The sequence below is a fragment of the Sus scrofa genome, chromosome 9 (assembly GCF_000003025.6).
Source record: "Sus scrofa isolate TJ Tabasco breed Duroc chromosome 9, Sscrofa11.1, whole genome shotgun sequence".
Classification (NCBI taxonomy): Eukaryota; Metazoa; Chordata; class Mammalia; order Artiodactyla; family Suidae; genus Sus; species Sus scrofa.
In genome coordinates, this window is record NC_010451.4 from 91,592,290 (window position 1) to 91,725,249 (window position 132,960).

General features: G+C 42.6%; 3 long non-coding RNA genes across 9 annotated transcripts; 2 read left to right on the plus strand and 1 right to left on the minus strand.

Annotated features, from left to right (window-relative positions):
- LOC102161634 lies at positions 5,592 to 8,476 on the plus strand. The gene is made up of 2 exons (XR_001304151.2): positions 5,592 to 7,864; positions 8,176 to 8,476. It is a non-coding gene; the product is annotated as an uncharacterized LOC102161634 (long non-coding RNA).
- LOC102161750 lies at positions 17,034 to 52,577 on the plus strand. The gene is made up of 3 exons (XR_002335856.1): positions 17,034 to 17,699; positions 17,958 to 18,148; positions 49,818 to 52,577. It is a non-coding gene; the product is annotated as an uncharacterized LOC102161750 (long non-coding RNA).
- Positions 55,496 to 110,363, minus strand: LOC106507850. Of its 7 annotated transcripts, XR_002335862.1 has the most exons (8): positions 109,958 to 110,363; positions 90,070 to 90,232; positions 88,020 to 88,265; positions 87,613 to 87,794; positions 83,219 to 83,308; positions 78,063 to 78,358; positions 58,254 to 58,393; positions 55,496 to 57,753 (listed from the first exon to the last, which is right to left on the minus strand). It is a non-coding gene; the product is annotated as an uncharacterized LOC106507850 (long non-coding RNA). The 7 variants fall into 7 exon arrangements; XR_002335860.1 differs by lacking the exons at positions 55,496 to 57,753; positions 58,254 to 58,393 and having other exon boundaries at positions 77,191 to 78,358; positions 88,020 to 88,313; XR_002335857.1 differs by lacking the exons at positions 55,496 to 57,753; positions 58,254 to 58,393 and having other exon boundaries at positions 77,191 to 78,358; positions 109,958 to 110,362.

Consider the following 132,960-nt stretch of genomic DNA (forward strand, 5'->3'; position numbering starts at 1 on the left):
AACCCAGGAAGTTGAATTTTTTTTAATGCCCACACCTGTGGCATATGGAAGTTCCCAGGGTAGGGGTCAAATTGGAGCTGCAGCTGCCGGCCTACGGCACAGCCACAGCAACATCAGATCTGAGCCATATCTTGCGGCAATGCCAGAACCTTAACCCACTGAGAGAGGCTAGGGATCGAACCTGCATCTTCACAAAGACTACATCAGGTATTTAACCTGCTGAGCCACAACGGGAACTCCTAGAGTCCATGTTTTTAATTGACATAGATTGGTATAGATATGGGTATGGATTTGGGTTTGGCCATGGAGATGGAGAGGAAGATACAAGCAGAGATATAGAAGCGGGCAGGAGACTTCCAAGTAAATCATCTTGAAAGGTACCTAAAATTTCAGTAGAGGAAGCTAGATGAGAGAGAGATGGATAGATAGATACATGCTATAAAGAAAGCATTGTGCGGAGTTCCCGTCGTGGCTCAGTAGTTAATGAATCCGACTAGGAACCATGAGGTTGTGGATTCGATCCCTGGCCTCGCTCAGTGGGTTAAGGATCTGGCGTTGCTGTGAGCCGGTGGCTACAGCTCCGATTAGACCCCTAGCCTGGGAACCTCCACATGCCGCGGGAGCGGCCCTAGAAAAGGCAAAAAAAAAAAAAAGGCAGTGTGAAAGAAAGAGAAGAAATGTGTGTGTTGGGGGGTGTTGGTTTGGGTAGGGTGGCCAGGGCCAGTGACTTTGGACTTGACTAGAGCAGAATCCCAAGGCCTGCTCAAGCCATAAGCAAGTGTGATCATGAGTGACCAGGTCCCAGGTGTTCAGCAGGACCCAGAGCTGGAAACAGTCCCATCACAACATTGACTGATCCCAAGGGCAGCACCCACAGCAGCAAAGACCAGCTGGAAAGCAAAAGATTCATCTGGGTCTGTCTTCCTCCCTTCTGGGACCATAAGCGCCTCCCCACATTTGCCATGGGGAGGAGAAGAGAAGGGGAGCAGAAATCAGAGAGATGGGGCCTTTTCACAAAAACACACTCAGTGTTCATCCCAAAAGCTTGTTCAAATTATTGAATCTGAGTAAATTTACTTGACTAAAATGTAAAACTCCTTAAGCACATCCAGCACTCTTTAGCAGAACACGGGCTCTTAAGGGAATGCAGATCAGCAATGGAACTGACTAGCTCTGCTCTCAATACAGCATTTGTGATGCTGCTTACCCCCATTCAAAGGCTACTTTGGCAAGGAGAGGGGACACAGGATGGATAGCAAGAGAGGCTAAACAGGTCTATTGCTTTCCTTTAAGGCAGAATGGTCGTGATTGCACAGATGTTTAGTCCAGGAAGGGGTAGGAAGGAAACACATACTTAAATATATGCTGGAGAGAACAAAAGGATTAAGCACTGTTTCACTGTAATTTTTCTAAAGCTTAAAGCATGATTTAGGAGAAGCCATTTGTGGCATTGCTTCTTTCAATTACCCAGCACAGATTTGGATGGGCCTGTCGGCAATTTCCAGGCTTCCAAATGTGGGTCACAAATAGTGTTAATCAGGAAGGACACTGCAATCAAGTGGCTTCACACATTTATCATCATTTCTACAAAAGGCATTTATTAGCAACCACCTGCATGAGGTTCATGCAGCCTGGGCTTCGTATGTAAAAAGGTAAGAAATTACAAATCCTACCCTCTTGAAATTTAAACTTTGCAGTGGTGATTTGAACAATCATATAAATACACAGCAGAACAAAGCTGATCTGCAATTATTTTCTTTCCCAGGTCTCCAGTGAGATTCAGCCACAGAGAAGCTAGAAGCCCTTTCCACTTAGCAATTCTGTACACAATGTTCACACTACTTGAAACTACAGGGTAGTTTCACTGCCCTGAAAATCCTCTGTGCTCCACCTACTCATCCTCCATCCCCACAAACCTCTGGCGACCACTGATCTTTCTATTGCTTCTATGGCTTGGCCTTTTCCAAAACGCCATATAGTTGGAATCATACAGCAGATGAACTTTTCAGATTGGCTTCTTTCACTGTAGTATGTATTAAGTTTCCTCCACATCATTTCATAGTTTGGTGGCTTATTTCTTTTTAACATGGAATAATATTTCATTGTCTGAATATACCACAATTTACTTATCTATTCACCTATTGAAGCTTGGTTCTTTCCAAGCTTTGGCAAGTATGAGCATGTAAAATTGCAGTAAACATCCCTGTGCAAGTTTTTGTGTGGACTTAAGTTTTCAGCTAATTTGGGCAAATATCAAGAAGCATGATTGCTGGATTTTGTGGAAAGAGCATGTTTGGTTAGGAACTGCCAAACTGTCTTCCATTTTGCATTCCCACCAGCAAAAAATGAAAATTCCTGTCATTCTATATCCTCACTAGCATTTGGTGGTGTTGGGGTTTTGGAATTTAGCTATTCTAGTAGATATGTAATGGTATCTCGCTGTTGTTTTAGTTTGCAATTCCCTAGTGACATATGACAAGGAGCATCTTTCCTGGTGCAATCTCATCACTATTACTGTATTCTAGTCACTGGAAGAAATTCACCAGGTCCAGCCCACACTCGGAGAGAGGAAATGACACAAAGGAAGGAAAAGCAGGAGATGGGACCATTGAAGACCATCTCGGAGGCTGCCCAAAATAATCAAATTCAGAACAGAATGAAGGAGAGGAACTGGCAATGCTTTTGAGGAGTCTTGCTATAAAGAGAAAAAGAAATGAGGGGTTAGTTGCAGAAGAATGAGGAGTTAATGGATATTTTATTTGTTTTACAGCAAACTAAGTCATGCTTATCAATAAAGGTGATATATTTGGTATATTGAATATAAATATGGAACAGAAATCTATTTTGTACCTTTATTCCTATATTTCCTAGAGGTTTTGTGAACAATAACATTCAGGTTTGTAAGCAAAAAACCTGAGAGAGGATTTTTTTTTTTAATAGCCTGTTTTGTACCCACTTGTGAGTCAGAAACAAGTACACCTGTATCTCAGGACTTCTAGGATGCTTACCGGTACACCCTCTAATTACTGAGATCCACCATGTTTCAGCAATCATCAGCTTCTGTTTAGGCAGGTGAAACCAATAGGCCTCAGTAAGCACAGACATTCTCTCTTGGCTTGAAAACAAGCCTACAGCTGCTTGGAAAAAGCAGCCTGCTGGGCAGAACCTGCCTGTGGCAAATGGCCCAATGATGACAATTAAAATATTACCCAACTGAAGTGATCACTTAAATCATAAGTAATGCCTGCAGTTGCTTTATCTCCTGACTCTGTACTACAACAACACAATGAAATGTGCACTAGACACAGAGACAAAAGAAGATGAATGGGCCAATTAATTTGCAAAAGCAAATGTCCCAGATCTGCGTCTGATGTTAGTCCATTGAGAACAAATGAGTCTTGGCATCTCCTGGAAATAAGGATCAGACAACTGCAGGGCTTGGGGAGGGTAATAAATAATGTACTTTCTTCCCACCTTCAGAACTCCAAATAAGACACAGAATGAAAATTAAAGTGTTAGCTTTACTACTGACAAGACCATGTCTTCAGAGCTGAGTCTGTTCTACTTTCCGCACCAGTCTAGACTTTGGGTGCCCATTACTTTATATTGATCCTGGGCAGCAGCAGGGGAAGAAAAAGAACATGAATCTTCACAGCTAACAGCCTTCTAATGGATTTGCTCTTCTTTGAGAAAGATGAGCCATTGGACATCACCTGCCATAACAGACATGCAGGCCAAAAATTTAAAATGAGTAAAACACAGAAGCATATTATTGCAAGGTTAGTGAGAAATGCTATTTTTTATTCAGTTTGGACTATTGTAAAAGCACAAAGGTTAAGGGAGTGACACTTATAATGTACCCAACTGAATGTACACACCAAACCAAGAAAACCCTTAATGGCTTCAAATGGTCAGTCCTTACCCCCTGTTTTCCCTTCTCATCAGAGAAAATAATAATCTGAAAACAAGGAACAGGTGGAGGATGGACACCAACAAGCCTACACGGGTTTGCAGGCTCTCAAAATACATGTTAGAACAGGATGTTATTGAAATTCCTTCCTCTTATGAAAGGGAATGAATAAAGGGTGGACAGAAGCTCAGGGCATTGTTCTGCAGAAGTTCCTCCACAAAGAAACATGGTATGGGGAGGAGAGGTGGGGAATGGGGAATGGGGGGGAGGTTCCCTTCCAGCAGCAGCAAAACTACCCAGGGAAGAGTGCCTGACACCTCCCAGGGGCTGTGGATGCTTGCTCTACAAGTAGTTCATCACATGTGTGAAAGGCAGACCAAACACACACCAAGAAAGGAAATCCAAGAGATACCCTGTGACTCAGTGGGTTAAAGATCTGATGTTGCCACTGCTGTGGCTTGGGTCACTGCTGTGGTGCAGGTTCAGTCATTAGTCTGGGAACTTTTGCATGCCATGGGCATGGCCAAAAAATTGAAATTAAATTTTAAAAGAAAGGAAATGCAGCAGGTTTTACCAAGCTTTATAAATCCAGCAGGTTTTATTGCACCAAGTTTTAGACCATGTACTATGAATGCAGGGATAAATTCCTATTCAAGATGACCCAGGAAATCTACAGTCTGGAATAAGACCCCACCACAATGATCCTTGAAGAGTTTTATAGTATGAAAACTCAACTGTGGGAGATAAATGTCAAATCTGTTTTCCTGGAGTCATTTCCCACTTACCCAGTATGCTCCAGGCACTAAGCTGAATTCGAAGGATCCAGTAAAGCAGGAAACCTAGTCTTCATAGACCTTATATGACATCATCACGGCAAGACTGCTTTTCCAGAACACACCAACGGTGGCTCTACTCCACCACAAATTCTATATGATCTATAATGCCCCTCTACTCGATGATTCTTCTCTCTTGGCCTCTCATATATATGATGTGCAGCCAGCCTCCTGATAATAATGCTAGACTCAGTCTAGGTACCCCTTCCTCCAGGAAGCCTTCCCTGATCCATTAGCAGGTTGGGCTTGGTGGCTTTGTGCTATGCCTTTGGCACACTGTCCGGGCTTTTAGGGGCTAGTCAACCTCACTCTATGTTCTCTGAAGGCAGAGGCAGTTTCTCATTCAACTTCACAGGGCTCAGTAGTGCCTGAGGGTGGGCTCTCTGACATATTTGTAGCACGAAACAGTCCCTCCAAGCCAAAATGATCTCCAGTGCTCCAGTACCTAGGAAGCCTCAAATCTCAAAATTCCAGGGACAGGTTAAAGATGAAATCAAAGGTAAGAGCAAGGCTGGGGACTGTGAGTGCTGCTGTCTAGCAGTGCTTCTGGGGGCTTGTAGGCCACCCTGGGGGAAAGCATGGGATACTTGAAGTGGGGAGAGGAGAGATGGGAAGAAATACCTAACATCATTGGAGTGCCAGGAGCTTTGCAGAAACCGCAGAGAGGTGAACACCACACTTGGGGAGATGGGGGAGGCCTGAGCCGCCGCCCGCCCCGCGTGCTCCTAGGCCGCCGGCAGGGGACGTGCGAGGGCCTCCAGGGCGCCGCTGGCGGGGCGGGTTCTGGGCCGGGCGGGGCGCTGGGGCAACTTTTTGGTTGGCCGCCTCCGGGTGCTGACCGCCCAGGCCCGTTTTAAACTGGATCTCTCCCCACCCCTCCCTTTTCGGCCGCGGCGTGCGACTCGGTAAGTAGCTTCCCATAGTTTCAATACCCGGGCCCTCCACGTGCCCTGGGATCTCTCCAGTGGCACTTACCTGGGGGCGCCCCTCCTTATCCCCGAACCCACCCTATCTCGGCCGCTGGACTTGGGTTCCGCCTCAGCTCGGCGCCCCCTTGGGAGAGGCCTCCCACCCTCTAGGGGAGTCAGTGCGAGGACCCCTCGTGGTGTCGGGGACCCTTCCCTTCAGGGAATGACCCCACTTGGCTCTGAGAGCTCCCCTTTTCCACCAGGGGCCGAGGCGCCCGGCACCTTCTGTGCCTTCGAACCACCCCCTCCCCGCCCAAGGGTCCGGGCCACATGAAGCTTCAAGCTCCTTTTGCAATGAAAGAAACATTCCTAGAATGGAACTGACGTGAGGCACAGCCCCGGACAATGTCCGGATGTTCGGCGCACGCGGGGCCCCAGCCTGCCCCGTGGCTCTGACAACCCGACCCGGACGCGGCCAGTTTAGGAAGCGGATGAGATCACTGGCCTGAAACAATTTAAATTCTGGTGTTAGCAAGAAACGGGGGTAATTTCGGCCACACAGACCCCCGCCCCCGGCCCAGTCGCAAACTCCTTTCACTTGCCGCTTCGCGCAGCCCTGAGCTTTTTTAAAAAGGGTCTGGAGTGAGCCTTAAGGCGAGAGCCTACAATTTCCTCCCCCAGATTTCGCCATTTCAGGACTGACAGTGCGCTAGGCACCATAGGACCCTTTTCCAGCGTTTTCAGGGTGAGCCCCGTCATGGTTTTCTGTCCTGGGCAAAAGTCGGAACCATTGGGGTTCTGATTTGTGTCGCCAAGATAGAGAAACATGCAAGTCTGCCCTAGAGAGAGTTGTCTCAAGGAAGTGTTTCTAAGTTTCCCTGAGGCTCTTTTAAGCGTTGTATTGGTATACATTAGTATAGAGAGGGTTGTTACTGAATTTAATGAAGTTTGTAAAGATCTAATCGTTAGAGCTATTATTGCTACCACTTATTAATCCTCCCTTGAAATATGCTTGTGGGGTGTTTTCCATTTGCCTCACTTGTGAAAGACCCTTTCAATGATGAGAAAGTATCTAATTTTTCTGAATGGGAAATCAATTTTTATCCTGCATTTAAAGAGAAAATAAAGTGTAGTAGCATTGCACATTTCATGCATCCTGGGCATCCTCATTTCAGCCATGTATAGGGTTGGAGCACAGGCACAGGAAGATTTTCCCTGCCCTGACTACCTCCATCTCTAGTGAATGGCACTACAATATACGATGGTCAGGCTTTGTTATTTATTTATTTTTTAACACTTTTATTTATTTATTTTTGTCTTGAGGGCCAAACCCATGGCATATGGAGGTTCCCAGGCTAGGGGTTGAATCGGAGCTATAGCTGCTGGCCTACACCACAGCCACAGCAACTTGGGATCCATGCTGTGTCTTTGACCTACCACAGCTCACAGCAACGCCAGATCTTTAACCCATTGAGCGAGGCCAGGGTTCGAACCCTTAACCTCATGGTTCCTAGTCAGATTCACTTCCGTTGCACCACAATGGGAACTCCAGGCTTTGTTGTTTTACCTTTGGTTTAGATGTTGGGGATTCCTGTAGAGCCAAACATTAAAAACAATTCCCTCTAGGAGGAGAAGCAAGGGCTAAGAGCCAGGCAGCCTGAGCCAGTGTCTATTTAAGGACTGTTCTCTACTCACTGGGTTCTGCCTCTGGGTAAACAAGTTTCATACTTAATTTGGTTTTCTGTAAATGTCGAAAGTTTGTTTCCAGGAGTTTCCTTCATGGTTCAGTGGTAGCAAACCCAACTAGCATCCATGAGGATGCTGGTTCGATCCCTGACTCCACTCAGTGGGTTAAGGATCCGGTGTTGTCATGATCTGTGGTGTAGGTCGCAGACACAGCTTGGATTGGATCTGGTGTGGCTGTGGCATGGGCTGCCAGTTGCAGCTCTGATTGGACCCCTAGCCTGGGAACCTTCCATATGACACAGGTGCAGCCCTAAAAAAAAAAAAATTCCTTTTTTCAGGTAGATACTGTTGCCAGTAATGTTATTTTTTCTAAATTGATATTCTTCCATGCTAGTATAAAAAGGAAATAAAAGTTGGAAAGATGGTAAACACACACACACAACCATGAAAAGTTACCATAAGATATTAACAGTTTTTCTTACTTCCATATCAGGCTTGGACCAGTTTAAGATGCTGACAAAATTCAGGTATGGATTAAACGGAGAGAATTTGGCTTGAGTTATTTTCTTAAATGAATTGTTGGCCAAAGATGAGAACTCGAATCTGAATGGATATCCTTCTGCTCTGATGGGTTAAAGGATTTACCTGAGGCCATCCTAATGGGAATTTAGTAAAAAGTATGTTTTAAAGAAAATGGAGGGGGGGAAGCTGCCAATAAACAGGTAATTTATTATGCCAAGAAAATGGTTTTTTGTAAAAAATGGATAAATGATTGGCATAATAGTCTTTCAAAATGTAATTGCTGTTCTAATTATCCACTGTGATACTTCTTTTCCAGGGCTGGTGCTTAGAAGAAGCTTTTCAAGGAGGTATGGTATATTTGAACATGTGAAATATATGGAACAGAGGTTTTTGCTTTCTCTATCCCTTTCATGGTGGTGGTGATTAACTTTGATCTCTTTGACAGAAAATGGATCAATAGATTGCTAAGGATCAGGGAATAGTTTGTTGCATAAGTTTCAAGGGGTGTGTTCATGAGGAACTATTTCTACATTTTGATTTAAGGTTGGTTTCTGCATTTGTCAAATTTCAGTGTTTTACTGAATGTAAATTCTTCAATAAACATGATTTAAAACTTACCCTATGTGGCATCTTAATGACATTTCCTGTGAAACTGAAAGATGATAAAAGTGCTAAAAACAATATCACTTTGGGGTCAAGTAAGTGACTCATGCATGCAACAAATACCCAAGAAACAGAATAAAAAGGTATGTGTTCACTAAGCTATCAAGGATATACATTATGGATATTTCAGGTAACAGCATACCCTCACTGTCTTAACAGCTGCATTTTAAATTTCATCTGGTATAGTGAGTGGTATGGCGCTTTTCCCTCAGTCTCATGTGTGCTAGTGGCCACACAGTAGCAGGAAACAAGTGAACGTTATTACCCAGCAAAATTTAGAGCAACTTTGACTAAGCCAGAAAGTTAAGGAATAAGTGAGGTTCTAGGTGCTGAGTAATTAATTGGGTTTGAGTTAGTCTCAGATGTAGAAAACCACACGGATTACTCCTGGAAAACTCTGGGAATATTCAAGGGTGCTTTTGAAAGGAGGATTGGGCAAAGTGTTGGTTGTGTTCTTTCCTGTGGGTAATAGGTCTGGCCACAGTGCCCCCCCCCCAATGACCATAGATGCTGGCAACTGTGTTGTACTGTCTTCCTTGTAGGAGCAAAGCCTTCGGATGCCAACTTGGGCTTCCAGGTTTGGTAGATAACATGCTCCCTTTCCCCCCAGCCTCCTTCCTTGTGCCATGGCAGTGCAGTATCTTGGTTGAGTGAAATTTAAGATCACCCAAGGAAATGAGTTGTAGACAGTACCCTGTTCCTGCAGTCAACTTTTTTTGGCATAGCACATTGCTACATGTTGAGCAGACCTAGAGTAAAAATATACCATCATGACTACTGTTAAACAGGCCATTCTTTTGTGTGTAAGTGCTCAGAGACGTGGAGCAAACCTGGAGCTGAAGTGTTTCCAGAGGATTTTTTAAGGGCTGCACCCTCAGCATATGGAAGTTCCCAGGCTAGGGGTTGAATCAGCTGGAGCTGCTGACCTGTGCCATAGCCACAGCAAAGCCAGATCCAAGCCACACCTGCAACCAACACCACACAGCTCTGAACCCACCGAGCAAGGCCAGGGATCGAACCTGCATCATGGGTACTAGTTAGATAGGTTACCCTGAGCCAGGGTGGGAACTCCTAACTCAGATTTTAACCATGAAGCTTAGTTACTTCTTTGGTTGGCTTTTAACGTGCATAGAGATAAACCTTTTCCCTTGTTCACTTTCTTTTGGCTGTCTGGGAGTGACTCTGGATCACAGGGGCTATACTTTTGTCTTTTTTTTTTTTTTTTTTTGTCTTTTGTCTTTTGTCCTTTTTAGGGCCACACCTGTGGCATATGGAGGTTCCCCCAGGCTAGGGGTCTAATCAGAGCTGCAGCTGCTGGCTTAAGCCAGAGCCACAGCAACGCCAGATCCGAGCCGAGTCTGCAGCCTACACCACAGATCATGGCAACACTGGATCCTTAACCCACTGAGCGAAGCCAGGGGTAGAACTCGCAACCTCATGGTTCCCAGTCGGATTCGTTTCCACTGTGCCACAATGGGAACTCCTTTTTGTGTTCCTTAGTGACATCTTTTTGTCCATGGTTAAGCTATAAAAAGAATTACTGGTTTTGAGTCACACTTGGAATACATATACTTTTTGAGATTGCCTGGGAATAAATAAAAGGTTCAATACTGCCAGGAGAATTATTGGTTGTCCTGGCCAAATACCTGATAAATGATAAATGCAAGGACTTTTTAAAAAGGTTCCCACCCTAAAACATATATTATTGAAACTTGTCAATTTCAAAAACTCCTGACTAAATGACAGCTTGTCCTTAGAGACACAGCTCGGAGGTCACTTTTGCCATGAAGCCCTTCTTGATCCCCACTCCCTCCTGCAGACTGCAGCCCTCACCTGGGACCCTTAGTGCTGTGGTCACATTCTCATTACCTCCCTAGCCCCTGAGCTCTGAGGGGCCCGATGCAGAAGGGGGCTCACAAAAATGTGAAGATGAAACATCAAAGAGATGAAAGAAAACACAGGCCGTGTGTCTGTCAAGCTCATTTTTTCTGTCCCTCTAGGAGCAGGGCTCCAGCATCAACAGGAGCCTGACTGACCTGCTGTCACCCTCATGCTCATTTAGACATTATCAGTCTGGATTTTTTTTTTTTTTTTTATTTTCAAAAAATTTTTTTAACTTGAAGTCTGTGTCGTGATGGTGCCTCTGAGTAATAAGAAACGTAGTCACTTCAAGAGTGGGATCCACCTGTTGGATCTGAGCTGATACTGGACAAGATGGAAACATAAGAGGTGGAAAAGGAGAAGCTCAGGGGCTGGGCCTCAAGCTTCAAGAAGACAGAGATGAAGAGAAAGGAGGCAGGTGGGGCTGCCAGGGCCTGGGTCAAGTCCAGGGGGGCTCCCAGTGTCACATCCTGTCAGTTTCTGCTGTACCTGCCTGGACACGCAAGACTGTTTCCCATGCTGCATCACATCTGCAGGCCGTCACATGGCTGGGTCCTCCACCAGGAACCCCTCCACTTAGCTGGCAAAGCTCCTCACCCTCCAAGACCCTGCTTTTTTGTAGGACTTGTCCTTGACCCTGCTAGAGCACCCATCCCATTCATGACTCACCGGCTCTGTACCTGGCTCTCCTGGTTGCAATTGCCTGACCACTGAATGTTTCCCTGGGACATGATCTGCCCTTCAGGACCAGCTTAAGAGACCAGCAGACCTAGGTTATAAACTAAGTGTGTGACCTTGAGCAAGTCCCCTATCCCTTTAGAGGGTCCATTTCTCACTGTAAAGGGATCTGGCAGTGGCCACCCCACAGCAACACTGAGCTAATTGAGCTGTCAGAGGTAGAGGTGGGGCTGGGGCTGAGGCCCTGCTGCTGTTGCCCTCACTGCTGATCCTGGGACCATGACTGCTGGCGTGGCCAGGGTTTGCTGAATGCCTGGATGCAGTGATGCATGAGGGAGTGAGAAGGGTGAGGGTGCAGCTTTGGAGCCAAAAGACATAGCATTGCAGGGGGCGTTTTCCAGAGCCCCTGGTCCCGGGCCTCTCCCACTCCCACCCCTTCCTGGCTGCCTGCAGAGGGCACATGAGGAGCCTCTGTTTTGGCGGCTGCACTCCGAGCCCATTTATTCCACCCACCCAGGGGTTGGGGGAGATGGTGTCAGAACAGGCTCCATACTGCTGTGGTCCCATGTTCCTTGTGAAGCAGTGAAGCTCCATCGGGCTAGAGGAAGGACTGCACCCAGATGTCTCCAGGGGCCAGGCAAGGAGAGGCGGGGGGGAGAGCCTGGGCCCAGGGGAAGCTTAGGGAGTGGTGGGGACTGCGCAGAACTGGGGACACAATCTCCACCCAGAGTAGGTTCCCACTCAGTCCCAGAAGAGCTTTGCCCTGGGGGAACACCACCCAGAAGGCTGAAACTTCTCATTTCATATCAAAACAAACACAGCTAGAACCCTGAATTTAGTTGGAAATCTAGTCTTTCAATGTTAGAATTAAAAAAATCTGAATTTGTCCTTGGGCCTGGTTTGAGGCCCTTGTTTAAGATTCTTGGAGTTCCTGTCATGGTGCAGTGGTTAATGAATCTGACTAGGAACCATGAGGTTGAAGGTTCGATCCCTGCCCTTGCTCAATGGTATAAGGATCCAGCGTTGCCGTGTGCTGTGGTGTAGGTTGCAGACAAGGCTCGGATCCCGTGTTGCCATGCTATGGCTCTGGCATAGGCCAGGCCTCTACAGCTCCGATTAGACCCCTAGCCTGGCAACCTCCATATGCCGCAGGAGCGGCCCAAGAAATGGCAAAAAAGACAAAAAAAAAAAAAAAAAAGAAGATTCTTGAGCGAGGGTGAGCCAGGTGGCCTCCCCGAGGCAGGGTCCAAACAGGATGTTCTGTCACTACACAGCTCCCCCGCCCCCGCCCCTGTGCCCATGACCCCACTCGGTGCCTCCTTGTGGACAGTCAGAGAACCTCTTTTTCCCCCGGGAATCATCCCCTGGTCAGGGTATGGAGGGGACAGGGCTCTTCCAGGCCTGCCCTCTCCTTGATCGGATCTGCAGCCTGGGGAGCTTTGAGACCACCCACCCTTCCTCCTTCCCCACCCACAACCCAGAGCCCTGATCCAGCCCTCTGCATACCAGATGAGCCTTGCTCTGTACTCTGAAGTGCTGGAGTCGGCCTCCTCCAGATAATAACCCCGTGCAGGAGAGTGAGTGTGCCTCCCCTGCAGCCTGAAAGCTGTATTGAGCACCTGCTGTGTCCTTAGTCCCAGGTTGGGAGCTCTGGGGACTGCAAGGGCCTGGGTATCTAACCACAAGAGACCAAATAAAGCAGATGAGAAGGCTGTGATGTCGAGGGCTTTCAAGAGGACAGGAGGATCCATCTGATGGGGAGGAGGGCAGATGACTGGGGTAGCCTCGGCGCATGACCATGATGTGATCCAGTGGGGACAGGGGACAGGAGTGCTCAGTAGAGCAGCATGTACAATGGCTTGGAAGGCGTGGGGGGAGTGGACGGTATGTGACCCTGTCCCTGTAGCAGGCCTCCATCCCCTTCCTCTGTCATGTTGGGGCTGCTGATGAGAACAGCTCTCAGTGAGCCCTCTGGGGCCTTGTCCCTGGTTCTCTGTTACAGATGAGGACACTGAGGCAAGGAAGTCCTGCCAGCACTCAGGCCCCATGCAGATTGTAAAGGGAGGACTGGCTCTATGCTGCCAGCAGGGGTGCAGGCCTGGGATGGATGTTGAAAGCAGCCTTGATGTGCCCAGAGCAAAGCACGTGTGCCACACATCCCCACAGCTGATCCTTGACAAGCAGCTCAAGTGCCATCCAGCAGCACCTTCTGTTCCTGTCTAAGGCCTTTCCCTCCTCTGTGAGAGTGGCTTGGAGCAGGTCTCAGCATCCCAGGAAGTCTGAACAGAGTTTTCATGGCTTGGGGGAAGTCCCTGTTCCGCACAACTTGGATTCCAGGTTGTCCCAACAAGGAACAAAAGCACCTGCTCAGTGTTTTAGCAACAAGGTCCTCCCTTTACAAACCGCCCATCACTGGGAAGTGGGAGATGTGAACTCCAGAGCACGTGACCCTCTGACCGATGACTTCAGGGAACTCATGCCCACCTTCCTCCACCCTCCTCAGAGCCAGCCTTAGAAGGGGGATTAAGGATCCATGGTCACGTACAGCTTTATCAGAACACTGCCCCACCCACTACTGGAAACACATGTGTGAGAGGCAAATCTCAAGGGCCTGGACCCCCATCTTTCATAAAGCAAAAGTCAGGGCAACAAATAAGGGAGAAATTACTTTCAGATCATATATCTGGTAAGTGGTAAATACCCCAAACAAATAAAGAACATCTACTACGCAACAGCCAAAAAAAAAAAAAACAAAACAAAACAACAACAACACAACAACAGGTATATGAAGAGAGGCTCAACATCACTCATCATCCTCACACCTGTCAGGAGGGCTGTTATCAAAAAGACAAGAGAGGAGTTCCCATCGTGGCGCAGTGGTTAACGAATCCGACTAGGAACCATGAGGTCTCGGGTTTGATCCCTGCCCTTGCTCAGTGGGTTAACGATCCGGCGTTGCCGAGAGCTGTGGTGTAGGTTGCAGATGCGGCTCGGATCCTGCGTTGCTGTGGCTCTGGCGCAGGCTGGCAGCTACAGCTCCGATTTGACGCCTAGCCTGGGAACCTCCATATGCCGCGGGAGCGGCCCAAGAAATAGCAACAACAACAAAAGACAAAAGACAAAAAAAAAAAAAAAAAAAAAAAAGACAAGAGAGGAGTTCCCGTCGTGGCTCAGTGGTGAACGAATCTGACTAGAAACCATGAGATCAAACCATGAGATTTTGGGTTCGATCCCTGGCCTCGCTCAGTGGGTTAACGATCCGGCGTTGCCATGAGCTGTGGTGTAGATTGTAGACACGGCTCGGATCCCACGTTGCTGTGGCTCTGGCATAGGCTGGCGGCTACAGCTCTGATTGACCCCTAGCCTGGGAACTCCATATGCTGTGGATGTGGCCGTAGAAAATACAAAAAAAAAAAAAAAAAAAGACAAGAGATAACAAGTGTTGGCAAGGATGTGGGGAAAAGGGAGGCTCCCAACTGGTTCGGGGGTTGAGGATCTGATGTTGTCACTGCTGTAGCAAGGGTTACAGGTGTGGCTTGGATTCAATCCCTGGCCCTGGGAACTTCTGCATGCCTTAGGTGCAGCCATAAAAAAAAAAAAATAAAATAAAAAAGGGAAACTCAGGCCTTGTTGGTGGGAATGTAAACTGGTGCAGACCCTATGGAAAAACAGTATGGCGGTTCCTTGCAAAATTAAAAATAGAGCTGCCGTAAGATCCAGCATTCTATTCCTGAGAATATATGCAAAAGAAGTAGAATCACTATGTTGAAGAGACATCTGCACCTCAATGTACACTGTGGCATTATTTACAATAACCAACATTATTTACAATAACCAACCTAAGCGGCAATCAACAGATGAATGGATTTAAAAATGTGGTATATATGAAAAATGGACTCATATTCAGCCACAAAATAAGAGGGAAATCTTGCTATTTGCAACAACATGGAGGGACCTTGAGGGTATTACGCTTTTTTTCCACTGACGATACTAGCAAAGAAAAATCTAGGAGTTCTCTTGTGGCATAGCAGGTGAAAGATCTGGTGTTGTCACTGCAGTGGCTTGGGTCACTGCTGTGATGCAGGTTTGCAGGTTTGATCCCTGACCCAGGAATTTCCACACGTTGCAGGCATAGCCTCAAAAGTAAAGAAAGCGAAGAAAAATCAGTACAGCATAACTTTCTTCTAGGTGCTGGATACCTGCAAAATCATTAATATCCATTTGTGCTTTAAGATTTAATAGCTCCAAAGGAGCCGTTGCAATGTGTGGTAGGCAAGCATTTAAAAATAATTTGCAAGATGCATCAACAGTAATGGTTTCACACTATCAAAATAGAGCTTATATTGGCGTTCCCGTGGTGGCGCAGTGGTTAACGAATCCGACTAGGAACCATGAGGTTGCAGGTTCGATCCCTGCCCTTGCTCAGTGGGTTAAGGATCTGGTGTTGCCGTGAGCTGTGGTGTAGGTTGCAGACGCGGCTCAGATCCCGCGTTGCTGTGGCTCTGGCATAGGCTGGCAGCTACAGCTTTGATTAGACCCCTAGCCTGGGACCCTCCATATGCCGCGGGAGCAGCCCAAGAAATGACAAAAAGACAAAAACAAAACAAACAAAAAAAACCCAAAATAGAGCTTATATAATATTTTTTGTAATGCCATGAAAAAGTTTTATATCTTGGTAAAGGTATATATAATTTTTCAAGCCCTTCTGAAGTATAATTTTATTGAAGCAAAGAACACTATGCCAAAGAATAAGTAGAAAGTTCTCCAAACCTTCCAGTGCCAACGGCCTTCCATCTCACTGTGAGGTCACATCCCACTCACCCCCATTACATTTCTGCCTTCAACTTCTGCTTCTGCTTCTCTGCCCTTCCTCACTCTCTGGCCTCTTTGCACACCTCAGTGATACCCAGAGTATTTCAGAATTAAAACATTTGCATGCCTTCAGTCTAGCGTCCACAGACGACTACACGCCTTGCCGGATAACTATCTTATTTACTCAAAGATCACTTTTTAAGGGCTTTTATGGTTTCCTGTGTGTTTAGAATGCAGTCCCTGTAGACAACAGCCTATTTTTCCTTTCCCCGATTGAATTTTTCTCCTCACCATTATCACTTGCTAAATACACATACTATTTTAATTTTGCATGTTAGTTCTTTTCTTTCCCTAGTAGAATATAAGAACTTGAACCAAAGTGATTTTATTTTATTTTGTCTTTTCTAGGGCCAAACCCGATGCATATGGAGGTTCCTAGGCCAGGGGTCTAATCGGAGCTGTAGACGATTAACCACTGAGCCGTAATGGGAACTACAAACCAAAGTGATTTTAAGAAGTTCTTAGATCGAGTGTTTGCATTCTATTTACTTTTATTAATTCATTCTTCTATTCAACTAATATTTTGAAGTCCTACTATGTGCCGATTACCATTCTAAGCAGGGTGCATACTTAGAATCCCTGCTTTCTTTCCTTCAAATGAGGGAAGACAGACAATAAAATAACTTACAGGAAGTCCTGTGTGGCTCAGCAGTAATGAGTGGGGCTAGTATCCATGAGGATGCGGATTTGATCCCCTGCCTCGCTCACTGGGTTGAGGATCCGGCATTGTCATGAGCTGTGCTGTAGGTCAGATCTAGCCTTGCTGTGGCTGTGGTGTAGGTCAGCAGCTGCAGCTCTGATTCAACCCCTAGCCTGGGAACTTCCATATGCCACAGGTGCTGCCCTGAAAAAAAAAAACCCAAAAAACTTACAGGTGCAAAGCCCCCCAGGTAGGCAGAGAGCAACGAGCTGGGGGTGGGACTTGACGGAGGGAAGGCTGGCGCTGGAGCTCAGATTTGTTGGGGAAGGAGCAGCAGGAGATGTCAGAAAAGACGGTTCTAGGCTCAGGAAAGAGCTAGTTCAAGTCTCCAAGGAGGGACCCCTCCCTCCCACCTGTTTGAGGAACCCAAGGAGGTGAGGGTGGCCAGAGCCCAAGGAGCAAGAGGGAGATAAGAGGGCGGGAAGGAGGCGCTGGACCAAGGAGGGCCCTCGGCTATTTTAGGAATTAAAAAAAGAGACCCAGCGATCCCTAGAGAATTTTGAGCTGATAAATGTCAGAATCTGACTTGTAGTTGAAAAGGCTCAGGGCTGGCTGCTTTTTGACGGTGCAACTGAGGGTCCAAAAGCGGAAAGAGGGGCCTGGTTAGGAGGTTACTGAGCAGTGCAGGAGAGGGTCTCCAAAGGCTTCGCTTCGACCCAGCAGTGGTGGGGGCTGGGGTGCAGGGGTGCGAAGACGCATTGGAGGCAGAGCAGATAGAAGTCACTCTGCACAGGCTGCAAGCAGAGGAGGAAGAAACAGAACAGTTAAGGTCAACTTCAAGGCCTTCGCCTTGAGAACTGGAGGAAGTTAACATTTCCTGGAATAGAAAGATCCCAAGAAGGCAAGTTTTAGGTCATCTCTTTTAATCTAATGCTCTGCCTCTCTCTGTGTGTGTGTCTCCACTTGTAATTTATCACTTACCTGTTGAAAAACTAGTTTGTACGATCTACTTCCTTTTCCATAGCATGGATTTTGCTAAGTCCGGGAGGTGTTGGAACAAATGGCCCTCACACTCAGGGCTGCAGATCATTGGAGCATCAGACCAGGTACCAGACTGTTTTTGTTTTCAGGAGGTATCTTGTGATTTGTTTTTAATAAAAATATTACTCTTCTACTTTGTGTATATAAGCAAAACTTAGAAGTGAAAAATGGGTAGGTAGGAGTTTCTTTAAAAATTACTATCTTAACTCAGTTCTACAACAGTACAGGGGAAAAAACTGATGAAAAGTGTAACTCATTTTCTGACAAGTGAAGATTCATTTGAATACTAATGACCCACTGTCCTGGCATTTTTCTCTTCACAGAGGACAAAGGATGGACCATAGCATAGCATCTCATGATTTGCAGATACAGCCTACGGCAGTGGGCTGCAACCCAGAGAAATATTCATTTCCAGAGACTCCATGGACCAGATAGGCATCATCACCAACAGCTCCGAGTATTTGAGCTGTATGTCTCCTACTAATGCAAGATGTGAGGCTGTTGAACACCCCAGGTAGGCTGAGAATGGAGTGTTACTTTTCATTACGATCTCAGCTAGTGGATGGAATGACTGAAACAATCCTTCAGGTGTGGCTTATTACCCGAACGAGCCAGTCTTCAAAGTGCAGGCGGCCGTGAAAGTAAAATAAAACCACCTGCTTTGTTTTCTGGGAAAGAAAGCTAAGAACGTACGATTTTTTTTTTAAATTCCATTGTTTTTATAGGTTTTTCAATTTTCTATGGATATATATTTCTGTGTGAGTGCTTGTCATGTTTAGTAATCAGTAGTTGCTATGGGTGAAAGTTTATCAGAGCTCCTTGTAAACTTTCAAGCAATTTCCTTCAGTTCTTCAGTTGACTTTAAATAGGAAAGAATTCCAGCGGCTGTCTGCAGTAGATAGTATATAGAACAGGATAGAATTTAGAACTCTTTGTTGTCTGTCATTGTTTAACGGTATCTTTTGGTCTCAAGAAGTCCTCCCTAAATTTTTTTTTTTTTCATGATGATTTACTTTTAGCAGTGCTTGAGGATGTGTGTGTGTATGTGGTGTGTGTGTGTTAGGGGTGTAGAAAATAGAACGTTTACAAAGGGTATATTGGAAATATCTTCACTGTAAGACCCACACACTCTGATGTTCTTGGCAATAAAGTCACGTAGTCAAAGAAAATGAAATCTCTCCATCGATAGCATATCATAGTGGAAATAAAGCATGTGTTTTGAGTCAGAGAATCATTCACACTTTGTAGCCTTGCTGATCCTTGGGTATGTTATTTTGTGTGTGTGTGTGTTTGGGGAGCTCATTGAACTTCTCTGCCTCAGTTGCCAGTGTCTTTTTCAGTCCAATAAGGATTCTAGTGCCTATTTTGGGGTGACTGGTAGAATTTAATGAGGAAATATACCATGTCCTTATTATAGGACTTGATGAGCTTTAGAACTTTGTAAATAGCAAATAGCATATTGATTATTTTTAATATTAAGCTACTTTTTAAAAATTATTTTTAAGGAGGTATTGTTGATTTACAATGCTGTGTTAGTTTCAGGTGCACAGCAAAGTGATTCAGTTAAACATACAACTAGCCATTCTTTTTCAGATTCCTGTTTAGGTTAGGAATCTGTTTACAGTCCTATTTACAGATGATTGCGTAGTGTTCCCTGTGGTGTATGGTAGGTCCTTTGTTGATTATCTATTTTAATGTATAATATTGTGTATGTGTTAATCCCAATCTCCTAATTTATCCCTTGACTAACCAACTGAAGTAAAACGATATATGTAACTACCTGTTCCTTCAGCTAAAATAAATTGGCATTAGTAGTATTTTAAAAACCCTTTTCATAGACTAAATATTGTAAAGCAAATTACAGTCTCCCCTTCTGAGTCATTTTTTGCATCCCAATTTCTATTTTCCAGGCTAATTAGTAGAATAGCTGAAGCAAGGGAAAAGAGTGGTTGATACAGCAAGTTTCCTGTATTACTATATTCTGTATATATCCCAGTGAGAAAAAGAAAAAAAAAACCCAACATGATTTAATAGAAATCTTTAATGGGCTGTTTTAAGGAGCTAATGTTTGCTGTAATTGTTTTTTTTCCCCTCCCTCCTGGTAACATTCAACTTTAAATATCCATTTACTTGACCTTAACTAAGGCTGAATTATATTGGAACTTAGGTAGGAGTATGTGTGACATCTGTTTGAATACAAAGTATACTCATTAGCATCATAGCAATTAAAGTAAATATCAGATGAGTTTGCAATAGCTATACACGTAAAATGTTATTCTTTATTTAAGAACCTTACCCTCAGAAAGTTCATTTGGGGCTCTATGTTTTCTAGTGATACTCTGTATTTATATGGACCTCATTTCTATTTTGAGAAATATTTGGGAGTACCGTACTATTAGCTAATATATGTAGAATTACTTATTTATGATTTCTCACAACTTTTACAAAAGGATAGTAATATAAGACCTGCAATATTATCTCTTTTTACTACTGCAATTCTTTTTTTAAAGAATCCATTTTAAAGTAATGCCTAGAGTTCCCGTTGTGACTCAGTGGTAATGAACCTGACTAGGATCCATGAGGATGGAGGTTTGATCCCTGACCCTGCTCAGTAGGTTAAGGATCCAGCATTGCCATGAGCAGTGGTCTAGGTCGCAGATGTAGCTCGGATCCAGAGTGACTGTGGCTGTGGCGTAGGCTGGCAGCTGAACTCTGATTCAACCCCTAGCCTGGGAACTTCTGCTGTGGGTGCAGTCCTAAAAAAATAAAATAAAATAAATAATGCCTTTGCCATTTTTTGTGGTCATATCTGTTCTTGCAATATAAGTATTAATTCAGTTGTCCTTAATCAGTTTTATAAAAGACATAGAAACAAGGCAAATGCATGTATTCTATTTCATACCAATTCAAAAACCAAATTAATTCTATCCAGACAGAAAAAAAAACATTAATAGCTATCCCAAACCACAAGGATGTCAACAAGTTTTATATTTATATCCCTAGGACTGCGCTTACATTGTTATATGAACTTAATGAAAGGCAGAAATCTTTTATTTTTATTGATTGATTTATTTTTATTAAAATATAGTTGATTTACAATGTTGTGCCAATTTCTGCTGTATAGCAAAGTGACCCAGTCATACGCATATATACACATTCTTTTTCTCCTACTATCTTCCATCATATTCTCTCCCAAGAGATTGGATATAATTCCTTGTGCTATAGAGTAGGACCTTGTTGTTTATCCATTCTAAATGTAACTGTTTGCATCTACTAACCCCAAACTTCCAGCCATTCCAGTCCCTCCCCCTCCCCCTCAGCAACCACAGTCTGTTCTCTATATCTGTGAGTTTCTGTTTTGTAGATAGTTTCATTTTGCCATATTTTAGATTTCACATATAAGTGATATCATATGGTATTTGTCTTTCTCTTTGATTTACTTCACTTAGTATGAGAATCTCTAGCTGCATCCATGTGGCTGCAAATGGCATCATTTCATTCTTTTTTTATGGCTGAGTAGTATTCCATTGTGTATATGTACCACATCTTCTTAACTCAGTGGACATTTAGGTTGTTTCCATGTCTTGGCTATTGTGAATAGTGCTGCAGGGAACATAGGGATGCATGTATCTTTTTCAGTGAAAGTTTTGTCTGAATATATGCCCAGGAATGGGGTTACTGGATCATATAGTGATTCTATATTTAGTTGTCTGAGGAACCTCCATACTGTTTTCCATACTGGTCGTACCAATTAGCATTCCTACCAACAGCATAGGAGGGTTCCCTTTCCTCCACACCCTCTCCAGCATTTGTTATTTGTAGATTTATTAATGATGGCCATTCTGACTAGTGTAAGGTGCTACCTCATTGTAGTTTTGATTTGGATTTCTCTAATAATTGGTAATGTTGAACATTTTTTCGTGTGCCTACTGGCCATCCATATGTCTTCTTTGGAGAAATGTCTCTTTAGGTCTTCTGCCCAGTTTTTGATTGGGTTGTTTGTTTTTTTGTTGTTATTCAGTTGTATGAGTTGTTTGTATATTTTGGAGATTAAGCCTTTGTTGGCTGCATCTTTTGCAACTATTTTCTCCCATTCCGTGGGTTGTCATTTCATCTTTTTTATGGTTTCCTTTGCTGTGCAAAAGTGTATAAGTTTGATTAGTTCACATTTGTTTCTTTTTGTTTTTATTCCTGTTGTGAAAGTCAGAAATCCTTTAAACAATGAAATCTACTTTTGAAATAAATAAATACCTTAAGAACTTGAATTTGGGAGTTCCCAACGTGGTGAACCAAAAACAAATCTGACTAGGAACTATGAGGTTGCGGGTTCAATCCCTGGCCTTGCTTAGTGGGTTAAGGATCCGGTGTTGCCATGAGCTGTGGTGTAGGACGCAGACGTGGTTTGAATCTGGCGTTGCTGTGGATCTGGCATAGGCTGGAGGCTATGGCTCCATTTCGACCCCTAGCCTGGGAACCTCCATATGCCGTGGTTGTGGTCCTAAAAAGACAGAAAAACAAAACAAAACAAAAAAAGAACTTGAATTTGATAAATTAGACACCAGGAGAAAATTTCCCTTAGATCCCTTAGATCCTAAGTCATGTCTTAGTCAGCAATCCTAATGCTTTCAAGCAGCAAAAATATTTCTCTAGGAGTTCCTGTCATGGCTCAGCAGAAATGAATCTGACTAGCATCCATGAGGATGTAGGTTTGATCCCTGACCTTGATCAGTGGGTTGAGGATCCAGAGTTGCAGTGAGCTGAGGTATAGGTCATAGACATAGTTCAGATCTGGCGTTGCTGTGGCTGTGGTGTAGGCCAGCAGCTGCAGCTCTGATTTGACCCCTAGCCTGGGAACCTCCATATGCCACAGGTGAGTCCCTAAAAAGAAAAAAATAAAATAAAATGCATATATGTGGGAGTTCCCCTTGTGGCGCAGTGGTTAACAAATCTGACTAGGAACCATGGGTTGCAGGTTCGATCCCTGGCCTTGCTTAGTGGGTTAAGGACCTGGCTTTGCCGTGAGCTGTGGTGTGGGTTGCAGACATGGCTTGGATCCTGCATTGCTGGTGGCTACATCTCCGATTAGACTCCCAGCCTGGGACCCTCCATATGCCATGGGAGCAGCCCAAGAAATGGCCAGAAGACAAAAAAAAAAAAAAAAAAAAAAAAAAAAGAGCATATATGTGTAACTTAGTTTCACTGTTGTTATGTATTTTACAAAATGTTATACTTTCTTTTTTTATTTTGGTCTTTTTGCCTTTTCTTGAGCTGCTCCCATGGCATATGGAGGTTCCCAGGCTAGGGGTCCAATCAGAGCTACAGCCACTGGCCTACACCAGAGCCACAGCAATGCAGGATCTAAGCCATGTCTGCAACCCACACCATAGCTCACGGCAATGCCAGATCCTTAACCCACTGAGCAAGGCCAGGGATTGAACCTGCAACCTCAAGGTTCCTAGTCAGATTCATTAACCACTGAGCCATGACGGGAACTCCTGTTTTGTTTCTTTAAATTTCTTAATGTAGTCTTGTTCTTATAAATCATAGTTTTATTGCTTATTTCATTGAAAGAAGGAATATAAATTATCCATCCTTTTGGGTAGTTTACAATAGGTTTTGTATCTATTGAAAAGGAGTTGTGTTCACAATTTTTGCCTGCAAAGTAAGCTGTGTAAAATTTAATATACCTTAATGATATTAAATTGTGATTTAGTGGCATCCAAAAGACAAGAAAACATGACCCATGACCCTGGCATTGTAACTTATAACTTACTTTTAGAAAAAATTCTAAACTTTGGTGAAGCTATCAAGAAAGTAAACTTTGCAAGTTTGTGATGTGCATGACAAGAAACTATAGATAAAACATTCCTCAACAGCAACTAAAGATTGGCATTTTCAGTAAATGAGATCTATTGTGTCTAGTCTGTATATTAATCCAAAGATTAATCATTTAATTATTTTGTTCAATAGTTGTACTGAAATTGGAGGATCTAGTTAAATGGGACAAATAAAGAAGATAGTAATAACTACAAGGTAAAATGAGAAAAATAAACCTCGTAATATTTGACACCGAGGCAACTAGCATCTTCATAGAGGACACTGTAGTTAAAGATGAGATAAATCAGGGAGTTCCCGTTGTGGCTCAGTGGGTTAAGAATCCAACTAGTATCCATATAGATGCAGGTTTGATCCCTGGCCTTGCTCAGTGGGTTAAGGATCTGGTGTTGCTGTGAGCTGAGGCATAGGCCACAGACTCATGTCGGATCTGGTGTTTTTTTGTTTTTTTGTTTCTTGTTTTTGTCTTTTTGCCATTTCTTGGGCAACTCCCACGGCATATGGAGGTTCCCAGGCTAGGGGTCGAACCGGAGTTGTAGCTGCCAGCCTATGCCAGAGCCACAGCAATGCAGGATCCGAGCCACGTCTGCAACCTACACCACAGCTCACGGCAACGCCGGATCGTTAACTCACTGGGCAAAGCCAGGGATCGAACCCGCAACCCCATGGTTCCTAGTCAGATTCGTTAACCACTGCGCCACGACGGGAACTCTGGATCTGGTGTTCTTACACAAATGTTTGTTGTTTTGTGTGTATCAGGAATTGTGAAATATGATGTACAGGTTGAGATGTGAAGAATTTATATGAGTTAACTAAGAAAAAAATGGAGGAGTTCCCTGGTGGTGAAGAGGGTTCTGGATCTGGCATTGTCATTGCTGTGGCTCTGCTTACTGTTGTGGCATGGATTTGATCCCTGGCCTGGGAACTTCCACATGCCTGGGTGTGGCCCCCCCCCCCAAAAAAAAGAAGATTAAAAAATGGCAAGGAAACTTCTAGGTTTGAGATATTAGAATGTATAATATTCTGAGATGCAGGTCAAAGAACACAGTGTTTTTAAGGAAACGAGAGACATCAAGGTGGCTGCAGCAGAGAACTAGAAGGTGAGAGGGAGAGGGAGAGAAAAACAGACTCAGGAGATCAGGCCAGAGTCTCTGTGTGATGTTACAGGTTTCACTCGCAGGGTGTGGGGAATTGTTGCACGAAGGGAATTCTGGCTGTGATGTGGAGGGAGAAGAGAATCTAGGAAGGGCGGAGTTTGTATGAAGAGACCATCTGGGATAGTGTCACAGGAGCCCAGATGAGACTGGATGACTGGGAGGTTCACTGGGAATTAAAAGCAAAGTTTTAAGTTTATTTATTTATTTACTTGTTTTTATTTATTTACTTATTTATATTTATTTATTGTCTTTTTGCCTTTTCTAGGGCCATACCTGCGGCATATGGAGGTTCCCAGGCTAGGGGTCTAATGGGAGCTGTAGCCACTGGCCTATGCCACAGCCATAGCAACTTGGGATCTGAGCCGCATCTGAGACCTATACCTCAGCTCACAGCAACACTGGATTCCCCAACCCACTGAGCGAGGCCAGGGATTGAACCCACAACCTCATGGTTCCTAGTCGGATTCACTAACCACTTATTTATAAGGGAACTCCCTTATTTATATATTTATTTATTTATTTTTGTTTGTTTGTTTGTTTTATGTTTAGATAGCATAAACAGGACCTATGATTGCTTGTATGTGGAGTAACTTGAGGAGAGGGGAAGTACAATCTTTGCATGTATCCAAGGGTAAGGATAAAACGAATGACTATAAACAATTGTAAAGTCTTCATAAGATGACTCAAAGAGGTCATGGGAGGAGAAAAAAAAAAAAAACAGAAGAAAGAAAACGCTATTTTGAAAAACATGATTTAAGGGAAAGATACTGCTACCTAAAGGGACTCAAAAGTAATCATCAGGAGTTCCCGTCATTGCTCAGTGGTTAACAAATCTGACTAGGAACCATGAGGTTGCGGGTTCCACCCCTAGCCTCGCTCAGTGGGGTAAGGATCCGGTGTTGCTGTGAGCTGTGGTGTAGGTCGCAGATGTGGCTCAGATCTGACATTGCTGTGGCTGTGGTGTAGGACGGTGGCTACAGCTCCCATTGGACCACTAGCCTGGGAACCTCCATGTGCTGTGGGTGCGGTCCTAAAAAAAAAAGACAAAAGACGGAAAAAAAGAAAAAAGTAATCATTAGAGGAGTTCCTGTCGTGGCTCAGTGGAAACGAATCTGACTGGCATCCATGAGGACACAGGTTCGATTCCTGGTCTTGCTCGATGAATTAAGGATCCTGAGTTGCTGTGGTGTAGGTTGCAAATGCGGTTTGGATCCCTGTGTTGCTGTGGCTATGGCTTAGGCCGGCAGCTACAGCTCCGTTTCGACCCCTAACGTGAGAACCTCTACATGCCATGGGTGCGGCCCTAAAAAGACAAAAATAAAAAATAAAAACCAACAACAACAGTAATGATCAGAGCCTTAGGAATAGAGTCAGATTAGAAACTGGCTTACAATGGCTAGGAAGCTAAGGAAATGAATACTTAACAATCAGCAAGTAAGAAAATAAATAAAATCAGGAAAACTAAGATGTGTTCAGTGGGGAGACGTGGAAGGAAGCCAGCCCCTGGCTTTGGCTGTTGGAAGAGGCCACTGGAGTTTGTGTCTCTGGGGTCTGGTGGTTGAAGCCACTGAAGAATGAATGGGAAAAGGAAATAGCAAGTGAAGTTTTTCAAAAAGTTCTCTGTTAAATAAATGTTAAGTACAGGAAGAGATGCTTAATTGGAAGGCAGAGCCAAAGCAAGGGTTTAGAATTTAAAAAAAAATATTTTTAAGGATGAGAGCTGCATCTCCACTTGATCCAAATAAGAACACTCTATCCATAACCTCAGAAAAGCTTCCAGATAGTGCTATCACGCTAGCAATGTTATTTTGTAATTTCTTTGTTGTTTACTCGTAATCAAATCCCATTGCCTTGCAAAGTAAAGGTAACGTTGATGTTCAGAGAAATAAATTTAATGTAGTATTTCTATCGAATCGCATATGGATGAAATAATGGATGATTTTTGTTTCCAAGGCTGTATGTTTTCTAAGATGTTATTTTCCCACCAGTGTGTGACCAGACTTCTCTACAATACTAAGTCGCCCAAATGGCATCTGGATTCTCTTACCCTGTTGTGTTTGTTTACTGTTTACCAAAACCGGTGACTGGTAGTTTTTCTGAGAGTGAATAATGTTGTGGAGTGTTAGTTGGCTGGGAATGTCACAGCCACTTGGACCTTCACCCCATATCTTAAATTGTCTTAAGGAAAATGATGACTCTTTTTTTACCTTTTGGTATTGGATCTGGCATTCAGGGCTATATATATTGTTACCTATATAGCTGGATAAACAATACTTACACATAATTATCTCTACATTAGACTATGATATAAATGGAGGGGAAATGGCATTATATTAAGCGTTTATCAGGGGCATTTACATATATTGGCTGATTCATTTCACTCCCACTACTTTGTAAGTTATGTAACCCTCCATCCAATTTATAACTGAGGAAACCTAACTTCATAGGGGTTAACTCACCAAAAGAAAAATGGTAAATATGGTGCTGAGTGTCCAAACCGAGATTAAAATCTAGGCTTATGTCCTGCTAGAACTCACTTATTTTCTACCAAAATGTTTTGAAAATGGAAGGAAGGGACAGAAGGAAGAAAGGTAGGGGACAGGGAGAGATGGGGAGGAGAGAGAAGGAAAAAAAAAATGAAATAGGGCCCCTGATAAGCTAATTGATTATGAAAATTTTAATTTGTTCTAAACTACAGAAATAACAAGTGCTTTCAACATAAAGATGAAGGCTGAAGCATTTTTGTTAAGCAGTAGGCCCCAAGAGACATTTATAAGAGCTGCAAAACCTACATTTTGAAATCCTACCTCCCGCCCCCCTTTTTTGGCATCCAAAGTGTGTTTAATGGGATGGTTTCCATTCATCTTGACTCAGGGTGCTTTTAGTGCTGCCTCCGTGAAGGAGCATCCCCCTGTGGGCTGGCAGAAGACAGCACAGCAGCCACACCACAGTTGTGTGGCTAAAGACAGTGGTGACTTTATAGCGTCTCAGACATTTCACACCCATGAAATAGGAATTGGGGGCTCTGCACCAGGTGCCTTCTTCTTGTGTGTGTTCTATTCTTCTGGAAAGGGAGGAAGGAGATCCTCTGTGAGAGGCACATTTTTATTTATTTATTTATTTATTTTAGGGCTGCATCTATGACACATGGAAGTTCCCGGGCTAGGGGTCGAATTGGAGCTGTAGCTGCAGGCCTACACCACAGCCACAGCATCGTGGGATCCGAGCCGAGTCTGCAGTCTACATCACACCTTATGGCAACACTGAATCCTTAACCCACTGAGCGAGGCCAGAGATCGAACCCGAATTCTCACAGATATGACTCGGGTTCATAACCCATTGAGCTATAGTGGGAACTCCTATAGGCACATTCTTGTGCAAGGTCATCACCACCGAAAAGGGTGTGTTCCTACCCTTTTTTCCCCCAGTATCCCGCATTTGGACCTGACAAGTATAATAAAAAATATGGTTTAGATGACAATTAGTTTGGACCATACTGAAAACATTTTATGTAAATGAAATAAAAACAAGGCTCATTCTGTAGAACACTTGACTTTCATGCTTTTAATATCAAGGTATTTCAAATAGGACAGGTGAATTGTATATTGAAATAGAAAAATGTTGCAAAAGGTTATCCACTTTTTTCAGACATAAGATAGGAAAACAAATTGACTTTTTTTATCTTTTCAGAAGAAACTCATATCTCTAACGCTAACACATGACATGCCCAATGTTGTGTGTTATTAATTTGCTGTTGACAAATTCTCAGAGACTCTGTTAGAAGGAGAAAGAAAGAGTTGGCCCCATCTGCCAGTGGGTGGACAGTGGCTGGGGAGTGGGCCCTAGGACAATGACAGTGACAGAAAAGTCAACCAGCATAAATGTAGAGATTTATTCTCTTGGGGTAGGTAATTGTTTTCTTTTTCTTCTCTTTCTTTTTTCTTTCTTTTTAGCACTGCATCCATGGCATATGGAAGTTCCCAGGCTAGGGGTCGAATCGAAGCTGTAGCTGCCGGCCTATGCCACAGCCGCAGCAATGCTGGATCCGAGCCGTGTCTGAGACCTGCACTGCAGCTCACAGAAATGCCAGGTCTTTAACCCACTGAGAGAGGCCAGGGATTTAATCCATGTCCTCATGGATACTAGTCAGGCTTGTTACCACTGAGCCACAGCGGGAACTCTGGGAATTGTTTTCTTCCTTTCTCCCTCCCTCCCTTTCTCTTTCTCTTTGTCTTTTTCTCTTTCTCTCTTTCTCTCTTTCTTGCACCTGCAGCACGCACAAGTTCTCCCACCAGGGATTGAACCTGTGTTGCTGCAGCAGCAACCAGAACCACTGCAGTGACAACACAGGATCCATAATCTGCTGCACCACAAGGGAACTCCAGGAATTGTTTTCTATCAAAAGAATCAGATAACCCTCAGTTTGGTCATATAATTGGGAGGGTGAGAGGACAAGGGGAGCTGGTTACGTATTGGGTAACAAGAGTGAGGAGACTGAGTGTGAGGGGTGCTGGGGAGGATACAAGGGTAAGGCCAGAGAGAGCAAAAGAAAATAACTGGAAAAAACAGCCCACTCTGCAGTTCTGTCCAGCTAGGCTGTGGATTTTATTTAGTATCTCATAATTTTTTTAAAAGCACATTAATCTAGTTAGCCCACATGTCACGATCAATTAATCTTTCTTCTTAGAAAGCAGCTTTGTAAAGGTCTCTAGAAACCCTGTTAATGTGAGTGTTTTATGGAGAAGAATTGATCATGCACTGTTTTTCTCTTTTCAGTGTCACAACTGAGTCAGTAAAGTCAAGGAGAGATTGCATGTGTTTACAGTCCAAGTCAAGGGGAGACCATTATTCCATCTTCAGCGAAAGATCCATTCAAAAAGAAAGAACATACTTTCTAAAATGTTGCTTTTCTGGAGTTCCTCTTGTGGCTCAGCAGTAATGAACTTGACTAGTATCCATGAGGACAGGGTTCAACCCCTGGCCTTGCTCAGTGGGTTAAGGATCCCGCGCTGCCTCGAGCTGTGATGTAGGTGGCAGACCTGGCTCAGATCCTGTGTTGCTGTGGCTGTGGTGTAGGCTGGCAGCTGCAGCTCTGATTTGACCCCTAGCCTGGGAACTTCCATATATTATATATATAAAAAAATTGCTTTTCTATTTCTAGCTAAGAACATCATATTTATAACTTTGTTATTTTTTATTTTTTATTTTTTGCTTTTTAGGGCCTCATGTGCATCATATCTGCATCCTCATGGATACTAGTTGGGTTAGTAACCTGCTGAGCCACAACGGGAACTCCCTATAACTGTATTTCTTATGACTAAGAAAACTAGAGCTGTTCCTCCTTGGAAACATCAGGAGAAAAATACAATATTTCAGGTTCATTCTCCAAACCACCTTCTCAGAGTTAAGATGCCTTCTCCAAGAGATCCTAAACCTTTGTAGGGCCTTCATTGTCCTTAGAGGGAGAGGAGGAAGGAAAGGAGCCCAAGGCAAGTGCAGCCCCCAGGGCTGGGGAGGGAGGCAGGAGGAAAGGCTGCGAGTTTGTATTAGAGCTGATGGCCACTAGAGGGCGTCGGAACACCGGCGGAGCCCACCTGCCTCTGCCAAGCGCGACCTCCAGGCCCAGAGTTGGGGGTGGAGAGGGTTTGGCAGAACCCCAAAGAGGTGCCCAGAGAGAGGGGTTGGTTTCTCCACACCTCCGACTCTGCGGTCAAAATTGCCTCGCTTCAGAGAGAGGACAGGTCTGCCTTCAGCATCTGGTGGGGCACTTGCAGCCTGGCTGGGTGGCACAGTGGCAGGACAGCCCTCAGGAGATCTGGCCCCTCCCTTTCCCTAACTGGCATCCAACTTCACAGTCACTAAATCCTATTTGTTTTCTGTCCTTAGTATATTCAATCTAATCCACTTCTCACCATCATCTCTGCCTCCACCACAGTTGGTTAAACATAGGGAAATTATTCCAGGCCTAGGGATGAAGAGTTGACAGACATGAAATGATGTAGCAGCTCCAGGACAAGAGTGAAGAAATAGAGGCACCTAGGATGCAGATTTTAAGGAGACATCACTCTCAGGACCAGGTAGATGTTGGGTCAGCTCAGATGAGTGCCTTGCTGAGTTTGCGCCCTAGTTACTTCTTTGTCTTACTCTAATCCTAGCCCCATGATTTTAAAAAAATTTTAGTATAAATTGTTGCCAAAGTCTATTAATGCTCATCCAGATGTTACTTACATTTCTCCACATACCCCAGTTACTCACCAGTGGCTCAAATACTGCCACTTGGTGCCTGCATACTTGGAGGATCTCCCCCTTGCCTGGGGAGGATAAAATGTTTGCTTTTGTTTCTTGAGTTGCCGTTTTTCTTTATGGATGTTTTCCCCTCTGCTCTTTGTATTATCTGATTTCATTTTCTAGTTTTACATCAAGACACCTGTTGGGCGAGTCAGCTTTTATTTAGATGATGCTGATGTTGGGGGCCAGAAAAATTTGAGAAGTTCCAGGATAATGACAACTTGGTGGCAAAACAGAGGTTTCTCTTCTCCACCTGCCACTGACAATGCTGTAGCATTCAGGCACCTTCTTTGTTGCAGGTAGAAGTTTTTACAATGCATGGAGACATATACAGAACTGCTTCTGGCAGAAATTTTATTATAACCACTTCAGCATATCTCTCTGCAGCTGGCCACTCATGAAAGTAGCAATGGCTTTGTTACATGGACCACAGCTTTAACACAGAATTCGAAGGGTGTTTACCTCAGCCTCAGAGATGGAATTGTCTGAAAAACACAGAAGACCTTTCTTCTTCTTTTTTTTTTTTTCTTTCTTGTCTTTTTAGGGCTGCACCCTGGCATATGGAGGTTCCCAGGCTCAGGGTTGAATCAGAGCTGTAGCTGCCAGCCTATGCCACAGCTACAGGAACACGGGATCCGAGCTGCATCTGCAACCTACACCACAGCTCATGGCAACGCCGGCTGCTTAACCCACTGAGCGAGGCCAGGGATCAAACCTGCGTCCTCATGGATGCTAGTCAGATTCGTTTCTGCTGCAACCAAAACTCCCAGAAGACCTTTCTTAGTGAATTACAATATTCCACCCTTAGTCTAGCTGCCTGGTACCATCGTGGATCAGCAGTGGCTGGGCTTTCTGGCTGGACAGCAATCTCAAGTTCCTCTTTGTACAGGGACACCAGAGGACATGGGGGAGAGGGAGATGGAAGACTACAGAAATGGCCTCAGCCAGATCAATAAGTAGTTTTTGTTTTTTTGTTTTGTTTTTTTTTTTTTTTGTCTTTTTGCTATTTTTTTGGGCCGCTCCCTTGGCATATGGAGGTTCCCAGGCTAGGGGTCAAATCGGAGCTGTAGCCACTGGCCTACGCCAGAGCCACAGCAACGCAGGATCCAAGCTGCGTCTGCAACCTACACCACAGCTCACGGCAACACAGGATCTTTAACCCTCTGAGCAAGGGCAGGGATCAAACCCGCAACCTCATGGTTCCTAGTCGGATTCGTTAACCACTGCGCCACGACGGGAACTCCCAATAAGTAGTTTTTAAGACTAATGTCTTCTCTAGCACTGCTTTTATCAGTAGGGTGTGTAAGATGCTGCTCTTCCCCCTTAGGCCATGTCTCTCTCCGAGTTAATTACAACTCCTATGGGATGCATTCACTTTCAATCCACCCATCCACCTCTCTTCTCTTCCAGTAGCTGGAGATTCCACTACCTCCAACAGGGACCCCAGGAACAGTTGTTCCCTGTGCTGCATCCACCCTTACCTACCCATTGAGTCCCCGAAGGCCTTAGTGGCTGTGGGGGAGATTTGCCAAGACTAGGACAGGTAGGCGATTGCCCATCTCTGTGCATTCCTGTAGTCCCTGGCTGACTTGGGTAGAGGAATGGAAATGAAGCCCTGCTGAGGCTCAGGAGGGGGCAGACGAAAGCCTTGCCCCAAAGGTGTTACCCTCTCCATACCTAGAGAAACTGAGTCCATGCCAAGTTCACACTGGGCACCCCTCCAAAAAAAATCCTTTCTCAGCTTTCTTCTCTTAGGTAGCTGGCAGGACCACTGGATAGTAATTTTGGTTTCTCTTTTATAAAGTTTCAGTATTCGCCTTGCTGCACAGTTTGGTCCATGGACCAGCAGCGTGAAGTCACCTAGAGGCTTAGAATGTCAAGCCCCACTTGCGAATCTGAAGTCAGAATCTGCTCTGTAACAAGATTCTGCTTTGTGTGCGCTTTGGAGTTTGAGAAGCACTGGTTTGTTGGGCACTATTCTGTCTGATCCTAACATTAATTCTTCTCTAGTGGGTGGTGTTTAACAGAAGAGGAAAACAGTACACGAGGGGAGGGAAACTGTGCCCTGTCCCACAGCCAGAGGCAGGATTTAAACCAAGATCTGGCTCATTCCATAGCTCATAGTCTGGTAATTATGGGGTTTCACTGACCTCCAAAAGCTCTTGGTAACTTTAGGGGTCCCTGTCGAGGTTCAGCAGAAACAAATCTGACTAGTATCCATGAGGACGAAGTTTTGATCCCTGGCCTCACTCACTGGGTGGGGATCCGGCATTGCTGTGAGCCGTGGTGTAGGTCACAGACACAGCTCAGATCTGGCTTTGCTGTGGCTGTGGTGTAGGCCGGCAGCTACAGCTCCGATTCAACCCCTAGCCTGGGAACCTCCATATGCCGCGGGTGCAGCCCTAAAAAAACAGACCAAAAAAAAAAAATAATTGAAAGGTAAGTAGGGCAGGTAATCCAATAAAAGCTATTGGTAACTTTAGCAGAGGGTGTGTGTGCCCATGCCAGCGTGTGTGTGTGTATAGAAAACAATTTTTTTTTGTCTTTTTGCCTTTTCTGGGGCTGCTCCTGCGGCATGGGAGGTTCCCAGGCTTGGGGTCGAATTGGAGCTGTAGCCGCCGGCCTACGCCAGAGCCACAGCAACGCAGGATTCGAGCCGCATCTGCAACCTACACCACAGCTCATGGCAATGCCGAATCCTTAACCCACTGAGCAAGGCCAGGGATTGAACCTGCAACCTCATGGTTCCTAGTTAGATTTGTTAACCACTGTGCCACAACAGGAACTCCTAGAAAAAAAATTTTGAAATCAGATTGGTATAATATTTATTTTTACTTGGTGGTAAACATCGACCTTTCCCACCAAGAGAATTCTCTGTAAGAAATGATTTACATAAATTACATTAAGCTGAATTTCTTCTCCCTTTCCAGTATTTCCAGATTGAGGTGAAGTTGTTCACATGTTTGATCAATGTGGAGGTAGAACCAGTGTAAATATACATATGGGTAAGTCTCAGTTGAGAGCCTGGTATAATTGTAAAGCAGGCCTAGTTAGTAATGAGCAGTAGCTAATTGACCTGTTAAACAAAGAAAAGAAAGAAATGACTCTGTCCTCCACTTTCAGAGAGATTTCATGGGCTAGCTTGGTTTCCGTTCACTCTTAGTCTCATAACTGGTTAGAACCGTATTGAAAACCTGGTACCCAGGCACCAAAGGAAGTGACACAACCTAGTGACCAGAAGGTGCAAAGAAGGAGTTCCCATCGTGGCGCAGTGGTTAACAAACCCGACTAGGAACCATGAGGTTGCGGGTTCGGTCCCTGCCCTTGCTCAGTGGGTTAATGATCCGGCGTTACCATGAGCTGTGGTGTACGTTGCAGACGCGGCTCGGATCCCACGTTGCTGTGGCTCTGGCGTAGGCTGGTGGCTACTACAGCTCCGATTCAACCCCTAGCCTGGGAACCTCCATATGCCAAGGGAGCGGCCCAAAGAAATAGCAAAAAGACAAAAAAAAAAAAAAGAAGGTGCAGAGAAACCAGCAGGACAGGCCATAGGGACTTTTCCAAAAGTGTCCTTCCCACTAACGAGTCTCTGAATTCACCTTGGTCATCACCAGTAAGTGAAATAGGGGTGAGGCCATTTGGGGATGAATGAACAGATGCAGTGAAATCAGACAGCTCTAAACATGAACACAAGGCTCCTGACCACACTTCCCTCTTTTTTTTTTTTTTTTTTTGTCTTTTTAGGGCTGCTCCCATGGCATATGGAGATTCCCAGGCTAGGGGTCAAATCAGAGCTGTAACTGCTGGCCTACACCAGAGCCACAGCAGCGACACTTCCCCCTTAGGTGTTTGGAACAGAGGACACTAATAGCATTTTAAATTCCCTTGCTGAAGTGATACTTAGCCCTAACCTTGAGATATCATCTGTGAAGACAACTTGAATCTCAGCTCTGATTTCTTCAGGCCCCAGTGCAGCCAGGATACTTAGAGAAGGTCATGTCATATGGAAATTGCCACCAAGGAGGGAAAGGATGAAGAGATTGCACCTGCACTGTCAGAAACTCCCCCTGGGAGTCCCCAAGACACCGATAGAGTGATTCTGTCCCTTCTTTTTGTCACATACACAGTTTATTGAGGGGACTGTCCTTTCCCTGGTGTATGTCCTTGGCCGCTTTGTTAGAACTGATCACACATGTGCGGGTTTTCCCTGGCCTCTCTCTCCTCCTCTGGTCTGTGTGCCCCTCTTTGTGTCATTTCTACACTGTTTGGTTCCCAGAGCTTTGCAATGTGGTTTCAAGTCAGTGAGTGAGTTTTACTCCAGTTGCTGTCCTCCTTTCTCAGGGTCCGCGTGGCTCTTTGGGGCCCTTTGAACAAATGTCAGGATTGTTCAGTTTCTATAAAAAATGCCATTGGAATTTTGGTAGGAAGTACATTGGATGTACATACGGTTTTGGGTAGAATAGACATTTTAGCACTCCTACTGCTTTCCATCCAAGAGCACAGGATATTGTTCTATTTGTTTGCGTCTTTAGTTTCTTCATTGATGCCTTGAAGTTTTCAGTGGGCGGCTCTCTCACATCCATGACTGTCATCTCAATTAGCACAATAACTTCAAGGTTCATCCATGTTGTAGCATGTGTCAGAAGTGCCTTAGTTTTCAAGGCTAAATAATATTCCCTTGTGAATATACCACATTCTATTTATCCATTTATCCACCAGTGGACACTTGGGTTGCTTCCACCTTTTGTTACTGTGAATAATGCTCTTGTGAATAACGCTCTTATGACTATGAGTATGCAAATATCTGCTCCAGTTCCTGCTTTCAGATATTTTGAGTAAATACACTGTGGAATTTGTGGGTCATATGTTAACTCTGTGTTTAACTTTTTGAGAAGCTGCCATATTGTTTTCATGGTAGCTGTACCATTTTACTCCATCCATTCACATGGCAGAATAATAAGACAGTCCATGGATGTGCTGCATTTTGTTTATCCATTTACCTGTTAAGGAACATTTTGTTTCTACCTTTTGGCTGTTATGAACAATGCTGCTATGAATATTCGTGTACAACTTGCTGCGGTTTGGGGTTGTGTTTTTGGCCACGCCTGAGGTATGTGGAAGTTCCCAAGCCAGGGATCGAGCCTCAGGCACAGCAGTAAAAATGCTAAACCTTTAACTGGTTGGCCACCAGAAACCTCCCTACAATTTTTGTTTGAACACTTGTTTTCAGTTCTTTGGTGTCAATCACTAGGAGTGGAGTTGTTGAACCCTATCATACTATACATTTATGTTTTTGAGGAAATGTCAAAAATATTGTACACCTAGGCTGCACTATTTTATATTTCCACAAGCAATGTTTAAAAGTTCTGTTTGCTCTACATTGTTACCAATATTTGTTATTTTTTCTTTTTCTTCTTTCTTTTTTTTTAGGGCCACACCTGTGGCATATAGACGTTCCTGGGCTAGGGGCTGAATCAGAGCTGCAGCTGCTGGCCTACACCACAGTCACAGCAACACCAGATCCTTAACCCACTCAACTAGGCCAGGGATTGAACCTGCATCCTTATGTCCTCATGCATACTAGTTGGGTTCCTTAGTATGAGCCACAATGGGAATTCCTGTTTTTCTTGATTTTAACAATTCTAGTGTGTTTGAGGGGATATTGCATCACGGTTCAAATTTTCGTTTCTATCATGACTACTGATATTTGACATCTTTGCCTGTCCTTGTATGTCTTTTTTTTTTTTTTTTTTTTTTTTGGTCTTTTTAGGGCCACACTCACGGCATATGGAGGGTCCCAGGCTAGGGGTTGAATTGGAGCTGTAGCCCCCAGCCTATGCCAGAGCCATAGCATCTGCGACCTACACCACAGCTCACAGCAATGCCGAATCCTTAACCCACTGAGCAAGGCCAGAGATCGAACCCGCAACCTCATGGTTCTTAGTTGGATTCATTTCTGCTGCGCCACAACGTGAACTCCTATATATCTTTTCTAGAGAAGAGCCTGGTCAAGTCCTTTGTGTACTTGGAAAATTGAAATCTTTGTAATTTGGTTGATGAGTTTCCTGATATATTATGGATAACAGACTCTTACTAGATATATGATGTGCCAATATTTTCTTCCATTCTGTAGGCTGTCTTTTCACTTTGTGGATAGCAGTTTTGGTGCAATAAAGTTTTTAACTTTACAGAAATCCAATGTATCTATTTTTTTTTCTTTCATTGCTTGTGCTGTGATGTCAGATCTAAGAAACTATTGCTAAATTCAAGGTCATGAAGATTTGTTCCCTTTGTTTATTTGAGAAATTATAGTCATCCCAGGGTATCCACTTTGCCTAGGGTTAAGGTCTGTGGTCAGAGTCCGTGTCAGGGCTTAGGGGTCAGGGTTTAGGGTTATGGTTGGGGGTAGATAGTCAAGGTAGAGGGTGATAGTTAAAGGCTCAGGGTCAGAGATTAGAACTGAGGTGTCAGGGGAGTTCCCATCGTGGCTCAGTGGAAACAAATCTGACTAGTATCCATGAGGAAGCAGGTTCAATCCCTGGCCTTGCTCAGTGGCTTAAGAATCTGGGGTTGCCAAGAGCTGTGGTAAAGCCTGCCGATGTGGCTTGGATCTGGCATTGCTGTGGCTGTGGTGTAGGCCGGCAGCTGCAGCTCTGATCTGACCCCTAGCCTGAGAACTTTCATATGCTGTGGGTGCGACCCTAAAAAGAAAAAAAAAAAAAAAACTGCGGTGTCAGGATCAGAGTCTAGGGTCCGAGGGTAGGATTGTTAGGTTGGGGGTTAGGGTTATAGGTTAGAATATTAGGGTCAAGGTTAGAGTTAGGTTAACCTGCCCTAAGCCCCCTTGTCCCTTTCCATCTCTCTGAGGCCTCCAGGAAGGACAGGGCTAGTCTAGGATCACACAGACCCTTGCGCTGGACCATTGTTTCTTTGCCACTCTTAGTCCTGGGCATAGTTTTATGTAATATCTGTGTTACCTTCTTTGACCAGGTGTTTATTCAGAGCCTTCTTTGTTTCTAATAGGGTTGTTTGTGTTAGAGTTCTTTGTATATTTTGAAACAAATCCTTTGTAGAGTTCCCCTGTGGCTCAGCGGGTTGAGGATCTGGCATTGTCACTGCAGCAGCTCATGTTGCTGCTATGTGCTATGGCATGGGTTTGATCCCTGGCCCAACAACTTCTACATGCCATGGGTGTGACAAAAAAAAAAATCCTATGTTAGATATATCTGCAAATATTTTTCTCTCAGTTTGTGACTTTTGATTTTTTTTGATTAAGGCCATTCACAGACTAGAAATCTTTAATTTTACAAAGTCCATGATATTCCTTGTTTTTCTTTGTGGATTGCCTTTTTGTGTTGTGTGTTAAAACTCAGAACTCATGACCTACCTGACCAAACCCAAGCGCCTGTCAATTTTCTTCTATATCTTCTGCTATAATTTTGAATAATTTTGCATTTAAAATTTGTCTGAATAATTTTGAGTGAATTTGGTGTAAGTTGTAGAGTTTGCATCTGCATTCATTTCATTCCATATGATTTCCAAATAATTGTTTCTTAACTATTTTTGGATAATTTATGGGATAAAGTCTCCATTTAGGTTTGAATTTCCACCGTTGAACAGATTCCGCAGTTCTGTCTCCAGTGAACTAGGAGGTAGGCACGGCCTGCACTCCCCGCACTGACCACAGGGGGAGCCGAGACCGGCTCTCTGACCCACAGCGCACGCGCATTCCACACAGTCATTGGCTCTGCCCATAGCTCAGAAGAGTTCTGGCTCCTCAGGCCCTGCCAGGGCTTCACCTTCCATGTCTCTGCTGGCAGGGAGTTCAGTCGCCTTAGGACTCTGGGGTTTCTGCTTAAGGGAACACAGGACTGCAGTCAAGACCTAGGTTTCCTGACAAGCCAGGTGATGTGGGGAGAACCTTCCTGTGTGACTGACTGGCTAGCAGGGTCCATCCTCACTGGACCCAGGAAGGGTTTGATATGGAAAACTGTGGGTTTTTTTGTTTGTTTGTTTGTTTGTTTTTTGTCTTTTCTAGGGCTGCTCTCGCAGCCTATGGAGGTTCCAAGGCTAGGGGTCTAATCGGAGCTGTAGCCACCGGGCCTACACCAGAGACACAGCAATGCCAGATCCGAGCGGCATCTGCGACCTACACCACAGCTCACGGCAACGCCGGATCCTTAACCCGCTGAGCAAGGCCAGGGATCAAACCCGAAACCTCATGGTTCCTAGTTAGATTCGTTAACCACTGCGCCACGACGGGAACTCCTTAGTCAGTCTTGAATGCAGTGTAGATGGTGTCTAGTGTCACTATGTGGTATGTGGTGTCCAGTTTTCCCAGCACTGTTTAGTGGGGACTATCCTTTCCCATGGTGTGTTCTTGGCCCCTTAGTATATATTAACTGCCCCCATCCAGGTGAGTTTAATTCTGGGCTCTCTGTCCTGTTCCACTGGCCACTGTGCCTGTTTTTGTACCACTACCACACCGTTTTGGTGACTGTAGCTTCATAATGTAGTGCGAAGTCAGGGAGCCAGATACCTCCAGCCTCCTCTCCTTTTTCAGGATCTATTGGCTGTTTGGAGTGTCCCACACATATTAAGATGATTTGCTCTATTTCTGTGAAAAATACCATTGGAAGTTTGGTAGAGATTGCATTCTGGGTGGAATGGATGTTTTAACAATATTAATTCTTCCATGAGAACAGGATGGCATTCCATTTATTTGTATCTTTTTTGATTTCTTCTCCAATATCTTAAAGTTTTTTGTATGTAGGTCTTTTATATTCTTGGTCAAATTTATTTTGTTTTTTTTTTTTGGTGCAGTTGTAATTTTTCCCCCTCTTTCTGATGGTTATTAGTGTTTAGAAATGCAGTTGATTTCTGTGTATTGATTCTGTAACTTTACTGAATTCATCTTTATTTCTAATAATTTTTTTGGTGGAATGATGTGGAAAATTGGAATTCAAAAGCCCCACTGTTTCTATCACATCTGGGTCATCCACAACACAGAAGAAAATGGGCCTAATATCATCCCACAGTGGCTCTAAATTACATGTGGATGTTGGGTGAAATGTATCTGGGTAAGGCTTGGCTTATATATGGAAGTTTGATGTTTTCTCTGCTTTCCTGGTATGGTATTGACATGATGTTTTGAAAAGTAATTTGTTTTCCAGTAATTTCTAATGTATAGGCAACTTTACATACATAAAAATGTCTTGTATCTTGATTAAATATATTCCTAAATATTAAGGTTTACATTAAAGTTGAATTGTTCTCATGAATTCTTTTTCATTTTCACATCATTTATTGCTATTGTATATGTACAATATAGATTTTCTTGGTATTTTTCCATAATTTTGCTTAATTAGTTGACTAGCTAAAATAACTGTTAATAGGAAGTTCTATATATAAGATGATGTGATCTGTGTTCTGTGACTAGACACCATTTTAATTTTTCCATTCATACGTGGATGCCTTTTATTTCATTCCTCAAAACTCTAGGTAGAACTTTGGAATTCCCATTGTGGCTCAGCAGGTTAAGAACCAGACTAGTCTCCATGAGGATGCAGGTTGGATCCCTGACCTTGATCAGAGAGATAAGGATCTGGTGTTGCCATAAGCTGCAATGTAGGTTGCAGATGTGGCTTGGATACTGTATTGGTGTGGCTGTGGTGTAGGCCGGCAGCTGCAGCTCCAATTTGGTCCCTAGCCTGGAAACTTCCATATGCCTCAGGTGCATATCATTAAAAGGACCAAGAAAGAAAAAAAAAAAAGATTCTAGGTAGAACTTCCAGTACACTGTTGAGAAACAGTGGTGACAGCCAGCTTCCTGGCCCTCTTCTTGATTTTAGGAGCACATCTTCCAGTCTTTAAATTGAGCATGATGTTTGCTGTAGCTTTGTATACCACCCTTTTCAATATTGAACAAATTTCCATTTATTCCTACTTTCTCGATGTTTGTATTATGAAATAGCACTGGATTTTGATGATAGCTTTTTCTGCAGTTATTGATATGATCATGTGTTTTTACTTCATCCCTTTATTGTGGTTTAATACATTGCTTAGATTTAATATGTTGAACAACATGAAATTTCTGGTGTAGAGACACTTGATTATGGCATCATCTGTTTACTATTTTGTTGCTTTCATGTTGATCTTATTTTGTGGAGGATTCTTACATTCCCGTTCATAATGTATACTGATGTAGTTTTCTTTTTTAATGATGTATTTGTGTGATTTTTATTAAATTTGGCTTGGTGTTAGTGATTTGGAGGGTTAGCATTAGAGTTGGGACTGGGGGCTACAGCTTGGGCTGGGTTATGATTTATGGTTACTGATAATGGTTTAAGTTTTATGGTTATGGCTTACAGTTATGGCTTATTGATGCATATGTTAATGAATACATTTTATGGCTTATGACTAGGGTTTTGGTCATGGTTTTGGCTTTGTTAATTGGTTAAGGTTTATGGTTTTGGTCTCTGTTAGGGTGTTAGGGTCCTGCATTAAAGTGGGTGTTAGGGTATGGGCTAGAATTAGAGTACAGGTAGGATACAGATATGAGTATGGGTTAGGGTAAGGTACAGGTTTAGGATATGGGCTAGGGCTAAGGTTAGGTCAGGGTTTAGGGTCAGGGTCAGAGTTTAGGGTTAGCATCAGTATCAGGATTAGGGTCAGGGTTGAGCTAGGCCATTTTTTCCCTACTCCTCCAGTCCTGGGCTCTGATAGAAGATGAATGAAATGTCTGCTTTGGTCACTTCCTGTCTCAAATTGAACTCAACCTCATTCAGGTGTTCTTAGGGTCTCAGGGGTCATGCAAGGCTTCCCTCCACCCTCCTGCCTGGGAAAGGTGACACAGGCCCTGCTCTACCCTGTCAGCCCTGACATGCAGGGTACTCTGTAGATGTGTGTAGACTGGGTGTATCAAGATGCTGCCTTCTTGAGGGCCGATGGGGCCCTCCAAGGACTGGTTGCATCCTTTGTTCCATCTGCATGGGTGTAGGAACAGGTCTCAGAACAGCTCTTGGCCTCTGAACATCCAGGTAAGCAGCCATGGTCCTCCAGCTCAGCCTTGTCCCTGAAGCCCCCATGGCCAGTTACTGAGGTCATTGTGCTGCTGGGTAATTGAACAGCTACCTGGGCAGCCTAGATAGTTCCTTGGAATATTTCAGTTTCTAATATCCATATCATTGAGACAGATACATCCTCCATCACAGCCTCTGAGTCTGCCAAGAGAGGGAATAACCCTCCAATGTTGAATGCCCTGGTCACGACAGCCATACAGACTCTGGACTTGTAATCCTTTAACATTCTGGTTGTAACAAAGATTCATATTCACACTGATTGAGAATCAAAGATATGGAAGCATCTGGACCTCCTAGTGGATACTTTCATGTTGAGGCCATATGGCCTTGGGGAGATATGTATATCCCTGGCCCATAGCCTGTGGTCTCTGGAAAGCTGCCAGCTGTGTTACCGTGGTGTAGAATAATCTTTGAGACTCTCGCTATTTCTTTAAGAATTTCCTTACCACTCTGATATTTTGCTTCACTTTTAGTAGAGAGAAGAGACTAGAAGATGAGCAAACACGTCTTCATGGGTAGGTGATTAATGTGGCAGGGGGCAGGCATGACTCCTGGGCTCCCACCTCCCAGGGTGAAGAGTGAGGTCTTTGTGCCTTCTCAGGGCACACAGGTTATTCTTGGCCAGTCTCTGATGCTGCCCCAGGCAGGAGGCTGAGTTTATCATCAACACCACAGCTGCTTATTCAGCAAGTGGAAGAGGTTCTTGCCCTCCTGGGAGGACAGCAGGCGCACTGCATGGGTGGCCACAGCCCCTGACCCTTCTTTGGGCTTCAGATACACAGCCATGCAGTGGGCTGTCAGGGCTGTGCAACGTGCTGCTTTCCCTAACCCAGCATCTGTTCTCAGCATCTCAGCTTTTGGGAATTACACCTCACCTGCTTCCGGTCCACCCATTTGCAGAGGATTGATCCCATGTTCTGTGGAGTTCCCATTGTAGCTCAATGGTTAACAAACCTGACTAGTATCCATGAGTATATGGGTTCAGTCCCTGACCTTGCTCAGTGGGTAAAGGATCCTGCATTGCTGTGGCTGTGGTATAGGCTGGCTGCTACAGCTCCAATTCAACCCCTAGCCTGGAAACCTCCTTATGACATGGGTGCAGCCCTACAAAGACAAAAAAAAAAAAAAAAAAAAAAAAGGAAATGATCCCATGTTTCACCTGCCTGGACCCACAGATAGCCAATCTCATGTTCCATCCTCTTGGTGCTCTGGTGGGTTCAACAAACCAGAGCAAAAGTATTTATGTCATGACTTTTTGTGGAACCTAAAGGAGAGGCCCTTCACAACAGAACAGACATGAGTGCATCGCTCAGTTGCTGGAGGCCCCTGATGCAGAGAGACTGTGCCTGTGGAAGAGGCCACCACAAAATCACTTAGTAGGACAGAGGGACAGGTTACAGCGTGAGAGTGTAAGCCCCTGTCCCACCAGGCCCCAAACCACTCCTATAAATGCCTCTTGCAAGTGTTATTTTATTTCTATCATTACATATTATTTTACATCAGTAAGTGTCTAGTCCTTTGGAATCCAGAAAGTCCTAGCCGACACATCAGAATCAGTAACCCCTGAGACTCCCTCTGGAGGGTATCTTCATTTAGGGGTTTAGGGTGGGCAGCGGTGAAGACACCGGGTGGGGTTGGATCTTAGGGGAGCTGCCTGACATCTCTGTTCCTGTTCCTGTCCAGGAGGGGAAAGCCCCAGAGTAATGAGAGAAACAACAGTAGGGTAAAGATGTCCCTGGGTAGCCAATCTGTTTGTATCTTCCTTAATTTATTTTTTAAAGATTTTTTACTTTTTCCATTACCATTAATTTATAGTGTTCTGTCAAATTCCACTGCAAAATGACACAGTCGTACATATACTTATTATTTTTTAATTTTTTTTTGTCTTTTTTTGAAGGCTGCACCCATGATATATGGAGGTTCCCAGGCTGGGGGTTGAATCAGAGCTGTAGCTGCAGGCAAGTCAGGATCCTTAACCCACTGAGCAAGGCCAGGGATCCTCATGGATGCTAGTCAGATTCACTTCCACGGAGCCACAGTGGGAACCTCTTTTTTCATATATTTCTGAATGAGTTTCTGTTAAACTCTGTAATGTATCCTGTGTTATTCTCATATCCTAAATAACTAAAATTGAATATGATTTGTTGGGCTGTAAACATTGATGGGTTTAGACAAATGCATGGTGGCAGGTGTCATCATTAAAGTATCCTATGTAATATTTCAACCACCCACCTATAACCTATTTACTATCTCTGTTTTACCTGTTCCAGAATGGCGTTAAGTGGGGTCATACAGTTTGTAGCACTTCAGACTGGATTCTTCCACTTAACTATATATGTAAGATTCATCCATGTTTTTTTGTATGGGTTGATGGTTCATTCTTTCTATTTCTGAATGCTGTTGCACTGCATGTGTATCGGAGGAAAATCATTTTCTCTTTACCCTTCTTTTTTTCGTTGAGTTTCCCTTTGTAATGAAAATGAAAGGCAGATGAACTGGAGAAAAACAATCAGAAGTGTAAGAACAGGTGTACCTGTTATATGCAAGGGAGATATTCAGAAAAACTGAGTATTGCCTTGAAATTGCCCAAGCCATTATTTTCTATACTCACCTTTATCCCAAGACAAAAGAAAGGAAGGGTGTGGTTGTTGTGCAGATTTAAGTTTTAGCTTTCTCCACTGGTAAAGAGTTTCTTGAGATTTAGCCATCCTTCCATTCCTGTTAGGGAGCAGGATATAACCTTTCAAACGGAGATTTTGAGTGTAAATTTCCCTCACAAAAGGGCAATCTTGATTTAGTTTTCAGAGATTCTCATGTGTCTTTAAAAAAAAAAAAAAAAAAACAATAAACTCAAATTAATCCTTATGCCAGCAAGTATATTTTAGGGTGGCATATTCTCTGCTTGAAATGGATATACCCCAATTTGCTCACATACTCTTCTACTGAAAGACATCCTAGTTTAAGTTTATAGCCATTATGAATAGGGGTGCTATTCTTAATTACATCGTTTGAGTTTGCAAATAGTTTTTTTTTTTTTTTTTTTTCTCTCTTCAGGGCCGAACCTGTGGCATATGGAAGTTCCCAGGCTAGGGGTTAAATCAGAGTTGTAGCTGCAGGCCTACCCCACAGCCACTGCATTGCAAGATCAGAACTGTCTCTGTGACCTACACCACAGCTCACAGCAACGTGGAATCCTTAACCCAATGAGCAAGGCCAGGGATCAAATCTGCATCCTCGTGGATACTAGTCAGGTTCATAACCCACTGAGCCAGATAGGAACTCCCTGGACATAGTTCTTAAAAGCAGCTGTTTAAATACTAGAGGCATGATATTGGTAAGCCTTATTTTAGCTTTGGAAAAAACTTCTAAAATATCTTTTAAAGCAGCTGTATATGCATTTCACCAGCAGTAAAGGTGAGTTCTGTTTTTCTTCACCCTCCATAATGACTGATTAGTGTCATTTTTTGAGTTTGATAGGTATGTAGTGCTATCTCATTGTTTTGATTTGTAATTCCCTAATGTTATATGATATTTAGCATTTTCTTGTATGCTTATTTACTATTTGTATCTCTTCTTTGGCCAGGTATCTGTTTCAGTCTTTATTTGTTTTTAGGGGGTTCATTCTAGAGTTCTTGGAATAATCTGAACACAAATTTTTTATCAGATATTTTGCAAATACTTTTGAGTTTGTGGCTTGTCTTTTGTTGTTTTGTTTTTGTTTTTGGCTGTACCTGCAGGATGCAGAAGTTCCTGGGCCAGGGTTTGAACCCACACCACAGCTGTAACCAGAGCTATAGCAGTGACAGTGCTGGATCCTTAACCCATTGTGTGAATAAGATATTTCATAGAGTTTAAAGGAGTTTCCATATGGCTCAGTGAGTTAAGAACTGAACTAGTATCCATGAGGACGTGGGTTTAATCCCTGGCCTCACTCAGTGGGTTAAGGATCCAGTATTGCCGCAAGCTGCAGCGTAGGTCGTGGATTCTGCTTGGATCTGGTGTTGCTGTGGTTGTGGTTTAGGTTGGCTGCTGTGGCTCCAATTTGACCCCTAGCCTGGGAATTCCATATGCTGCAAGTGCGGCCCTAAGACTACAAAAATCTTTTTAAAAAAGATATTTCGTAAAGTTTAAAGTTTCTTTAATTTTATTGGAGTATAGTTGACTTACAATGGTGTATCAGTTTCAGGTTATGCACAGTAAATCGGTCATACATATAAGTATATCCATTCTGTTTCCCATATAGATTATTATAAACTATTGGGTAGATTTTCCTGTGCTATATATACAGGAGGTTCTCGTTAATCATCTATTTTATACAGTAGTTTGTGTAGTATGTTATTCCCACCCTCCCAATACTCCCCTCCCCCGCCAATGGTTTCACCTAAGGTAAATAATCACAAGATTGGTTTGAAATCTGTGATTGAAATCTGTGAGTTTATTTTATAAGTAAGTTCTTTTGTGTCATTCTTATAAGATTCCACATATAAGTGATATCGTATTAGCCTCTCTCTGTCTGACTTACTTCACTCAGTATGATAATCTCTAGGTTCATCCATGTTGCTGCAAATGGCATTAACCTTGCTCTTTTTTATGGCCAAGTAGTATCTCATTATATATATGTACCACGTTTTATTTATCCATTCATCTGTTGATGGACATTTAGGTTGTTTCCATATCTTGGCTGTTGTGAACACTGGGGTTTGTATACTTTTTTTTTTTTTTCTTTTTTGGTTGCCCCATGGCATATGGAGTTCCTAGGCCAGTGATCAGATCCAAGCCGTAGTTGTGACCTAAGCTGCAGCTGTGGCAATGCCAGATCTATCCCACTATCTGGGCCAGGGACCTAACTTGCATCCCAGTGCTCCCAAGACGTTACTGATCCCATTGTGCCATAGTGGGAACTCCTGTATATATCTTTTTGAATTATAGTCTTGTCTGGATATTTGCCCAGGAGTGGGATTGCTGGATCATATAGTAGTTCTATGTTCAGTTTTTTTAAGGAACCTTTATGCTGTCCTCCATAGTGGTTGCCCCAAAAAGTTTTATTTTTATTTTTTTTGGTAATAAAAAATAACTTTCTTATTAATGGTTTTCTGCTGTGAATTGTATGTGTGAATATGTATCATGCCCCTTTTAAAAATGTTTTAATTTTTATTACTCAATGAATTTATTACATTTATAGTTGTACAATGATCATCACAATCCAATTTTATAGGATTTCCAGCCCACAACCCCAGCACATCCCCCACTCCCCCCGAACTGCCTCCTCTGGAAATCGTAAGTTTTTCAGTCTGTGAGTCAGCATCTGTTCTGCAAAGAAGTTCATTCTGTCCTTTTTTCAGATTCCATGTGGCAGTGAAAGCATTTGACGTTGGTGTCTCATTCTATGGCTGACTTCACTTAGCATGATAATTTCTAGGTCCATCCATGTTGCTTAAAATGCTAGTATTTCGTTCCTTTTAATGGCTGAGTAATAGTCCATTGTGTTTATGTACCACATCTTCTTGATCCACTCCTCTGTCGATGGACATTTAGGTTGTTTCCATGTCTTGGCTACTGAAAATAGTGCTGCGGAGTTCCCGTCGTGGCGCAGTGGTTAACGAATCCAACTAGGAAGCATGAGGTTGCGGGTTCAGTCCCTGCCCTTGCTCAGTGGGTTAACCATCCGGCCTTGCCATGAGCTATGGTGTAGGTTGCAGATGCGGCTCGGATCCCACGTTGCTGTGGCTCTGGCGTAGGCCGGTGGCTACAGCTACGATTCGGCCCCTAGCCTGGGAACCTCCATGTGCCACAGGAGCGGCCCAAGAAATAGCAAAAAGACAAAAAAATAAGTAAATAAATGAAAATAGTGCTGCAATGAACATTGGAGTACATGTGTCTTTGCGAGTCATGGTTTTCTCTGGAGAGATGCCCAGGAGTGGGATTGCTGGATCAAATGGTAGTTCTATGTTTAGTTTTCTGAGGCATCTCCATACTGCTTTCCACAGTTGTTACACCACTTTACAATCCCACCACCAGTGTAATAGGGCTCCTTTTTCTCCACACCCTCTCTAGTACTTATTGTTTATAGACTTTTGGATGATGGCCATTCTGGCTGGTGTAAGGTGGTACCTCATAGTGGTTTTGATTTGCATTTCTCTAATGATGAGTGACGCTGAACATCTTTTCATGTGTTTTTTGGCTATCTGTATGTCTTCTTTGGAGAATTGTCTGTTTAGATCTTCTGCCCATTTTTTGATGGGGTTTTTTGTTTTTTTGGTATGGAGCTGCAGAAGTTGTTTATAAATTTTGGAGATTAATCCCTTGTCAGTCGTTTCACTTGCAAAGGTTTTCTCCCACTCTATGGGTTGTCTTTTTGTGTTGTTTAGGGTTTCCTTTGCTGTGCAGAAACTTTAAAGTTGGAGTAGGTCCCATTTGTTTATTTTTCTTTTTATTGTCAATACTCTAAGAGGTGGATCTGAGAAGATGTTGCTGTGAAATCAAAGATGACACAAATAGATGGAAAGATATACCATGCTCGTGGATTGGAAGAGTTAATATTATCAAAATGACTATACTACCCAAGGCAATCTACAGATTCAATGCAATCCCTATCAAATTACCAAGGACATTTTTCACAGAACTTAAACAAAATATTTTAAAGTTTGTTTGGAAGCACAAAAGATCCAGAATAGCCAAAGACATCCTGAAAAAGAAAAATGGAGCGGGAGGAATCAGGCTCCCTGACTTCAGATTATGCTACAAAGCAACAGTCGTCAAAACTGTACGGTACTGGCACAAAGACAGACATATAGATCAGTGGAACAGGATAGAAAGCCCAGAATTAAACCCATGCACTTACAGCCAACTAATCTATGACAAAGGAAGCAAGACTATACAATGGAGAAAGGACAGCTTGTTCAATAAGTGGTGCTGGGAAAACTGGACATCCATATGGAAAAGAATGAAATTAGAACACTCCCTAACACATACACAAAAATAAACTCAAAATGGATTAAAGACCTAGATATAAGACCAGACACTATCAAACTCCTAGAGGAAAACATAGGCCAAACACTCTCTGACATAAACGACGGCAACATCTTCTCAGATCCACCTCTCAAGAGTTTAAAATTTTTTAAATCCATGTTCAGATTTTTTTTTTTGTGGATAGGGTTTTGAGGTTTTGTGTTAAAATTCATCAAATACATGTATATTTCCTTCTATGTTTTCATCTACAATTGTTATAGTTTTACATTTTAAATTTGTGGGCAATTTTGAAGGAATTTGTAGTTTGTCTGTAGTCTTTTGCTTGCATGTGGTTTCCAAATAATTATTCAATAACTATTTTTGAGATTCATGGAATATTTGGCTCCATTTCAGTTTGAATTTCCAAATTTAGTGGTTCCTACAGGCTTGTTAGCTGGGAGCATGAGCTCCACTGATCTGAGGTTGTGGCCTGCACTTCCCAACTGGCCAGCAGGTGGCATCAAGACTGTCTCTTTGGGAGTTCCCGTCGTGGCGCAGTGGTTAACGAATCCGACTAGGAACTATGAGGTTGTGGGTTCGGTCCCTGCTCTTGCTCAGTGGGTTAACGATCCGGCGTTGCCGTGAGCTGTGGTGTAGGTTGCAGACGTGGCTCGGATCCTGCATTGCTGTGGCTCTGGCGTAGGCCGGTGGCTACAGCTCTGATTCAACCCCTAGCCTGGGAACCTCCATATGCCGCGCGGGAGCGACTCAAGAAATAGCAACAACAACAACAAAAGACAAAAAGACAAAAGACCAAAAAAAAAAAAAAAAAAGACTATCTCTTTGACCTTTGAGGTGCATATGTATTCAACAGGTGGACATGGTTCGACTGAAGGAACTTGGCTCCTCCCACCGCTGATAGAAAGTGGGTCTCTTCAAGATCTGCCATGGTTTCAGCTTTGGGACAACACTTGGCTCAGTCTACAAAGGCAGGAACCAGATGTCTTCATGAACTGCCAGGAGGTACCATCACGGGAGTAAAAGATGAGGAAAAAGCAAGGAGAAGCTTCCTGTGTATGGCTTGCTACCAAGAGAGGTCCATTTGCAGAGTACCCAGCAGAGGAAAGGCTCGATGTGGAAAATTGTGGATTTTAAATAGTTTTATGTGTGGTGTTGATGGTGTCCAGTTTTCTTGGCACTATTTATAGAGGGGACTGTCCTTTCTCCATTTTGTGTTCTTGGCACCTTTGTTGTGAATTAACTGACAACATACAGATGGGTTTGCTTCTGTGCTCTCTATTCTGTTTCTCTTGCCCATGTACCTGGTTTTGTGCCAGTGCCACACAGTTTCGGTTACTGTAGCTTCATACTGTAGTGTGAAGTTACAGAGGAAGATGCTGCCAGCTGTGTTCTTCCTCAGGTAGCTTAGGCTATTCAGGCTATTATTATGTAACTATTTTTGGAGATGTCATGGAATATTTGGCTCCATTTCAGTTTGAATTTCCAAATTTAGTGGTTCCTGCAGGCTTGTCAGCTGGGAGCGTGGGCTCTACCCATCTGAGGTTGTGGCCTGCACTTCCCAACTGGCCAGCAGGTGGCGTCAGGCTTCTTTGCTATTCTATACATGTGGTAGGACTGTTCTGTTTCTGTGAACTATGCCGTTAGAATATTGAAGGGATTACATTGAATGCATATACTGCTTTTGTTGCTGAATTAAGTTGTATGTACCCGCCCTTGGGGGTCCTGTAACAAATTTGGGTGAGCCAGCCAGGAGGGCAGTCTTAGATCCACCATTCTGCCCAGTAATTCAGCTAGGACTCTTGCTTGCTGACCTAGGGCTGACAAAACAAGCTAAATAGCTGGGTAGTTTGCCTCAATCCTTGACCTATGAGGTCAATGAGGGCTACTGAATTCAGTTGGAGATCAGAAAGCAGCCAAGGGTTAGGTGGAGTGCTCTCCGCATCCTGGCATATCTACAACAAGGAAGCTTATTACAGATTGGGGTAGTGTCCAGGGGATGATTGGCATAGGGGGAACTGACCCCAATTTGGCTCATCTGGCTGAGGTTGGTTGTAGAGGTTGGCTGGTTAAGGGCAAGGATCCTGGCCTGGTTGGACTCTGGTCTAGAGGACTGAACTGGGTGACTTGTCTAAATATAGCTGATCCTCTGCTAGTGGATGTGACTGAATAATAACAATTGGTTGTCTGGTTGGACCAGTTCCTGGCAAGGGGACTAGGCTGGATGAGAAGCCCTTGGAAGGTCACCAAGTGGTATGAACATATCTTTGTTTTCCATGTATGTTGTAAGTTCTAGCTTCTGTTCCTTTTTTTTTGGCCACCCCATGGTATATAGAGTTCCTTGGCCAGGGACCAGATCTGAGCCACAGTTGTGACCTAAGCTGAAGCTGCAGGAACAGTGGATTCTTAACACACTGCACCAGGCCAGTAATCTAACCTGTGTCCCAGCCAGCAGAGGGACCAGAGTGGGAACTCTCCTGTTCTTGGTATGATTGAAGCTTCAATCTCTGTTCTATGTGGTCTTGTCTGTCCTATTGCTCTTCGAAGTCTTTGCTGCACATGTGGGTGCAAGTCAAGCACCTAAAAGCCACTAGGACACTGGAAGACTGCCACGAAAGGAGAAGTCAGTCACAGACCAGGGTATGTGAGCACTAGGCACCCTGCCGACTGGAAGGAAGTGTCTGTGTAAGGAAGCACACTGTGAAATGCTCACAGCTCCCCAAACCCCTGCTGCAGTCTCACCTTTAGGATACAGTCAAAAAAATCCAAGAGCACATCCTTTGTGTTGTTCTGTGTTACCTCCATTTGCCATTCCAGGGCAGGGTATGTGTCTCTCTTGGGTAGGGCTCTCCCAACTCCCCTCCATTGCAGATCCCTGAAAGATTCCCTCCTTAGATATGAAACCTTTAAAGATACTGTTTTTTGCCAGATTTCAGGAACATTACTTTGATTGGTGGGGAAAGAAGAGAACACCCAAATCAGCCAGAGTCCTTGGGTCCCTGTAGCTGAGTGTATAGATAACTGGATACATGCCAAATGGGCATTTGGCTTCTCTGCCTGATTACCTACAACCATATGGGACAAGCCCTGTTTAAACAAGTCTCGACTGCCACAGACGCTCTCCCGGCATTTGTTTGGCCAGAGAACCCTGTTTCCCACCCCCTCCTTCACCCTACCTCCAGGGACTGCACCCCCTTATACTAGGTATCTCCAAAGCCCCACAGTGGGTCTGGGAACATCTAATCAGTGACTTAAGAGGGGACCTTATAACTCGGACCCTCTTAGCATTTCCCCTCACAGCCCCCATAAAGATTGGTTCATGTTTCAGTGAGGGTGCCTAGACCACTTGGTGTGTCCTAGATCTTATGGGATCTGCATCACAACCAACCCTAGGAGGAGGCCATTGGGAAGCTGGAAACAAACTAAAAATACCCCATAGGGGTAACCAAGCCTCTGTCCCAGGATGCATCCTCCATAACTGGAAATAACGACTCACTAACAAACAGCTTCTTCTCTTTTACAGCACCCCTATGAACAGTTATATGGCAACAAATTTGACAACCTAGAAGAAGAGGACAACTTTCTAGAGATGTACAGCCCACAAAAACTGAATCAAGAAGAAATAGATCAACTGAACAGACCAAACACTAGAAATGAAATTGAGTATGTAATAAAAACACTCCCAGGACCAGATGGCTTCACAGGTGAATTCTACCAAACATACAAAGAAGAGCTTAGACCCATCCTCCTTAAACTTCCAAAAGGTGAAAGAATACTCCCAAAGACATTCTATGACACTACAATCACCCTAATACTAAAACCAGACAAAGATACTACCAAAAAAGAAAACTATAGGCCATTATTTTTGATGAATACAGACACAAAAATTCTCAACAAAATTTTAGCCAACTCAATCCAACAACATATAAAGGCAGTAGAGGTCCATTTTTCAGCTGGACCTCTACTGCCAGCCTTTGAAGAAAATGGGTTGAGATCCCCTATGTCCAATTATTCATGAAAGCATGAGGCTTTTTGCAATTTCTCTCTCCTGGATTGGAACCTCAGCCTGAAGAGCCCCATGACTTCCTCCCTCTGCCATGAGGAGCTGCTCCCTTTTGGCAGTTCACCGGAGACTCCTACCTCATTTACCCCCAACCTTCCCTAGTTCCCTGATACTTTTTCCTCCCTCCAGTTCACCCCCACCCTACCTGGTACCCTGGTCCCTTCCCTGACTTTCCTCCCTTCATCTCTCAGCGTGCCTCCCTCAGGGAGTAGTCCAAAGCAAACCTCAAGTGGCACTTAGTACCAGCCCCCTGGAATCGACATGCTCTTCCCTTTTTGGGAGATCCCCAATGGAGAGGGCAGACTGACCCCCACTGTATGAACCCTTCTCCTCCCAAACCTATACAACTGTAAGGATGGATCTAAGGGTTTGAGGGAAATCCTCCAGGAAGTCCTTAATTTACTCCAGCGAATAGTCCACACTCCTTTCCCCACTTGGGCAGAAACCTTCCTGAACATCCTATCCTCAGGGGAAGAAAAGGCACTGGTTCTGACTGTTGCCAGGGAGGAAGCTGATAAGGCCAATCAAAATAATGCAGGACATGCTCTATGCCAGCCTTGAATCTGGGCTGTTCCTGACCTGGACCCTGGGTTGGGACCGTTGAGAGGAACATGGTCAGCAGCATCTCACACATTTCAGGGATGTGATCCTTAATGGCATGCAGTGGGCTGGGAAGAAACCCATAAATTGGAGTAGGGTTTAGGGAGTCACCAAGGGTCTGCAGGAAACCCCTTGGCTTTCCTAGAATGCCTAAGGGAGTGCCTTTGTGTGTACACGAACAAGAGCCACCTGGAGCCAGTGGAAGGGCAGACCATTCTTAAGTCCCATTTCACTTCCCAGAGCACCCCAGACATTGGGAGAAAATTATAGAAGTTGGAGATAAAACCCACCACACCTACTTCCCAGGGGTGGAGTTAGTGTTTCCAGTATTCAACAACTGGGATCTGGAGGTGGATGCCAAGGAAGATGGACAAGCGGCCTTATCTGCCAGTATTCTGGTCTCAGTGATTCAGGGTCATTCAACCCCCACCACCTAACGTGAACAGAAGGGCTCAAAGCCAATCAGCATGCAGCTGCCCTAAGGAGGGCCACTGGAAGGGGAATACCCCCAATGTCTCAAAGGAATCTAAGGGAACCACTGGGTCCTGGCCCATTCTTGATGGTTGCACACATGAAAGAAGAAGATTAAAGGGGCCTTGGCTGACCTTGACTGTGGGGGGTAAGGAGGTTGACTTTCCAGTTGACACAGGGACCACCTACTCAGTCTCTCTTTTTTTGGTTTTGGTTTTGCTTTTTAGAGCTGCACCTGTAGCACATGCAGGAGTCCAATAAAGAGCTGCAGCTGCTGGCCTATGCAAGATCCGAGCTGCATCTGCAACCTTACACCACTGCTCATAGCAACACTGGATCCTTAATCCACTGAGTGAGGGCAGAGATCGAATTTGGGTCCTCATGGATACTAGTTGGATTCATTACCACTGAGCCACGATGGAAACTCCACACTTACTCAGTCTTCAATGAATACCTCACAAGGCAAAATGACCAAAGATAAATGTTAAGACAATGGGAGTGGAAGGGAAACTACAGGAATGCAATTTTATAGAGTTCTGGGAATGGGTTTGGAAGGGAGAATGTTATCTCACTCTTAAATATACTGGAATGCCCAATTCCCCTAATGGGAAAAGACTTACTATACAAATTGGGAGCTACAATTTATCTCAGAGACAAAAACCTTACCACTGAAATACCTAAGACTCCCTTCCATTCTTTAGTCCTAGGGCTACTGCCCTCTGCCAAGAGTAATGGCCCGGTTAGTATTGAGGAGTTAATCCCTCAGTATGGTTCCCATGTCACCATGGGCAGAGCCAGGAGGATACCACTGGTTGGTTGTATTTAAGCTGCAGCCCGGCCACAATCACCCAAATAAAAATACCCCTTAAGCAAAGAAGCCCTAGTGGCACAAAGCCTAGGCAAACAAGGGCTTCTTAGACCCTACCAGTCCCCTTGCAAACACTCCTATTCTGCCTGTAAAGGAGTCAAATGGGATACCCACAGCTACTTCAGGACCTCTGGGCCAGAAATGAAGCTACAAAAGAGTCACCCTGTGGTGCCAAATGTACACATTACTCTCTGCCCTGATCTCTGAGAAGATGTGGGCTTCAGTGTTAGGCATAAAAGACACCTTCTTTTGTGTGCCCCTAACCCCAAAATCTCAAGACATTTGTGCATTTGAATGTGCTTGAACCTGGACAACTTGAGAAGATAAAAGTTGTGCTGGATGGTCTTGCCCCAGGGCCTTAAAACCCCCCTACCCTTTTAGAAAGATTTGAGCTGAGGACCTTGGTGACCTTGAGTTAGAACAGACAGCTATTCTCCAACAAGTACATGACATCTTAATTGCCAGCCCCACCAAAAAGCTTTCTCTCATGATATGGCTAGTGTCTTAAATCACTATAAAGTTTCAAAGGAAAAAGCCCAGATCTCCCTCCAGTGGGAAGAATACTTAGGGTTTGTTACAGAAAAGGGGCATGGGGCACTAGTTAGGGAGAAGAAGGAGTTGATTTACCAGATGGCAGCCCCCCAAGAGTACAAGAAAGCAGCCCCAGGGTTTTCTGGGGATGGGAGGGTTCTTCTGCATATGGATCCCAAACTTTGGTTTAATTGCTAAGCCCTTTATGAACAATTAAAAGGGAAGGACCCTTTCTAGTGGATCCCTGACTTTGTCCAGGCTTTCCTTGAAATAAAAAATCATCTCATGAAAGCTCCCATGTTAGATTTACCTGACCAGTCCCCTCCATCTATATGGACACAACTACAGCCCCCTCTCAAGCAAGCATAGTTATGTTAACATCAGAAAAATAGACTTTAAGGCAAAAAACATTACTAGAGTTAAAGGAGACACTTAAAAAGATATAAGGTACATTCAACAGAAAGTCTTAATTTCTAAACATGTATGCATCTAATTACATAACCTCAAAACACTAAGGCAAGGGCCAAGAGAACTACATGGGGAATGGACACATATTTGATTCTAGTGGGAAGTTTTAACTGCCTGGGAGTGCTTACACAAAAATGGGACCTCTGACTCCGGGTTAGCTTTTTTTTTTTTTTTTTTTTTTCTTTAAGAATTGGACCAAACAGCTGAGGCTTTGCCTTCTGTCTGTTCTCCCTATAAAGGTGAGTTATCTACCCTAGTCAGAGCACTAGAACCTGGGAAAGGCAAAGTTGTCACCATTTAAACTGACTCTAAATATGCCTGTTGAATCCAACATACCCATGGGGTCAGCTAGATGGGGAAAGGAATGCTGACCTCAGAATAAAAAGATTAATAATGGGGGGGGGGTGGATTATGCAGCTGCTGGAGGGTATACTCCTGCCAAAGGAGTAGCAGTTATTCACTGCAGAGGCCATCAAAAGGGAGAAGGAGGAATTATAAGAGGGAATAACAGAGCAGATATGGCAGTTACACAAGCAGCAAAGGGTGCAGACAGACTTCAAATGCCACTCCTACCATCTCCCCCACTCCCTAACTCCAACACTCCCATATACACCCCAGAAATAAGGGAAAAGGCTTTGAGATGGGGCTGTTTTTGTTTTGGCCATGCCCACAGCATGCAGAATTTCCTAGACCAAGGATCAAATCTGAGCCACAGCAGTGACAATGCCAAATCCTAAACCACTAGGCCACCAGGAAACTCAAAGGTGGGGTTGTTTTAAAAGGCATAATACCCAGGTAGCTGGTTAATGGTCATGGGCAGCTATTCTCCCATCAGCCATTGCTCTCTGGGAAACTCACTAGAGCATACTTTATGGGCAGGAGGCCCTGTATCAACAGCTTATCCAATCCATGACTACTCCCAATTTCTGCAGTCTACTTAAACAGGTGGTAAAAGCTGCCCTATCTGCCTCTGGAATAAGCCCAACACACCTCCCCCGACCCAAGGCCAAGGGAGTGACCCCCACCCAGTATAAAGGCACATATGCAGGTTAAGACTGGCAATCTGATTTCACAGTAATGCCCTGGGGCAATTAAATTTTAGATATATCCTGGTTTTGTTTTGTTTTTTGGCCACATTCATGGTACACAGAGGTTCCCAGGCTGGGAAATGAACTCGAACCATAGCAGTGACAATGCCTAATCCTTAACCATGAGGCTACCAGGGAACTCCTATGCTGGTTTTGACACCTTCTCCAACTAATGGAGCATTCCCCACTCAAACAGAGACTGCTTGGAGGTCTAAGGCCTTGCTCAAGGAAGTAATCTTCAGCTCAGGCTCCTTATATCCATCCAGAGTCACAACGGGCCCATGTTATTTTCCCAAATTACTAAGAGAAACTCTAGAGCTCTACGAATCAAATGGGGTTCACACGCTACTTGGAGGCCACAATCCTCAGGAAAAGTAGAACAAACCAAACCCTCAGCAAAAATTTAGGAATTCTCCTGTGGTTCATTCATCAGCCTAGATCTCCCTTCTCCCCACAGCACTTTTGAGAATGCAAATGGCCCCCAAAGGAAACTCAGGTTGAGTCCATATGAGCTCATGTACAGGAAGCCTATCCTGAAGAACCCAGCTCCAAGACCAAGCCTAGGGCTATGGACTGGTGAAAACAGACCTTACAGAGAGGGGGCAGAATCAAAGCTTTACACACCTCAGGAATCCAGAACTGCCTCTCTCTTCTGATATGGATTCACATCTTTTGTCCCCTAGGATTGGGTTTATTTGGAAGCCTGGAAATCCATAAGAGCAGTTAGACCCCAAGTGGACAGGACCGTATTTAGTAATCTTGACCACTCCTTCTTCTTTTTTTTGTTTTTTTGTTTTGCCTTTTCTAGGGGTGCACCAGTGGCATATGGAGGTTCCCAGGCTAGGGGTCTAATCAGAGCTGTAGCCACTGGCCTATGTCAGAGCCACAGCAACTCAGGATCCAAGTTGCACCTGCAACCTACACCACAGCTCACGGCAACGCTGAATACTTAACCCACTGAGCGAGGCCAGGGATTGAACCTGCAATCTTGTGGTTCACTAGTCAGATTCATTAACCACCGAGCCACGACGGAACTCCTTGACCACTCCTTCTGCCTTGCAATGCCAGAACGAAAGTCCGTGGCCCACCATACCTGAGTGAAGACGGCACCTATGCCTGAGGAAGAAGTTACTGAGCCACCCACTCAATACACCTGTGAACCTGTCACAGACCTTAAGTTACTTTTCAAAAGGAAGAACTTACCAATAAAGTAATGTGGTAGACAGACAGGCTTAGTAGTTGGCTTTTTCTTTGCCATTGCCGTACTTGACTTCTGTTGTTCTGCCAAAACTCCTCCCTCTGTCAACACTTCTGTCCATGCTAGATGTAGGGGAATCTTCATACTGGAAGCAGGATGAGTGGCCATTATTGTCTATTCTTTCTGATCTCCTCTGTTCCATCTCTTCTGTCCACAGGGAATAGGAATTCAATGCAATAGTAAATTTCTTAGGGATTATAGCCCATGAGCAAAATCTATCCCGGTGCTGGTCTGTCACTTCCACCCACAAAGTGATCCCTAAGGATTAAAGATACTACATTTCATCCCTAAGAATGACAACCTCACTCTCACCTTGGCTAACAGGTCTGTTAACCCTACCCCTTTTGAAGTTCATATCCAGTCGCTAATGCATCTTCACAGCTTGGATCTCGCCCCTTGAATTAACATCTCTAAAGAATACAAAGTCCTCACTCTGAAGTGCCTCACTGCCCCTACCAAAGGGAGGAACTTGCAGTAACACCTGGGGCTTCTCTGGACCCTGGTCAATGCCTCTTCCATTACTCACAGTTTAAGGGCCCTTGGGACTGAATCCTATGGAAATCTCACCCACTGGTGCCTTCTGCACTGACTCAATGAACACACACAGGGACAAGACAGGAGATGTACTTGCTGGGAAGGAAGACGTCGGTTGTCTGGTGTTAGCATTAGTATGTAGCCCTCCTGACGCCTGTGGAAAAGCCACTAGCCAAGAATTGCCCGTGTGGGCCTCTCTCACACTGCAAAGGTGCCTTCTCTCGGGCTAGCTACTGATGGAGGTGGTTCAGTTCCTCAGAAGTGTGTCAGGCATGCACTCCCCCTGGGTACTTCTTCCTTTGTGTCCTAAGAGTAAACAAACTGCTCCATCAGAACAACCCTAATGCCTTCCCTTCTCCAAGATGGGCCATAGCCAACCCTTGCTTAGATAACGTCAAATCTGTGCACAATGCATGCTGGGCCGGCTGAGTTCTAGGAACCTAAGTATCACCATTCATAACATCACCCAGACCTGAGATAAAAGGGCAACAGAACTCATTCTGGCAGGAGTAGGGATTGCTTTTGGACTGGTGGCCCCCTGGGGAGGTTTTGCATACCATGAAATCACTCTAGAAAACCTCACATGGCCCCTTGATGACTTGTTGAAAATTATGGAGGATGCCTTACAAGGACTCCATACTTTTTTGGACTCACTAGCAAATGCTGCTCTTGACAGTAGGCTAGCTCTTGACTATTTCCTGGCTGAGTGAGCGAGCTTCTCCACAGTTATTAATCAAACTTGCTGCAAGTAGGTCAGTAACTCTGGTCAGATTGAGGGAAATATAAAAGAGATACACGAGCAAGCTCAAAGGTTACATAAATATAACACACAGCGTCCGGATCCAAGATCCATCTGGATTATGGTTAAACGGCCTCCCCAGTTTGACCTGTTATTTTCCATTTCTTGGCCCACTAACTGCTGTTATCCTCCTGCTTATGTTCAGGCCTTGCTTCCTTAACTGCCTTGTCAAATTCATTAGTAAACAGCTTGAAGCCATCAAACTTCAGATGATATTACCACAAGGGTATAAGCAACTGGGACTACAGCCTGGCGACCATCAGACCTATTTTAGGCTAATCAGGGAACAGTTCTGCTTCTTTAATCTAGGGGAACACTATGCCCATGTTCAGTAGGAAGCAGCTTCAGAAGGCAGAGCTTTGCCCTTCAGCACCCCTCAAGAGTGAGGAGCAGGAACAAGGAAGAGAGGATTTTGTTGCCAGAGTTGTGCCAAATCTTTGCTCCAAACCTATCAACCCCTGCTTGAAATGGAAATACCATGTACCTTTATGTCACAGGATCCAGAGATGAAAGGAGGAAGCTAAAGCAAGAGACAAAAACCAGAGAGAACTTGCTGAAACCAAGGAGGCAGGGAATCTGACCTCTGCCCCTCAGTCTCATTCTATGCTGATCTTACTATGTTAGCTACTAGATGACACACGTTGGCCATGTGGCCACGACTGGAAGATGCAGACCGAAAAAGGATACAAAGGGGGTAGCACCCCATGTCCAGGAAAGCCCTGCCCCTTCCTGGGGAGATTAATGCATATGCCTTCACATCATTAGCCTCACTCCTCCCTGTCTTTAAAATCTAATCCCTCTCACCATGTGGGCAAGAAGTTGCCAAGTTCCTGCTTCTCCATTCTTTGGCCATGGAATAAAACTTGGGCTGCATCCATCTCAGCTTCGGTTTTGTTTTTTTGGCTACACAAACCCAAACTAGCATCTATTCTATACTTTCTTTTCATTCTTGTCCTTCTACTAATAACAAGCATTACTGAAAATAACGTCTTAAAAAGAAGCCTTTGCAGTATATTTATGACCCTGGTTTTATAAATCAGAAAAGCAGAAGAATATATCTAAGACTCAAGGAAGAAGCTCCAGCTCCACCTTCAGCTCCCAAAGCTGAACTTCTACTTCAACTATTTCCCTGAACAATTTACTTTTGGGGCATTAACACCATCTTTAAGCACTAGGTGTTAAAAATGACATAAAAACTGACATTACTCTGTATTTTGTGCATTACATGCCCCTCCACAGGTGTAAGGAAAATACATATGCTTCACTACATAATCATGCATTAATTATCTACCCTATATAAGCATGCACTTCAGCCTATTAATATTACGGGACACAGTAAACAGTTCAATCCGTATTTGATTTGAGTCCTTATAGAATATTCACAGGAGTAACTGAAGTGGTTGATATCATGCAAGACATGTTTATTGATTGTACACACCACATTATGTCCAAATATTTCCAGTTATCACACTTATCATAACTAATAACCAGAGCTTAATCAGAAAGCCTTAATAAATCACCAAGCTGCCCACAAAATCCCTCTCTCCTCATTTTGGGCCCAAGAACCATGGGGATTTCTGTAAGTGAATTTTATCTAGTATCTAGTTTTTACTGCAGAGCCATCTCACTTAAAATTGCCCACTCCGTCCTCTTAAAAAAGACATCTTGATGGACTATCACATTAGGTTATGCTCATACATAACTCGTTCCATGCACTGGGTATTTTTTAATTCTAGGGGATGCTGTGACTCCCCATCAGAGGCCTTAACACAGTCAAACAACTTGTAGCTGAGCTTAAATTGAGTATTATTTACCAACATAGTCAACTATAACGTGTCATTGAGTCAATGATCACAGGACATAGAGCAGTTACACATGTACATACACACACACGTGTGTGTCAAGTAAATAGCTTCCTTAATCAAACCCTCCTATTTCCCACTAAATCTCATACTTTGTATGCGATTATTGCCTTGCCAACCCCCATCCCACAAACAAGGCAGAGCATATGAGTCAACTTAACTCATCATCTAACATATTGTCCTTACTTTACCAATCCAAAGTTAGTATAACTACAAACTAGCCTCCCTAATACCACCAATCACCTATAGAAGTCTCGTAGGAAGACACCCCCCCTAGAGCTGCCATTTATCTCAAACAAAAAATAAAGTATATTTTAATAATCTCAAAAAATGTTAAATATTTCAATACCAATTTCTTTGGCCACACCTGTGGCATGTGGACGTTCCCAGGCCAGGGATCAAACCCTCACCACGGCAGCGACCCAAGCTTCTAGAGTGACACAGCCAGATCCTTAATCCACTGTGCCACAAGAAAACTCCTTAATACTAAGTTTAACACAACACACATTACTACACTGAACATCAATATATCACATAAATACCTAAATCTTACATGTACAAAGTCCTGCTCAACCTGTAGATGTAGCTTAATAATTAAAGTGAGGCACTGTTAACACCTAGATGAATTTACTAACTCTATAAACACGTAGACGTGGCCCCAGCCTATTAATTTCTAATAAAATTACACGCACAAGTCTCTGCGTCCCATTGAGAATGCCCTCTAGATCACAAAAAGTTAAGAGGAGCAGGCATCAAGCATACTAAAAAGTAGTTCACTATGCTTTGCTTAACTTCACCCCATAGGAAATGGCAGTGATAAAAATTAAGCTGTAAAAAAAAGTCTGAGTAAGTTATATTAGCTAATTAGGGTTGGTAAATTTCATAATCCACCACCTTGGCCACAAGATTATCCATATTAATAGAAATCTAGCACAAAGCATGTTAAAGATGACCCTAAAATAAAGTCCTATCCTAACTAAGCTATAAAAATCTACAGCTAAAATAAAAATAAGCTATGAAAGTGACTTTAACATTTCTGAGGACATGACAGCTAAAATCCAACTGGGATTAGATGGCCCACTATGTTTAGCTAAAATCAAAATAATTATAACAATAAAATTATTCAGCAGAATACTACTAGCATCTGCCCAAAAGTCAAAGAACTTGGTGGTGCTTTACACTTTTCTAGAGGAGCCTGTTCTAAAATTGATCAATTCTTATAAGCCTCCCCAGCCCTACATAATGCCATGCTCCGGAAACTAGTAAAGAACAACAGTAAGCATAAATATCAGACATAAAAATGTTAGGTATAACTTGTGGGAGCAGAAGAGGTGGGCTACATTTTCTAGCTTGAGAATTTAATTTATATGAAAGTTTTCATAAAATACTATTAAAGGAGGATTTAGTAGTATATTAAGTATAGAGTGCTTAATTGAATCAAGCTATGAAGCACACATACATTGCTTGTCATACTCCTCAAATATAACTTTTCATAACCTATTAACAAGTACCAAACGTAAAAGAGGAGGTAAGTTGTAAGAAGGTGAGCGTGCTAGAAAGTGTACTTGGATGAATCAAAGTATAGCTTAAAGAAAAGCACCCAGGAGTTCCCTGGTGGCTCAGCAGGTTAGGGATCTAGCATGGTCACTGCTGTGGCTGTGGTGACAGCTGGGGTGTGGGTTTGATCCCTGGCCTGGGAACTTCCACATGAACACTTTGTACTAAAACTAGCCCAAACTTCCCACCAAATTCAACTACAGAAAGTAGATTAAATAGGAGTTCCTGTTGTGGCTCAGCAGAAATGAATCTGACTAGTATCCATGAGGACGCAGGTTTGATCCCTGACCTCACTCGGTGGGTTAAAGGATTCAGTGCTGCCATTAGCCATGGTGTGGGTTGCAGATGTGGCTCGGATCTGGCATTGCTGTGGCTGCAGTGTAGGCTGGCAGCTGCAGCTCCAATTCAACCCCTGGGCTGGGAACATCCATATGCTGTTCATGCAGCCATAAAAAGACAAAAAAGAAAGTAGATTAAATAAAACATTCATTCAACATTTAAAATCATAAATTAGAATATTAAATAGAATATTAAATCTGATAGAATTTTTATTCTGGTGCTATAGATAAAGTGCCATAAGGGAATGATGAAAGAAGATTTACAAGTACCAAAAACTGGAGTTCCTGTCGTGGCTCAGTGGTTAATGAATCTGAGGTTGTGGGCTCGATCCCTGGCCTTCCTCAGTGGGCTGGGGATCCGGCGTTGCCGTGAGCTGTGGTGTAGATTGCAGATGTGGCTCAGATCCCGTGTTGCTGTGGCTCTGGCTTAGGCCGGCAGCTACAGCTGATTAGACCCCTAGCCTGGGAACCTCAGTATGCCATGGGTGCGGCCCTAAACAGACAAAAGACAAAAAAAAAAAAAAAAAAAAAAAGATGAAATGGAGGAAAGTCCTAATTTTGTGACAAGGTAGATGGTAGATACTGTTAGATTAAGGATTTTTGTAATTCATTGTGTTCACTGACCTGAGTATATTAGATTAATGATAATAGCCATTATAAGTAATATTGATGTGGTAGATTATTTTATAAAATATTTGTTGGATGCTCTTATAGTTTATGGGTTAATGTTTTTATTAGAATAGATATAACATTAGCCAGTATGAACTTGTTACTGCAATTACGGTTCCTAATATTGCTAATCACAATATCTACACTGTTACTACCCTTACCATCCATTCTCTCAGTGCTGGACTAGGAATTCAGCTTAGTTTAGGCCAAGAGCTTTCAAAACCCTAAACAAGTTAAAACTTACTTAATTCCTACAAATAAGGATTTCAAGACTCTATCTTACATCAATTCAATGCAAATAAAACATTTTAATTAAGTTAAATCCTGACTAGATTGATGGGATTCTACCCCAGGAAATTTTAGTTAACAATCTAATGACTTCAATCTACTGTCAAGAAAAAAAAAAGCAGGAAAAGTATGGGCAGAATTGAAGCTGGTTCTTTGTTTTGTTTTTTTTTGGGGGGTTTTTTTTTTTTTTTTGGTCTTTTTTTCTTTTCTAGGGCTGCTCCCATGGCATATGGAGCTTCCCAGGCTAGGGGTCAAATCAGAGTTGTAGCGTAGCTACCAGCCTACACCACAGCCCACGGCCACAGCAATGCCAGATCCGAGCCGCATCTGTGACCTACACCACAGCTCACCGCAATGCCAGATCCATAACCCACCGAGCAAGGCCAGGGATCGAACCTGCAACCTCATGGTTCCTAGTCAGATTCGTTAACTACGGTGCCGCAAAGGGAACTCCTGAAGCTGCTTCTTTGAATCTGCAATTCAGTTTGTTGATTCAACACAGTGTTTGGCCAAAAGAAGGCTCAATCTCTTTCTTTATAGTCTAATGCTAGCTCAGTCATTTTATCTGTTTCAATAAACCGCTGATTATTTTTAATAATCACAAATTACAAATTTGTGAATCACAAATCACAAAGATGGCACTTTATATTGGTGTTTGAACTGGAAGAGGAGGCAATACCTTAAGTCCATTAATCCATGCTGGGCTATGCTAGCTTGGATCACTACTTGGAGATGACCAAACCTATAACATAATCATGACAGCCCTTACATTTAGCATGATTTTATTTGTCGTTGTGCCAATTGTGACTGGAAAGTTCAGCAACCACCTTGCCCACTAATAACTGGGTCACGTGGTACAGCATTTTCTCAAATAAATACTATAACCTTTTGGCTCCATTCCCCATCATTACTCCTGCTTGTATCATCCATAGTAGCAGCTGGTTTTGGTACTCGTGAAGGCGTGAATCCACCTCTAGCTGGCAGTCTGGCCTACACAGGAGCCTCTACCAACCTAACCACGTTCCCCTTACATTTAGCAGATGTTTCCTCAAGTTTTGATGCTATTACTTTATGACCACAATCTTTAATGGAAAACCAGCAGACATATCCCAATACCAAACATCATTATTTGTTTGATCTACTCCGATTCCAGCCATATTACTATAATTACCACTCTCAGATAGAATCCAGAATTTCCATACTGTTAACAGATAGAAATCTAAACACTACTTTCTAGGGTTCCCATTGTGGCTCAGTGGGTTAAGGACCTGACGTGGTCTCTGGAGGGATGTGGCTTGGATCCCTGGCCTCACTCAGTGGGTGAAGGATCTGGCGCTGCTCCAAGCTGTGGTGCAGGTCATAGAAGCAGCTTGGATACAGTGTTGCTATGGCTGTGGGGTAAGGCCATCGGCTGCAGCTCAAATTCAACCCCTAGCCTGGGAATATATGCCACAGGTGCACCCTTAAAAAAAAATAATAAAATAAACACTACTTTCTTTGACCCTGCAGAAGGAGACCCAATCCTATATCAACACCTATTTTGATTCTTTGGTCACCTGGAAGTCTGTATTTGTAGTTTACGAGGGTTTGGAATACTCTCACGTACCATGACATACTATTTAGGATTTAAAAAGAAAGGCTTTCAGATATATGAGAATAGTGTGAGTCATGTCCATTGCCTTTTTAGGATTTATCTTGTGGGCCCATCGAATGTTTACTAAAGGGATAGATGTCAATCCATGAACATATTTATATCAGCTACCATAACTATTTCTAACACTACAGAAGTAAAAGTAGTTAGCCGATGAGCAACTCTTTGTGGAGGTAACATTACGTCATGTCCTACTATATTATCGGCTTTAGGCTTTATTTTTCTTTTTAGAGTACATAGTTTGACAGCAATCATCTTAGCCAGTTCATTCCCAGCCACTGTCCTCCAGGATACATCCTCTGCAATCACACACTTTCCTTGTGTAATATCAATGGGAACAGTCTTCACCATTACAGGAAGCCTCGTACGCTGATGTCCACTATTCTCAGTCTATATGCTTAATATACGAGCAAAAATTCACTTCACAATTATGTTTGTAGTAGTAAATATGACTTTCTTCCCACAGCACTTTCTTGGCCTTTGGGGGATGTCATTACCCTGATACACACAACACAAAGTATTTCATCTAGAGTCTCATTCCTCTCATTAACAGCAGTAATTATGATAACTGTCATAATCTGAGAAGCATTTACCTTCAAATGAGAAGTCTCAGTAGCAGAAACTACTACTACTAACCTAGAATGGTTACACAGATGCCCTCCACCATATCCCACGTTTGAAGATCCAACCTGTGTGAATTTAACGTGAGGAAGGAAGGAGTTCCCTGGTGGCTCAGTAGGTTAAGGATCAGACATTGACATTGCTATGGCACAGGTCACTGCTGTGGCATGGGTTCAATCCCTGGCCCAGGAACTTCCACATGCCATGGGTGCAGCAAAAATAAATAAATAAAATAAAATAAGGAAGGAAGGAATCAAACCTTGTCAACCAGAGTCAAGCCAACACCGCAATGACTTTCTAAGTGAGGTGATAGTAAAAATTACATAAATTTGTTAAAGTTAAATCATAGACAGAAATCCTGAATATCACTAAGGGATATCCATTTCATCCAGGCTCTCAAGACGCAGTATCACCCATTGCGGAAAAACCTTTACCTTTTCATGATCACATATTAACAATCATTTTTTGGATAAGTTTTCTAGTCCTCTATACTATTTCACTAATATTGACAACTAAATGGACTCACCCACATACACGAGATGCACAAGTAGAGATAATTTGAACAATTTACCAGTCATCATTGTAATTTTTTTTTTTTTTTTAGGGCTGCAGCATCTGCAGCATATGGAGGTTCCCAGGCTTGGGGTTGAATCGGAGCTGTAGCCACAGCCACAGCAACACCAGAGCTGAGCTGCGTCTGCGACCTACACCACAGTTTATGGCAAGCCCAATTCTTAACCCACTGAGAAAGGCCAGGGATGGAACCCACATCCTTGTGGATACTAGTCAGGTTCATTAACCATCACAACGGGAACTCCCATCATTCTAATCTTAATTATCCTATCGTCGATATGAATCTACATGATACATAAAATAAGTAGTCCTTCCCTAACTTCAAAAACCACAGGTCATCAATGATACTGAAGCTATCAACACAGAGATGATGAAGATTTAAATTTTGGCACGTCTATAATTCCCAACTCAGGGAACTTTGTGGATGCTGGGGCTGAGGCCAAGGGAGGGGCTGGGGCAGTGAGGCTTTCACAACTGTGGAATTTTGGTTTCATAAGATGAAAAGTTCAGGATGCTGTGACGACTCCACAACAAGGTGAATATACCTGATGCCTTGGAAAAGTGCACTTGAAATGGTGGTGATGGTCAGTGGTGTGTGACCTTGTTTTATTTCGCTTAATTTTTCTTTTGCTTTTTAAGGCCACACCCATGGCATACAAAGTTTCCAGGCTAGGGGTCAAATTTGAGCTAGAGCCCCCAGCCTACATCACAGCACTGTGGGATCCAAACCATGTCTGCAACCTACACCACAGCTCACAGCAATGCTGGATCCTTAACCCACTGAGCGAGGCCAGGGGTCAAACCTGCACCCTCATGGATACTAGTCAGTTTCATTACCGCTGAGCCACAACGGAAACTTCCTCACTTTAACTTTTTAAAGTGTTCTGGTTTCATTGATTTGCAACTGTACAGGTTTCCCAGCAATACTTGCTGAAAAGACTGTCTTTTTCCCATTTTATGTTCTTGCCTCCTTCGTTGAAGATTAATTGACCGTAGGTGTCTGGGTTTATTTCTGGGTTCTCTATTCTGTTCCATTGGTCTGTATGTCTGTTTTGCTACCAGTACCACACTGTCTTGATTACTGTGGCTTTGTAATAATGCCTGAAGTCTGGGAGAGAGATGCCTCCTGCCTGGTTTTTGTTCTTCAGTACTGCTTTGGCAATTCTGGGTCTTTTGTGGTTCCATATAAATTTTTTGATTATTTGTTCTAGTTCTGTGAAAAATGTCATGGGTAATTTGATAGGGATTGCACTGAATCTGTAGATTTCTTTGGGTAGTATGGCCATTTTTACAACATTAATTTTTCCAATCCAGGAACATGGAATATCTTTCCATTTCTTTACATCTTCTTTAATTTCCTTGATTAATGTTTTATAGTTCTCGGCATGTAAGTCCTTCACCTCCTTGGTCAGGTGTATTCCCAGGTATTTGATTTTTTGAGGTACAATTTTAGAAGATATTGTACTTCTGTATTCCTTTTCTAATAATGCATTGTTAGTATACAGAAATGTGACTGATTTCTGAATGTTAATCTTATATTCTGCGACTTTGCTGAATTTGTTGATCAATTCAAGCAGTTTTTGAGTCCTTAGGGTTTTCTATATGTAGTATCATGTCATCTGCATACAGTGACAGTTTTCTCTCCTCCCTATTTGGATGCCTTTCATTTCTTTTGTTTGTCTGATTGCTGTGGCTAGGACTTCCAGTACTATGTTGCATAACAGTGGTGAGAGTGAACTAGAACACACCCTCACACAATGCACCAAAATAAACTCAAAATGGCTGAAAGACTTAAATATAAGACAAGACACCATCAAACTCCTGGAAGAGAACATAGGCAAAACATTCTCTGACATCAACTTTACACATGTTTTTTCAGGTCAGTCTCCCAAAGCAAAAGAAATAAGAGCAAAAATAAACCCATGGGACCTAATCAAACTGAAAAGCTTTTGCAAGGAAACCAAAAAGAAAACAAAAAGACAACTTACAGAATGGGAGAAAGTAGTTTGAAATGATGCAACTGACAAGGGCCTAATCTCTAGAATATACAAGCAATTTATACAACTCAACAGCAAAAAAGCCAACAACCCAATGGAAAGATGGGCAAAGGACCTAAATAGACATTTTTCCAAGGAAGATGTACAGATGGCCAACAAGCACATGAAAAAATGCTCGACATCCCTGATTATTAGAGAAATCCAAATCAAAACTTCCATGAGATACCACCTCACACCAGTCAGAATGGCCATCACTCATAAGTCCACAAATAACAAATGCTGGAGGGTTTATGGAGAAAAGGGGACCCACCTGCACTGTTGGTGGGAATGTAAGCTGGTATAACCACTATAGAGAACAGTATGGAGGTACCTTAGACATCTATACATGGAACTACCATATGACCCAGCAATCCCATTCTTGGGCATATACCTGGACAAAACTTTCCTTAAAAAAGACACATACACCCGCATGTTCATTGCAGCACTATTCACAACAGCCAAGACATGGAATCAACCCAAATGTCCACTGATAGATAATTGGATTAGGAAGATGTGGTATATATACACAATGGAATACTACTCAGCCATAAAAAGAACAAAATAACGCCATTCTGGCAACATGGATGGAACTAGAGACTCTCATCCTGAGTGAAGTAAGTCAGAGAGAGAAAGACAAATACCATATGATATCACTTATATCTGGAATCTAATATATGGCACAAAGGAACCTTTCCACAGAAAAGAACCTTTCCTTGGAGAATAGACATGTGGTTGCCAAGGGGGAAGGGAAGGGAGTGGGAGGGACTGGGAGCTTGGGGTAAATAGATGCAGAATGTTGCCTTCAGGATGTATTAGCAATGGGATCCTGCTGTGTAGCACCGGGAACTCTGTCTAGTCAATTATGTTGGAACATGTAATGTGAGAAAAAAGAATATATACATGTATGTGTTACTGGGTCACCACGCTGTGCAGTAGAAAAAATATATATATAAAGAAACAAAAATTAAAATTAAAAAAAAAATTTTAAAGTGATGTTTTGTTCATTGAGATTCCAATTCAACTCCCCTCTATCACAAATGTTCGAGGGCCAAGAAGCATTGCCCACCCCAAGGGTCATTCTGGCACCCTCCCAAGAGACCATTCTTAGAGGCTAGTCTGTGCTACTTGAGCTCTGCCGGGGCGGGGGGGGACCCAGACAGTGGTGACCCCCACAGATGAGAGAGTCTATGCTCTAACATTAACATGATACCACCAAGGGTTGTCACTCAGCCGAACACAGAGCAGAAACCCGCTCCACAGTGTCAGTCCTCATAGGAACATGACAAAGTTAAGAAAAGCGACCACAGGTTAAATGAGGGAAACACCCTCAGTTCAGATGTTGGAAATCTTAGAGGGGACAAGACATGCAAGCAAAGAGCAGAAATAGGGTCTTACCTGCACGGGAGCCCAACCCACACAGATGGGTGAGACCCCACAATCCCTAGTCCCCTCACACTCGACGTCATACGTCCACACTCAACCAGAGTGACCCTAATATCCCAGACCCTGCATCTCATGTCTCTCCACCATGGTCATGCTGGGTAGGCCCCCATGTGTGAGCAAGCTGGGTCCCTGGGACCACAGAAAGACCAGTAGGGTCTGTCTCCTCTCCCAACACTTGTCCCAGAGGAGTCAGTCCCCACACTTCCACTTTGTTCTGTGTTATTTTTACCATTTTTAAAGCTTTTATGCTGAAGTGGAACACACTCCTTGGTTCTGGCAGGCTCAGCCCTTTCCTTTCTCACTGATGTGTTGAGAAAACTCACGGGACCGCAGGGCTGAAAGAGGAGGGCAGGTCCGGACCCTGCCAAGGGGTGGGCAATAGAAGGAAAGCATGGCAGCAACCTCACCTGCTGCCCATCAGCCTTAAGGCCGGATCCACGAGCCCAGCAATCAATTCACTAGCTTAACATGCCTGCCTACTTGCCCTTCAAATGAGGAGAGGCCCAGCAAGCATCCAAGCTCCTCATGCACTGGCCCATTTCCCCACAGTGACCTGCCTGCCCACCCCGGCTGCATCTGCCCTCACCTCAAGTGCCCGGAGCCTGCTCTTTCAAAAGCACTGACTACCACATGAAGACGACCAGTGGGGTCATCACCCCTCCACTCTGGATGCTGAGTTTGGGGAGAATGAACCCCCATGACTGGGCACAGGGACCCTCCGAGGAAAGACGCCCTGGCCCCATCCACATGCGGCCCATGCTGAGCGAGAGAAACACAGGAGCTCAGACCCTGGAAGTCAGGACACCACGAGGGGAGCTCCCAGCCATGGCCCAGTTCTCCAACTGCCATGTTGTAGTTTAAAGGAGATGGGCCGATGACTGACTGACGGGGGCCTGAGCTGGACCCTGAATAGGGCTTTAAAAAGGTGTGAAGAATGTTACTACAATCAGAAGCCAGACTCTATGTTAGGATATCCTGCCCCATCTCTCAAATGCCCACGATCCATGACCCTTACAAAGCTAGGCTGAATCGTTTGAGCAGATGCACAGACTTATCTGGGGCCCAGTTCAGTCTGCAACCAACTTGCAAGTGGTCCAGCAAACACACAGGGGTGTGCATGAGTGTGCACAGCACGCACACTAACCTATGCACGTGCACAGCACAAATATGTGCACACACTACTGTACGAACACGCAGGCACATGGAGGCGTAGCACACATGTGCCCATGTACACACTGATGTGTGTGTAAACACCTACACAGGCACATGCATAGCACACACACAGGGAGTCAAGTGAATACAGCAAAGCCGTAATTCTTGAACACAAGTAAAGCCCATTTGTATTTTTCCCTTTTCTTAAGAAGTTTAAGAAAAAAAATAATTGTGAACAATTTTTGATTCATAGGTTTTTCTGGTTATTCCACAAATATTATAAGACATGAGAAATTAATGTATATATTACATGTGTCCATTGATGGATGAATGGAGAAGCAAAACATGGTCCATCCATGCAATGGAATGTCATCCAGCCTAAAAAGGAAGGGAATTCTGGCCCAGGCTACAGCACGGATGAAACTTGAGGGCATTACGCTCAGTGACATAAGCCAGACACAAAAGAACAAATAATGTTTGATCTACTCACACAAGGCCCCTGGAGCAGTCAGATCCATAGAGACACAAAGTAGGACAGCCAGAGGCTGAGGGACAGGGAATGGGGAGTTAAGTGTTTAATGGGGACAGTCTCAGTTTTGCAAGATGAAAAATTTCTGGAAAAGGACAGTGTTTGTGGTTGCACAATAGTGTGAATTACTTCATGACCCTGAAATATGCACTTAAAATAGATAAGATGGTAAATTTTATGTTATGTGTATTTGACCAAAATTTTAAAAACTTTTTTTAAACCTTAGGAAGTAGTCCAAGAATGCAATGAAATGAACATTTTCACTAATAACCCAGGGAATTAAAACCATAAGAAAAACTATGCATACACCTACCAGACTGGCAGATATTAAAGACACAGTATCAAATATCAGCTGGATGTGGAACAATGGTAGGTAAGCCTGGGACCCCGTGGGGGTGCAACCACTTCTGAAATAGTCTTCCTTCAGAATTGAACTCTGTGCACACAGACCCACAGTACTGCTCCCAGCTATACACAGACTCATGAGCACTGTACCAGGACACACAGACGGACTCTGCAGCAACAGGAGCCAAACCCTAAACCAATCTGAAGCCCATTACAAATGGATGCAGAAATGAACTATGAACTATGCATGTTCACATGAAGGAGTATTCCACAGCAATTGAGTGTTTTTGTTTGTTTGTTTGTTTGTTTTTGCTTTTTAGGGGCTGCACCCGTGTCTTATGGAGGTTCCCAGGTTAGGGGTCTATTCGGAGCTACAGCTGCCAGCCTATGTCACAGCCACAGCCACTCCAGATCCAAGCCACGTCTGCAACCTACACCACAGCTCACAGCAACGCCGGATCCTTAACCCACTGAGTGAGGCCAGGGATCAAACCCACAACCTCGTGGTGGTTCCTAGTCGGATTAGTTTCCGCTGCACCACAAAGAAAACTCCTTAGTATGTTCTTTTTTTCTTGTCTTTTTGCCTTTTCTAGGGCCGCTCCCGCGGCACATGGAGGTTCCCAGGCTAGGGGTCCAATCGGAGCTGTAGCTGCAAGCCTACGCCATAGCCCCAGCAACTCGGGATCTGAGCAGCATCTAAAACCTACACCACAGCTCACGGCAACGCCGGATCCTTAACCCACTGAGCAAGGGCAGGGATCGAACCCACAACCTGATGGTTCCTAGTCGGATTCGTTAACTACTGAGCCACAACGGGAACTCCAATATGTTCTCAAAGTTAGTAAAACTATAAAAATTTTTGAAAAGGTATATCCACAGGATGAAAGGATCTCATAGACAATGCTGAGACACCAAGAGTGACAAAGCAGCAAGCTCGGTCCACCCACGTACGGAGTTCATAACCAGTCAAAGCTGGGCTGCGTTGCTTGCAGATATGTGCTTGGAGGTAAACTATGAGGACAAGATTACTGCACAAAGTCAGGGAACAGCTATTTCACAGTAGGTAGGAGGCTGTGATGAGGAAGGGCAGGCACTCTTGGGTACCTGCTCATCATATTGTTTTTTCATCTGATTATTCTTTTCTTTTAAATTTTGTGGCCACACCCAAAGCATATGGAAGTTCCAGGGCCAGGAGCAGGGGCAGGAACACTGGATCTTGCCCAGTGTGCCGGCTGGGGATCAAACCCACAATTCTGCAATGACCTGAGCCACGGCAGTCAGATTTTTAACCTGCTGTGCCACAGCAGGAACTCCTTAACCCATTGAGCAAGGCCAGGGATCAAACCTGTCTCCTCATAGATACTGGTCAGATTTGTTTTCCCTGTACCACATGGCGACTCCAGCACAATCCACTTTAGAACATCAGCTCCTCAACTCCCACTCTTGAGAGGTCACCCTTCACTTCCCACAGGCCCAGCACCACTAATCCACTTGTGGTCTCTATGGATTTCCATGTTCTGGAAGTCTCATGTAAGTGAAATCAACTAACTGTCCTTTTGTGTCTGGGTTTGAGCATCATGTTTTCGGGGTTTATCCATGTTGGTAGCCTATTGCAGTGCTCAACCCCTTTTCATGCCTGAGTAATATTCCCCCTCTACTTTTAACTCTTTATTTTGACTCCCTGCCCGCAGTGCATAGGGATGATGAGAAATTTAGGTTTCTTCATTCTTGGGGTGTAACCTGCACTTTTAACCAACACCCAGAGATCCTGTGCAGGGGCTGAAAGCCCAGGCCCACATGGTGCAGTCACCCTGTGTGACCAGAGCCCAGGAGCAATGGTACATGTTTAGAGGATCAGAACCCTGCAATCTCATGTGAAACCGACTCACTGGTCAGTGTCCTGTGAGAGCTGTCCCCTGGGCACCATGGAGGGAACAGAGAATGGTCAGGGGCCATGGCGCTGCCTTCAGTTCAGGCCCACCCATGCCAACTGTCTACCTGGAAAATGCTGAGGCTCCAGGGGAGAATCCTTCCTGCTTCTTCCAGCTTCTGGGGGCTCCAGGCATCCCTGGACTTGTGGCTGCATCCCTCCCACCTCTGCCTTCATCTCCTCATGGCTTCTCTGTGTCAGTGTTTAATCTTCTACGGATACAATCACACAGGATTAGGGCCACCCTAATGCCTTCGGCTTTTTAGGACTGCAACTGTGGCATATGGAGGTTCCCAGGCTAGGGGTTGAATCGGAGTTGTAACTGCTGGCCTACACCACAGCCACATCGATGGGGCCTCCACCTTGGCCCCTTGAGGTTCTGCTCAATCAGGTTCATAGTCTTCCTCCTGAATTACAATACCAAGCAATGTCAGAACCATTCTCATGTGTCAGTGAGGGACTGTGGGTGGTGGAGGAACAGGAGCTGGGCAAACATCCACAAGAGCATCCTGCGAGGCACTGGGTCTGTGGAATTTACACCACAGAGTCCTGTCCATTAGGATTTTTTGTTAACTCTGTGTTACACATCCTGCTTATCAGTTTAGCTAAAAAAAAAAAAAAAAAAAAAAAAAAGTATGTGCTCATATATGCATCTTTGGGGAACTCTATTGACAATGGAGGATTATGTGTTACCTGTTATCACATGATATCAGCATATTATGTTTATCTGTGTTCCACTGTCCTTTGTATCAACTTTTATCATAAACTGTCACACATGCTGGCTTTTCTTTCCCTGGAGAACAGAGTCCTGACCACTGGCCAGCATGTTCTTGCCTATGATCCTTTCACCACCCTTGGTGGAATTCAGACCCTGAAATGTCAGTTGGACTTGCACCCAAGACCTAGACGTCAGAGGTATGGATTTTCAAGACTTTTTCACCTCAATTCCATGACTTTGCCAATTGGATAAACATGCCACTTTGCACACAGAAATGTCAGCGAGGGCAGTGGGCAGAGCTCCGAGATGGAGGAGGAGGAACACAGTATGTCTGACCGGTGGGTCTATGACTATGGCTGTGGTGAAGCTGGGCACTCTCAGGTGAGAACCAGACAAAGATGCTGTTCCTGCAGGATGCCTGTCACCCCAAGAAACCCTCGGCCTCACTCATCCCCTAGTGAAGGAATGGAAGGAGGGAGGAATGGGCGGTCACCCAGCAAGCTGTCCACAGGACCCCAGCTCCTCCTCAAGGAAAACTTGAGTTGCTCCCAACAGGGAGCTCACCCAATACCTGCAGTGTGGGCCCTTGACACACACTCCTTGACCCCGACCCCAAACCCTCAACAAGTTTGTTGAGTGAGTGAACAAATGTCACCCCCAGTGCAGTCACAAGAGCCCCAACCTTTTAAGATTGCCCCTGTACCTTAGAAGCACACAGACATTTCCATCTACAGGAGCCATCATTCCTTCAGGGAAATCCAGTTAAAACATGAACAGATCACCCCTTCTCTGGACCCACCTGGTAGCTCACCTAGGCCTGCCCACCACAGGTGCACACATCTGGGCAATTTGCTGTGACTAAGATTAGGGGCAGCTGTTCCAGATGTGAGGGTGGTGGTGCTGAGTGACCCTTTACTAACATATTACCCTGCAATTTTAATCCTCAACAGAATGGGCTAATTCCTGGGGCCTCATCTACCTTGAGACAGAGCAGAAAACATCCATCCAGAGAGCAGACAAGTCTGCAAGCAGACTGGGGAACCAGACTATACCGCCATTGGGCCTCACACTGGCAGTGTAAAAGCAAATCCCAATTCAAACCTGGGCTCAGTTGCCTGAAGATAAAGGAGTACTCCCTCCTTCTTTTTCCCTAGGGCACTTACTTGGGAATTCCTCCCCTGTCTCCCTGAGGTGTGCGCACATGTTTTAAAGGCAGACTCACCTCTGACACTGACACTATCACAGCTCAGGATGTTTCCAGCTGGCCTGGGCATGACTCCAAAATGTGATAGAGAAGGAAATGCACATCCCCCGGCTTCTGGAAGGAGGGCCTTGACACCAGGAGGGCCTGACTGCAAACACAAACTCTCCTCCATCATAAAGAAATCAGTGATTGTTTATGTGGGAACATGGATGGGGCAGGTGGTCTAGGCTCATCTGCACAAAGGGTCAGACACTTCCTTCTCTGCAGTCCCTCAGCAGGTCTGCCTGATGCTGCCTGTGATGTGGGTCCCACTGTGATGACATGCTGGTTCCAGAGTAAATGGTGTTTTCTCTCCTAAGTTTGTGAAATGTCCTCTCCCACCTGTCACAGCCCAGGGTCTGAGTGTCTCCTCCCACCTGTCATAGCTCATTGCCTGTCAGTGATGCTGAAGGTCCAGAATCTCCACACCCTCTGTTCGAGAAACAGCTTCCCACAGAGACTCTTCCCCACAAAGGCTCTGCTGTGACTCAGGACTCTCTTCCCTGACCAGGCCACACAGACCCAGTCCCTCCCCAGGCTGCTGGGAAGCTCTGTGAAGATTTCTATCCTTGGAAACACACACAGAAAGGCAGATAAGTGGGTAATCTTTTCTTCTCTCCCAGTTCCACCATGTCCACAAGAATTACAGCTGGCTCCCCTTCCAATATCTATACATTCAGAAGAGTTAGGTGCAGGTGCTAAAGCCCGAGAAAAAAGAAAAAATAGAAAAAAAAAATCCCAAAGCCTGAGAAAAAAGAAAAAAATAGAAAAAAAAATCCCCAAATCCCAAAGAAAAAATAGAAAAAAAAAAAAATCCCAAAATCCCATCACTTTAGCAGCAGGAACCTACCCTTGCCTGAGACCCAGGGCTGGGCCAGGATCCAGCTCCCCTGCAGATGGCACCTGCGCCTGCACCCACCTCCGCAGGAGACATTCCTTGCCTGTTCTAGAGTCTAGAAACCACCCAAAGGCTGTTACCATAATTTACGTCAACAAAGAGCTTCAGTCCTTATGAGGGGCACAGAGACTGTCAAAAGAACATTCATAGAACAAAAACCCAAAGGACTGAGACCAAACATCACTGGCCATGATCCAACTCTAATTTTAACATTGACCAAAGATCTTTAGTAATTTTAGAACCCAAAGAACGAATTTTTAAAATCCTGAAAACATTGAATTATGCTGACAAAATTAAAACAAATCCCTTCAAGTCGTCTGGAGCAGAATCTGAGTTCAGATAATGGGCGTGCCATGCGTCAGCCCCATTTCAAACTCCAGCTAGTAGCCATCGCCGCAAAGATGTCTTTAACGCAGTTGGTGCTACTGGCAAAGGTGGTGAATGACAGAATCACTCTCCAATGTAGTAGCAGAATGAGGTAGGCAGCCAGCAGCAACTTTGGGAAATCACTGCAAACAGTGTGAGTGAGGGCCAGTTAGGGCTCTGAGTGGTGAGAGGGGCTGCCTACCTGTCAGGTTAAAGCTCCCTTCTTTGCTGTCTTCTGAACATGGGCGTTTCTAATCTTACACTTTCTTGCATTAAAAAAAAAAAAATACAGCATGTGCCCCATGGTTACAAATAGGATGAAGATGAAGACGAGACGCTGAAATGCCATGGCCGCAGAGCCAGCATGACCCAGACGAAGTGGATGGAGGGCCATGAGGTGGTTCAGGAAGCATTGCACACCGTTCGCAGCCCCTTGCTCTGCTTCTGGAATGTTCTCCTGAAGAAGCTGGGTCACGGTGAGGTCGAAGGACCAGATACCTACAGGGCAGCAGTGTAGAGGGAAGAGAAAGACAAGCAGATGTCAGAGACCCCAGTGAGGATTCCGCCGCTAGCACTGACTGCCATGTTGGGTAGATGAAGCTTTCAGTAGCTCAGTTTCCTCAGCTGTGAAATGGGAATCTTTAGAGCACCATCTCATTGGAGGATTACCTAAGATGTTATTGTGCAGCATGCAGCGTATGCCTGGCATGGTAGTTACTGTTATAATTTGTGGTGCTATAAATTCTATTTTTTTTTTTTGGTCTTTTCTAGGGCCGCACTAGTGGCAAATGGAGGTTCCCAGGCTAGGGGTCAAATCGGAGCTGTAGCCACCAGCCCAAAACAGAGCTATAACAACACGGGATCGAAGCTGGGTCTGCGACCCACACCACAGCTCACAGCAACGCTGGATCCTTAACCCACTGAGCAAGGCCAGGGATCAAACCCACAACCTCATGGTTCCTAGTCGGATTCGTTCACCACTGAGCTACCACAGGAACTCCTAAATTCTACTATTTTTAAAGGACTTTTTGTTTTTAGCCATACCCACAGCATCTGGAAGTTCCCAGGCCAGGAATCGAACCCCCCACAGCAGTGACAATAGCAGATCCTTTACCTGCCAAGCCACCAGGGGCTCCCTATAAATTATATTTTTGAATCACCATGGCCACCATTATTACTAGATAGAAATGCAACTTTATTTTGGATGTATTTATTTACGTCTCCATTTCACTCCACAAATAGGACAGAGATTAAGTCTTGAGCTTCATATCCAGCTTCAATTTGGGTTTTTCCCTCCTTACTCCTGGTTTGGTCCAGACAGAATTAGCCTCCTTTCCCCTCCCCACTTCAACCACATCAAGAGGCTACATGTGATTACATTTCCAAAGCAGCCTCATGACCTGCTATATAGGCACCATATATGTCAGAAACCAGCTGTTGTGGTGGCAATGTGGCCCTTAAGTGACAAGTAGGGGGCCTTTGGTACCTGCCTCCATAGGTACCTGCTCCCAGCCTCTACCTATAGTTGGTCTCCTTCTGGATTCACCCTGAGATCCAGCTGGGGCCCCGCAAAGGCCTCTCATTTGCCTCTGTCTGTCCTGACCACTGGATTCAGCTCTGAACTCAAGAATTTGGATTGAACACGCTGTGTCCTCCAGTGTCTGCCTTGCAGAGCACAGCCAGGCCCTCTGTCCCTCCAGGCCATGCTGGTCACCTTGCAGTAGCCCCGACCGGGGGCCCTGACCAGGCTCCCTATCTTCATGGGCTGTTCTGACACCCTGCCGAAGGCTCTGACCTAGAGCCCATGTGTAAAGTCCCCGCACCTAGCCCTTAACCAGCAGGTACGAGGTATTTGTAAAATGCTGCAGGGGCACAATGCAAAGCACTACAAGGGACGGCTGATTCTGCACCCATAGAAGTGATCATAAATTGAGGACCTCAAGAGTCATAGTTCTTAGATTATAAAAAGCAAAGTGACTTTTGGGCAACCTGACAAATCTTGTTGTAGCCAGAGTTGTGTAACTGAGTTTCCACTAGAATGGTGACAAGTGTTTACTGAACACAGGCCTGGGGTGAGCTCTGAGCCTGGGGAGCCACGGTAGATACAAGGCGGCCACAGGCCACTGGTCCCCATGACAGCACCAGTTGTCATGGCCACCATGCCTCACCGTGCTAAGAGGAAACATTCCCTATAGAAATTATTTCAATGCACCCTGAGCACCTCCCTGACAGGTAGGTACTATCATTACTGCCCTATGGACAAGGAAACAGGGCCACAGGGAGTTTAGGTAACTCGCCAACACTGTCAGGCAGCCTGGCGCTACATCCGGAGCTGCCCCGCCTTGTGAGTGTCAAGTGTGTTCTGGTATCTCTGGAATTCTTAGCAAGGGTCAGTAAAACGAACAGCTATTGCCATAGAGAAAAGCCTCAAGTTTCTCTCACACTGAGTGTTTCTCCAGATTGTAGGCACTGCTGATGAGATTTCACATTCTCTAAATGTGCCATTTCCTTTGTGTCAGGAAGAATCAGGTTGGACTTGCACTTTTCTTGTAGAACTAGCTCATTATCATAATATAATGTGAACTGTGCAGATTTTAAATGGCCAAACTGCTATCATTCAGCAATTAAAGGCTGGAGATCCAAGCCAAATACCCTGTAATAAAAGATAACTCACCCATCAGGTCCTTCACTTAAAATATCTTAGAGGTTAGGTCATCTCCAGATGAAAGAACAGGTTTCCACATCAGCTATTTGGAATTAGGAATAGTTCCTTTCTTAAACACACACATGAGAGGATTGAGCTGGCCAAGCTAGCCCCTATTTTACAGCCTCTGGAACTGGACCAACAAAACACTCATTTTCCTTCTCCCAATATCCCAAAGCTTCTGTGGACCAAGGAGTTCTGGGTCTCCATGGCAGAAATCAGGATCATAGCCCTCAACCCCACAACGCCAACCCACGGTGGCCCCAGAGGTGAGCAGGTGAAGCTCTGAACCCCAGGAGGTCAGGGACCCTGCTGAAGCCCAGAGTCCGGGCTGTGGTTCAAAGGGGAGGCACTCAGGGAGATGTGCTAAATGAAGGAGCAAGACGTACGGGTTCAAACCACTCCTTCCACCACCCTCTGTGACACTCTACAGTCCCTCATTTCTGCCCCGGGGTGGGGAGTTAGTCCCCTGACCCTGAACTGTGTCCTCAAGGAGGGGCTTTGGACTGGAAGGAGGGAACAGGGCTTAGGCAAAGAAATGATGCTCCCTGGATGGAAACTGGATCACAGGGAGTCCATGTCTATGAACAAGGTCCAGACTCTTCCCAGGCTGGGCATCTACAGCTCTAATCACCTGGGCCGACAGGCAGTTAATCCCCATCACTGTTGATACTGTGGAATTCATCAGGCATGAAATGACCAAAAATAAATTTTAAACACCCTCATAAATTCATATATATCCTCACTGCCAAGGTATGAACGACATAGGGTTGGTGGCAGAGTTCTGAGACCAAGTTCTCAGGGATGACAAGCTTGCAGATGCTCCCAATTAGGCCCCCTAACTCTGGGAAAGGATTTCCCTCCCCTTCCCTGGGCAGCCAAGGAAAACTTTGGCCCCACCAAGCTGTCCTTTTTCACCTCTCCCTATTCTAGTCCCATGGAGAAAAGACCCAGGTCCAAATACACCTTCAGTGTAGATGCCACTGGTAGCAGTGACAGGCTTGACACCCTGGAAGTAAGTCTTTTCACAGCCCCACATCTCCACATTTTCACATTTCAGCTTTTGCACAACTGTCCACCTTGCCTGGAGCACTTTTCCTCTCCATGTCACCTGCCTAGCTTACCCTTCAGGGACCTCTTTATCATGCCTTCCTCTGGGAAGACTTCCCCAGCTCCCAAGACCAGATTTCAGGTCCCTTCTCTGTGTCTCCAATCCTGTCCTTCTCAAACACAGCTCCTGTCACTTTGAGGTTGGCTGTCACTACTTACATACCCATTAGTCTCCCATCCAGACTGTACAATCCATGGGGCTAAGACCTTGTGTGATTAAACCACCCCTGCATTCCCAGTGTCTAGGACACTCTGTCACATAATGGGTTCTTGGTGAATGAACAATGAAGACTTACAATGACCCAGTGGTGAGACCATCAAATGCTTCTATGATGACTACCAATATCACAGGCTGCAGAATCCTATACCACACATGACCCACTGTCCATTGATTCTTGCCAGGGTCATGCCCAAGAAGAGCAAGATGATGGAGATCTCAGAGTCAGGATGCTTGGGTGCTGCTAGCTTCAAACAGAACCATGCTATTTGTCCAGTGGATGGAGCAATGGTCCAGACATGTAGGCTGGTTCAGTTTTCTTCAAAGGAATAAACATGGACGTGGTCTTCTTTTAGCAGCTTATGGTTTGAAGAAGAGTTATTACTTAATGGAAGTGAGAAAGCAGCCAGAACAAAAGGACTTCCAAGAATTCCCATTGTGGCTCAGCTGGTTAAGAACCCAACTAGCATCCATGTGGATATAGGTTCGATCACTGGCCATGCTCAGTGGGTTAAAGACCTGATGTTGCTGCAAGCTGCAGCCTAGGTCACAGGCTCAGCTTGGATCTGGCAGTTCAGATCTGGTGTGGCTGTGGGTATGGCTGTGGTGTAGACTGGCAGCTGCAGCTCTGATTCAATCCCTAGCCTGGGAACTTCCATATGCCACAGGTGCGGCCCTTAAAAAAAAAAAAAACAAACAACCTCCAGGAGCAAAGACAGAAAACATGCAGAGTATCAGATAACCTACGTGGAGCTGGCTGGCTATTATTCCTGTGGTGACTAGGCCATAGTGCCCCCTGAGCCTGGTGAAGAGAGGCCAAAGCTGAAAGGGCTGTCAGGATGCTAAGGAGGGAGCCTCCAACCCCTTGGGCATGGCCGATGGTGATGCTGTCACATCCCATCAGTGTCATGCAGAGGAAGGCCAAGGCCAAGTCAGCCACTAAGATGGTCCACCTGCGTGAGCTTTCCACCCTTGACGGCATGTGCATAAGAAAACCCTGAGGCAGTGGAGTTCCTGTTGTGGCGCAGCAGAAATGAATCCGACTAGGAACCATGAGGTTGCGAGTTCGATCCCTGGCCTCGCTCAGTGGGTTAAGGATCCAGTGTTGCCATGAGCTGTGGTGTAGGTCACAGAGGCAGCTCAGATCTGGCACTGCTGTGGCTCTGGCATAGGCCAGCGGCTACAGCTCTGATTAGACCCCTAGCTTGGGAACCTCCATATGCCACAGGTGTGGCCCTAAAAGGACAAACACCAATAATAATAATAATAATAATAATAATAAAGAAAACCCTGAGGCAGAGAAACCCTGAGGCTACGGCCTATTGACCTTTAAGGTGAGACCTCTGGTCTCTTGGCTTTTCCAAGGTTTAGGGCTTCTTGATGAATCCATCAGTGGTTTCCTAAGAGTTCATTTCACCTGAAATAAAACCCAAAAAAGCTGTATGTCAACACATGCCCAAAGGCACTCAGCCTAGCCCCAACCTCATCTGTGTCTTTGCTGGACAATTTTTGGGGGCACTGATGGCTTCCTACCCAAGCACCTGTGTGTCTGAGGGTCTCTGTCCAGCAACAGAAATGTGAGGACAGGTTGCAAGTGCCCAGAAATCAATGTTATTGGGAACAACACTTGACCGATGAGAGAGAGCACCAGCCATTTCACTCCAGGTCCTTGGCGTTTCATGGCACAGTCCTGAGGTGTGGTCTACGCTCCCACACAGAGGGCCCTGGGCAGTTGAGCCCTAATGTCCCGCAGCAGTAATCCATATATTAACATATCCTTTATTGGCTTTCTTCCCTTCCTGGTCTCACTTCCCATTCCCTCACCATACTTCCTGCCATCGCTTTCCAAACAGATTATTTTTCATCCCAAATCCCTATCTCCAGGTTTGCTCTTGAGAGAACCCAGACTAAGATACACAGTGAAGTCAGGAAGCTGGCACTGACAGGAGAGGGAAGACAAGGGGAGAGTAAAAGACAAAACTGCACACGCTTGAGCTGTGGAAATGAACTCTTGGAAATAGCAATGAGCCTTCCCTTTGGTTGTGTTTCTGAAATAGCCGATACTCATGAAAAGAAAGTGATAAATACCTTTTGGTTTTCCAGGCAATGATTGCAAAGAGATTTTTTAAATATATAACCATTTGTGAGAGGTTATTTTACACAAACTAAAACAAACTCTGAAAAGGACTAGAGGAGCCAAATAAGGCTATGAAGGAAGGAGAGAGGATTGGGTGGGCTAAATCCACTCTAGCCCAAGAACTATGGGAAAGGGGAATTTGGTTATAGAAAGGACTTTATTGCCATACCAGTTTTTTTTTCCCTCAAGGTAACAATAACAACAACTAAAAAAAAAAAACAGCTAACATTGACTTAAGTTCTATTACATGGGGAAGGAAATAGGGCTTTACATAGACTATCTAATGACATCCCAGCTATCAGTTCTGTTATTGTTATTCTTACTTTACAGACAGTGAAATACAGTGAGTCTGAATAAATTAGCTGGGCAAGGTCACACTACAAGTAATAGCTGGAAAGATAGAGCTCTATTTATCCATTTATCTACCTATCCACCTACCAAACCACTTATCTATCCATCCATCATTATCTAAACATGTACATCTATTTACCTGTACCTATAAATATATAAAATTCATCCATACAGTGAGATCTGGTGAACTTTTATTGCGGAACAACTTGAGAGAAAAATAATTACAAGAAGTCCAGAAAGAGAAAATGAGGCCAGAAACAATACCTGGCTGTGTTGCCCAGGCAGCTGGACAACATTGTCAATAGGCAGGTATGGCTTTTGTCTTGGGAGAATGAGGTCATATTTATTGGCAGGTTTCCTTTCCTGCCATCCTCATCCTGATGAGAAGCAATGTCTGATTTAAAAAATATTGCTGATAGCAGGGATGGCCAATTTACCTATTGTCTTGACCACAAAACAGCACAGATTCCCTGACATAGTTCTCTCTCTAGCTTAGCATCTTTAGGAAAGAGTCTTATGAGTGAGATAGGAAGAAGTAATTTTCCCCAAGGACCATGGAATAGGTTTTGCAGGCTGCATACTGCACAGTCCCAATGGAGTACTACTCACAGTGGAATTTGTCTGAATGGAGCCTCTGGAGTTGTGTAGTATACAACCTGTGTAATTGTACATGGCAGACCCACCTGCTCCCACCAATGAATAATAAACCATATGAACTGAAAGACCAATGACACCATTGGAGCCTTCTCATTTTTTACTGTTTCCAGGCACATTTTCAGATACAATACTGAGATTATCATCAGACACAAGCTCTGGAAAGAAATGAAATGATAACATAAAGGAGGAGGAAAAAAACAAAAGCTGAGTTTGCATTACCTTGAATGTTCACAGTCTCCTGTTGCCTTTCTAAGAAGTGCCCCCCCTGTTTGTTGCTAGGGTTTTACAGCCAATTGGGGAACTAGTTGAAAAACCCTAGATAGAAATAGAAACTCAACAAGAAGTAAAACCAAGTTCTATCCAAGAATGAAACCACAACTGATCACATGAGATGCCCATGTCATCACCTGGCCCACAGATAGGCGAGCAAATATAGTGATCGGACAGCTGCATTCATCCCTGTAAGTGACAGAAAAGACACACTGCAACTCAGTGCTTGAGTGTCTCTTCCGGGCAATTTATTATCATTTGTTTACTAGATTTTCGAGCCACACACTGGGTGAATGGCAGTGAAAACAGGAAAGATCCCTTTTAGTCTGACTATGGGTTACCCATAGGAATTTCAACCTGGAAAAGAACACTGTGATCAGTTAGTTCCATTGGAACTTGAACAATTAACCAACAAGTAAACTGAGGATGAGAGCGACTAGGCCACTAGGTTACTTGGAGCTAATTACTCTTTTATCTTAGTATTCTCTATCACATCCCATGATCTGAAAAACAACAATATGAACAGCCATTATTATGACTAACATGTTGAAAGGGAAGAGGGGTGGGCAACAGAGCACAAAGGACAGAAAGAATTGAATACTTACTCTGTGCCAGGCACATAGTTCTTAGCCTTCTACAGACATTTGTCTTACTTAATCCTCAGAAGAGCTCTAAGGGGTCCACAGAATCTCCCTTTTACAAATTAGGAAGCTGAGGCTCCAAGAAATGAAATTACTTAAGGTCACAGAGAAGGTAAATGGTGGAAGTGAGATTCAAACCCAGGCCATCTGACCCCAAATCTTTTAACTATGCCACCATCATTAAAGAACGTATTTATAAGATGATTTTTTCTTTAATGGTGGCACGCTCACCATATGGAAGTTCCAGGGTCAGGGACTGAATCCAAGCTGAAGCTGTGAACTTCAGATCCTTAACCCACTGTGCTGGGCTGGGATTGAACATGCATCTTTGTAGCAACCCAAGCCACTGCACTCAGATTCTTAACCCACTGTGCAACAGCAAGAACTGCACGAGCTTTTTTTTAAGCTAGAATAAACCTCAAATCTCAATCTGTGCTTTATTTTAGATTTCTTCAAAATTAATTAATAGTGAGTAGGAAGATTTTCTTTTACCCAGAGATAGAGGACACTTTCAACGCCATATCACCCGGCTTTTACCCACATAGCTGTTTTATTCTGGGGGCTGTTATTTAAGACACAGTGCATCCAAATAAGTGTAGTTTAGAAGAAAACATGATTATAAGGGGCTTCTATACTTTGCAAGGAGTGTATTTTAATAGATGGCTCTATAACAGCTTCCTTTATCTGGGCTATCACACTCATGAACATTTTCTAGCAGAGCACCAATTGCACAAATATAGGGTAGGACAAGAGCTCCAGCTTTAGGATAGCGATTTGAATATCTCATGATGTGAGGGATCCAAGATTTATAAGCGGAAGAAAAAAAATAAAGAAGATGCCAGATTCTTTCACCGAGCTCCAGTATTGAAAAAAAAAATTCTGCGTCTCACTATCAGTGATTAAAATAATCAACAGTCACATTTGGTGATGAATTTTCTGGGGAAAATAGAAGCTTATCACTGGCCAGAATTAAGAAATCTTGTAATTTATTTTCCAACTCTAAAACTACCAAAAAGAACCTCTGTAATATATTCAAAGGGGCTCCTCTCCCCAAAGTACACTCTGTACATCTTTTTGATAATAATGGCATCATCCATTTCTTCTGCGCTTCCTACATGCAGATACAATGCTAAGTGCTTCACAAATCCCCTATCTCACAGAAGCCTTCCCCAAACTGAGTGATGGCAAGGTGGGGGGTTGTCATAATTTCCCCATTCTACAGATGAGCAAAGTAAAGTCTAGGGAAGTTAGTTAACTTGCAGCTGGTAGGAGCCGTAGTTGGTTTTGGCTGGATTCAAGTCCAGGTCTCTTTGACTCCAAATACCTTCTTTCTCTCTCTTTTCTTTTTTTTTCTTTTTGCTTTTTAGGGCTTCACCTACAGCATATAGAAGTTCCCAGGATAGGGGCTGAATCAAAGTTGCAGCCACTGGCCTACACCACAGCCATGCCAGATCCAAGCTGCATCTGCAACCTATACCACAGCTTGTGGCAATGCCGGATCCTTAACCCACTGAGCGAGGCCAGGAATCAAACCCGCATCCTCATGGATACTAATGGGTTCTTAACCCACTGAGCCACAAAAGGAACTCCCAAATACGTTCTCTTAAAGGTTACAGCACTGCATTTCTCAGAGCACCCAAACTCTATTCACCACACCAGACCTACTTCTCAGCAGATTAGAGAAGCTGTGATGCTCTGTTGTGTCTTGGGGTGGCACAGCTCACCAGCCAGCTGGCCTCTGCTGTCACCTGGCTCACAACCCAGTCTCTCCGAATGGTAATGGTCAGTGCCGTGCTGGCCAGGTTCGCCAAGGCCACCAGAGTGATCACGACTGCATAGCAGACCACCTATACAAGGAGGGTAGAGAGAGTATGAAACTCAGGAATAGATTTTCTCAGCCCACTGTGGTACATATACTTATTTATCTAACAGCCTAAAGAACACCTAAAAGAACCCAAAGCCTTTTCAGAGAAAGAAGTTCAATGTAGGTTTGAAGCCAAAGATGGTTCTGTTTATTCTAAGAATTTTCTTCTTCCTATCCTAGTACCACCAGATATGGTGCTAATTTGTACCTTGCAGACAGAGACGCTGCTGTTCCATTGCCTTCATGTCTGTGAGATTTAGGCTCTGATTTGAAAATTACGGGTGAGGAGAACACTGCTTAAAGATTAGTTAGATCCCAAATCAGTGAGCAGGACCACCCAGAGATGACTCACTGAAGGGCATTCGCGTCTTGCCTCTGACGTTTACTCTCACGGCACACAGGGTGGATGGAAGACACGGTGAGCCAGCAGTGCCAGAACTGTTCCAGCTCCCTTCTGCAGGAGGACACAAGCATCAGGACAGCAGGTGGTGACAGAGGCATTCTGAGTGAAGAGCAAGCCATGAACAACACAAATAGAAACAATATTTACTCTTGGTTTTAAAAGTTTTGGAGTTCTCATTGTGGTGCAGTGGAAACGAAGCCAACTAGGAACCATGAGGTTGCAGGTTTGATCCCTGGCCTTTCTCAGTGGGTTAAGAACCCGGTGTTGCCGTGAGCTGTGGTATAGGTCGCAGATGCAGCTCAGTTCTGACGTTGCTGTGGTGTAGGACAGCAGCTGTAGCTCCGATTAGATCCTTAGCCTGGGAACCTCCATATGCCACAGGTGCGGCCCTAAAAAGCAATAAAATAATAAAATAAAATAAAAGTAAAATAAATAAAATAAGTAATAGTTCCTGTCATGGCTCAGTGGTTAACGAATCCGACTAGGAACCATGAGGTTGCAGGTTCCATTCCTGGCCTTGCTCAGTGGGTTAAGGATCTGGTTTTGCCGTGAGCTGTGGTGTAGGTCTCAGATGCGGCTTGGATCCCGAGTTGCTGTGGTGTAGGCCGGCAGCTACAGCTCCAATTAGACCCCTAGCCTGGGAACCTCCATATGCTGCGGGCAAGGCCCTATAAAAAGCAAGAAGACAATAAATAAATAAATACGGAAATGACAGTTTGCAGCTCATCATTTAAGGCAGAGTAACTGCATTTGACCAAATCCCTGCATCAACAAGGATTATTGTTTCCACCAGCAATCACAGGCTAAGCAGGAGGCAAAGGGCAGGCACATGTGCTCACTCAAGGCAAAGCCTTTAATGACCAAAAGAAGAAGGGAAAAAAGCTGGGTTTTGCAAGTAAATGAAGACATGCTTTGAGAGAGAGAGATGATAAAAAAAAAAGCAGGTTATGAATCAAAACACTTAAAATTTTATAATTTAAATCCAGAAGAGTGTAACCTAAATTATCAATATGGCCTAAGGACCAACTGTTTAGATTTTTAATAAATTAGCCTTTTCATTCCTGTGGTTTCAAAGAATGCCTTGCTAATTCTGCCAGGTGGAGAAAACAAGCAAGCTGACCAGTAGTCAAAGAATTGGAAAAACTTAGGAAATCCCATATTCTTCTTGGGTAAAGGAGGGTTAAAGAGGATCAGGGCTAAAATCTAAAAACAGATAAACATTTGAACAAATAAGAATGCAGATATTAATCCCCAGTTTAGACAGATTACTTGGTACAAAAGATATCTTTTACAAAGAGAAATCATCTTTAATAAAAACAACATGACTATACTATACATAATACCAGGGTATTAAGAAAACATGTTTTCAGGGACTTAATATTAAAAATCTATGATTAGAGTTCCCATTGTGCCTCGGAGCATTAAGGACCCAACAATGTCTCTGTGAGGTTGCAAATTCAATCCCTGGCCTCTCTCAGGGGATTACGGATATGACATTGACTCAAGCTGCAGTATAGGTCACAGATGCAGTTCAGATCTGGTGTTACCATGGCTGTGGCATGGGCTGCAGCTGCAACTCCAATTTGACCCCTAGCTCAGGAACTTCCATATGCCACAGGTGCAACTGTAAAAAGAAAAGGAAAAAAAAAAAAAACTATGATAGATAAGAATCTAAAAACTACAATAAAATATTTTAAATATAGTACTAGAGAACAAGAGAAAGCTGTTTAACTCTTCTCTAGTTTTTAAAAATTACATCCTATTGCTATTAAGTTCATTCATATCTGTATTTTATTTCACTAAATATGCCAAAAAAGCTAGTGAGGTCATCTGTTATCATATAATTATGTATTACCTTTCTTTTTTGGTTTCCTGTCGATCCAGTCACCAATTAAGACCCAAAATATTAATACAGATCCAGCCACCACTAAGCCAAAGTGCTGCTATTAGTAGAAGATTGTATCTATATAATTCTATCAGGAACACAGATTTCACAGTCAGGGTCACATTCAGTCTCCCTGCAAGACAGGAGAAGCAAAGCATGTTCTAATCATTTACCTAAAAGATGAAGCAAAAGTTCACAAAGATGCGTTTCTCACATAGGACAGGTAATATGTAGGATTTACAACCAGAAGTTCCAAATTTAGACTTTTATGAGTACAGCTATAACATTTTTAACACAGTTATAATTTTTAAAAGCTAGACAGATTTTAAAATATTACAACACCCAAGGGGAGTTCCCGCCATGGCACAGTGGTTAACGAACCCCACTAGGAACCATGAGGTTGCGGGTTCAATCCCTGGCCTTGCTCAGTGGGTTAAGGATCTGGCGTTGCTGTGAGCTGTGGCGTATGTTGCAGACGCGGCTCGGATCCCGTGTTGCTGTGGCTCTGGTGTAGGCCAGCGGCTACAGCTCCAATTAGACCCCTAGCCTGGGAACCTCCATATGCTGAGGGAGAGGCCCTAGAAAAGGCAAAAAAAAAAAAAGACAAAAACAACCAACAACAACAACAAAAAAAACCACCCAAGAGACAAGAAGCCCATGAGAAAATATCAGATGAACACTTGGACAACATGAGGAGCCTGAGAATTAAGTGCAGGTTACCCTGAGATATTTTCTGATTCAGAAGAGCTGTGAAAGAGAAATGCAGTTTTAGTCACCTCAGAAAGTCAGATGATGGAAGTCTCCGCTCACAAAAGACGTGAGTAAAAACGTTCCTACCTTAAGCTGAGCTACGACTCCGTGAGACGTGGTGTGGGTCACAGACACGGCGCAGATCCTGTGATGCTGTGGCTCTGGTATAGGCTGGTGGCTACAGCTCCGATCAGACCCCTAGCCTTGGGAACCTCTATATGCCATGGGAGCGGCTCAAGAAAAGGCAAAAAGACAAAAAAATATAAAATAAAATAAAAATACATTACCAAGCACAGGCTATAAAATAATAGTGCTTACTATATTTAGAGAAATAAATGCCAAATCTGTCAATCTGAACAGGGAATTGCAAACTATAAAAAAACATTTTCCATTTGAAAAGAAGTAAAGAGGAAATTTAGGAATAAAAAAATCTAGCAATAGAAATTAAAAATTCAACTGATAGACTCTATAGTAGATTATAATTAAAGAAAATTAGTTAACGGTAGGTATGTCTGAAGAAAAACCCACAATAAATCACAGAAAGATAAATTGAGGGAAACATGGTAAGAACAAAAATAAAGGAGAAAAAGAAACATAAAATGGGCTATGCAAATAGAAAACACAAAATAACATGAGAGATTTAGCTTAAATATATCATAAGTTATCAGAAAGGAGGGAGGGAGGAAAGGAAGGAAGGAGGGAAGGAAGGAGCAAATAGAATTACTGTGGGAGATTTTAACTCACCACCTCCTTCTTTGTAACTGATAGAACAAGCAAAAAATATAAATATATGCAAAGAATACATATTTTATATATTGTATATATGTGTGTGTCCTGTAAAGGTTACACAAAAAACAGTGTACTTGACAACTTCAGAATACACATGCTTTTTAAGCACATGAAACATTTGTAGAAACTGACAAAATAACCGGATAATGGACCTTAAAGTAAACTTTAATTTCAAAATATTGAAACATACAGAGAATGTTCTGTGACTTTAAGGCAATTAAACTAAAATTAGTAAGAAAGAAAATTAGAAATTTCTCCTGTTTGTGAATTAAGGAATACATTCCTAAATAATCTGTAGGTCAAACCAGCAATCATAAAGGATATTATAAAATATTTCAAACAAAGTATATCAAAACTTGTCAAAGGCAATCAAGATACTGCTTAAAGAGAAGTTTATAGTTTTAAATGTATGTATTAGAAAAGGAAGGCTGAGTTTAATGAGCTATCTGTATTAAAAAGTTAGGGAGTTCTCATTGTGGCTCAGCAGGTTAAGAACCAACACAGTGTCTGTGAGGATGCAGATTAGGTCCCTGGCTTCACTCAGCAGGTTAAGGATCCAGCACTGTCTCAAGCTGAGGTGTAGGTTGCAGATGAGGTTTGGATCTGGATTTGCTATGGCTGTGGCATAGGCCAGCAGCTGCAGTTCTGATCTGACCCCAGCTCAGGAACTTCCATATGCCACTGGTGTGGCCCTCTAACAAAAAAAAAGTTAGAAAAGGAACAGCAAATTAAACCCAAAGAAAATAAAAGAAAATCAGTAATAAAGGTAGAATTAATGAACTAGAAAAATGAACAATTAAAAGCGTGATAAGGAGTTCCCGTCATGGCGCAGTGGTTAACGAATGCGACTAGGAACCATGAGGTTGCAGGTTCGGTCCCTGCCCTTGCTCAGTGGGTTAACGATCCGGCGTTGCCGTGAGCTGTGGTGTAGGTTGCAGACGCGGCTCGGATCCCGCGTTGCTGTGGCTCTGGTGTAGGCCGGTGGCTACAGCTCCGATTCAACCCCTAGCCTGGGAACCTCCATATGCCGCGGGAGTGGCCCAAGAAATAGCAACAAAAACAACAACAACAACAACAACAACAACAACAACAACAACTAAAAAAATAAAAAAATAAAAAATAAAAGCGTGATAAGGCCAAAACCTGGGCCTTTGAAAAAACTAATAAACTGGTTTATTATACAATGAAATACTATACAGCAATGAAAAATAGTAGCTCAGGGCTGCTTGCAAAAACATGGGATTACAAACTTAATGAGGAACATAAGATGCAAGACACAATAGAACACATATGGTAAGCCTTCATTTATGGAAAGTTCAAACTAAACTTGAAATCAATGCCAACTGTATAACTTAGGGATGCCTACAGCAATGGTGAGACTATAGAGAAAAGCAAGGAAAGTGAGGCTTCTGGCTACTTCTCCTTGGTGAGGAATGGGTATGATTGAGAAGTACCCCACAAGGGACTTCTTGGGTGCTGGCTACATCCTAGTTTTTGCATTGAGTGGTGGTTTCATGTTTTCACTTTTCATGTATTCATCTATGGCAAGTCACTTAAGAGGCTTTCTGAAACCCAAAGGGCAGCATAAGGCGCTGAGGACAGACATCTAAGTTGTACATATCATCTCCTGACATAGGAGCACCACCCAGCCACCGACCTCAGTGCTGGAAGACTGGTGCCGTGGAGATCACCAACCGTGTGGCCTTTCCCCAGGTGCACCAGCATTCTTCACCACCTCAGCAATGCCTGCCAGCACCAGAATTTTGCTGTCCACATCACAGCCCAGCACTGGACAAACCTTCCAGTGACAGTGACTGCACCGAAGAGCAGGGTCTCTGACTGGTACCACAGTCTGCTACAGACTGGCCCCACTGGCCCCCAGCTGCTAGCAAGAACTTCTTGGGAGTAGGCCTCTTACATCAGGAATTCCCTGGAACTTTACTGGATCTTCCATCTGGCCCAGCCAGGTGAGAGGTCTAGCCAGGGGTTATTACCTGTGGCTGGCTGACCTCACTTCAAATTCATATCACAAACCCTAAGTGAGGCCTTAGGCTGCCCGATCCTCATACAGTCCACTTACTTCCCTACTCTCCTCATTTCTCTCTTAGAACAATTCCCACCCTCACCCTGAGCTGATGGTCTTGTTTGCTATGTAACTAAAGATATAAAAACAGTGGAAGAGGACTTCTTGAGTTCCCATCACCACACCTGCCCACATCTGTGGCTCCACTTTCACCTCCTGTTTCCATGGGCCACAGGAAAGTCAACTCCTCACCACACCTCTCTCTTGCATCCTCCAGGACATTGGTCTTTTTTTTTTTTTTAAACAAGTGCTATATCTTTACTAGAGTTAAATAGAAAAGAAATGCTTCATATAAAACACTGGCGAAAATCACTCAAAATATGTATTCTAAGGGTTAAGTCCAAGTTTGGAGGTAGAACAGTTGAATAGCTTCATCAGCAATGCGTCATCTCCTGGGATCACTGCAGGGAGACAGGCAGCCATAGGCTACAGGTGCAGCCCCAATAAGATACTTGCATCAAGGAGGCTGCCAGAGGCACTGATCGACAGAGTAAAGAAGTGGGGCTATTGGGCCTGCTCCTAACCAGCCCTGTTACAGAGCCTCTGTGTGCCAGTCATTGTCACAGCCAGCCATATCCCAGAGATTACTCAGAAACAGGGGATAGCAAGCCATGATATATTTCATCACAATGCCAGCCATCAACACCAAATGCTAAATCATTAGACAAATGTGCCATCGTGGTGGTTAGGGACCTCTGGACACTCAGAGACCTGAGCCCAAGTCAGGCAATTCTATGCCTGCCTCCCAAGGAACACGATTACAGCTCAGTGACGGTTAGGTGTCCCTCACCAGTCTGGGAATTTATTTCAATACATCTACAATGAATGTGCAGCAGTCTTTCTAAAAGCCTACACTTAGACCAAAGGCTAGGGGAGAGGACAGGAAGGAACTCTAGTTATGGTGATTACTTGCTATGATCAATAAATGGACTTCCATTTTAACAGCCCAGATATTAAGATTATCTTATATTGGCCTCACACAGGTTGGGGAGAAAGTAGAAATTAGTAACAATTGCTGAAAGCTTTCAGTTTTCTCTTTCCTTATTAAGTCCAATGACTCAGACTGAATCGGAACTTTCTGTAACAGGCAGGATCCTTCCTGCATAAATGAGAGAACATGTAAGTCATCTATTAAAAGAGCCTTGCACACAGTGGACAGTAGATCAACTGTGACTAAAAATACGCTAAGTTCCACTTGAGGCTCAGCAGGTTAAGAACCTGACTAGTATCCATGAGGATGTGTGTCTGATCCTTGGCCTCACTCAGTGGGTTAAGGATCCAGCATTGCTACAAGCTGAGGCACAGATTGCAGATGTGGCTTGGGTCCTGTGTTGCTGTGGTCGTGGCCTAGGCTGGCAGCTGCAGCTCCAATTCAACCTTGAAAAAGATAAAAGGAAAGAAAGACAGAAAGAAAGAGACACTAACATAAAAAATACAATGAATAGTAGTATATATTCTACCCTGCTGCATAATGTCCCTGTAAGGAGAAAAATCTTTTAAAGTAAACTGTATGGTACTACAGATGTGATAAATTCATTTGAGTAAATTAAAAAATATATAAATAAATAAATAAACTGTATGTTGAAATGTATTATCAAACTTGGAAACAAAAGATCATTTTCAAGGATGGTTAAATTTTCTATTTCACTGAGCTAAAAAGACACCCTGTGCAGGAAGACAAGAAACCTAAAGTCTCTGTTGGGCATCATTTGCCTTTCTGCTAAAAACAGCAACAGGATACAGTAAAAAATGAGTTCCAGCTTTACTTTCATTTAAAATCATTTCTACTACCTAGTGAAATAGAACCATTTCCTCTCTAGAGAAAAAGGGCAACTGTTCAGAAAATGGAAAGTAGCTGCCATTTTCCCTTTTTCTCATTAACAAAATGTCCATCTTGTTTGGGGAGACAGTGGATCCCTAGCCCTATGGAGTGAAATCACAGATGAGGAAAGTCACTTATTGTGATGGCATTTCCAAGACCACCTGTAGCTAGGATCAGCCTCTGATTATTCTAGCCACTGAGGTGGAAGCAGAAGTCTCCTGGAGGAACCTGGGAAAGATTTTGCTTTCTTTTCCTTTTTTCCAATATAATAATAATAATAATATTCACATACTAACAGGTATAAGGTGATAGCTTACTATGTTTTTTTAAAATTTTTTATTGAAGTATAGTTGTCCTTAAAAAAACTAAAAATAGAACTACCATGTGATCCAGCAATCCCATTCCTGGACATATATCCAGAGAAAACCATTATTTGAAAAGATACATGCACCCCAATGTTCAATGCAGCACTATCTGCAATAGCCAAGACATGGAAGCAACCTAAATGTGTCATGATGGAGAACTGGATAAAGAGGATATGGTACGTATATACAATGGAGTATTACTCAGCCATAAAAAAGAACAAAATAATGCCATTTGCAGCAACATGGATGGACCTAGAGGCTATCATTTTCAGTCAATAATTCAGTGATATCATATGATATCACTTATATGTGGAGTCATGATACAAAAGAACTGATTTGTACAACAAACCAGGGAGTGGGATAGAGATAGCGAAGGAGTTAAAATATGGTGTTCACCTTCTCACACAAACACATTAAAAAAAAAAAATCCAGAGTTCCCATTGTGGCGCAGTGGTTAACGAATCTGACTAGGAACCATGAGGTCGCGGGTTCAATCCCTGCCCTTGCTCAGTGGGTTAAGGATCCGGTGTTGCCGTGAGCTGTGGTGTAGGTTGCAGACGCGGCTCGGATCCTGTGTTGCTGTGGCTCTGGCGTAGGCCGGTGGCTACAGCTCCGATGAGACCCCTTGCCTGGGAACCTCCATATGCCACGGGAGCAGCCCAAAGAAATAGCAAAAAAGACAAAAAAAAAAAAAAATCCATCTACATGTTGAAAAATTCACACAGAACATCTCAACGCTGGCAGAAGACCTAAAACCTCCAAAAAGGGCAAGAAACCCTCCACATAACTGGGTAAAACAAAAGGGGGAAAAAAAAAGAGAGAGAGAGAGAAAGGAATCAAGATGGGACTAACACTACGGAGAGGGACCTGTGAAAGAGGAAAAGAACCCACACCCTGGGAAGCCTCCTGATGGGGTGATCAGGCAAGAAAGAGGAACAGCAAAGCTTCAGAGAAAAGTGCAGCAGCTGGACTGAGAAGGGAAAACTAGACAGAGAGCCACAGAGACCATTGGAACCATCTCCTAAGATATCACAGCATGAGATGCTTGGGTGGGGGCTGGGACCTGACACACAGGTTCTGGAAGTCAGTTCCAGGGAGAGGAATAGGGTTGGCTGTGTGAAGATAGCCTGAGGGGCTAGGGAGTCATGCACCAAGGGTTTAGGAGCAGTGCACCACAGCCAAGGGAACATGGGAAGAGATCTGGGCCCACATGAGAAGAAAAGCACCATTGCTGGAGAAGGTAAGAGGAGGAGGGGCAGATGGCCATAAGAGTATCTTTCTCTGCCCTCTACGGACTCTTGGAGGGTGTGGATGGGGGGGGGAAGGCACTTTTGTGCAGGCTATGGGTAATGGCCCCCTCTTGTGTGGGCTATGGGTGGCAGCAACTCCTGCACAGGCTAAGTATGATGGGGCACCTCTTGTGACACCTGCAGGTGGAGGGGGCAAACTCAATCATCTCAGTCTCCAGAGGTGGGTGTGGCCTGCCTCCACCAGGGGTCAGTGAATAGGCACTACCTACGGACCCAGTCACCTCAGAGGTCAGTACGGGAGGGCACTGCAACCAATTACCACCCATTACTACTCTCACTCCCTGGGAATGAATACACCCTGCTGCTGCCACTGCCAAATACTCCTGGCACCACCTACATCTGCCTGAGGATCACTGCCACTTCCCAAGATCCTGCAACTAGGAGCAGCATGCACCACCTTGCTGTGGGCCCTTTGTCACTCTCAAGCATGCATAGGACCCTAAAAACAAAAAATAAGCCATAACAAAATGCCCAGGGGTACTCACACATATAAATAGCCCTCTAAGACTACTGTAGTTGCTTACCCTACACTCAGAGAATAAGAAAAATATAAGCAAAATGAAGAATCAGGAGTTGCCGTCGTGGCGCAGAGGTTAACGAATCTGACTAGGAACCATGAGGTTGCGGGTTCGATCCCTGCCCTTGCTCAGTGGGTTAACGATCCGGCATTGCCGTGAGATGTGGTGTAGGTCACAGACGCGGCTCGGATCCCACATTGCTGTGGCTCTGGCATAGGCTGGCATCAACAGCTCCGATTAGACCCCTAGCCTGGGAACCTCCATATGCCGCGGGAGCTGCCCAACAAATGGCAAAATACAAAAAAAAAAAAAAAAAAAAAAAAAGAATCATTCAAGAATCATTCCCAGTTGAAAGAATAGGAGAATTCACCTGAAGTTGCAAAAAATGAAAGATACCTCTGTGGTCTAACAGATACTGAATTCAAAAAGGAGACAGTGAAAATACTGAAGGAATTAAGAGGGGATATGAAGGATTTAAGAGCAGATATGAACAGTGATGCAGATTACTTCAGAAAGGAACTAGAAAATAGAAGGAAGAACCAAAGAAAATTAGAAAATTCATTTACACAGATACAAGCTGTGCCAAAGGCACTAAAGAGTGAAATGAGTAATGCAGAGGAACGAATTATTGACTTGGAAGCTAGAATACTGGAAATCACCTAATCAGGACAGGAGACGGAAAACCAAATGAAAAAACATCAAAGCAATTTAAGAAATCTTTGGGATGATATAAAGCAGGCCAAACTATGCATAATAGAGATTCCAGAAGGGGAAGAGAAAGGAAAGGGGTTTGAAAATATATTTGAAGGAATTATGGCTGAAAACTTTCCAAATCAAAAGGAAACAGATATCAAGATACAGGAAGCACAGACAGCCCCAAAGAAATTGAACCCAAACAGGCCCAGACATATTATATTATAATATGACATAATATATGATATGTCATATATTATATATCATATATATCATGTATATATAATATATGATATAATATGACATAGTATAACATAATATAATAAGACATTATAATAAAAATGGCAAAAGTTAAAGATAAAGAGAGGTTTCTAAAGGTGGCAAGAGAAAAACAGTGTTAATTATAGGGGAACCCCCATAAAGCTATCAGCTGATTTCTCTACAGAAACACTGCAAGCATAAGACAGTGGAAAGCTATTTTCAGAGCTCTAAAAGGGAAAAATTTACAACCTAGAATCTACCCAGCAAGAATATCTTTTAAAATAGGAGAAATAAAGATTTTTCTCCAAAAAACCAAAACTAAGAGTACAGCAATACTAAACCCATTCTCAAAGAAATACTGAAAGGGCTCCTCTAAATAAAAAAGAAGTAAGAAGAAACAGGATGGAGGAAATCATAACTGGAAAGTAATCATTTAAATAGCCAGTATACAGATCTAAAAGGAAAAAACAAAACAAAACCCCTACTGTTAAAGCAACAATAAACAAAAGGTAGCAAAGAGACAAACATGAAGCTGCTAAAAAAGGACTTCAAAATCATAAAATGTGGGGAAACTAAGTAAGAAAATCGGGACTCTTTTTTTTTTTTTAAGACTGTGTTTGAGCCTATATGACTATCAGGCTAAAGCAAGCAGATATAGGTAGGGGTTAACATACTTGAAAAACAGAGCAACCACAAATAAAACCAAACATTACATTCAAAAAAATTAAAGAGGAAGACACAAGCGTAAAATAAATGAAATCATCCAATCAAAGAAAGAAAGGAACAAAGGAGAAACATAGAATCAATTGGAAAACATGGTTTAAAATGGCAATAAATACAGGAGTTCCCATCATGGCTCAGTGGTTAACAAATCAGACTAGGAATCACGAGGCTGCAGGTTCGATCCCTGGCCTTGCTCAGTGGATTAAGGATCCAGCATTGCCGTGAGCTGTGGTGTAGGTCACAGACGTGGCTTGGATCCCGTGTTGCTGTGGCTCTAGTGTAGGCCAGCGGCTACAGCTTCAATTAGACCCCTAGCCTGGGAATCTCCATATGCTGTGGGAGCAGCCCTAGAAAACGCAAAAAGATGAAAATAAATAAATAAATAATTAAATAAATAATAAAAATAAAATGGCAATAAATACATATTCATCAATAATTACCTTAAATGTCAATGGACTAAATGCTTCAATCAAAAGACACAGAGTGGCAGATTGGATAAAAAAGCAAGAACCTACAATATGCTGCCCACAGAGACTTACCTTAGGGCAAAGGATATATATAAATTGAAAGTGAGGGGATGGAAAAAGATACTTCATGTGAATAGGAAAACAGGAGTTGTAATACTCATATCAGACAAAATAGACTTTAAAACAGAGGTCATAACGACAAACAAAGAAGGACACTATTTAATGATAAAAGGATCCATTCAAGAAGAGGATATTACAATTGTGAATATATATGTCCCTATTATAGGAACACCCAAATGCATACAACAAATACTAACAGATGTAAAATGAGGAATTGATGGGAATACAATAATAGGAGGAGAATTTAACACCCCACTTCCATCAATGGACAGACCTCTAGACAGAAAATCAATAAGGCAAGAGATCCTAAATGACACAATGAAAAAGTTAGACTTTACTGACATCTTCAGGACATTGCATCTGAAAAAAAAAATCAGAATATACATTCCTTTCAAATGCACATGGAACATTCTCAAGGATTGACCACATACTGGGGCACAAAAATACCCTCAATAAATGTAAGAGTATAGAAATAATTTCAAGTGTCTTCTCTGACCACAATGGCATGAAACTAGAAATAAACCCCAGGAAAAGAAATAAGAAAAAATGTCTATGTGGAGACTAAACAACATGCTACTAAAAAACTAAAGGGTCAATGAGGAAATAAAAAAAGGAAATTAAAAAATACCTTGAGACAAATGATAATGAAAACACAACCATTCAAAATCTATGGGATGCTGCAAAAGCAGTGCTCAGAGGGAAGTTCATAGGGATACAGGCCTCCCACAAAAAAGAAAAATCACAAACTGACAACTTAACCCACCACCTCAAAGAATTAGAAGAAGAACAAAACCTCAAGTCTGCAGAAGGAAAGAAATCATAAAGATCAGAGAGGAAATCAATAAAATAGAGATTCAAAAAAAAAAATAGGAAAAAAAAATCAATAAAACCAAGAGCTGGTTCTTTGAAAAGGGTAAACAAAATTAAAAAAAAAAAAAAAAAAAAACAGAGTTCCCATCAAGGTTCAGTGGTTAACAAATCTGAGTAGGAACCATGAGGTTGCGGGTTCGATCCCTGGCCTTGCTCAGTGGGTTAAGGATCAGGTGTTGCCGTGAGCTGTGGTGTAGGTTGCAGACGCGGCTTGGATCCCGAGTTGCTGTGGCTCTGGTGTAGGCCAGCAGCTACAGCTTTGATTTGACCTCTAGCCTGGGAACCTCCATATGCTGCAAGAGCGGCCCAAGAAAAATGGCAAAAAGACAAATAAATAAATAAACAAACCTCTAGCCAGACTCACCAAGAAGATAAAGAACTCAAACAAAGTAAGAAATGCAAAAGGAGAAATCTCAACAGACACTGTACAAATGTTAAAAAAAAAGTGTAAGAGAATACTATAAACACTTATACACCAACAAATTTGACAACCTAGAAGAAATGGACAACTTTCTATAGACAAACAGTCCACCAAAACTGAATCAAGAAAAACAGATCAATTGAACAGACCGATCACTAGAAATGAAATTGAATATGTAATAAAAACACTCCTTATAAATCAAAGTCCAGGACCAGATGGCTTCACAGGCAAATTCTACCAAACATACAAAGAAGAACTTATACCCATCCTTCTTAAGCTTTTCCAAAAGGTTGAAGAAGGAATACTCCCAAAGACAGTCTGTGAAGCCACCATTAGCCTAGTACCCAAACCAGACCAAGATACTGTAAAAAGGAAAATTATAGGTAAATATCTTTAGTGAATATAGACACAAAAATTCTCAACAAAATTTTAGCCAACCAAATCCAACACCATATAAAAAAGACCATACACCACGATCAAATGGGATTCATCCCAAGTTTGCAAGGATGGTTCAACATACACAAATCAATCAATGTCATACATCACATTAACAAAAGAAAAGTCAAAAACCACATGATCATCTCAATAGAAGCAGAAAAAGCATTTGACAAAAATCTAAGATCCATTCATGATTAAAAACTCTTCACCAAAGTGGGTATAGAGGGAACATTCCTTAACATAATTACAGCCATTTATGACAATCTCTCAGTCAATATAATACTCAATGGAAAAAAGCTGAAAGCCTTTCTGCTAAAATCTGGAACAAGACAAGAATGCCCATTCTCACCACTTTTATTCCACATAGTAATGGAAATCCTAGCCTCAGCAATCAGGCAAACAAAAGGAATAAAATGTATCCAAATTGGAAGAGAAGAGGTCAAACTGTCACTCTATGCAGATGACATGATACTATATATAGAAAACCCTAAGGACTCCACACAAAAACAACTGGAAGTGATCAATTAATTTGGCAAAGTAGCAGGATACAAGATTAACATTCAGAAATTGGTTGGCATTTCTGTATACTAACAAGGAAATTATTAGAAAAGGAATATCAAAATACAATACCTTTTAAAAATCACATCCCCCAAAATTAAATACCTAGGAATAAACCTAACCAAGGAGTTGAAAGATTTATAGGCTGAGAACTATAAAACATTAATCAAGGAAACTAAAGAGGAATCAAAGAAATAGAAAGATATTCCATGCTCCTGGTTTGGAAGAATTAATATTGTTAAAATGGCTAGACTACCCAAAGCGATCTACAAATTCAATGCAATTCCTATCAAATTCCCATGGTATTTTTTTCACAGAACTAGAAAAAACAACCCCAAAATTTATACGGAACCATAAAAGATCCAGAATTGCCAAAGCAATCCTGAGGAAAAAAAACTAAGAAGGAGACATAACTCTCCCAGACTTCAGGCAACATTACAAAGCTACAGTAATTAAGACAGCATGGCACTGGTACAAAGACATACTGACCAATGGAACAGAATAGAGATCCCAGAAATAAACCCAGACACCCATGGCCAATTAATCTTTGACAAAGGAGGCAAGAATACAAAACAAGAAAAAAACAGTCTCTTCAGCAAGTGGTGCTGGGAAAACTAGACAGTTGCATGTAACTCAATGAAACTGGAACCCATCTTCACACCATGCACAAAAATAAACTCAAAATGGCTTAAAAACTTTATAAGACAAGTTACCATAAAAATCCCAGACGAGAACACAGACAAAACATTCTCAGACATCAACCATACAAGTGTTTTCTTAGGTCCGTCTCCCAAAGCAACAGAAATAAAAGCAAAAACTAATGAACAGGACCTAAACAAATTTACGACCTTTTGCACAGCAAAGGAAACCATAAAAAAAAAAAAAAAAAAGAACCTACAGAATGGGAAAAAACCAGTTTCAAATCATGCAACCAACAAGGGCCTAATCTCCAAAATATACAAACAACACATACAATTCAACAGCAAAACAAACAAACAAAACCCACCCAATTGAAAAATGGGAGAGGACCTGAACAGACATTTCTCCAAAGAAAACATATGGATGGCCAAAAGGTACATGAAAAAATGCTAAGTTTCAGAGAAATGCAAGTCAAAACTTCATTGAGCTACCACATCACACTGGTCAGAATGGCCATCATTAATAAGTCTACAAATACCAAGTGCTGGAGAGTGTTTGAAGAAAAGGGAACCCTCCTACGCTGTTGGTGGGAGTGTAAATTGATAAAACCCCTATGGAAAACAGGGGTACCCCAGAAAACTAAACATAGAACTACCATATGATCCAGCAATCCCACTCCTGGGCATCTATCTGGATAAAACTTTCATTGAAAAAAATATATGCACCTGAATGTTCACTGCAGCAATATTCACAGTAGCCAAGATATGGAAAAAACCTAAATGTCTATAGACAGATGAATGAATGGATTAAGAAGATGTGGTACATATACACAATGGAACACTACTTGGACAAAAAAAGAAGAAAATAATACCCATTTGCAGCAACATGGATGGAACTAGAGACTCTCATTCTAAGTGAAGTCAGAAACAAACAAATACCATATGGTATCACTTATATGTGTAATCTAATATATGGCACAAATGAAAATTCAGATGTACCACACTCCGAAAGAGAGATGGGAAAGCAAAGCTAATTGTTGTATGACATTTAAATTAATGAAATCAACTGAGATTTTTACAGAACATTGTTGCATGAAGGACAAAATGTTGCTTGAATATCTTTGCTTATTTTTTTAACCTCTCATTTTACTTAAAACCACTGTGCCCAGAGGAACTTTACAGTTTTACATTGCTGCTGTAAATATAGCAGGATCACCCCGCAGGGGCAGCATGCCCCCTTTCTCAAGTAGAGCTTACTAATGTCTAACCAGAGTCTCACCTCAACGACCCTTCTCTCTTCACTTGCCTGGTGCTTGCAATTCTAGTCTGTTTTTCCTCATTTCCACAATTTTCAGTGTCATTTGATTCTCCCACCATTACTACATGCTGAGAACAAAAGATTTCAAATAATGAAAAATACATTTAATCTACTATAGTATGGTCATAAAGTGGGAGAAGTCAATGTGGTTTAACTCAATTCCAACTGGATTCCTCTAAAGCCACTAGTATTCCTTTCATTTCAACTGCAGAAAATTAACTGCATAATCTATTAGAAGGACTTTATTGTGTATGAATAAAGTCATAGCAAGAGCAATTGCTGTTGAAAGATGGAGGCTGATTATTTACGCTCAAAACCCATTATTTGGGAGGAAATTTTCAGCCAGCTATAATCAGAGATTCACAAACTTACACTCAAAAAATGGTTAAAGATATGTTTTGACTAAATTATCTGTGTCACCATTCAATCCAGGAACAACGGTGTAAGCACTGGTATAAGTAATTTCTCCATCTTCAACATGTTATTTGTCTAACTTTTTCTTTTTTTCTTTTTTTTGGCTTTTGTCTTTTTGAGGGCCACATCCACAGCATATGGAGGTTCCCAGGCTAGGGGTCTAATCAGAGCCGTAGCTGCCAGTCTACACCACAGCCACAGCAACACCAGATCTGAGCTGAGTAGGTGACCTACACCACAGCTCATGGCAATGCTGAACGCTGGATCTTTAACCCACTGAGTGAGGCCTGGGATCAAACCTGCAACCTCATGGTTCCTAGTGGGATTTGTTTCTGCTGTGCCACCTCGGGAACTCCAACTTTAATTTTTCAAAAGGGCACATTTTTTAAGCTTAGAGTTAACTAATGAAAGTCATAAAATTTTCATCATGTTTTCACAAACACACCCCCAAGAAGCAAATGCTTGCTTTTGCTAATGACCAAGTTACCACTAAATAGAGAGAAAACAAGGAATTTCTAAAACTTTAACATTCTGCTTTTCGAACACAGGTAACAAGAAAGTCTGGATCCCCCACTGGACTCCCAGAGGCTAGGTAGAAGATTGGTCAGGGAGATGCCATTGTGGTGCAGTGAAAATGAATCCAACTGGTATCCATGAGGATGTGGGTTCAATCCCTGGCCTTGATCAGTGGGATAAGGATCTGGCACTGCTGTGAGCTGTGGTATAGGTCGCAGACCCAGCTAGGATCTCCTGTCGCGGCTACAGCTCAGATTCGATCCCTAGCCTGGGAACCTCCACGTGTCGTGGGTGAAGCCTTAAAAAGTCAAAAAAAAAAAAAAATGGTTTTTTGGTTGGCACCTGCATCATGCAGGAGTAGGAAGGTCAGAAATTGAACTCCAACCCCAGGAGTGAAAACAGTGGACTCTTAACCCACTGAGCCAGGAAGGAACTCCTTGTTAAGATTCTTAAAGAAGAAAGCTTGATTTTATGTTTCAAAATGTATCAGAAAGCACTTACAGGCAAATAAGAGCTGCCCTCTGCAGAGCTGAAGAGCAACCCAGATGCCTCTGTGCAACCCAGAGGGCTCTCTTAGGCTCTGCAGGCCTTTCCGGACATGATTGCCCACTGGGCATCTTTCTCTTTCTTCCTCCAGGCTTTTTTTTGTTTGTTTTTGGCCATGCCTGGGTCATGCAGAAATTCCAGGGCCAGGGACTAAACCTGTAACCAGAGTCACAGATGTGACAACGCCGATCCCTCGCTGAGCCATGAGGGAACTCGTCTCTCCAGATTTGATGCTCATCTGCGGTGCCTCAATCCCCTTGGCAAACTGTGCCCGCCAGGCCCAGCAGGGATGAATACTACTAAGGGTTAAAACCAAGCCCAAGTTTGGGGCTGGTCCTCCTAGATTGACTGGCCCTCTTTCCAAGAGCAATACCAAGCTAGCCAAAAGGATTCTGCTTTTTAATGGGAATTTCAGGATTCAGTATTTTTTCTTGGGTGAGGGAGGGTGGGATCAGAAATGTTTCCATTTCTTTGGTTCATAATGGGGAACATTTAGCTGTAGCTGTGGCCCAGCAAACCCTCCTTTTGTTATTTCTGTCCTAAGACCTTAGAGCATTGAGTAAAAAAAAAATCTTTGAGGTCCTGATTCACTTCAGTAATGACCTATTAACATTTCTCTTAGACAAGCTCAGATTCTGGGACTGTCTCTCTGTTTAGTCCCTACATCTCATTTGCAGTGAATGGCAGTTAGTTGAGAAATCTAAGATACCAAAGCTTTTACTGTATAAATGTTCTACCAAAGAAAGCCAAAAAAATATCATAAAGCATTCAATCTGACACATTTCAGATAAATTATTTAAATTTTGCTGCAAATGCTTCAGCCTAAAATAAATGGCTTTGTTTGCAGGAGCTGGTGTGATACCGCACATTTGTCAGACCTCCTTACCCATTTCAAAGTGCTGTTGCCCTGGTAACTGGGGAGTTTGGCAGAGCTGAGCGATCTTGTCGGTGGCAGGGTGTGACATAAACCCCATGAGGGCAGGGCTCATGTCTGCTATATTCCCCACCCTCCTTCAGTGCACTGCGCTGGGATCTCCAGAAATGAGCCCATTTTCTGTATTTCCAAGTTGAAGAACATGGCAGTAGCAGCAGGCCCTGAGCTTGCAGGACAAAGAATAAAAGGGACAAGTGAAGCTTCATCTTTGATGCACACACAAGTGACACCACATGGACAAAAAAGGAGCAGGAGGAGTTTTTCCTTTTTCTTTTAATTTATTTTTTATCTTTTTGCCTTTTCTAGAGCTGCTCCCATGGCATATGGAGGTTCCCAGGCTAGGAGTCTAATCGGAGCTGTAGCCACTGGCCTACACCAGAGCCACAGCAATGCAGGATCCGAGCCGCGTCTGCAACCTGTACCACAGCTCATCAGCTCTTGGCAACGCCAGATCCTTAACCCACTGAGCAAGGCCAGGGATTGAACCCGAAACCTCATGGTTCCTAGTCAGATTCGTTAACCACTGAGCCATGACGGGAACTCCAGGAGTTTTTCTTTTTTTCTGCTTTTTAGGGCCTCATCTGCAAAATATGGAAGTTCCTAGGCTAGGGGTCAAATTGGAGCTGTGGCCACCAGCCTACACCATAGCCACTGCAACGCTGGATCCCTGACCCACTGAGGGAAGCCAGGGATCGAACCTGCATCCTCGTGGATACAAGTTGATTCATTTCCACCGTGCCACAATGGGAACTCAGAGTTTTTCTTTTCAGAAGAAATATATTCACAAAGTATACGGAAATATTAATACAACTTTGAGGTGGTTTCCCTAAGCAGGAATCAGCAAGAGTTGAAAAAGCCAATTTACCACTAGGCAGACACTTGATGGTTCTTGAGAATGGGACAAGAATTTTATGGTACTTCACAAGTGGCGCGTACACACACACACATAATGTTATAGAGCTATACATATATACATACGTAGTATATACTTAAGTATATGTTTGAATATCTCCAAAGATCCTAGTGGTCTAGCTCAAACTTTCCAGGCTGAATTGAGATGATTTGGTCATCAAGAGAGAAATAAGAAAATAACTCCCAAAGTTTGGGGAGAAGTGGAGGGTGGGGAGAAAACTCTTATTTTCTTTGGTTTTTGTTTTTGTCTTTTTAGTGCTGCACCTGCAGCATATGGAGGTTCCCAGGCTAGGGGTCGAATCAGAGCTGTAGCCGCTGGCCTACACCACAGCCACAGCAATGCCAGATCCGAGCTGCATCTGTGACTTACACTATAGCTCACAGCAATGCCTGGATCCTTAACCCACTTGCGAGGCCAGGGATTGAAACTTCGTCCTCATGGGTACTAGTCAGATTCGTTTCTGCTGAGCCATGATGGGAACTCCTTTTTTTTTTTTTTTTTTTTTTTTAAGCTTTCTAAAAACTACCTTAGTTCTACATAAACTATAAAAAAAATCATTTCAGAATTTTCACGCTACACTTTCTACACTTTTAACAAAACTGAAATCCAAACTCAATATTAGAAGAGAAAAGGGATTATTCACTCACTGCCAGGGAAGCAGTCTTTCTTTCTTTTAAGGGATGTTTCTTATGGTTATTGTTGTTTTCAGGAAGAGAAACTGGTACCTGGGAAGTCATTGTGAGAAGGGTTTTTACTCTCCAAAGAGGACTAGTTCCCCCTCACTCCATTGCCAATGGAAGGATGTACTGGATTTAGCATCCCAGAGGCAACTGAAACCTTAAATTAAAAGGCTCCAAGGAGTTCAAGCAAGAAACAAAGGGGAACCAGACTAGACACAAGATCTCTCCAGAAACACACAGCGGGTTCCAGTTTAAACCAATCGTATTTTCCAACTCAGAGGCACCCCTCCTACAGACCCTGGCGGTCACAATGTCTTTTTGCAAGAATTACTGACACCTGTACCCAAGCACAGCTGCTAGAGTCAGATCAACCCCAGGCTCTACCCACCACATGGCTGCAGTCAGGGTCACTGATTTCTTATTTTTTTTGAGAGAAAAGCTTTTATTCTAGTTACGTAAATCATTAGGAATAAAATAAGCATTTCCTTTTGCCTTGTTATAAGGAAACAGGATTTCTTTTTCCCTCTATCAGGAATCAGAACGGTAGCTTTGTTGATATTGAGTTATAAAATTGCCTACCAATTAAAGTTCTTTCTGAAGATTTAAAGAAACCAGCTCATTTTCCTCTACAATTTAAAGAAATATTTGCAGTGTGCGTAGGAGTTATAGGTTATATTGTAGACCATTGTGACAATATTTAAAAGGCCTATTGTCCCCATTTAAGAAATTCTACCTCAGAAGGTAAAAGGAAATCATCCCTGAGCAAAAAGAAAAATAATAAGTACTTTTGTTATTAGACGTTTCTAGAACATCCTCCCAGAATTTACATAACTGAGGCGAGTATGAGGTGCTCTCAGGCTTTCTGAACAAATGTATTAATTAGTTTGAGTAGTTGCTCTGCAACAATTTAATTACCTACGCAGCTAAACATTTTCCATTTCGAAGTCTGAGAAAATCCTAAGAAGGTACTTATGGGACCTGAAACTACTGGGCATAGAGGAATTTTTAAATTGTTACCAAACTGTAATAGGAGGAGAAAATCGTAGTGAGAAAGGAGCAGGACTTTCTTCTAAGTCTAGGGGCTCCGGCTATCTCTATGCTATACTTCTCTCCTGTAAGTATAACCCAGATGTGGAAAAATTAAGAATGTCCCAAATTAATTTTAAGTCATTAAGGAGTAAATGACAGAAAACACTGTGGCTTCTTAATCAAGGAGTGCTATAATTTCAAAGCTTCTTAATATAATTCATTCAACCCTAAAGCGATTGTACAATAAGCAAAAAGGAAAACAACAAAGGTACGTCCTGTAAGGGCCAAAGAGCAGGATCTCCTGCAGCATAGCAGTTAACCTTCCCATACTGGAGTCTTGCTTAAAAGGCCATCAACAACTCATATACTTTTTTGCGGGGTCTTTTTTAGGGCTGCACCCGAGGAGTCTCCCCGGTTAGGGGTCAAATCGGAGCCACAGCTGCTGGCCACAGCCACAGCCAGATCAGATCCTTAACCCACTGAGCAAGGCCAGGGATCAAAGCTGCGCCCTCATGGATACTAGTCAGATTCGTTTCCACTGAGCCACAATGGGAACTCCAACAACTGAGATTCTTGAAAATCACAAACATATCACCAACAAAAGGAGTGTTGATTAGAATTTGAAGGGTCATTGAAACTTCAAGTTCCTCAGCTCTAAAGTGGGCATAAAAACAGCACTTACCTCACAAAGTGGTTATGAAGACGGAACAAGGATGATGACCCACAAAGGTGCTTAGCAGAGGGTCTGGGTTGCAGTTAGTGCTCAAAGAGCACAGTTATTGTTATTTTTATTAGCAGATTTGCATATTTAGTTATTATTATTAGCAGCAGCAGCAGCATTATTATACCCAAGGAGTTTGGTCTGACCTGAGGTCAAAGTGTGCGATGGTGATCAAAATGACGGAGGTGTAACCGAACCAAACTTGGGTCTACGCGCCCTCTCGCAATAAGACCAAACTACCGACACAGTGTTGATAAAGGAAAGTCTTTATCCAAGAGACGCCAAGCAAGGAAAGCAAGCAGCTAATTCTCCAGAAGCCCCAACTCCCTACAGCTTTCAGGGAAATGTTTTTAAAGACAGGGTGAAGGAGGGGGTTGCGGAGCGCGTGATCAGCTCATGGATGTTCTTCTGATTGGTTGGTGGTGAGATAATTGGGTGAACGTCACCAACTTTCTGGTTCCAGCTGGTCTGGGCTATGGGCTTGTGAGCAGCGTGCAGTTAATCTCTTCCACCTGGTGGGGGCTTCCGTCTCTGCAAAACAGCTCAAGGGATTTGGCTCAGAATATTATCCATACCCCTTGAGGAGGAACTAAAAGTCCTTGACTTTGTTCAATGGCTAAAGTATTATTATTTTGTCTTGCTTGACTGTTTCCCTTTGCTTCTGCATTCTTCTCACTCCTCTGATTAAATTTATTCTTTGAAACTCGGGGAAGGCCTAGGAGGCTAAAATTTTTCTACAAACAAGAGGCAGGTGGTCCTGCTCAGTTACAAAGGCAATGGATGGTTCTGGGGAAGATAAAAATTAAAACCACAAACACACCTTCTCTCCTTCTGTGCCAGACTGTCACCCCTAGGTTTAATCTAGGCATTGCCCTGGGTCGAAGGTAACAAGCTGAGTTCTTCCATGCGTGATCCATAGTGATAGAAATAAAGCCATCAGAGTGACATAGAGCACAATAAAAAAAGGTACTTTTTCAAACTAATTCTCAATTGATGTGTAGATTTTCCTCATAAAAATACAAATAATACAGGAGTTCCCGCTGTGGTACCGTGGGTTAAGAATCCCACTGCAGTGGCTCTGGTCACTGTGGAGGTGTAGGTTCAGTCCCCAGCCCAGCATTGCTGCAAGGGCAGCTCTGATTCAATTCTTGGCCCAGGAAATTCCATATGCCAAGGATGTGTCAAAAAAAAAAAAAAAAAAAAAGACAAAAACAATACAATACAGGTAAGGACAAACTCTCCTTTGACCACTAACCCCAATTCTAGAGCCCTCCCCAGAGGTAAGGACTATTACCAAGGTGGAACGCATCCTTCCGACTGTCCATATGAAAATAAACACTATCCATTTTGGTTCGCATACATGGACTCACACTCTGTACAATTTGGCAACTGCTTTTCTAATTCATGAGTGTTTGGAAATATTGCCATGTTTGTGTATATAAATAGTTCTAACTCATTCTTTCTTTTCAGTGTGTGTTTATTCCCAGTAACTGAGGGGGTAGCTTTAATAGGTCTCAAGAGAGTACATCCCTCACCTTTCTGTCTCTAGCAGAAACAGTTCCCTTTTGGAAGGAAATGTCACTAACCTGAGGGTCTAGAAACGTGCTCTTTGGTTCTACCACTTTTAACTAGAAGTAGACCTAGAGAACTCAATTCCCTTATTTATTGAGAGAATTGGATTACATAGTTTCTAAAGGCTTTTTTTCTTTCTGTTTTTGCTTTTTAGGGCCGCACCTGAGGTATAAGGAAGTCCCCAGGCTGGGGGTCGAATCAGAGCTACAGCTGCCGGCCTATACCACAGCTCACAGCAATGCCAGATCCTTAACCCACTGAGTGAGGCCAGGATAGAACACGCAACCTCATGGTTCCTAGTCAGATTCGTTTCTGCTGTGCCACAATGGGAACTCTAGTTTCTAAGTTTTGATGCAGCTGCAATAATCAGTGTTTGGAGTATTGAAACAGAAAAGTTTTCTCCCAATTATCAGAATGAAGAAAAGTTGTGTGAATGGGCAAAAGCTGAGGATTTCTGAAGAATTCTGCCTGCAAAGAGGTGTATGCTTTCCAAAGTTTAGTTCACTTATAAAGTCTGGCTTATCTCATTCTTTTATATTTGCAGAGTATTCAATAGTATGTGGGCTTTGTTTGAAATCAGAGTCAAGATATCTTTGACAAACAGAGTAGTCACAAACATTCACCTGGAAGGATTTAGTTGAAAGTAAGTGTACTTGAGCTGTTTATTAGGGAGGCAATTAGGATGTTAGAAGGAAGACTTGGGTGAATGCTAAAAGGGAGATACTTCAGTGCCCTGAGAAGGTTCATTCAATTGAATGAACATCCACTATGTCCAGAGGTGAGGATACTATGAAATAAAGAACCAACATCATTAGCTTTTGTACTTCTAAAGTCTTAGCCTTTGTCTGTTCTCCACACCAAAGTTATCTGTGTTGTGGAGTAGTTCTCTTGTTCCCCAGTCCATTACCTATTACTTTGCTGCTGGAGATTTCAGAAGCCTTAAAGAACTACTTGTCATTGTGTCTTTTTTTTTTTTTTTTTTGGTCTTTTTGCTATTTCTTGGGCCGCTCCCGCGGCATATGGAGGTTCCCAGGCCAGGGGTCGAATCGGATCTGTAGCCACCGGCCTACGCCAGAGCCACAGCAACGTGGGATCCGAGCCGCGTCTGCAACCTACACCACAGCTCACGGCAACGCCGGATCGCTAACCCACTGAGCAAGGGCAGGGACCAAACCCGCAACCTCATGGTTCCTAGTCGGATTCGTTAACCACTGCGCCACCACGGGAACTCCCATTGTGTCTTTTTAATGAGGGTCCCTTCAACCCCACCATTAATATTTTAATCAGTAAGGGAGAGAGGGGTGATTGACAGTAATCATATCATTACATTTATTTATTACTTTTTATTATCTTATTTGGAATATATTTTTAAATGATCATTACTGACACCAAAAAGAAACATTCACCAGAAAACAGGGACCTGCGTGGATGAGCAGTGATAAAATATGGACCGTGCAGGGAGAATGAGTGTGTAGTTTGCCTTGTGGGATGAGGGGGAGAGGGAGACCCAGGCAACTCTCACCTGGCTTCCTCCCTTTGCCCTCTGAACTGCAATAGGTGATAAAGACTTGGGGAGCCCATAGCATGACTGCCCACACCCCTGGTGCTGCGCCTCCAGGGAAGTGAGTTCTGAACCACTGCCCCCTAAGCCCAGGTTCTCCTGGACCAGGTCCCATCCATAACCACATTCCCACTCCCCAGATGGACTCCCAGAGCTCCAGGGTTGAGGGGCTCCAGAACTGACTTCTTCCTTCGCTCCCAGGATCAGCCTTGTCCATGGAGTTATGAGGTACAAGCACAGAACCTCCCAACCCCATCTGGCTCTCCAACGGACTAAAGAAGTCAGTTCTTAGCCCTCCAGTGTTTAGACTTCCTGCCTGCCTATTATCAAACAGTTCTAGTAAAGCAGGTACTGGAATACCCTAGTTTTCCTTCACAGATGTTAAACATAACTCCATGAAGGGCTGAGCATATCTTCCACTCTCTCATATCCCACCACCTTCCCTGAACCTCCCTGCACTAATGGCAACAGGTTAAAGCCTACAGAAATCAAGACTAGCGGTCTTAAGTACAGCTGTAAGGTAGTCCTGCTGGCTTTCTTGCAGCCCTCTTTTCCCTTGCAGGGACTTCCCTCTGTGCTTCCCACTGCCCCTGAGGGTTCCGATTCTAGGGCTCCCCACGGCAGGGTCACTGTGCTCCTTCCCAGGGTCCTTGTTAATGTCTAGACTGTAAGGAAAAGGGTGGGGCAAACACATACATCCTCATCTCTGAGCCTTGGGACCAGATAAAATAGGAGTTCCCTGGAGGCCTAGCGGTTAAGGACCCAGCTAGTTAAAGACCCAGCATTGCCACTGCACAGGTTCAATCCATGACCCAGGAAATTCCTTATACCACACAAAAAAAATCCTATAATAAATCATAATGGAAAAAATATGAAAAAGAATGCATATATACATATATTTGTATAACTGAATCATTTGCTGTAAGCAGAAATTAAAACACTGTAAATCAACTATAACTCCATAAATAATTTAAATGCATGTGTATCCTGTATATCTGTGTGTATTTAATAAAGAATTATAATTTGAGTCCATTGTGACTAAGAGCCTTTTAGGTGTCTTGGAAACATGAATATGTGAAATTGAATAGAAAGTCTAATTTTTCTCCCTTATTTCCATTCATTTGCAATCCTTTCCACAGCAGCAGGCTCTGTTAGAATGTGATTCTATTAGAGGCATTTATATGTAAATGCAAGCTTGCCAAGACCTCTGCAAAGGTATCTGAGACCACGAAGTCAGCATGAACAAGTACTGAAATTCACCTGGTCATCCCTCTGGTCATCCCTGAATCCCACAGGCATGAGGGCCACCTCAAGTCAGAGGGCCTTCCTTCCATCCCTGTGAACTGCTTTACCTTCATTTTTGTCTTAATCACCATGTGAAGCATTCTTATTATGTTCATTTTCTAACATAAGCCTTATTTTGCTCCCAATAGTCAGGCAAACAACCCTGAAAAGTTCTCAAAGCATAATGTCCACATTGTTAAGTCATGAGATAATTGTACTTCGTCTCCTGACATCCATTCATCACTCCTTAGCCCATGACTTAACTTTCCACCCTGCAGGGCTCTCCTGCACACTGCTATTGCTCTGAACAGTAACTTGCAGGAAATGGTGTAGGGCAAAGATAGCACCAAACACCAGCAAGGCAGAGAGGCTGTTTTTATTATAGTGCTTTCCTTACATTGAATCCTCTGTGATATCCAGCTAGCCGAGCTCCTTGGCTAATATATTTGAAATGAAAAAAAGAGCCCAAGTTCTTCAAAATTTGCATTCTCAAAGGCTGTCTTCTGGAATTTCTACATTTAAAAAGCAACCTTCTGACAACTAAGATCGTACTTAAATCGGTTTTGCAAATTCCAGCAAAAAACTGAGTCCACACCGCTTGAGGATCTATTCTGTTGACTTCCCTTGCTTCCCCCTAGCCAAAGAGATAAACCATTAAAAAGTTTGATAAAATTACTTTAAAAATATTTTAAGGATTCAACAAACAGGTAGCTAGGCTCCCTGGGAGTTATGGTAGAGAAGGAGAAAGGGACAAAAGGATACAATACCAAGAACTGGAAAAGGAAAATTTCTAAACTGAGTATTATGCCTGAAAATCATGCCCTTATGGGCAGGCTGCAGTTCTGGTTTAGCGGTGTGGTTCACAGGGCATTGCTCCATTATGGAAGATGGTTGTCCAGATCTTCCCAAACTAGTGTGTATTCATTTGTGTAGGTAAGAACAAAAGTAAAACACAAAATTTAGCACGTGACCAAAGAAAACTTGCAGCCCCCTCCCCCAAGAATAAGTCCATGAAAATTGCCAAATTTGAGAAACACTGTCCTAAATGATTTTCCTCTCTATTTTTCCCTGCTCTATGAAAATGCAACCCTTACTGTGAAGTATGTCTTGGAATTGCACCATGACATTCATTTCCTTCTGCAATCTCTAGTGTGAGTGGATAATTTTTTTTTCCTAGTAAAAAAGTACCCATAGACGACACAGTGATGGTCTCAAAACCTTAAGGAATGGTATTAAATGCAAAATACGTCAATTTAGAGCCTTGTTCTTGTTTGTTCCCTGCCATTATAAATGGACTAACTAACCCTGAATTAATTAATTTGTTCAAAATGACCCCTACAGAGCTTTTTTTTTTTTGGTCTTTTTGCCTTTTCTAGGGCCGCTCTCGCGGCATGTGGAGGGTCCCAGGCTACAGACCCAATCGGAGCTTTTACTGCCGGCCTGTGCCAGAGTCAGAGCAACGCAGGATCCGAGCTGTATCTTCGACCTACACCACAGCTCAAGGCAGCGCCGTGTCCCCAACCCATGGAGTGAGGCCAGGGATCAAACCGGAAACCTCATGTTTCCTAGTTGGATTTGTGTCCACTGCGCCAGGGCGGGAACTCCCCACAGAGCTTTTTTTAGGTCTCATACCTAAGGTTGTATGAATTCCTTTCCTGGGACAATTAAGCAGCAAGGCTAAAGCATGTAACTGTCATCAGGTCCAGGAAGAGATGTGGACTTCGATGCCAGTTTACTGGCAGTCTCCCAACTGGATGAAGTCTCTGAAAGTGTCAGCACCTTAGCTCTGCCTTATGTACAATTCACTTTCGTTTTTTCAGAGATTAAGGGTGGGGAAGGAGTTGCACTGAGCACTTCCTGGCAGAGAGGACATAAGTAAGGCCCTGTCCCATTCCCAACTCCCATCCTAAGCTTCTCTGCCATTCGGCCTAAAGAAGAGCCTTCTCTAACTGTCTGGGAGTTCAGAATACAGATCTTCCATTTGTTAGCTTTGAACATTGTGACTTAACTTCTCTAAGTCACTTGTATTCAACAATTATTGAGTCAGTATGTGCCAATCAGTTTTCCAAGGGATGAAGAAGACAAAGCCCTACCTTTCTAAACTCTCATTACTATGAAAGGAGAAATAGTGAATGGATGGGTAAAGAGGGATTTAATAATGTCAAGTGGGGAGAGTTCCCCGGTGGTCTAGTGGTTAGGACTCCACTCTTTCACCACTGCAACTGGCTGACCCTGGTCTGGGAACTGAGATCCCACATCAAGCCACTACACCCCACAGCCAAATAATGATGATGAAGATGATGTCAAGTGGTACTAAAGTGCAATGCAGGAAAGGGAGGCACAGTGAAGGAAAAGAGGAAGAAGGGAGGCTATTTTAGGTAGAGCCATCTGGAAGGGCTGTCTGGGGTGTGAGGTTGGATCAGAGGCTAAATGAAGTAAAGGGGTGAGTCTGATCTGGGGAAGAGAAGAGTGACCACAAATGGCAGCAAGCATGCAGCCAGCAGGGCTGTGGTGAAGTTTGTGTTGGGTGGAGTAGAAGGAGATGAGGTCAGGGAGGTCCTTGGTCACCATGGGACTTTAGAGTTTATTCAGTGCCAGGAAGCAGTTGGAGGGCTTCAGCAGAGGAGTGATATAACCTGATTTCATGTTATAAAAATGACACAAGTTGAAGTCGAGGAGAGTGGACTATATGGGGATAACCATGGGAGCAGAGAGACCAGACAGGATGGCTGAAACAAGGGTTAATGGTAGTTCAATAGTCCATACCACAAGGATAATGGCAGTGACAAGAGCATGGGGCCATGGTGAGAATTAAATGGATGATCCATGAGTGGCTTAACATAGCGCCTAGTCCCTAGAAATAACTCAGTGTTACCATCATTACTGTTGTTGTCACAATGATTTTGAGGTGATTCTTCTACCCTAACAGGTAGCTCCTTTTCTGAGCTTTGGCACTCCCCTTGCTTGGAGAATTTCACATACTCCTTTATCTCCTCTAAACAGGTCTCCCTGTGTCCTGAGCAGCCTTGCCTAGGAAAGGGTTTATTGTATTTAGTCAAAGTCCTTCAAAATGCTTGGTCAAGACTATTTTTATTCTTTGTGGTTGTGAGTCCTGCTGTTTATGACCATTGAGAGACAGCATAATGGAGAGCAGTGGAAGAGTACTGCCTTCCCCCTCAATAGGTGAAGTGGATCTGGGGAATGGAGTTGGGGGAGCATTTCTGGATGTCACTGTGACAGGGGGCCAGTGCTGGCACTTAGTGGGTGAGGTCAGGGATTGCTAAATGGGACAACCCTGCACAGTAAATGATTTCCTACCCAAAATGTCCATGCTGGCCCTCTGAGAAACATTTAGGGGGCAGGACTGTCTCCAGGCAAGTTATATATGGCCAACTCCCAGGAGGTGGTGCAGCTGGGGAGAGAAGATCTGGGGATGCTGGGGGAGAGGAAAGAACATTGGGTTGAGGGGCAGCTCTCATCTCAACTCACAATACAAGTCCTGAGAATTTAGATCTTTCACTGTCAGTAAGCCTCAGCTTCCTGATCCATAAATGGGGAGAGCTGTCCTTAATGACCTCCTTGTAAAGCTAAGAAAATTCAATAAGATAAGGCCCATGTATGCACTTATTAAACTATAGATCATCATGAGGCTAAACAATCTGTCTCTGCACACAAAAGTTGCTAATCTGGTCTCTGTCCTGGAGAAATTAGAATGCAATCACCATTAATGGAGAGCTACAAGCTCACATAAGAGGAGGAAGTAGGAAATGTGCTTTCAAAATCACGGGCCCGAGGATGGAACTAGAGACTTTCATACTAAGTCAAGTAAGTCAGAAAGAGAAAGACAAATACCATATGATATCACTTATATCTGGAATCTAATTTATGGCACATATATACCTTTCCACAGAAAAGGAACTCATGGACTTGGAGAACAGATTTGTGGTTGTCAAGGGAGAGGGGGAGGGAGTGGGATGGACTAAGAATCTGGGGTTAATAGATGCAAACTATTGCCTTTGGAATAGATAAGCAATGAGATCCTGCTGTATAGCACAGGGAACTATATCTGATCACTTGTGATGGAGCATGATGGAGGATAATGTGAGAAAAAGAATGTATATATGTATGTGTGAATAGGTCACTTTGCTGTACAGTAGAAAATTGACAGAACACTGTAAACCAACTATAATGGAAAAAATAAAAATCATTTAAAAACAAAAACAAAAACAAAATCACAGGACAGGCCTGTATTTTGCAAGCCATTTTATATTTCATTACACTTTGCAAATGCCAATTATTTCATCCCAATTAAGCATATTTTTCCAAGAATATCCATATCATACTAAAACATATTAAGTAAAACATACTCAAAATGCTACTTCGGCTTCAAAACAAACTTAACAAATAACAATTGTTTATGACACTTACCTTCTTTTAAAAATGGAAAAGGAAATAACCCAAGGGCACAAATTAAGCTTTTTTTGTTTTGCTTTGTTTTTTGTTTTAATTATGATTACCTCTTTTATGGCAAAATAATCTCATTAGAAGAAATTTTGTTTTGCTATCTTTTATCAAATTTTATTTTTGGAGTCAGAAAATAGCTATTTCTATGACTTTATTCACTCACGCACTGTAGATTATAATTATTATCTGTCAAGCCTGTTTTGTACAATGTTCAAAATGCATTATAAACGGCACTCCTAGCCCAAATAAATGATAATATGGAAATAAGAGGTATAGGGCAACAAACACTAAAAGCTAGACTTAGTATAATTCTTTGAAGCAGATAGTTTTCCTTATTTAGTAAAATAAATTACTAATGACAAAAACCGAAAAACAAAAAAGAATTGTGTTAAAACGTACTGAGGTTAAAAATTTGGCAAAGTATATTAGATAAGGGTAATTACTGTGACAGATACTGATTCTTATTTACCCTATATATTCAACCCCTTATTTCCTGCTGACAAACACCAGTTTATTCATGTAGCAAACAGTTTGTCTTATTTCACCATAGATGCATTTCTCTATTTCCAGAATATGAATGTTAATTTGCCTAATTCAGTCTCTACATGTGGACAATTATTGCCATAAAGGTAGTGGTGAGACCCAGTTTTGGCCAACAAGATAATGATAAACATTTGCTATGTGTACTGAAGGATAACTTTTCATATACTATATTAAAAAGACAAGATCTAATTAGGAATGCATTCTGTAATTACTAGAGAAATCATAAAGAGGTTATAATAATGCAAAGAGGTATGGCTAAAATGCCAACAAATACATTAAAATGGAATAGTAGAGGAGTTCCCATCATGGCTCAGTGGTTAATGAATTTGACTAGGAACCATGAGGTTGCGGTTCGATCCCTGGCCTTGCTCAGTGGGTTAAGGATTCGGCATTGCCGTGAGCTGTGGTGTAGATTGCAGACCTGGCTTGGATCCCACATTGCTGTGGCTGTGGTGTAGGCCGGTGGCTACAGCTCTGATTAGACCCCTAGCCTGGGACCATCCACATGCCATGGGAGCAGCCCTAGAAAAGGCAAAAAGACGAAAAAAAATAAAATAAAATAAAATAAAATGGAATAGTAAGGAAAAAAATTTTAAGCAAAAAAGTGGGAACGGGAGAACAAAAAACAGAAAGTACAAATGAGAGAATGAATTGTTAGATCTAAATCTAACCATATCAATAGTTACATCAAATTAATGATCTAAACAAATTATTTAAAAGTCAAAGATTATCAGCCTGGATAAAAAAGCAAGACCCAAATATATACTCCCTACAAGAGGCATATTTTAAACAAAAAGACACAAACATTTTGAAAGAAAAAGGAATTGAAAAAATAAGCTGTGAATTCTGAAACAATGTTTAAGCAACCAAGACAAATCAGGAAAAAATAAAATAATTTAAAAAAAAACTATCTGGAAGGAACTAATAGAAAACACTGTCTACAGTAGGTGCAAGACCCTTGGATTGAGGCCAGGAATGGTGCTAAACATCTTCCAATGCACAGGATAGCTCTCACCTCTCCAACAAAGAATTTTTGGGGCCAAAATTTCAATAATGCTGAGGTTGAGAAGCACTGAGCTACAATAATCAAGACAGAATTGTACTGGCAAAAAGATAGACATATGAACCAACAGAAGAGAATACAGTCTAGAAATAGATCCATACATATATGGTTAACTAATTTTTTTAAATACAAAGGCAATTCAATGGGAAAAAAAATCTTTTCAACAATGGTGCTGGAACAATTTGTCCAAATCATACACAAAAATTAGGTCAACCTGTTATCAGAGACACAAATGTAAAACCTAAAACTATAAAGCTTCTAGAAGAAAACAAAGGAGACAATCTTTGTGACCTTGGGATAAAACAAAGCTTCTTAGATAGGAACACTAAAATATGAATCTCAAATGGAAAAAAATAATAAATTGTACTTCAAGAATCAAAGATATATAAGTGACTAATACGCACATAAAAAGATGCTTAGTATCATCGGCCATTAGTGAAATGAGAATCAAAACTGTAAGTTACAACTTCACACATAGGATGGCTGAAAGAAAAAAAATAAGACAATAACAAGTATTGGTAAGGAGGTAAATAACTGCAACTCTCACAGACTACTGGAGGTTGTATAACATAGTTCCACCACTGTAGAAGCGTTCCTGTGACTGCTCAAAAGATTAAACATAGAGTTACCATACAACCCACCAATACCACTCTGCTTTGGTCTGTCCCCTCCCTCTCCAATTCATACACTGAAATCTTAATGCCCAGCGTAATGATGTTAGAAGGGGAAAACTTTGGGAGGTGGTTATGTCATGAGGATGGAGCGCTCATAAAGAGGATTACTGTTCTTATAAAGGAGATCCCATAGAGGAGTTCCTATTGGGGCTCAGCAGTAACGAACTGACCAGTATCCATGAAGACATGGGTTTGATCCCTGACCTCATTCAGCGGGTTAAGGATCTGGCATTGCTGTGGGCTGTGGTGTAGGTCACAGATGCGGCTGGGATCAAACATTGCTGTGGCTGTGGTATAGGTCACAGATGCGGCTGGGATCTTACATTGCTGTGGCTGTGGGGTAGGTCAGTGGCTACAGCTCTGATTCAGCTCCTAGCCTGGGAACCTCCACATGCCGTGTGTGTGACCCTAAAAAAAAAAAAAAAAAAAAAAAAAGAGATCCCATAGAGCTCCCTGGTCCCTCCCACCATGTGAGGACATGATGAGAAGGCTGCATCTGAAGAGGGTCCTCACTTAACCATACTAGTGCCCTGATCATAGACTTCTGACCTCCAGGACTGAGGGAAATAAACAAACTCAAGGACTGGAGAACAGACTTGTGGTTGCCAAGAGGGAGGGAGAGGGACTGGGGGGGACTTGGAGTTTGGGTTAGTAGATGCAAACTATTACCTTTGGAGTAGATAAGCAATGGGATTTTGTTCTACAGCACAGGGAACTATATCTAATCACTTGAGATAGAACATGATGGAGGATAATGTGAAAAAAATGTATATAAATGTATAACTGCATTGCTTTGCTGTACAGCATAAATTGACAGAACATTGTAAATCAACGATAATAAAAATAAATGAATAAATAAAAATAAGTTTCTGTTGTTTATAAACTACCCAGTATGTGGTATTTTATTACAGCAGCCCAAACAGACACACTCTTCAGTATATACCCAAAAGAAATAAAAACATGTCCACAAAACTTTCCTTAAAAAAGACACATGCACCCGCATGTTCATTGCAGCACTATTCACAATAGCCAAGACATGGAAATAACCCAAATGTCCATCGACAGATGATTGGATTAGGAAGATGTGGTATATATACAATGGAATACTATGCAGCCATAAAAAGAATGACATAATGCCATTTTCAGCAACATGGATGGAACTTAGAGACTCTCATACTGAGTGAAGTAAGTCAGAAAGAGAAAGACAAATACCATATGATATCACTTATAACTGGAATCTAATGTACAGCACAAATGAACCTTTCCACAGAAAATAAAATCATGGACTTGGAGAATAGACTTGTGGCTGCCCAGGGGGAGAGGGAGGGTGTGGGAGGTATCAGGAGCTTGGAGTTATTGATTGCAAACTATTGCTCTTGGAATGAATTTACAATGAGATCCTGCTGTGTAGCATTCAGAACTATGTCTAGATACATTGCAATACAACAATGGGAGGAAAAAGAATGTATACATGTATATGTAACTTGGTCCCCATGCTATACAGAGGAAAAAAATAAAAAATAAAAAACATGTCCATGAATGTTCATATCAGCTTTATTTGTAATAAACAACCCAAACGTCTATCAACAGGTAAATGGATATACAAATTGTGGTATATCCATATGCTGGAATACTATTTAGCTATCTTAACTACAAGCAGGACAAACTACTGATTTACACAATACCGTGGATAAATCTCAAAATAATTGTTGGATGAAAGATTCCAGGTCAAAAAACAAAACAAAACAGTGTGCACTTTATGATCTCATTATATAATACTAGAAAACAGAAAAATTAATCTTTAGTGACATAAAGCAGATTAGAGATTGGCTAAGGATGGAATTGGAGGGAGGAATAGATTCTAAAGAGACACAATCAAACTAGTTTTCTAAAGGAAAAGACAAAGTATAACAACATAGTATAACATAGCAACAATATTTAAGTTTATGTAGAGATACAATAATGTGTATATAGAGGAAACGATTAAAATAAGAAATATGATTTGGCTAAAATTCCTTTGGAAAAAAGATAAATATCTGGATTGAAAAAAAAATCCAACAAATCTGATACTTTCAAGAAGCATCTAAAACACCAAAATACATAAAAGAGCTTTTTTTTTAAAAAAGCAGAAAATTTGTCTGGGGGGTTTTAGCACTCAAAAATAAAAAGAGAAACATCAGTGAGTTCCCATCATGGCTCAACAGTAACAAACCTAACTAGTATCCATGAGGACAAAGGTTTGATCACTGGCCTTGCTCAGTGGGTTAAGGATCCCACGTTGCCATGAACCGAGGTGCAGGTCACAGATGCTGTTGGCATCCTGCCTTGCTGTAGCTGTGGTGTGGGCCAGTGGGGTGGCTGCAGATAAGATTGGACCCCTAGGCTGGGAACTTCCATTTGCAGTGGGTCTGACCCTTAAAGAAAAAAAAGAGAGAGAGAGTCATCAACTGGGTTCCTACTTTTGTTTAAGAAAAAAACAAAACTAGCTATCAAGCCAAGAGAGAGTAAGAAAAGGGAAGTCACAAATTTAAGATTAAACATATACTAAGGAGAAGAAAAAACATTAATAAGATCAGTAGTTATTGCTGAAACTTTTTTTTTCCGCTTTTTAGGGCTGCAGCCACGGTATATGGAGTTTTCCAGGCAAGGGGTTAAACCTGAGCTACAGCTGCCGGCCTAGCCACACTGCAGCCACTCGGGATCCTAGCTGAGTCTGACCTGCCCCACAGTTCATGGCAATGCCAGATCCTTAACCCACTGAGAGAGGCCAGGGATAGAATGTGCAACTTACATCCTCATAGTTGGATCCATTTCTGCCGTGCCACAATAGGAATTCCACTGAAAAAAAAAATCTAATGGAAAACCTATTAGCTCAGATAATGAAAAGCGAAAAAGAAAATGCCAGTTAGTAGAATTAACTGATTCATAATAGATATTTGCTGAAGGATAAATTAATGAAAAAAGAAAAAACAAATAAAAATTTGAAATAGAGAGCTGTAATTTATATGTGTAATGTACATAAAGTGAATGTGGCAAAATATTAATTGCTGATTCAACATTTCTGTAATATTTGAAATTTTTTATTTGAAAGTCTTAGAAGAAAAAACAGAAGATAATTTTCTTCTTTTCTAACAAATTTTATTACTACCTAGATGTAGACAGCTATAAAAATGCTAATAATCAATATTAAAACTGATAAAACAAAAGCAAGAAAATAAAAAAACGTTTAAGACCAATAAGATACACAATGTAAAAACTATACGGTCCTAAAGAAAACTCGGTAATTAAAACTTAAAAAGAATTTGTCCTTGGGATGCTATAGCGCTTATTGCTGGACTGCAAAGTGAAATAGTCATCAGGCTTTCAAGAGGAAAAGGGCATAATCCATATCTTAAAAGAAAATATTTTAGGGAATTAATTTGTGGCACAGTGGGTGAAAGATCCTGCATTGTCACTATTGTGTCTCTGGTTATAGCTATGGTGAGGCTTCGATCTCCGGCCTGGGAATTTTGCATGCCACAGGTACAGCCTCCCCCCACAAAAGAGAAAGAAAATACCTTATAATAAGCCATCATCTTTAATTTCTTCTCAGAAGAATTAAATATATTTAAAGATAATTTGCCAGGAAGGAAAAAAGTAATATAATAATCTCCTGTCTTTATATAATGCTTTCTAATCTTTCCCAAATGTAGATATACTTTTAAATGGCATTTTGTATTCTGGTTTCTCGCAGAGGATATCAAATATGTTTCATTTCTATGTGCTACTTAATAAAATATATTAGTTATGGAGAATTTCTTTAACACGACTAATAATTTCACCATCTAATAGAAGGAATTTATGGAAAATACAAAACTCTAATAGAGGGGGAAATATAAATTTATGAAGACATATGCCTTGTTTCTGTCTGAGAGGACTTAAGGAAAATATTAACATGTTCGCCAAATTAGATTAAATTAAATGCCAGTTATCTCCAGCCCACCCTCTTGACACATTAATAGCAAACTTAATTTGGAAAGATTAGTGAACAAGACTATTATACAATGTGTGTATTATTTGATGATGATGATAATGAATAGTAGCTTTATTAACAGTAATATCATCATCATAATCTAAATACTGCCACTATTTTTTTCCAGAAGGACATTGATACTCACCGACTCAGATCAATTAATATTTCCATCTCTATTGACTCTTTAGTCAAGAAGAGAAATTCACATACCAATGTGAACAAAGAAGCAGTATGGGCCAGGAATAAATCAAGAGGAGGGAAAGGAGCTTTTTTAATACATCGAAATCTGACATATTAACTCTGAAAGTTACAGTTGACTCTTGAACAATGTAGAGGTTGGGGCTCTGACCCCTGCTAAGTGGAAAATCCAGGTGTAACATTACAATCCGCTTCATGTATCCACAGTTCCTCAAGTGCAGACTCTAACCTCTGACTGTATAGTAATGTGGTATATATTTATTGAAAAATCCACATATAAGTGGACCTGTGTCCAAGTCCAAGCATAAATGCTAATTCCAAATAAACATTAAATGCTATTACTAAAAAAATGGATTGGTATATTTATCTCAGCTACAGAACAATAAATGACAAATGGAGGCCTTCTTCAGATACACATAAAATAGATCTATCAGGACACCAAGCACAAATAACCATAACCTTCTCACCTTTGCATTATCAGTACACAAAATAGCGAGTACATAGCAGGTCTTTAGTGCATGTTTATGGATTGAATGAGATACGTATGGACACAAAGATCTAAAATAAGGAGAAAGGAGTTCCCGTCGTGGCGCAGTGGTTAACGAATCCGACTAGGAACCATGACGTTGCGGTTCGGTCCCTGCGCTTGCTCAGTGGGTTAACGATCCGGCGTTGCAGTGAGCTGTGGTGTAGGTTGCAGACGTGGCTCGGATTCCGTGTTGCTGTGGCTCTGGCGTAGGCCAGTGGCTACAGCTCTGATTCAACCCCTAGCTTGGGAACCTCCATATGCCGCGGGAGCGGCCCAAGAAAAATGGCAAAAAGACCAAAAAAAAAATAAAATAAAATAAAATAAGGGGGAAAAAACCGACTAGGAGATACACACAAATGAAGTACGAAAGTACTTCACTGATACAACTCAGTGAAAAATACCTAAGGCTATCACTAAGTATGGGCAAGAAATGTCAAATAAAGTCTATTTAATTTATCTTTAGTGCTGTGAAAAGTCTAGTTTTCTTTTAAAATGTAAAATATGATAAAAATTATTTAAAAAATAAGCATGTATATATTTGCAGGATTAGGAGCTCTAAAATATAAAATGCAAAATGTTACTAAAATGGGTACATTTTCATATTTTAAATTCATAAGTAGATTTGTTTTAGCAATCCAATTACTTTGGGAAATAAAATACATCATTACATTTTCCTGTTGCTTTCCTGGCCAGCTAATTTTAGCTAACTTCTAGTCAGTTACTACAACAAAGTGTTTTAGGAATATGCTTATTCTCTCTGAGGTATGTTCACTCAAAAAAAAAAATCTACAAAAATCCACAAAAATTATATTGCTATCATTATTTCATGTTAATGTTTATGTTTTATTAAATTAAAGCAGCTTCTCAATTAGGGCTATCTGTTTAGAAATCTACATCTTGAGTACCTGGGTTTTAGTTAAAGCCTACACCTGGAAAGGCATTTCATGGAAAGGCTAAAATTATGACCACACAAAGTGCTCATTTACATGGGTTTTGGCTTCAAGAAGAGACAGGAAGAATTTCATGACTTTTTGGCTTTTTATGATAGCATCAGGGAACAATTACTGGAAATGGATCCTAGTTGTTGCCATCAATTTGGTGGCTGCTTAGAGACTTAATCCTAGAAGGTATCAGGTAAACAGGGACCTTATAAATGAGAGTTGCAGTATGTAGGTTGTTTTGTCTTGTTTTTGGTTTCTTTCTTGGCTCATTTGTTAATTTTTAATCACAACCAATTGCCCTAGTAGTACAGTTCCAACTGGTACTACAGTTCCAAATGGTTTTGTTTTTATACCAGATAATCTTTGATGACCAGTCTTGATGTTTTTTTTAAAAAAAATTAGCAATGTCTTTGGAGGCAAGATTCTTTACCCCTAAGACAGTCCCTAGAGAGAAATTATTTATTGTTCTCATATCTATATTGAAGTTCAACATTTTTGAAATGTTTCTGATAGGGATGGAATAGGATAATAACACAGTTATTGAAGTCCCAGGAGGGAACCATAGAAAAGAGGGAAAGCTAGGGAATTTTGGGAGACCACTGTAAGGTAACACTCAAGAAAGCCATCAGAACAAAGCAGGCTTGTTTAACTATAAAACCATAAATAAAAGCACGTGATATACCTCATTCATTAAGTGAAAGATAAAATAAGGCCCACATTCAAGTTCAGCAAGATAATGATCCTTAGAACCAAGGACAGGAATTTAAGGGAAAGATGACATTCCGGAGTAGGAGACCCTTATTATACGGAAACCTGAGATGATTCAACGTATCTTAGCATATGTTACCACCTTTCTGCTGATTATTATAATTATTATTTATTTATTTATTTATTTATTTATTTTGTCTTTTTGCCTTTTCTGGGACCGCTCCCACAGCATATGGAGGTTCCAGGCTAGGGGTCCAATCGGAGCTGTAGACGCCGGCCTACGCCAGAGCCACAGCAACGTGGGATCTGAGCCTCATCTGCAACCTACACCACCGCTCAGGGCAACACCAGATCCTTAACCCACTGAGAAAGGCCAGGGATCGAACCCACAACCTCATGGTTCCTAGTCGGATTCGTTAACCACTGCGCCACGACGGGAACTAAGTTAAGAAGTTTTAAATAACAAATGCCATACATAGACACTTTCCTTTTTTTTTTTCTCAGCTTCTTTAATAGACATGAGATTATTCAAATTAATAATTATAACAATGTATTCCTGGGTTTATAGCTATAAAGATTTAGTTTGTATAACAATAATAGCACTAAAAAAGATGGAAGAAGGAATGACATAACATTTCTATATCTAATGGAATTAAGTTAGTATAGATCTAAAACTGGTTTTGATATGTTAATATGTATATGGTAAGTTCTAGAGTAACCACTCAGAAAGACTCAAAAGCCTATAGTGAAAAAAATAATTAAATAAGCTAAAATATTACACTAGGAAATATTAACTTAATGGAAAAGAAAGTAGCAAAGGAGGAATAGAGAAACAAAAAAAGACATAAGATGTGGAAAACAAAAAATAAAATGGTAGGCATATCCAACTACATCAATAATAACATCAAAAGTGAATGATTAAATAATACATTCATGGAATTCCCCATTGTGGCTCAGGGGGTTACAAACCCGACTACCATCCATGTGGACATGGATTCGATCCCTGGCCTTGCTCAGTGGGTTAAGGACCCAGCATGGTGGTGAACTGCAGTGTAGGTTGCAGAGGTGGCTTGGATCTGACGTTGCTGTGGCTGTGGCGTAGGCTGGCATCTGCATCTCTGATTTGACTCCTAGCTTAGGAACTTCCACATGCTACAGGTGCTGCCCTAAAAAACAAACTAATAATAATAATAATACAATCAAAAGGCAGAGATTGTCAGGCTGGATAAAACACAAGATTCAACTATATATTGTCTGCAAGATGCACATATTAGATTCAAAGACACAAACAGGTTGAAGATAAAAGTATGTGTAAATGTGTATCTTATAAATAGCAGCCACAAGAAAGCTGAAGCGACTATGTTAACATCAGACAAAACAGACTTTAAGCAAACAAAAACTAGAGATAAATAGGGATGCTATAATAAAAAAAGGATAAAAAAATAATAAAAGGATCAACCCATCAGGAAGCTATAACAATTATAAACAGTACCCCCAAAATAGGTGATGCAAAAACTGACAAAATTGAAAGAAGAAATGTGAAATTCAACAATAGCTGGAGATGTCAATACCCCACTTTCAATAATGGATAGAATAAATGGCATAAGATCAACAAGAAAAAAGATTTAAATGATAGCACACATGAATTTGACTTAACACATATCTGTAAAATACTCCATCAAATAACAATAGGAAACAGTTTCTTTTAGAGTTCCTATCATGGCTCAGCAACGAACCCGACTACTATCCATGAGGATGGGGGTTCCATCCCTGGCCTCGCTCAGTGGGTTACCGTGAGCTGTGGCGTGGGAGCAGACTCAGCTTGGATCCCATGTTGCTGTGGCTGTGGTACAGGCTGGCAGTTACAGCTCTGATTTGACCCCTAGCCTGGGAACTTCCACATGCCTCAGGTGTGGCCCTAAAAAGCAACGAAAGAAAGAAACAAAGGAAGGAAGGAAGGAAGGAAGGGAGAGAGAGAGAAAGAAAGAGAGAAAGAAAGAAAGAAAGAAAGAAAGAGAGAAAGAGAGAAAGAAGGAGAGAAAGAGAAAGAAAGAGAAGGAAGGAAGGAAGGAAAAGAGAGAGAAAGAAAGAAAGAAAGAGAGAGAGAAAGAAGGAGAGAAAGAGAAAGGAGAGAAAGAGAGAAAGAAAGAGAAAGAGAGAAAGAAAGAAAGAAAGAAAGAAAAAGAAAGAAAGAAAGTAAAAGAAAGAAAGAAAGGAAGAAAGGAAGAAAGAAAAAGAAAAACAGTTTTTCCTCAAGTGCACATGGAACAATCTCAAGGTTAGATCTTATGTTAGGGCATAAAACAAGCATATTTGTTAATAACATAACAAATTCTATAGAAAGGACATTACAGCTTTAACAAGTACTCTTTACCCCAAGAATACAATGTTGTTTTAATATTCAAAAATAAATTAATGGAATACACTGTACTGACAGAATAAAGGACAAAACTATAGGATTATCTCATTAAATGTAGAAAAAGCATCTGATGGGGGGAAGGGGAATGAAGACAGTGTTGGTCAAAACATATGTAATTTCACTTAAGAAAGACAAATAAGTCCTCAAGATCTACAGTACAAGTGTGTATAAGTTAATAATATTGTATAAGTTAATAATATTGTATACCAAAAATTTTGTCAGTAGAATAGATCTTATATTAGATGCCCTTATATTAAGAAGGAGGAGGAGGAAGAGGAGAGAAGGAGGGAGGAAGGAAACTTTTAAGAGGCGAAGGTTAAGTTTTTGGCATTATACATGGTGTTGGTTTCATGAGTGTATACTTACCTTCAAAATCATCAAGATGTATACATTAAATATGTACAGTTTTTGTATGTCAAACATGCCTCAGTAAGTAAACAAAAAAGAAATGTCCGTATCCCTCTCAAAAAAAGAAGGAAAAAGCATTCAACAAAACCCAACACCCTTTCATGATTAAAACGCTCGACAAACTGTGAAAATCATCAGTCTGAGAAAAAGCATGTACTAGAAACCCACAGCTACCATCATAACAATGAAAGACAAATTCAGAATGTGACTTTATCTAGAAATAGGGTCTTTGCGGATGTAGTAGTTAGTTAAAATGAGGTCATGTTGGATCAAGATAGGTCCAAAATCCACCGTCCTTATAAGGTCATATGAAGAACACAGAGGAGAAGGCCATATAATGAGAGAGTCAGAGATTGCAATAAAGCAGCTAGAAGACAAGAAATGCCAAGTACTGCTTAGAGTGACCAGAGGTTTGGAAAAAGCAAGGAATGAGCATTCTCTACAGCCTTCAAAGAAAGCATGGCCTTCCCAACACCTTAATTTCAGACTTTTCCAGAACTGTGAGAGAGTAAATTTCTGTTGTTTTAAGCTCCCCAATTTGTGGTAATTTGTTAGAGCAGCCCTGGGGAACTAATAATAAAGATTTTGGTACAAGAAAGTAGGATGCTGCCACAATAAATACCTAAAATTGTGGAAGTGCCTTTGGAATTTGTTAATAGGTAATGGAAACTTTGGTGTTATTACCTAGTCTGCCACTAATGGAGGTGGAATTGTCCCTCTACTTTGCTTCTTACATTATAAAATAAGTTCCTCAGATGCAGTATTTTGAGGAAAATCATGATGGTGAATAGGGCACTTAGTGTTGCACACAGAAGCATGGCACACAGGGAAGTAAATCTAAATGCATATTAACAGTGTCTATTCTATGAAGTGTCTATTCTGCTTCTCCCTGAGACATAATCGGTCTGCCAACAGGCAACTTTTTGGTTACCCTAGAGCATGAGATCATTCATTGGGTTTGTCACTACTGCTGGCAGATTGCGCTCTTAGCAGTGGCAGTAATCGGGGTAGCCTTGATGAAAGAAGGTCCATATTGTTTAAGTCCATGTGTAGCCTTCATACTACTAGTTTAGCCACTTTGTTTGCAAGCTGATTGACCAAGGACTGGTATATTAAAGAAAGATCTACTGACATCCTCAGAATCATCTCGACCATCTGATTTTTAGTCTCCTTCATAATGGAGCCTTTGCTTAGTATTTCTGTAAGTAACAATTATTCTTACAATCTAAGCCCATTTTGAGAAGTCCAACCACACTTTCAGTGCCCAAATTTTATCACTTATCCTCCAAGGTTATTACTTCCATGTCCTTACCACCTGGCCAGTTATGAATCATAAAAAGAGGTAGATCTACACCTTGGGATATCTTTATCTTCTGTGCAGAGCAGATAAAAAATACTGCTCAGATTTATTCTCACTGTAAAGAGCTCCTCTCCAAACCATCCTCCACAACCATTGCTGAATGGTGTTCTAGAGCCACAGTTTACCTCTAACTAGTACCAGCATACTGTGTAGTAGTGCTTGTATAACTCAGCTCAATTTTTTCCTGTTGGTGAACTAAATAGTATTCTCTTCTACTAGAAGTATAGTTCATGGGTTTGCTTGCTTATTTTCTCCTTCAAACATCCTGCCTCATTAATTCAACATGGTGGAAGTAAATGAATATTGAAACAAGAGTCTACACTAGAGTAGAATTAGAATAGAAGAGGAAGTGGTGACCTGTTGTATTAGGGGGTTACATTTCAAGAGATTTGGAAAAGAAAATGTTAGTAAAAATTACATGGCACGGGGGTAAGACAGACGTAGAAGCACCTTGGCTAAATGAAGAGAATAAAAGTGTAAAGATAAATGTACTACAGGCCTTTATTAGGTAGTGTTGGACCTGGGATACATAAGTTAAACATATTTATAGCTTCTATAAAAGGAAGCAAGTAAAGCAAGAAGTGAGAACTTGCAGTGTTGAAGTTAAGTCTTGCCCATTTTATTTTCTGATGAGTCTAGATATTATTTATGTGAACCAGAGAAATACTGAAGAGAATACGATAGGAAAAAAAGGTCAAACATTAGCCCAGAAAAACACTCATGCTCTCCATTATGTAAAAAGAAATGTGATATATCATAATTTACTTCTCAAAAAAACTGTTATGCAGATATACTTTAAAGAACCAAGGTGGTGGAATTCCTATTGTGGCTATGCAGGTTTAGAACCCAACCAGCATCCACGAGGATGTAGGTTTAATCCCTGGCATCGCTCAGTGGGTTGGGGATCTGGTGTTGTTGCAAGCTGCAGTGTAGGTTGCAGATGTGGCTCGGATCTAGCATTGCTGCAGCTGTGGCATAGGCTGGCAGCTGCAGCTCCAATTCAACTCCTAGCCTTGGAACTTCCATATGCCACAGGTACGGCCCTGAAAAGGAAAAAAAAAACCAAAGTGGTAAAGTATTACAACCTTCATCTCTGTACAGTAGAAAAGCACATAAGGGAGTTCCCATTGTAGCTCAGCAGTTAAGAACCTACCACATATCTATGAAGATGCAGGTTCAATCCTGGCCTCACTCAGTGGGTTAAAGGGTCCAGTATTGTCATGAGCTG